Consider the following 133,684-nt stretch of genomic DNA (forward strand, 5'->3'; position numbering starts at 1 on the left):
CTCCAAATGGAGATCAACTGATTCCTAAGGTTAGAACCCCCAAGTAGGCAGCTCTCTTAAAGTCTCACTCGTAGGATCAAGCAATTCGCATCTGTAAGCGTCATTGGATTGAATGGGAATAAAGCCTTGGAAAAGAACTCTATTGTCTGCATGTTGATTCTGGCTACCTGAGGATTTCAGAAGGCAGCAGGGGCGACCCCCTTGACAGCCTGCTCAGTGTCAGCCCTGTGATTGGCAGGCAGCATGAAGCTTCTAGTTTGGCTGGCTGTGGTATAAATACTAGAAGCCTACCCTTCTGCCTTTGCTTTGCTAACAAAGCAGGATCTTCTGTCTGTGAACAAGCCTCTGCCATTTTGTTTCCATGTCTGCCAGGTGTCTTCTTCTTCTTTGCATTACCATTTAGATCACAAGTGCAAAAAGTGTTGCTGCCCCAAGCCTTGTCTGGCAGCCCCCACCCAGACTCCCAGACTCTGTTACCATCCAAAAAAGGGGGGGAGGGGAAAAACCCACACCAGAAACAGGGGCTTTGGTTCCTGCCATAGAAGCCTCACTTCTACAGTGCCCTGCAGCTTCCTGTGAAGCAGCGCTTGAAGGTTCCTGCCAGCTTGCTAGAATACTCTGGAGATAGTCTAGGAATGAGGCTTGTACAGCAGGAACCATAGAGCCTGTTGCTAGAGCATTTTTGTCCTTATTTCTGGCAATAGGGTTGAGGTGGCTGGGCAGGAGAGGGCTTCAACTCCTTGATGCTGTAACATGGAACAGAAGTCTTTATTGTAAGACCAAGATCTGTTTCTGCTGGTGTGTGTGAGAGTGTTGTGTGAGTGTTATGCTCGGTGTGAATAGTCTGAGAATGTGTGAGAGGGGTGTGTGTGTGTGTGGTGTCAATAGTTTGAGAATGTGTGAGTTGCCTGTGTGTGGTGTGTGAATAGCTTGAGAATGTGTGAGTGGTGTGTGAATAGTTTGAGAATGAGTGTGAGTGGTGTGTGTGTGCGTGTACTATGTGGTCCCGGAAACCCTGGCAGATATTTAAAGTGGCCCTTAGGGCCAAAAAGGTTGTGCACCCATGATTTAGATAGTTTTTTCCTTTTCACTTCAATAAATGGCTGATAATGGTGATGTGAATAATAGCAGTGTCCGCAATGGCTGCCGTGTTTCATGCACCAACTAGGAAACTTTGGATCTGCTGGACATTTGGGGAGAGCAGAAAATCCACAATCAGGTCAGCATCAGCAGGTCTGCAGGGAGAGCTGGGCCCTCCATCAGCTTGGGTTGGCTGTAAAAAGCCATTTGAATCCATTTTTCATGACCTGACATTTGATCATCGCTAGCTGGCAGGTTCAAAACTTGTGCGGCGACCAGCAAAAGATGCTGCCAACAGGGTGTCGCTTCATGTTCTGGGCACAATAACAGCCTGAGTTTCTCAGAGTGATTCTGTGAAACATGCACATTAGCTTAACAACAGATCCATAAAGAAGGAAGCAACAATAACAAAAGAGAAACTGAACAAAGACGCCAGAGAATAATCAACAAGAAAGAAATCTTCCAGAGGGGGAGCCTGTGGGAAAGAAAGAAAACTATGGCTGTTGCAACAATAACCAGTTAATGTAACCACTTCTTTTTCCTTTTCTTTTTTTAAAGGAATGCTTCTCTGATGCATAAGTTGAGTAAGCAGTCACATCCTCACTAGAGGGTATTTATTCATGTAGTCCCTTGAAGTGAATAGTGTATCAAATTGGCTTGCTTTCTGGCTCTGTTATGTTTCCTGCTATTGCTTTCAGAACTGTAGTTTTTTTCCCCGAAAATGTCAATAATTTCTGCTTTGGAAGTGACGGTTTTTCTCTGGAGCTATGACTTCTCCTCAGACAAAGGCATTTCAGGTTTTAGTGAGGAAGGATGGGGAAGAAATTTCCCAAGGAACTTCCCAAGAAAGTTTCTTGATGAGGGCAAGATTCTTAACCAGATTTGAAGGCCCGTTTTTGGATATATCCAGGATTAAGACCTGGTTCAGACATTATACATCCAGACTGTTCTTCACTGTTTTGGAGGAGAGGCAGGGCCAGGTCTCAATTTGAAGGGGTATTGGGCAAGTGCCCCCTGGTGGTCCTGATGTTATGTTGATGGGCCCCTCAGACTTACCTGGCAGTAGTACTGCAAAGGTGGCCGGGTGCTTCCGTTTGAATTTCCCATGGTGCCCCAGGGTTCCCTAGGTAGCATCACGCCAAGGCACTGGGGAAATTAGAATGGAGGCTTGTGAATTCCATTGTCCAATGTAGAGGGCCCCTGAGCCCTGGGCAGCTGCCCTAGGATGCCAGGTTCTGACATAGGCCTGAGGAGGGGTTACCACACATCTAAAGCCATGGAGGGTGGTGGCTCTGATGTTAGTGGGGTGGTGAATCTGCTCCAGGTTTCAGTCAGAACCAGTCGTAACTCTAAAGGAGCTACCCAAGCAACATGAGATATGTGGCCACCATACACAAGCCCAGTTCCACCAGCTCTCCTTTTTTCAGAGGAAGAATCACACAAAGTGAGCCCTAATGCATATAGATTTCTTTGTGGAGGTGTGCAACTCATGTTTACAAGGACCGGTTCATACACAGATATCAACTTTAGAGGTTCTCCTCAAGGTGTCCCTGCCATCTGATATGATGTAGGTGGTGACAGGAAGAGAAAGTGCCTTCTCACTGATGGCAGCCTACTTCTGAAATTTTCTTCCCAGGGAAACTCACTTAGCCTGATGCCTTACTTACTTTTTGGCATCAGGTGAAGACTTGTATTCTCCCAGACCTTTTAACTCTCTTGCACTGCTTTAATTGCTGTTTGTTTCCATTTTTATTATATTATTGTTTTGTTACGTATTTTATTCTGTATTTTATTGTTTTATTTGTAAGCCACCTTGATATATTTTGATTGATTGATTGATTGAAGGGTGGCATATAAATTCTTAAACAAATAAAAACAAAATAACTATTCAATACATTTTTGGTGTATGGTGGAAGAGAGAGGCATGCAAAAACAATTTGCCAGCCTCCCAAATTAGCTCTGATATATCTAGTGCATAGACCCATTTCATTGACTATAGCAATAGTCACTCAATTTGTAGAATGGGTTCGTTATCCAGAAATATGTGTGCTCCTGGGGAATAATCACAGTGGTCTGAAATGATGCATGTAGATCAGTCTTCTCCAACCTGGTACTCTCCAGATATTTAGGACTACAACTCCCAGCATTCCTGACCACTGGCCAGGCAAGCTGCGGTTGATGGGCATTGAAGTCCAAAACATCTGGAGGGCACCAGGTTGGGAAAGCTAATGCAGTGTGTGTCATGGCCTCCCTCTGACCTCCAAAATGGTGCCCCTGATCTGACAGAGTTTGTTTGACCTACTTTCTAAATATTTGTTTGTGTTGAAAACAGGCATCCCCATATATAGACAAAGCAGACAATAGAAGTGCATTCACAAACATCCAGAAAGGACCTGGCTGCGCCAGTGAGACAAGGAAATCAGGTTAGTGCCTGAATCAAAAATGCAAAAAAAAAATATTCTTATTAATAGTAGTGGCACTTATTTATTTACATAAAATAGCATCAGTGCATGCCCATTTCTGAACCTGAGCTTCCTTCTCTTGTCCCAGTGGCAGAAGACCCCCATGGAACAAGGGGACAGCTGGCCATTACTCTGCCTGCGTCAGGGTGTGATTAATGCTGTGTGCACTCCACTCTGTCACAGGTTCTGCTATATAGCATTATGATACTGCTGCTGTCCCCATTAGGGTGGCCATGTGTACCACCTTACAGGGGCCAGTCTTGTATCTGAATAGCTGTCAGAGGGCGTTCCCCTTTTTGAAGGGATCCTTTATTTGGAGGGCTTTCCAGTCCAAGTCTGGGCCAAATATAAAGAACTCCAAGAAGAGAGAGCCAGCAGAGGCCTTTGCCCACCTGAGCAGACACACAAGTCCCCTCTTCTCCACTATGGTGAAATGTATTTTATTTCATTTTAAATTCTAGTAATTATTACTATGGCATCTATACATATAAATTAGCATATGCCAATCTCTGTCCAATTTTTTCTTTTTTTGGTGACATGTTTCTTCTTAAGTCCATATGATATTCATATTTCCTCTTCTTTCTTCTCCCTTATCGTCTTCTATGAACCACCTGACCCTTTGTGAGTTTGAAATATGGGCTGTTTTTAATTTAAGCCGAGGTAATATAAAGGCCAAAAGGATGTCACAGTCATTTTGAAACACAAATGAATCAGATTTCGTGTGTTTGTCTTTACAGAAGAAACAAAAAAACAAAACCCACGGCTTAAAAACAAAGTTCTTTGCTTGACTGCGTACGAAATGATCTCCCTCCTACACAATGGCCAGTGCATTCCTGCAAATAGAACAGATCAGATGCATTCTATCGGGCAAAATCATCATAGCTTTATACATAACAAGAAAGCAGGGTGGAGGTGGTGGAAAAAGCTATAGCACTGTTCAAGATTGCCTGTTCCCATATACACCCTTACTTGTTGTGCCTTAAGATCTTCTGACCCAATGTCCTGATCTGAGTGCCTCCTTCCTCTAGAACAGGGGCCCACAGCTCGTGTGCCAGGGGCTACATTCGGCTCCCAAAGGCCTTAACCATGGTCCCCGTATCTCTTGCTGGTGCCACCCCGCGCTCCCTGCCAGCCAGTTTACCACTACAGCTGCCTTCACTCCCACTGCAAACAGACCAGGCATTGTTTCTTTTGCCTTCTGGAAGACCAGAACTGGGCACCACCATTAGAAAAGCAGCTGATGGTAGAGTGGAAATGGTGTTGTGGGGGAAGTGTGGACAGCGGGAAGGGTCCAGCATCCCCTTCCCAACCATCATGTTTCCACTTCAAATCCCACTTACACTCCATACTTATTCGGCATGACCTGTAGACTCCTAGAATCCAACCTTAAACCCATGCTGAAAACAGACCCCGTAAAAGGTGTGTGCACCCATATATTCGCATTCATTCAGATTCTGTTCCTAATTGTATTTTCCCCTGCTTTTGTATCCTCTTCTACAGTTTGCTTGATCCTTGTTTCAAATTACCCATGATACAGGGTACGCCTGCTATGGATTATAAATTGTTTTCAGCAGCTTGCACGCTCTCTGTTGCAATAATCTAATGCCTCAATGTTTTTCATTTTGCAGGGAGAAAAGAACAATTAAGGGAATATTAAAATAATTTAATTTAATTTGACAGTTTCTTCTCTCCCCTCCCCTTTAGTTGCTTTCAGTTGCACAGTGTAATGGGCTTTGTTCTACATTTGCGAAGTGAAAGACTGTTTGCAGGTAAATTCAGTGGGGAAAGAACGAGGACTGGTTTACTGAAGATTATAACAATTCCCTTTCCAGTGCATAACAAAATTGCTCTCCACATTCTTTTAGAGGCCATGTAGAGGAGGCATTCAAGTCTGTTCAAGTTTTTTTTTTTTTAATCTCACCTTTGCAGGAAGCCCAGGAGGGATGGTAAATTAGCACCTCTCCCAGTTTTGGTGGTTGGGCCTGGACTTAAACTAGAACTCTTCTCCCCTATGTGTTTGCTTCTTGCTTACAGAAAATTGATAAAACAAACAACACTGGTCATGGATAGACTGAGCTGATTAATAATTCCTACATCATCATCACCACCGCCGCCATTATTTTTACTACTGCTGCTGCTACTACCAGACTGTACCATCCGTGTGATGGGATTATTTAGTAATGATGCCTCCTGTTGAAAGGCAATTAGCAGAAAAAAAAACCAGAATGAGCATTTACCAGTCCCACGTGCACACAGGCTGTTCTTCGGTGAAAGGAAAGAAAACAGTTTACTCACAGATATTCTTGCATATACAATGCAGGTGCAGTGTAGAGTTTCAAAAGGAGTTTGTTCAGTCCATTTTGTGTTCCATTACACTGGCAGGAGCAAGATCAAACACAAGTGCTCCCAGCAATGGTAGAAGTCAGAGAGAGAGGGCGGGAGGAAAGAGAGGAGCAAAAGGAAGAAATAACAGGAAACCGCACTGTAGGCTATAGAGATCCTAAGGCTAGCTGTGGTCAAAATTCCCATTCATTAACTAACTGCAACACTACCCCCTTCCTGTAACTTGCAGATGAGGTTGCAATATTCCCCACACAATGTGCATGGTGTTTTAGAGTATAAGATCCCTGCCCCAAGGACCATACAATTCTGTCTGTCTGTCTGTCTGTCTGTCTATCTATCTATCTATCTATCTATCTATCTATCTATCTATCTATCTATCATGGGTTAGATCCAAGATCTGCCTTTCATCTATGGAAGAATTCCACTCACAGAAGGTGCCTCTGCCTGATTTTCAGGCATTCCCTCTCCTGTGCTCCCCAGCTCACCTCCTTCAGCAGGGGCCCTGACCTAAGTCTGGAGCCAATCCTATATATTTATTTAAAGCATTTTTATCCCACTCCTTAGCCAAAGAGGCTCCTGGAGTGGCATACATACACTCAATAAAAACAAGACAGCCCCTGCCTGTGGGCTTGCAATCTACAAAGCCAGGGCACAGAAGGAAAAAGGGATGGCGAGGGAAGGGGGGGAGGAAGCGGTCCTTTCAGCAAGCTCTGGTGGAATGGCCCCACTTCCCATCGCATCTCCCTCTGCTGTTGCCTGCTGGAACAGCTGCTCAAAACAATCAAAAATTCAACACAGCATAAACAAAAGAGGAAGGGGAGGGAAGTAGAGGCTGGGATAAATAGGGAAGCAATATGTGCTTGTTTCAGTTACTCGTGGTTAAGCTTAGTTACAGGCTTGATTTGTTTGTGTCTTTAAAACATTAGTATGCCACCCTTCCTCAAATAGATTCCACAGGGGTGAACAGCAACTATATCATTAAAACATTAAAATATACATGGTTAAAATATATATGGTTTAATAACATTAAACCATAGCATTCAGGATAAAATGAGGCAGCAACTTAAAATGTACAGCAGGCTAAGGCAGGGGTGGGCAGAAGGTAGATCTGTATCACCTGGTAGATCTCTTGGTGATTTGCAGTAGATCAGCCAGATTTCTGAGTTGTCTGTGCTGATCTACTGAGCAACAACAAAATTACTCCCCTCCCACTCTAAAGTATACTACCGAAATGAAAAAAGCTTGTGGTAACCAGGGTGGATTTTTGTGTGGAAGGACTGTGAATTTAGTTCAGTTCTGGTGCTCAGAACAAATTTCTGGGGTCAGAATACTTTGCTTCTAGGGCACAATCCTATGGGGATAATCGGCTGCCTCCAAATTCGGAGGCTGATGCCTATCCAGTGCAGGGTAGATAGAGCACGGAGGGGTTCCTCTCCTCCGCGTTCTGGCCGCCTTGTATTTGCTGCTAGACGGCCAATTTCATCTGTCTAGCTGGGGCACGTTGGAGCGGAGGGGGGAGGCCGGATGATGCATAGGAAGCGTAACAGAACTTCTGCAGTCTCCTCCCCGCCCCCAGGGATGCCCCCTTTTCGCCTGCTCCATGCTGCTCTTATGAGCGTGGAGCCGGGGATGAACCACGCTGCTTACGAGGCGGTGGTGGAGGGGGTGGGGAGTCGAGTTTCTGGGAACCAAGCTCGGAGTTCTGGCTCTGAGCTTGGTTCCCAGAAACCAAAAAATCCTATGGCCATCTAGACACTGTCTAGCAGCCATAGGTTTGCACCCTAAATGTCTGCCTTTTGCACCAGGCTCCAGTTGGTGGATCTCGGAGGTCTAGTAAACATCAAAGTAGATCACAAAAGCCTGAAGTCTGTCCACCAGTGGGACAAGGCACATCTCACATTCAAATGCCTGGGAGAATTAAAATGTCTTAACGTGGTGCTGCAAAGAATGTAATGTATATGCCAGGCACAACTCTTTAGGAAAGGCATTCCATAGCCGGGGTGCCACCACCAAAAAAGCCCTCTCCTTTGTTATTGCACTGCCCAATAGCAAACCTTCCTTCTGGTAAGGAAGGCACTTAGATAAGAGTTTCAGCAGAATGTCTCAAACATGGGCAGATTGCTACTGGAAGAGGTGCTCCTCTGGGTATTTGGGTCTAAAGCTGTTTAGGGTTTTGAAGGTAAGTACCAGTACCTTGAATTGGCCCTGGAAGTGAACAGACCATGGGTGGGCAATACATGGTCCATGGGCCACATGCAGCCCCCTGGCCTTAAGTGCCCCCCCGTCCCTGCTGCCTCCAAATTTTCTGCAGTGGGGGCAGAGGCAAAACAATTGGCAGTTTGCTGCCAAATTTTGGAAGCAGATGGTGAGGGTGGCCTAAAAAGTCCGGATTTAGTTTTAAAAGAAGGTGCGTAACTTGTTTAAAAGTTAAACTTGGCCTTTAGACCATCGTGGGTTGCCACTGAAATTCAGTAGCAAAGTGCCAGCTGCTTTGCTGCTGTCACTGCTGAAATTCGGTATCTAATGGTGGTGCCCTGCCAGTCTATTAGCCTCAAAAAGATAAATTTCCCTCACTACAAACCAGAAAGTACAAACATGATTATTTCTCTGCCCTGGCAGGATTTCCAAAACATAGCACATGCTAGCAAAGTTGTGAGAACATCCCTAGAATAATGGGTAGGGAACAAAAAGGGAGAGAAGCACCCCATTAACCTTCTTCCACATTTTGTTCAGTACTAACCATGGCAGGAGAACGCTTAGCAAGTCAGCGGCCTTGGCATGACACAGCAGCGTGGGTGTTCCGATGGTTTTAATACTCTGCTGTGCTTGGTGATAAATGTGGTGCAGGAGCATTAAGGCTGCTTATCTTTTGAGATACAAAAGGATTTCAGAGCATGGAGTGCATCTTCTCATTTATTTTTCTCTTGCTCAAACTTTTATCTTTATTATAATTCTGGCAAGTTCCCACAGGTACTACAACCAGAATTTTGAGATTTTCCCTGGTTTAATCTTGATAAAGCCCTGGGTAGTGTTTTTCTTTTCTTTTGTTCCAAAATAACGTTGGTTAGGGTGTGGCAAAATTTATTCGTGAAGTCTCAGTAAACAATTAAGTGTCTTTTATTAACATGCAGGATTAAGATAACCACACTTTTAACAAGTCCTAACTTTGGATTCTGTCTCACTGAATACAAATAAATGAATAACATGTCCATTCATTTTGGAGCTTGTAATGTATGCGTCAACATGTGTATGTATTATGTGTGTATGCAATATGTATGTATGTATGTATGTGGAAGGTGTATTACCTGGCTTTCAGCACAGAAGATTCCCAAGGTGGGATGCAACAATTAAAATCACAACACAATAAAATCATCGAGAAGCAGAACAACCCAACAGTAGCCAGTTTAAACAAACAAACAAACAAACAACCCTCAATAAAATCAAGAGGTTGGACCTAGATCTAGTGATACAGATCTTATGTTAGTTATGACTAATATGAGTCTCATTGTTTTCAAAGGGTCTAATCCGAAGCAACATGACTGTCTAAAATATAAAAAAGTATTCTTGGATTTGGTACCTTTCAGCTGGAGGCCAGTTCTACAACTTAGGGGCCAAAACAGAGAAGGCTGCACTGTTGTGGTTACCAACCTGATGAATGATGGTACCATCAACTATTCTTTTATTTAGTGCTTGATGGGGAAGGTGCCCCCTTCTTTTCAATCCTGGCACCTTGGGCACAAGCATGTTTAACTCGGAGCCTATTTAAATGTTGCAACCTGAGAAAAAGCACTTTCCTGTTGTGGTGCTCTGTGGGGCAAATAGGGCTTTCACCCGATATCTTAGCCCAAATACATCTAGATCCAGATTTAGTTATGGTTATGGGAAGTGGCGCTGCTGAGCACTTAAAAGGTTTGGGGCACAGGGCCATTAGAATCTGCATAAAATTTACATATGCTAATTTATATCCCTATATGCAATTTAGAAATAATTACTAGGATTTATTTATATGTCACAGAAGACAAAGCCAGCCAATTAATTTCCTATCCAAATCAAACCAAATAAAATTGCTTCTTTAATTAATTTGTGCCCCATCCAAAGATCATCCTAAATCAGTAGTTCCTCTTCAGTTACAGTTCATTTGCAGTGGCTATCAACAAGTGTGAAAAAATGCACAAAAAGGAGTGGCTGGTTAGTTTCCCATGAACCCTTTCACACATACCACATGACATTAAGCTTAGGACAAAATGCTTCTGTTGGCACCAATGGAAGGGTTTACTCTAAGCTTAATTGCCATGTTGTGTGGGGATATTTAGGGGTGTTGCAGCATGTGAGGAGGGTAGAGTAACCCATCTGTAACTCCCCTTGAATATCGCCCCCCTGCATGGCAATTAAGCTGAGGAAAAAACCTTCCCTTAGTGCCAATGTACACTCGGGGCTCTGGGGAAAAGGTCTGGGGCCAAGGGAAATAGACTCAGGGCCAGGCTCCTATGGGCCCACATCTAGCCACGCCCCTGCTAACAGGAGACCCAAGCTGGTGTTTTATATTGTAGTGGCACATATCCTGAGGAACACTGGATGCTGCCTGGCATGAGGTCAAACTATGTGTCCATCTTGTCTGGTACTGTCTGTTGTTGTTCAGTCGTGCCCGACTCTTCGTGACCCCATGGACCATAGCACGCCAGGCCTTCCTGTCCTGCACTCTCTCCCGGAGTGTGCTCAAGTTCATATTCATTGCATTGGTGATGCTATCTAGCCATCTCATCCTCTGTCGTCCCCTTCTCCTTTTGCCTTCAGTCTTTCCCAGCATCAGGGTCTTTTCCAGTGAGTTTTCTCTTCGCATTAGGTGGCCAAAATATTTGAGCTTCAGCTTCAGTCTCTGTCCTTCCAATGAGCACTCAGGGTTGATTTCGTTTAGGATGGACTGATTGGACCTCCTTGGAGTCCAGGGGACTCGTAAGAGTCTTCTCCAGCACCACAGTTCGAAAGCATCAATTCTTCGGTGCTCAGCCTTCCTTATAGTCCAGCTCTCACAGCCATACATTACTACTGGGAAAACCATAGCTTTGATTAAACGGACCTTTGTCGGCAAGGTGATGTCTCTGCTTCTTACTATGCTGTCTAGGTTTGCCATAGCTTTCCTCCCAAGGAGCAAGCGTCTTTTAATTTCATGGCTACAGTCACCATCTGTGGTGATCTTGGAGCCCAAGAAAGTAAAATGTGTCACTGCTTCCATTTCTTCCCCTTCTCTATGCCAGGAAGTGATGGGGCCAGATGCCTTAATCTTAGTTTTTTTAATGTTGAGTTTCAAACCAGCTTTTGCACTCTCCTCTTTCACCCTCAACAAGAGACTCTTTAGATCCTCTTCGCTTTCTGCCATTGGGCTGGTATCGTCTGTGTATCTGAGGTTGTTGATAATTCTCCTGGCAATCTTAATTCCAACCTGTGATTCATCCAACCCGGCGTTTCTCATGATGTACTCTGCATATAAGTTAAATAAGCAGGGTGACAATATGCAGCCTTGTCGTACTCCTTTCCCAATTTTGAACCACTCGGTTGCTCCATGTCTGGTTCTTACTGTTGCTTCTTGACCCTCGTACAGGTTTCTCAGGAGACAGGTAAGGTGGTCTGGTACTCCCATCACTTTAAGAATTTGCCACAGTTTGTTGTGATCCACACAATCAAAGGCTTTAGCGTAGTCAATGAAGCAGAAATAGATGTTTTTCTGGAATTCTTTTGCTTTCTCCATGATCCGGTGAACGTTGGCGATTTGATCTCTAGTTCCTCTGCCTCTTCGAAACCCAGCTTGTACTTCCGGTAGTTCTCGGTTCGCATACTGCTGAAGCCTAGCTTGTAGGATTTTGAGCATCACCTTGCTGGCATGTGAAATGAGCGCAATTGTGCGGTAGTTTGAACACTCTTTGGCATTGCCCTTCTTTGGAATTGGAATGCAAACTGAACTTTTCCAGTCTTGTGGCCACTGTTGAGTGTTCCAGATTTGTTGGCATATTGAATGCAGCACTTTAACAGCATCATCTTTTAGGATTTTAAATAGCTCAGCCGGGATACTGTCATCTCCACTAGCTTTGTTGTTAGTAATGCTTCCTAAGGCTCACTTGACTTCACTCTCGAGGATGTCCGGCTCAAGTTCAGTGACCGCACTATAATGGCTATCAGGGACATTAAGATCTTTCCTGTATAGTTCTTCTGTGTATTCTTGCCACCTCTTCTTAATCTCATCTGCTTCTGTTAGGTCCCTGCCTTCTTTGTCCTTTATCATGTCCATCTTTGCACAAAACGTTCCCTTGAGATCTCCAATTTTCTTGAAGAGATCTCTAGTCTTTCCCATTCTATTGTTTTCCTCGATTTCTTTGCATTGTTCATTTAGGAAGGCCTTCTTGTCTCTCCTTGTTATTCTCTGGAACTCTGCATTCAGTTGGATATATCTTCTCCTTTCTCCTTTGCTTTTCGCTTCCCTTCTTTCCTCAGCTACTTGTAAAGCCTCATCAGACAGCCACTTGGCTTTCTTGCATTTCTTTTTCTTTGGGATGGATTGAGTTGCTGCCTCCTGAACAATGTTACGGACCTCCGTCCATAGTTCCTCAGGCACTCTGTCTATCAGGTCTAATCCCTTAAATCTATTCCTCACCTCCACTGTATATTCATAAGGGATATGATTTGGGTCATACCTGAATGGTTTAGTGGTTTTCCCTATGTTCTTCAATTTCAGCCAACATTTTGCAAGAAGAAGCTCATGATCTGAGCCACAGTCAGCTCCAGGTCTTGTTTTTACTGACTGTATAGAGCTTCTCCATCTTTGGCTGCAAAGGACTTAATCAATCTGATTTCGATATTGACCATCTGGTGATGTCCATGTGTAGAGTCGCCTCTTGTGCTGTTGGAAAAGAGTGTTTGCTATGATCAGCGTGTTCTCTTGGCAAAACTCTATTAGCTTTGGTCCTGCTTCATTTTGTACACCAAGGCCATGCTTGCCTGTTATCCCGGTGATATCTTGACTTCCTACTTTAGCATTCCAATCCCCTATGATGAAGAGGACATCTTTTTTTGGTGTTAGTTCTAGAAGGTGTTGTAGGTCTTCATAGAACCGATCAACCTCAGCTTCTTCGGCATCAGTGGTTGGGGCACAGACCTGAATTACTGTGATGTTGAATGGTTTGCCTTGGATTCGTACTGAGATCATTCTATCGTTTTTAAGATTGTACCCCAGTACTGCTTTTCCCACCCTTTTGTTGACTATGAGTGCTACTCCGTTTCTTCTAAGGGATTCTTGCCCACAGTAGTAGATATGATGGTCACCTGAATTAAATTCGCCCATGCCTGTCCTTTTTAGTTCGCTGATTCCCAAGATGTCGATGTTCAATCTTGTCATCTCATGTTTGACCACCTCCAGCTTACCTTGATTCATTGATCTGACATTCCAGGTTCCTAAACAATATTGTTCTTTACAGCATCGGATTTTCTTTTCACCACCAGACACATCCACAGCTGAGTGTCCTTTTGGCTTTGGCCCAGCCGCTTCACTCTTTCTGGCGCTACTTGGAAATACCCTCTGCTCTTCCCCAGTAGTATATTGGACACCTTCCAACCTGAGGGGCTCATCTTCCAGCGTCATATCCTTTAGCCTTGTGATACGTTCCATGGGGTATTCTTGGCAAGAATACTGGAGTGGGTTGCCATTTCCTTCTCCAGTGGACCACATTTTGTCAGAACTCTCTGCCATGACCTGTCCATCTTGGGTGGCCCTGCACGGCATAGCTTATGGCTTCACTGAGTTACGCAAGCCCCTTCGCCACAACAAGGCAGTGATCCATGAAGGGGATCAGGCATGATACTGGTACTGTCTATCTGAGCCTAATGAGGTGCTCTCTAGATGGAGTGCAACTCCCATAATTCCCAGCGATGGGTGAGACTGATTGGAGTTGCTGGCCAACACATCTGGAGGGCAGGATGGGGAAGACTGTCCTATCCCACCGGGCATGGTGATATCTGGCCCTGGCATGGACCAGCTGCATACATTTGGGCTGACGTATGAAGTAAGCGGCTTTTAAATGCTATGCCTGCTGTACCAAGTACTGCCACACAGGAGTTCATCTTGGTGGTCTCTGTGTAAGGGTTGTAATACCTTAAATTCAGCCCCAGCACAAGCTCCCTCGCCACCTGAGGCAGGAGAGAACGTGCAGGGGCACGGCCGCCCCATCATGCCTGCTCCTCCTGCCATCACATCACACACATCCTTCCCCCCATTGCACACAACCTTCTCCTTGCTGCCGCCATGTCAGCTCTGTGAAGAGCTGTGCAGCTGGAAGAAGTGGCTGTGGGGGTCTTGTGCGACCTGGGTGAGGCGCTTCTTCCAGCCACGTCGCTGTCCATAGAGCTGACACGGCGGCGGCGGCAAAAGAGTGTGTGTGGGGGGGCAGCCACTCTCTTGTGGCAAATGGCACAATGGGAGAGGGGCTGGTGGGGCTCTCCAGAGCAGCCGGTGGAGGCAGCAGGGCAATGGCAGCAGGCCGTCCTGGTGGGGGAGGAGCAGCTCAATTTGCCGTTCATCCCACTTCACCGTCTGATGCAGGCACTTCACGCTGCTTCATAGGAGTGCTGGCCCTACTTTAAATTGTACTTAGCGTACTTCCAGACAAGGCTCTTATAGTGCCATTTGCCTGCCTCATTCACAGAATTTTACAAAGGTGGGGTGTGTGTGTGTTCAGATGTCATAATTTTCCCCTCATAACCCTCCCATGTTTTCCCACCACCTCTTCCATCTTTTTTCTTACTGCGGAAAATCCGTTAGGGGGGAAAATGACAGCATTTCTGCACAATGCCTTCTGATTGGCAGTGCTAGGAGTCCTCCATCTGCAAGCACCCTTAGAACAGGGATGGACATCATATGAAATTCTGGGGGCCACATCAGAAATATTCCACAAGCCACCAGGCCGTTGAGGGCCAACCATCATGGGGCATTGGTGGGGCATGCCACCCGACAATCAAAATAATCAGGCTTCCTTGCCAGCAGAAGCAGATCTTTTAAGAGAGCTAAAGACAAAGCAGTCATTGTCCATGGTGTACACCACCAATGGATAGACTGTGGAGCCCCATAATCTAACCCTGTTCTTGCTAATTCCCCACTGCCAGGACTTTTAGATCTCCCCACCCCACAAAGCACTATTGAACATCTTCCACGTGTAACCCTCCTGTGTTTTTTCACCACATCTTTTTCTTTCTTTTTCTTACAACAGAAAACCCTTTAAGGAGGAAAAGATGGAATAGCTGCACCACAGCTTGAATCTAGATTTAGCCATATTCAGAGCAGACCCATTGAAATCAATGGGACTCAATGATTATGATTGACTTAAGACCCATTCATTTAAATGGGTCTACTCTAAGGGTGGGAAACCACAGGCCCACGGACCAGATGCAGCCTGCCTGGGGTCCCAAGCCGTGCCTCGCTCCTTTCCCCCCAACCGCCAATGGTTTGGTAGTTTCCTGGCGTTTGTGCAGTGTTTTCCACATTCTAAAAGGTTGAAATGCCTCTCCTGAGACTTAGTTATTGGCAGGAAGACCTTTAAGCTACAATAGGCTGGTATTTTTCATCCCGCCCTTTTGCCTTAGGCCTCACCCACCACTAGAATGCGGTCTGCGAGAACTTTTCCAAAATGGAATTCTGCCCTCTGTTTCAAAGACGTTCCCTAGCCCTGGGGCCCATCTACATGAGCCATTTACTCTGGCGCTGCTGCAATGGGAAGACCTTCGGGACATACATTGTTGTTGCCACTTTGCAGCCACACCGTAGTTTTCAAGGAGAAAATCTGGATTTCCGCAGAGGCATTTTGCTGTGATTTTTTCACTTGCTGCAGGTTCACTGTGGTTGCTGAGCTGTCTGTCCCTTCCTCAAACTGACATTTCATTTTGCGGTGGGCGTGGGGCGGGCATTGCTAGTGATCACGTCACTCCTCCCTGTTCCTTTGCAGCTGCGCAGTTACAGAGGCACGAAGAAGCGGGCTCATTTCTTCAACCGCACCTTTGCAGCTTTGTAGGTTCACAATGGCTGCTTTTGAGTCAGTGGCCAAGAGCAGGGGGGTTTCGTGGGAACACGTGGAGATACTAGACCTACTACACATATGGGGGGAACAGAAGGCCCAGGAACAACTTCTGTTGAGCCACAGAAACATCGATTCCTATGAGCTGGTATCTCGGGAAATGAGGAAACGGGGGCACAACCGCAGCACTGTGGAATGTTGGACAAAAGCCAAGGGTCTTCATCTTGAATATCGTCGGGTAGTGAACCACAACTCCCGGTCAGGGAACAATGCAACTACCTGCCCTTATTATAATGAGCTGCATAGAGTCCTGCATGGAGATGCTACAATTAAGCCCGAGCGAATGAGCCGTAGCATCCAAATTCAGCGGGTACCTGTGGCCGCTCCTGAACAGACACGTTGGCCAGGTTCCATATGCAGAGTGCCACCTTTTTCAACACCATAATAGGCTCCTGCATGTAGTGATTTTCCACTCCAGAATTGGCCTCAGATTGTCTGCAATCTGGAATGAAGTTGCCCTGGACATTCAGAAATGGGCGATCCACCGCTCATCATCCCATTCTTTACGCACAAAGTTCTCCCACCAATCATGACTCTTTGGGAAACACCACCGCCGCTGCTTTTTCCGTGGATGCAGTCCTGTGGCTTGAGGTCCATAAAATGATGCTATTTATTTGTACTTCATGGTGGCCAGAAAGGAGGAAGTCTGCTTCTGCCTTTGGCACAGCAATGCTTTTGTCCTCCTCCGCCTAGCATCTCAAGATTCAAGGTCCAGAAATACTTTGGAAAGACTCACTAGGTTCCCAAGGACAGCCAGAATCGCAGAGAGGTACACCCAAAGCTCAGAGGTATCTATTTTGGAATGATGGGTGGGCAAGTACCTCTCATGTGGGCATGCCCCTTCGCATGTACGAACCACCGTGAGAGTGTGGGGCTGGAGGACTGCCGCTGTGGTTGTGTACAATCAGTTGGCATGGTAACGAAGAGCAGACTACCCACATCTTAGCAGAGGAACAGAAGGACACAAAAGAACCCCTGAAATACAAAAACAGCCACTGAAATCTAGAAATGTCACGCGCGCGCGCGCGCGCACACACACACACACACACGATCCTCACGTGGCTACACAGCTGTGCATTTAGATATAAATGGGAAAAAAGAGCAGCATGACTGTCAGAGTTTGTGTCGCATCAGTGGCAATGTACCAGGTCACAGCGGATTTTCCCGCTGGGGAAGTCCACAGTAAATTTCCCATGTACTGCGCTAGAGCGAAGTCGCAGCTGCAATTCTGTGCAGTTAAGATGGAATGAATTTTGAAAGTGGTGCCATATAGACGGCCCCCTGGTCTACTCTATGCAGGGGAGGCTGTTGGCTCCGAGGTCAGTGGGGCAGTGAATCCGCTCCAGGTTTCAGTCAGAACTCTAAAGGAGCTATCCACTGACCCTACATCTGACTAAATCCAACCCAATGGCTTTTGATTTGTAGCGCTAGGATCCATCCATCCACACGCAAGAGACATTTAAGTTCATTTTAAACTTCAGGGTGTGGGGCCATCCTCCAACCCGCAGCCTTGTGAATGGGCACAGCAATCCATTTCTTGGCTCATGACCTGCCCAGTATAGATCAAACTTCGTAAGGCTTTGTAAACACATCACAAACAAGCATCTAGGAGTGTAAGCATATTACTGCTCCTTGACCTTTTCCTTACTGTGTCTTGACATTTTCAGTACAGCACAAAAGGGCTATAAAAAGAAAGGGCTCTCTCCCAGAGTCACCATGTGCTTTTGATTTCAGTCAGCAATGGGTGTAACAGCAGGCTTTGTTAGAAATACACAACTGCCCCCCCCCCGCGCCCCGAGATGGCACTTCTTTATTCTCCTTTCAAACATTGTGATACACAAAACTAAGGTGGGTGGATGAGGAAGCATAGCAGCAAGAAGATGTTTCGTTGGGTGTATTACTTATGCATTACACTAAATTGTTTATTTACTATTATGACTTAAGGAAGTGCAAAATCCCATACAAGTTACAGAACGAGAGATCTGATGATCCATATCATAACATAGAATCATAGAATAGTAGGGTTGGAAGGGGCCTACAAGGCCATTGAGTCCAACCCCCTGCTCAATGCAGGAATCCAAATCAGAGCATCCCTGACAGATGGCTGTCCAGCCTCATCTTGAATGCCTCCAGTGTGGAAGAGCCCACTACCTCCCTAGGGAATTGGTTCCATTGTTGTACTGCTTTTACAGTCAGGAAGTTTTTCCTGATGTTCAGCCGGAATCTGGCTTCCTGTAACTTGAGCCCATTATTCCGTGTCCTGCACTCTGGGATGATGGAGAAGAGATCCTATCCTTCCACTCTGTGACAACCTTTCAAGTACTTGAAGAGCGCTATCCTATCTCCCCTCAGTCATCTCTTCTCAAGGCTAAACATGCCCAGTTCTTTTAGTCTCTCCTCATAGGGCTTTGTTTCCAGTCCCCTGATCATCTTCGTTGCCCTCCTCTGGACCCTCTCCAGTTTGTCTGCATCCTTCTTAAAGTGTGTTGCCCAGAACTGGACACAGTACTCCAGATGAGGCCTAACCAGTGTTGAGTAGAGGGGAACTAGTACTTCCCGGGATTTGGAAGCTATGCTTCTATTAATGCAGCGCAAAATAGTATTTGCCTTTTTTGCATCCACATCACATTGTTGGCTCATATTCAGCTTGTGATCGACAACAATTCCAAGATCCTTCTCGCTTGTGGTGTTGTTGAGCCCCACCTTGTAACTGTGCATTGGTTGCTTTTTCCTAGGTGCAGAACTTGGCATTTCTCCCTATTAGTCATTCTGTTGTTTTCTGCCCAGCGCTCCAGTCTATCCAGATCACTTTGAGTTTTGTTTCTGTCTTCCAAGGTATTAGCTATCCCGCCCAATTTTGTGTCATCTGCAAATTTGATCAGCATTCCCTGCACCTCCTCCTCCAAGTCATTAATAAAAACGTTGAAGAGCACTGGGCCCAGGACTGAGCCCTGCGGTACCCCGCTCGTTCCCTCTCCCCAGTTGGAGAAGGTCCCATTGATAAGCACTCTTTGAGTCTGATTCTGTAGCCAACTGTGGATCCACCGGATCGTTGTTTCATCTAGCCCACTTTGAGCTAGTTTGCTCATCAGGATATCACGGGGCACTTTGTCGAAAGCTTTGCTGAAGTCGAGGTATATGTTGTCTATAGCATTCCCACGGTCCACAAGGGAGGTTACTTGATCAAAAAATGAGATCAGATTTGTCTGGCAGGACTTATTTTTTACAAATCCATGTTGGCTTCAAGTAATCACTGCATTGTTTTCAAGGTGCTTCCAGATGGATTACTTTATCATCTGCTCCAGAATTTTCCCAGGGATTGATGTCAGACTGACTGGTCTGTAGTTCCCAGCTTCCTCCTTTTTACCCCTTTTGAAGATAGGGACAACATTAGCCCTCCTCCAGTCATCTGGCACTTCACCCGTCCTCCATGATTTATCAAAGAGAATAGACAGCAGTTCTGAGAGTTCTTCTGCCAGTTCCTTTATGACTCTAGGATGCAGTTCATCTGGCTCTGGAGATTTGAACTCATTCAAAGTAATTAGGTGTTCCTTGACAATATGCCTATCTATCTCAAGCTGCAGTCCTGCCCCTTCAGCCTGTACTTCGCCTTTGCCAGAGGGGTCATAGACCCTCTTTTGGGAGAAGACTGAGCCAAAGTAGGAATTGCGCACCTCTGCCTTTTCTTTGTCATCTGTTATCGTTTTGCCATCCTTATTTAATAGCTGAACCACCATTTCTTTCCTCTGCCTTTTACTATGCACGTATCTGAAGAAAGCCTTTTTGTTGTTTTTAGCATCCCTCGCTAACCTCAGCTCGTTCTCAGCTTTAGCCTTCCTGACGCCATCCCTGCAATTCTGTGCTACCTGCCTGTACTCTTCCTTTGTTGCTTGGCCTTCTTTCCACTTCCTATATGTGTCCTTTTTTGTTTTCAGGTCATCCCTAAGCTTTTTGTGAAGCCACATTGGCTTCTTCTGTTGTCTTCCACCTTTTCTTCTTATTGGAATTGTTTGTAATTGTGCTTTGAGAATTTCCTTTTTTTAAAAGCTCCCACCCATCTTGGACTCATTTTCTCGTTAGCATTGCTTGCCATGGGGCCTTACTGATAATTGTTCTGAGTTTATTAAAATCAGCTTTCTTAAAATCCACGGTACGCGTTTGTCTACACTCAGCTTTTGCTTCCCTTAGAACCAAGAACTCAAGTACAACATGGTCACTTTCCCCCAGAGTTGCTGTAACTGCTACTTTATCCACTAAGTCATCTCTCTTGGTTAGGATCAAGTCAAGGATAGACGATCCTCTAGTTCCTTTCTCTACTTTCTGTAGGAGGAAGTTATCCACCACACAAGTCAGGAATTTCCTGGAGGGGCCATGTTTTGCAGAATTGGTCTCCCAACCAATATTGGGGAAATTGAAGTCCCCCATGACTACGACATCATGCTTCCTTAAAACACTGGCTATTTGCTTTTCAAAAGTTTCATCCTCGTCTTCTCCTTGGTTGGGTGGCCGGTAGTAGACTCCAACCACCAGGTTCCTTTTATTCTTTGCTCCATTTATTTTGATCCAGATGCTCTCAATGGGGCTACCAAGCTCATCCTCCTGTATTTCTGTGCAGAGATATGTATTTTTCACATACAGTGCAACCCCACCTCCCTTTCTGTTCCTCCTGTTCTTTTTGAAGAAGTTATATCCTTCAATTGTTGTATTCCAGTCATGAGAGTCATCCCACCAAGTCTCAATTATACCTATCAAGTCATAATTTCCCTCCCGTATTAACAGTTCAAGTTCATTCTGTTTGTTTCCCATACTCTGGTCATACATAGACATGCAAACATAGATTTGCAATTCATAAAACGCATATGCAGAATAAATAAATAAATTAGGAAAAAATGCACAATAAATATTTGTGTCTTTCATCTGCATATCCATTTCAGACCCATTGCACAGATACCAAAAAGCCAAATAGGCGAGGAACCAAATAGGCACAGAGCAAAATGTTTTGCATGCAGAAGTTGCCAAGTTTAATCAATAATAATAGACATGAAGGTTCAGAGTCAGGATGCCATTGAGTATCAGCTGCTTCATGTCCTGTTTCTGGGTTTACCAGAGGCATCTGCTCAGCTACTGTGCGGAACAAGACACTGAACCAGAGGGGACGTTGGTCTGATCCAGCCGGGCTGTTCTTATGTCCCGCTGCAATGCACCATGTACATTGATGGTGCTCTATAAAAGATGGATTTGCGAAACCTGTATTAGTCAGTTTAGGGAAGGCTGATGGAGCCATGTGATAGAGCCATGTGAAACGTCTGTGGGAATTCAGGTTGTTTGCCCAGTCTTAACCACATGAAGCTTGGCTTGTCCTATCACAGCATCGGCCCACAGCATCTAGACCCCACATTTCCTATTCCAATGTCTCTGGCGATGGGGCCATTTCCCACTCCCATACTTGCTACTCGAGACCTCTTAACACAGGACTGGGTGTCAGGGTGGAAACTGAGCCAATAGAGCCCCAGAGCAGTTCTGATTCTGAGGAGGAACAGCAATCCATGGGAGAGGAGCTCGCTCATTTCTCACAAGCACAGCAGCTGGCAGAGATTCCTCCTGCCAGCATTCCTGGGATAGATAGTGACCCTGGCAGTGAGGGAGCGCTGGAGGGGGGCTTGCTGGACGCTCGGCGCAGACGCAGGGAGCGATGACAGATGGAGGGCGCGGAAAGGAGGCGTAGCGCTCGTTTGGCGCGCAAACAATGGTCACATCCTGAGGACCCAAGGGAAAGAGGGAGGATCTCTCCATAGCTCATAAGTTCAGGGTCTTCCCGTGATTCTCCTTCAAACGGGGACCAACTGCCTTACCTGGAGCTTAGGCTACTCAGCTATCTTTCCCCAGTGCTGTTCCTTGCTTTGGCACTAGCAACTAGTATTCTGAAAGAGTCATAAAGTAATAAAGGAATAAAGTCTTGGAAAGAATTCCTCGTCGTCTGTGTCCTGAGTTGGCTATTGGTGGGGACTGCAAGAGGCAGCTAGGGCGCTCCTGACACTGGGCAACCTCTGCTCCTCCAGATAATGTTGGACTATGACTCTCATAAGCCCTGAACTGCGTATGTTCTTTCTTGTGCTAGTTTTTATCAGAACGTTGGTTTCACGATAGCAACTCCGTCCTTGCCCTCGGAATGATGGGGCTCATGAGGAATCCAAATAAATAACAGAATAAATTACACCGGATTTGTTAAACCTGATGGAACTGGTGCTAAAGAACAGTTTCTTTCAGAAGTAATTATATTTTCCTTTCAGCATTCTTCCCAAGAGTATGTAACTTGAGCCTGAAGCCATCTCTCTCTTTCTCTCTCCTCTCATTCTCTCTGGGCAAGGCCAGACTAACCACAATCCAAGTTACATGGCATGCCCAGAGATGTCCTTTGTTTTAAGAGCAACCAGACATGTGAGAATTCCTGGGCCTGGCAAAGAGTATTTGACCAGAGAATGTTTCTGAAGCAACCAAAGTTGGGCCTAAAGAAACCTACTGCACATTCTTAGGACTACGGTTGGAACACAAAGACAGAGTGGAGGGGGAGGTAGAACATTTTTCAGCCTAAGGGCTGAATTCAGTTTTGGAGAAGCTTTGGGGGGCTGCATTCTGGTAGTGGGTGGGGCTGAAGGCAAAAGGGGCAGGGGCAAAAAGCCCCCCAAATAAACAGCATATTTGAGCTTAAAGCTCTTCCTGTTAGTAACTAGGCATTTCAATCTTTTAGAATGGGGGCAAAGTGCACAACTGCCGAGAAACTACAACATGATTGGAGGTTGGGTGAAAGGGGGTGGGGCCAGGAAAAGTGGCATGGCCATCTGGGGAGCCCCAGAGAGCCGGAGCAGGACCCCAGGAGAGCTGGGTTTGGCTATTTGGCCTGAGGTTCTGCACCCCTTCTCTATAATAAAGGGGTATAATTCCCCCCCCACACTGATTAAAACCACCTCCTTTCCCAGTTAGGCTCATAATCAAGCTTCGAAAACTAAGCTACCCCCCAATTTAGACCCCATTGTGTTTCCACTGATGTCATTGGGAGCATGATGGGGTCAGATCTCTGCCCCTAACTCCTACATCAGCCTCCAAGCCCTTTGCTCCTCCCTCACCCCCCCCCAGGGCCTCCTTTCCCCTCCCATTCACTCATGAGCCTCCAAATCTTTCTCCCTTCCCTCCCACATGCTTACCTGGCTGCACCCCTAGAATTTGGTGCCCAAGACCTTGTTCACCCCCCTCCCCAATAAATGGCTCTGACTACAGCATGGACAAGAGGAGAAGCTGTAGTAACCTTCCTCACAATACCCCTAAACTAGTTAGTCCCAGAAAAATACCTTGTTGAGGGGCCAGTTGGCATGTTTGCCTTCCTCTCCCATTGCTTGAAATGCCATCACATCCCCGCCCCCACACAATGGAAAATTGCACACCCTCCCAACATTTCACAGATGAATATAGGAGCACTCTTATGTATTGGTGACACCGCTACTGCCATCACCACTACCCTCCTCCTCCTCGCCTTTTCCCCAGCTACTACCTCTGCCCACCTCCCTCCTACCCACCTCCCTCCTAGCTGCCGCCATCACCTCTCCCTCCTCGCCTCTCCCTCTCTTTCCCTTCCCCCCATCTGCTGTGGCCGCCACCATCCCACACTCTTCCTGCTTCCCTGCCCTGGCCACCGCCAACTGAGTGCCTCACTTCCTGCTGTGAAGAGTCCTGCAACAGCAAAGGCAATCTCCAAGAGCACCTCAATGCCTCACTATGAGGAAGGACCCCTCACACTGAGGTATTTGGGCTGCTGCCGCCAGGCAGGCTCTCTGAACAGCCTTCCAGGGTGCTTTTCTGCTACAGAATTTGCTGCAGCAGGGAGGGAAGCAGCTGGCAAGTCTTCCCAGGGGGCCTACCCTGCCCCATGCCTAGCTCTGATGGGGTCTCAGAGTTAGGCATGGAGTGGGTGGCACTCCAGAGAGCTGTGCCAGGCATTGTCCAGCAAGAGAGCACCCAGTGCAGTTCTTCAGGGTGCAGGGCAGGCTGATGCCTCACTTGAAGAACCTCTCAGAGCTGGCCTACCACTCCATGCATGGACCTCCCAGCAGCAGAGGGTTTTGTGGGTGTGGCTTTCAGCACCGGCTAGGAGGACCTGGAGTGCTGCTGCTGCTGCCACCCCAGCTACCACCACCATCTTCAGGGGGTCATTCATCACCACCACCTTCAGGTGTCCTGTTTCAATGCTGGCAAGGGCCTTGGGCAAGGCGCAGATAGTCCCAGGAGCAGCACCAAGACAGCAACCAGTTCAGTCCAGGGTCACACACAGGAATTCCAAGGAGGTTTTGCAGGCGCAGGCAGAGGTGAGGTCAAAGCAGTCCAAAGGCTAGTTCACAAGTGTCAGTTTTATCAAGTGTCAAGGCCGGTCAGGGGATGATAGAATCATAGAATAGTAGGGTTGGAAGGGGCCTACAAGGCCATCGAGTCCAACCCCCTGCTCAGTGCAGGAATCCAAGTCAGAGCATCCCTGACCGATGGCTCTCCAGCTTCATCTTGAATGCCTCCAGTGTGGGAGAGCCCACCACCTCCCTAGGGAATTGGTTCCATTGTCGTATTGCTCTAACAGTCAGGAAGTTTTTCCTGATGTTCAGCTGGAATCTGGCTTCCTGTCACTTGAGCCCAGTATTCCGTGTCCTGCACTCTGGGATGATCAAGAAGAGATCCTGTCCTTCCTCTCTGTGACAACTTTTCAAGTACTTGAAGAGCGCTATCCTATCTCCCCTCAGTCTTCTCTTCTCAAGGCTAAACATGCCCAGTTCTTTCAGTCTCTCTTCATAGGGCTTTGTTTTCAGTCCCCTGATCGTCTTTGTTGCCCTCCTCTGAACCCTCTCCCGTTTGTCTGCATCCTTCTTAAAGTGTGGTGCCCAGAACTGGAGAAAGTACTCCAGATGAGGCCTAACCAGTGCTGAGTAGAGGGGAACTAGTACTTCATGTGATTTGGAAGCTATGCTTCTATTAATGCAGCCCAAAAGAGCATTTGGCTTTTTTGCAGCCACATCACATTGTTGGCTCATATTCAGCTTGTGATCGACAATTCCAAGATCCTCCTCGCTTGTCATATTGTTGAGCCAAGTCTCCCCCATCTTGTAACTGTGCATTGGTTTCTTTTTCCTAGGTGCAGAACTTGGCATTTATCCCTATTAGTCATTCTGTTGTTTTCTGCCCAGCGCTCCAGTCTATCCAGATCACTTTGAGTTTTGTTTCTGTCTTCCAAAGTATTAGCTATCCTGCCCAATTTTGTGTCATCTGCAAATTTGATCAGCATTCCCTGCACCTCCTCCTCCAAGTCATTCATAAAAATGTTGAAGAGCACTGGGCCCAGGACTGAGCCCTGTGGTACCCCACTCATTCCCTCTCCCCAGTTTGAGAAGATCCCATTGATAAGCACTCTTTGAGTCCGATTCTGTAGCGAACTGCGGATCTACTGGATCATTGTTTCATCTAGCCCACTTTGAACTAGTTTGCTCATCAGGATATCATGGGGGGCTTTGTTGAAAGCTTTTCTGAAATCGAGGTATATGATGTCTACAGCATTCCCAAAGTCCACAAGGGAAGTTACTTGATCAAAAAATGAGATCAGATTTGTCTGGCAGGACTTGTTTTTTACAAATCCATGTTGGCTTCAAGTAATCAATGCATTGTTTTCAAGGTGCTTCCAGATGGATTGCTTTATCATCTGCTCCAGAATCTTCCCAGGGATTGATGTCAGACTGACTGGTCTGTAGTTCCCAGCTTCCTCCTTTTTACCCCTTTTGAAGATAGGGACAACATTAGCCCTCCTCCAGTCATCTGGCACTTCCCCCGTCCTCCATGATTTCTCAAAGAGAATAGACAGCAGTTCTGAGAGTTCTTCTGCCAGTTCCTTTATTACTCTAGGATGCAGTTCATCTGGCCCTGGAGATTTGAACTCATTCAAAGTAATTAGGTGTTCCTTGACCATATGCCTATCTATCTCAAGCTGCAGTCCTGCCCCTTCAGCCTGTACTTTGCCTTTGCCAGGGGGGTCATAGACCCTCTTTTGGGAGAAGACTGAACCAAAGTAGGATTTGTGCACCTCTGCCTTTCTTTGTCATCTGTTATCATTTTGCCATCCTTATTTATAGCTGAACCACCATTTCTTTCCTCTGTCTTTTACTATGCACATAGCTGAAGAAAGCCTTTTTGTTGCTTTTGGCATCCCTCGCTAACCTCAGCTCGTTCTCAGCTTTAGCCTTCCTGACACCATCCCTGCAATTCTGTGCTATCTGCCTGTACTCTTTCTTTGTTGCTTGGCCTTCTTTCCACTTCCTATATGTGTCCTTTTTTGTTTTCAGTCATCTCTGAGCTTTTTGTGAAGCCACATTGGCTTCTTCTGTTGTCTTCCACCTTTTCTTCTTGTTGGAATTGTTTGTAATTGTGCCTTGAGATTTTCCTTTTTTAAAAGCTCCCACCCATCTTGATTATTCAGGCAGGCATTTGGGGTTGGTTAGGGTATTTTAAAATAATTTTTAAAGTGTAATTTTACTGTTTTAAACTGTACTGCTGTACATCGCCCAGAGTGGCCAGGTGACCGGCCAGATGGGTGATTAAGAAATTTTATATATATATATATATATATATATATATATATATATATATTTAAATCATTTTGCCATCCTTATTTAATAGCTGAACCACCATTTCTTTCCTCTGTCTTTTACTATGCATGTGGCTGTTCAAAAGTGTGATGCAGGTGGGTAGCTGAGGGTCTAGGAGCCTGTCACTTCTGGTGTCTTGAAATACAATGCCAGGGTTAAGGTACCATTGTTTGCACTACAGAGCTGGTGTCAGCTGGGCTAATTTATAGCTGGTGGTTAATCAGCACAGCTGGCTAATTAGGTCAGCATGTTGCTTTTAAGGGAGGCCCTATGGTGTGATTCCTTTTGTTCTTTTGCTGTTCACGTTTGAGTCTATGTAGTTCAGAGAGATGGATTATCTCAGGCTCTGCTTCCAGCATTTGGGGGAATTCAGGAACTGTTCAAGAGGGGCCAGGTTGCTCCTGTAATGTTTCCAGGGGAGGACTGTCAGCTAAGGCCTCCTGTTCCTTGCTTAGCTCTGGCTGGAGCCCATTGTGCTGGCTCTCCTCCTCTTCTTCCTCAGACGAATCCTCCTCCAGGCAGGGCATGACATCAGGGATCATTTGCCACCACCACCACTGCCATCTTCAGGGGGTCATTTGCTGCCCCTAGAATTTGGTGCCCAAAGCCTTGTTCACCCCTTTCCCCAGTAAATGGCTTTGACTACAGCACACACAAGAAGAGAAGCTATAGTAACCTTCCCAATACCCCAAAACTAGTTAGTCCCAGAAAAATACTTTGTTGCAGGGGCAGTTTGCACACTTGCCTTCCTCTCCCATCCCCTGAAATGCTGTCACATGCCCCCCACCCTTGCAATGGAAAATTGCACACCCTTCCAACGTTTCACAGATAAATATAGGGGCACTCTTATGTGCTTGTAACATACATATGGAAACACTTCCAAAGCTCCTTTGCACCGCTATACATTGCTGGAGACTCTTGTCTGTCTACTGAATGTTAAATTTACACTGCTGTAATCTGTCCTGTACTGATTTAAAAGCCAAGAGCATTTTCTCTCTCTCTTTTGGTTAAAGATACTTTAGAAAAATAACTTCCCTATAACATGCTATCAACAGCTCAAGTTGATCTGGGGGATCATGGTGGAGAATGAAAATGCTGGGCCACCGTGCGGCAGCTGTGTAAAAGGCAAATTCCATGCTAGGGATGATTAGGGAAGGGGCTGAAAATTAAATGGCCAGTATCATAATAACCTTATTTAAATCTATGGTGCAGCCACACGTAAAAATACTGGGTAAAATCCAATATAAGTCCTACTTAGAGTGGGCCCATTGAAATGAATGAGACTTAAGTTAGTCATGACTACCTTAAGTCCTATTTATTTCAGTGGGTCTACTCTAAGTAGGACATATGTTGGATTTTACCCACTGTATCTCAAACACGACATTGTAGAGCTGGAAAAGGTGTAGAAAATAGCAACCAAAATTCTTAAGGGGCCAGAGCAATGTCCTTATAAGGAAAGGTGACAATGGTTGGGGATTTTTAATTTAGAAAAATGGTAAGAAAGGATGAGGGTATGACAGAGGTGTATAAAATTATGCATGATGGGTAAAAATGGATAGAGAGACGTTTTGCTCCCTCTTTCATAATACCAGAACTCAGAGCCATCTAACAAAACTGACTGGCAGGACAGAGAAAAGAAAGTGCGTCTTCACATAATGCGCTATTCATGTATGGAATTCGCCAGCACAAGATGGGGCCATGATGGCTTTAAAAGAGGATTGGACAAAGTTATGGAGGCTGAGGCTGCAATCCTATGAACATTTAGAAAGACAAAAGTCCTACAACTCCCAGCATGGGGCATGCTGGGAGTTGTAGGACTTTTGTCTGTCTAAACATGCATAGGATTTCACCCTAAGGCTATCAATGGCTGCTTGCAGCAGTGCCTCTCTTTATCGAGTTCATTTCTAACCCAATTTTCTTCTAGGGAGCTCAAGGCGGTGTACATGATCTCCCCCATTTTATTCTCACTACAACCCTGTGAGGTGGATTAGGCTGAGAAATGATGACGACCGCTTTCAACTCTATGATCCTTAGGGATGGCAGAGAATTCCGACTGCCAAAGACTCCAATGAGGCTGGATTCTAAAGAATCCAGCCCTCTGGAGTCTGTGGTGGAACAGAACACTTACCTCCGCCTCTCTGCAGAATCCTCTTCGGCCGGATCTTCCAGCTCTGGATTGCCAGCGATGCGGCCGCCATGCTGTATCACTGGCTGAAGGGGACTGACTGTGGATGCAAATGGCATTAAGGATGCCATTTGCGTCTGCAGTCAGTCCCCTTCAGCCAGCGATATGGCATGGCAGTCATATCGCTGGCGCTTTGGAGCTGGCTGGCGGTTCCGCAGAATCTCCATGGAGCTGAGCCAGCCAAAGAGGATTCCGGGGGAAGGAACAGATCGCCTCCCCCCTGCGGCCAGATTCCCCATGGACCAGCAGGTAGGGAGTCCACCCATCCCTAATGATCCTATGGCTGGCCCAGGGTCACCCAGTGAGCCTCATGGCTGAGAGGGAGTTTAAGCCCGGGCCTCCCCAGTCCGAATCTGATGCTCTCATCATTGCACCACACTTTGTTGCTGTGCAATGGGCTACAATGACGAAAGCGAGCGAGAGAGAGAGCACTGTTGCCTTCCTGCCTTGCTTGGGGCCCTGCCAGAGGTATGTGGTTGACCACTGAAGGAAACAGGATGTTGAAGTAGATGGAACTTTCCCTTTCTCTTTCTTTCTTCTTCATTCCTTCCTTATGTCTTTTAAATCTCCCACTCTGATTTAAATTCTAGAGACCTCAGACAGAAACCTGAAGAATGGCAGTAACTACTGGCGTAGTGCAGGGGAAACGTGGGAGAGCGCCGTTCTGGGACTTTCTTCTTCTTCAGAGCAGGAGTGATAATACCATTTGCCAGAGTGCCATGGTAATCAATGGACTTTCCATGTTCTGGCAAGTGAGTGAAGTAATAATGAGGCTTTCAAGTTTTACTACTGCTTGTGGGAGATAGTGCAGATGAAGCCAGAGAGTGAGGAAAATAATCAGGCAGAGGCTGGGTCAGTGGAGGCTGGTGGTGCTTAGCACCTTGGATAGCTCCTTTAGAGTTTTGACTAAACATGAAGTGGCTTCACCATCCCACTGACATCCACTGGGCTGGGTACTTCTTTCTTTTTCTTTGGTGGAAGTACCTTCTTCATACTAGAAGTTTAAATGCTAACACTTCTCTTCAAGATTGTTCATCTTTTTAAATTAAAACCTCAAATGTTGCATTGGAGCTGGTTGAAGATCTTTTAATCAAACTCAATGGGTTGGATTCAGGCTTTGTCGTAGATCTACTGAAATCAGTGGGATTTTTAAATTACTCATGACTACTTCAGTACCAATGATTTCAATGGATCTCCTCTAAGTATGACAAAGCCTGGATCCAGCCCAGTGTGTTGAGCCTATGCAGCCAGAAGTCAGCTCCATTGAACTCTCAGGTAACTATGCACAAGATTGCAATCATGCTGACCCTAATAAGCTGAGTAATATGCAATGCTGCTTTTTGGTGTGTGTGTGTGTGTGTGTGTGTGTGTGTGTGTGTACAGTTGTCAGGTTTCCCTTTGCCCCCACTGATCTTCAAATGCCGAATCAAACTCAGACAAGAGGCTTCAATCCACAACTTTTAATTCCATTACCACAAAGGTTCATACAGATGCAAATTCTCAGTGACTCTCAGTCTGTAAGGAAATGCCTTCAGGGAGTTCAAAAGGTAGCTGCAAAAGTTGCCCACTGTTTGAAAGGAAGGGCTCACTGCCTAACTTAAGGGGTGGGGGGAGGTCTCTCTCTCTCTCATGAGGCTTCTAAGCACTGCTGTTCACGCAGGGCCAATCGGGTAGACCTCCTGCCCTGGCCATCTCCCTCTTGGCTCTGCATCTGCGCCTTGCATCTATTAATTCAGATTCGCCAGACACCGCCTCTTCCTGATCAATATCTCTAACGGGGGGCTGGGGGCATGAAGAGGGACCTTCCTCCAGCTGCACCTTTGAAACCTGAGGAGCCAGCCTCGCCATCTCTGGAATAGCCTGGGAACATTCCTCCCCCATGTCTGGCAGCTCCTCTTCAGACTCTGAACTGCTCTCCCACTCTGCGCTCAGAAGTGCCGCTGACAACAGTCATGACAAGCTGCTGCACTTCAGAATTTACCACTACACCACTGACAATGACATTTTTAAAAAGGCATTTCCAAACTCTTCCCCAGAAGATAAAATAGGGGTAGAGGTTTGCCAAGGACAGGTATCAGAAGAATATGGGGACTGTGCCTGGTATATAGGAACCAGTGTGGGCTCCAGGTTTTTGAGGGCCCTTGGGCAATTGGCCCCCTCCCTCAGTGAGTCCCACAGCTATTGTCACCAGCTTCTATTGCCCCTCATCCTCTTTCTCATCCTTGGTAGTACTTGCTTGCTTGCCAGGCGGAGATCCAGTGAGCAAGTGGGCAGCGGCATCTGTTGCACCTCCTTCTCAGCGCCACCCTTGTCTGAGCCAGGAAGAGAGGCAGGTGAACGCAGGTTCCAATGGTGAAGAGGAGGAGCAATTCCAGGGGACTGTTTTCACTGGGCCCATTCTTGAGCTTGGGCCCTCAGCAGGTGCCCGACCATGCCTACCCAGATAGGAACAGCTCAAGTACAGTCAGGGCCAGAAATATGGGAACAAGGATAACTGTTTTGGCAGTTGGCCTCCGTGCACCACCACATTGAAGTTGAAAGGAAACACACCCAGATGGGAGCAAAGTCAGGACTTGCAGCTGCAATTCAAGGGGTTTGACAAAAGTAGGCACAGCCAGTGGCCTGTTTCCTGGGTACCCCATGACCAATCAAGCAGATAAAAGGCCTGGAGGTGGTTCTGAGTGTTACATTTGCATTTGGAAGCTGTTCACTGGAACTCCCAACATGAGGTCCAAAGAGGTGTCCATGAGAGTAAAGGAGGCCATCATTAGGCTGAGGAAACAAAATCAACCCATCAGAGACATAGCAAAAACAGTGGGAGTGGCCAACACAACAGTTTGGAACATCCTGAAAAAGAAGGAATTAACTGGCAAGCTCAGCAACAGCAAAAGGCCTGGAAGACCACGGAAGACAACTAAAGTGGATGACCGCAGAATTCTGCTCATGGTGAAGAGGAACCCTTTCACAACATCTAGCCAGGTCAAGAACGCTCTTGCGGAGGTAGGCATGTCATTGTCAACATCTACAGTCAAGAGACGGCTTTATGAATGTAAATACAGAGGCTTCACGACAAGGTGCAAACCACTGCTAATGCTCAAGAACCGAAAGGCCAGATTAGCCTTTGCCAGCAAACACTTAAAAAAGCCTGCCCAGTTCTGGAATAAGATTCTTTGGACTGATGAAGCCAAGATTAACTTGTACCAGAATGATGGGAAGAGAAATGTATGGAGAAGGAAAGGAACAGCTCATGATCCAAAGCATACCACATCATCTGTCAAACATGGTGGAGGCAGTGTTATGGCATGGGCATGTATGGCTGCCAACGGAACCGGGTCACTGGTGTTTATTGATGACCTGACTGCTGATCAAAGCAGCAGGATGAATTCTGAAGTGTATAGGGCTATACTTTCTGCTCAGATTCAGCCAAATGCTGCCAAACTGATAGGACGCCACTTCATATTGCAGTTGGATAATGACCCAAAACATACAGCAAAAGCTCCCCAAGAGTTTCTCCAGGCAAAGAAGTGGGATGTTCTTCAATGGCCAAGTCAGTCACCTGATCTCAGCCCAATAGAGCATGCTTTTCACTTCCTGAAGACAAGACTGAAGGCAGAAAGTCCCACAAACAAGCAGCAGCCGAAGGCAGCAGCAGTAAAGGCCTGGCAAAGCATCTCGAGGGAGGACACTCAGCATTTGGTCATGTCCATGGGTTCCGGACTGCAGTCATTGACTGCAAAGATTTTCATCCAGGTATTAAAGGCGACCCTTAAGTTTGAAATGATGTTGGTTTGTTCCATTACTTATGAGCCACCAATGATGGGGGTGTGTGTATGCCACTGGCTGTCCTTCCTGAATGGTTAGTGCCCCACTTTTGTGAAACCCCTTGAATTACAGCTGCAAGTCCTGACTTCACTCCCATCTGGGTGTGTTTCCTTTCAACTTCAATGTGGTGGTGTACAGAGGCCAACTGCCAAAACAGTTATCCTTGTTCCAATATTTCTGGCCCTGACTGTATATGAAATGGCACGAACCACACTGGACTGCAAAGGTCTCGTTGCTTTTGCTCTGAAGTATAATGTGCATCTACAAAGCTTGGAACCCAGCAGTGCCATCAAGGGAGGACTTTGGTCCAGGCCCCAGCTCAGCAGAAGGGGCAGAAAGGCCCCCAATTTACCTAACCGCACCAATGCCTGAACTTATGATACCCATGAACAAAGACAATGGCTGACAGCTCAGCAAAATGAAGGGGGTGGAAAACATTAGGGAACAAAACTATTGAGCTGTAATCCATTTAAACAAGTAAGCAACCTTTTAAAACCAAGGGAAGATTTATTAGAGAGGGTTTTATTTATTTATTTTGCAATAATGGGGCTTTTCAGCTCTACAACAACTTGCGTCTGGGGATCTAATCCTGTTTTTCAAGCACTGATTTGCCTCTTTGCTTAAAGACCCAGAGAACAATTAAGCCCAAAGAGGATGAGAAGTGATTTACAAAGTCTTCCCAGCAAGCAACAGTCTCTGTCTAACCATTTAAGTAGAAGAGGGGAGAATTGCATACCGGGTTAAAACAGGTATGATTGTATTTACATTGTGCCACGTTTACTCAAAGATTGGACCCTTGACCCCAAAGCAATCGCTCTGGGAAGGCTCAAAAGACCATGTAACTGAAACAATATCATTTTGCCACATGTGTGTGCATGTGCGCTCACACACACAACTTAACTTTCACATACATGTTGATGGACTTAAAATTGGCTAGAACTTCCAAGTCTGGCCAGGGGAACACCTTTGAGTCATAATAGCTTATTGGAATTGTCAGCTAAATGTATAGTGTTGTAGTGTGGGGGTGGGGAGTGGGGGGGTGTAGAGAGGGAAAATCATGTTAGGAATTATAAGGAGGACCTGCGACAAAACGTTGCACTGCAGATTGCTCCTGTTCAGGGTGCCAGTCAGCCAGCCAGCCATACCTCTTCCAGAATATTCCCTCCCCTCCCCTCCCCTCCCCTCCCCCCCCCATAGTTTTCAATCTCCCCCTTCAAATATGAGCCAGGATTCTGTGGCCCCAGGGCATGTTCAGTCGTCCTTGGGCTGTTTTGCATCCCTTCCCTTAGTTTTTTTTTCTAAAGGTTTTTTTTGCGTGTGTCTTTTATTCTTCTGCAAAATTTGTGGTTCCCACATTAACGGTGTGGGGAAGGGTGCTGTTTTGGTTACCTAAGGATCCACACTCGGAGAATGAGTTCATTATTGGAATACAGGATTAGGAAAGTTATTGACTATGAAAGAGCACATACTTCTCTCTAATCCCAGCAAAATATGATGGAAGCTTTCAAGGAGTCCTCTGTTTGTCAGGATCATCTACAACAGGAGAGGGCAACCACTTTTGGTTTGGGGGTGGATTATGCCCCTGGACCAAGCTGGGGGGCCAGATGACAGCAAGGTGCAGGGTCCCAGCCCCTCCCAGGACATCATCCACCCTGCCCACTTTTTTTCCCCTCAGAGTTGGTTGGTTGCTCCTTCCCACGTCGCTTACCTCCTGATCGGGAAGCAACTCAGCTGGTGCTTGCAAAAGCCAGCTCCTGCAAGCCCCAGCTGAGTGGGACGGGGGAATCCCCAGTGTATCTCTGATCTGACCCTCTTTGTGGGAGATAACAGGCATCTACTGCAGGAGAGGCTGGTGGCTCCAATTTCAGTGGGGCAGAGATTCCATTCTGGGTTTTAATTACAACCAGCCAGAAGTATAAAGGAGCTATCCAAGATGCAGAACCCTATCCCCCAAATGGGTCCAGCACCTTGGATAGCTCCTCTAGACTTCTGACTGGTTGTAACTAAAATGTGGAATGGAATTCCCCCCCCCAGAATTTGAGCCACCAGCCTCCCCTGATCTACTGCATAAGGATTTACTAACATTCTTCTGGACTGCAGCAAGAATGGAAATTGGGCTAGTCTGGAAATCTACAAGTGGACCAACAACTGAAAGCTGGGAAAGGAGACTTTGGGATATTGCCTTACTAGAAAAATTAACCAAAGAACTGAGCACCATGCATAATAATGCAGTTGACAATTAGTTTTACACATGCTGGCAACTCTGGATTTCTTTAGCCACCCAGAACGATTGGGGGTTGACACCTCCACAGTCACATCTGTAGAGATCTGGAAAGACCAAATTAATGCTCCCTAACTAAATCTAGATTGGTAGACCTTCAAGAGGAGGTGTAGCCCTACTATTTTATACAGTCAGGGCCAGAAATATTGGAACAAGGATAACTGTTTTGGCAGTTGGCCTCTGTACACAACCACATTGAAGTTGAAAGGAAACACACCCAGATGGGAGCGAAGTCAGGACTTGCAGCTGTAATTCAAGGGGTTTCACAAAAGTGGGGCACTAACCATTCAGGAAGGACAGCCAGTGGCATACACCCCCCCATCCTTGGTGGCTCATAAGTAATGGAACAAATGGCTGACAAGCAGCTGCATGGCCAGGTGTGGCCTGTTTCCTGGGTACCCCATGACCAATCAAGCAGATAAAAGGCCTGGAGGTGGTTCTGAGTGTTACATTTGCATTTGGTAGCTGTTCACTGGAACTCCCAACATGAGGTCCAAAGAGGTATCCATGAGAGTAAAGGAGGCCATCATTAGGCTGAGGAAACAAAATCAACCCATCAGAGACATAGCAAAAACAGTGGGAGTGGCCAACACAACAGTTTGGAACATCCTGAAAAAGAAGGAATTAACTGGCAAGCTCAGCAACAGCAAAAGGCCTGGAAGACCACGGAAGACAACTAAAGTGGATGACCGCAGAATTCTGCTCATGGTGAAGAGGAACCCTTTCACAACATCTAGCCAGGTCAAGAACGCTCTTGCGGAGGTAGGCATGTCATTGTCAACATCTACAGTCAAGAGACGGCTTTATGAATGTAAATACAGAGGCTTCACGACAAGGTGCAAACCACTGCTAATGCTCAAGAACCGAAAGGCCAGATTAGCCTTTGCCAGCAAACACTTAAAAAAGCCTGCCCAGTTCTGGAATAAGATTCTTTGGACTGATGAAGCCAAGATTAACTTGTACCAGAATGATGGGAAGAGAAATGTATGGAGAAGGAAAGGAACAGCTCATGATCCAAAGCATACCACATCATCTGTCAAACATGGTGGAGGCAGTGTTATGGCATGGGCATGTATGGCTGCCAACGGAACCGGGTCACTGGTGTTTATTGATGACCTGACTGCTGATCAAAGCAGCAGGATGAATTCTGAAGTGTATAGGGCTATACTTTCTGCTCAGATTCAGCCGAATGTTGCCAAACTGATAGGACGCCACTTCATATTGCAGTTGGATAATGACCCAAAACATACAGCAAAAGCTCCCCAAGAGTTTCTCCAGGCAAAGAAGTGGGATGTTCTTCAATGGCCAAGTCAGTCACCTGATCTCAGCCCAATAGAGCATGCTTTTCACTTCCTGAAGACAAGACTGAAGGCAGAAAGTCCCACAAACAAGCAGCAGCCGAAGGCAGCAGCAGTAAAGGCCTGGCAAAGCATCTCGAGGGAGGACACTCAGCATTTGGTCATGTCCATGGGTTCCAGACAGCAGTCATTGACTGCAAAGATTTTCATCCAGGTATTAAAGGCGACCCTTAAGTTTGAAATGATGTTGGTTTGTTCCATTACGTATGAGCCACCAACGACGGGTGTGTGTGTATGCCACTGGCTGTCCTTCCTGAATGGTTAGTGCCCCACTTTTGTGAAACCCCTTGAATTACAGCTGCAAGTCCTGACTTCGCTCCCATCTGGGTGTGTTTCCTCTCAACTTCAATGTGGTGGTGTACAGAGGCCAACTGCCAAAACAGTTATCCTTGTTCCAATATTTCTGGCCCTGACTGTATATCTGTATCACTATATGCAGGTCATTGTCAGTATGTTATTTCATGCTTGGTGTCAGCTGTGTTTTCAGGTTTATTTGGTTATTTATTTATTTCATTTCTGTATCACCCAATAGCCAAAGCTTTGGGATATTGCCTTACTAGAAAAGGTTGTATTGTTCATTGATGAAATAATTCCAAAAAGAAAAAAAAGAAAGGGATTTACCTTTGTGCTGCTCAGCCTCTGAGGGGCATTCCTCTCCTCCCAAGGTGTGGGGCTTAGGAAGGGGTGGGGCTCGGGAAAGGCAAGGAGCGGGCCCGGTGAGGGCAGACAACCCTCTGCAGGCCAGATTGGGTGCCAACATGGGCCAGAGATTGCCCTCTACTGATCTACAAGCTAATTTTGTGGTACAAGGCTAGAAAAATCAGATAGGATATTCTGCCGTTAATCTCATATGTTGTGAGAAACTGCTGCACATCAGGACCTTGTGATCAGAGTTATATGGTTCTATCGAGACTTAGTCATATTTAGAGGAGAGCCATTGAGATCAATGGAAATTAAGTTTGTCATGACTAAATACAGACCCATTGATTTTAATGGGCCTACTCTAAGTATATAACGTCTCGATCCAACCCGTAGGGTCTGCTCCTCCAGGATAGGTGGAGCAAAGCAAGCCCAGTACTTATACACAGTCTCATTCTCCAATTCAGGGGTGGCCAAATGACCGTGCTACTCTCATGTTCAGCCAGAAATTACTACATGTCACAACCTCATATCTGGAACACTTTCTCTACCTCTGTGACTTCTTAGATGTAGCCAAGTAGGATTGCTGCTTTTCAAAAAGCACGAATCAGGATCTCCTGCATATATGCCAGCTTGTTCTGCACTTCAGGGTTTTATCCATGTAGAGAAAGTTCTTACATCTCATTGCTTTCGGTGCATACAATATTTTCTCCTTCTGTTATCCAGTGAAAATTCAGACTCTGACTGGTTTGGGCTAATTTTCTCTATTACGGTGTGTGCCCAGAAACAGCCATTTCCATTGTCTGTGAAACCCGAAGCCCTCAGTCAGCTAGATGTTTGCCATATATAGTCAAGGAAGTGGGTCTCCTGGAGGTCATATTCAAAATGACAGTGGAAAAATGCAGTTGGGGCAGAAAAACAAACAAATCACGGCCTATCGCCAGTAGCTGTTTGCATGTCCTCTTTGTTCTTGTTTGATGAGAACCATGCTGTCTTGTGGGAGGAGATAGGCTTGTGCACCCAAGGCTCTAATTTCTGCATAGGTACAGGGACTTGTGCAAAGAGAACCTCCTAGCAGATTTTGTCTTTGGGGTCAGTCTCCCACTTTGCAACCTGCAATGTTCTTCAGGGACCTGAGAAAATGGAAACATTTTCAGGGCAACGTATCATTTTCTTAAAACAATTTTTGTAGCAACAAGTATTGAGCAGCCACCCTGAACCAGGCACTATCCAGATGTGTTGGGTGGCAACTCCCATCATCCCCAGCCATGCTGGCAGGGAATTATGGGACTTGCAGTCCAACACATCTGGAGATCGCCAGGTTGGAGGAGATTGATTTAGAATGAAGCTTGTCAGTATTTCTCAGTGTTGCTTGAGTAGGTTTAGCTTGTGGAGAGAGAGGGGAAAGAGAGGCTGCATTCAGATGTCACAATAAACCATGGTTTACCATGAAGGCAGTGAGTCTAGCCTCCCCCCCCCCCACTGCCTTGAATGCTTTTCCCCTCCTCTCCTCTCCACTCTGGCACAGCTGCAAGAAGACTGGAAACTTCCCTTTCCATTTCAGATCATCTGCTTACGCATCGCCAAAAGAGAGGAAATGTATCAGCTAAAAAAACATATAGATGTAAAGTTAGAAATAATAATTGCTATATAATTTCAATAGAAATGCAATGGATCTCATTTGCCTATGCCAGCAAATCTAGAAATAATGACATTTTTTCTCCATGTTGGCAAGTCTGGAAATCATTTAAATGGAAATCCGCAATGGAATAAAATGAGTTCAGTTTTTTATGAATCTGACCTGCAGATTTTGCAGTGGACTGGTTTTCCCCAGTCAGATGGATTCTGCAGAGTTATAGGCTGTTTTTCTAACTTTCCCGAATTTTGCACAAACTTAGTAATAGAAAAATATGCAAAATTTTAAAAAACAACCAAAATGTGAATTTCCTCCATAGGCTGAAGAATTAAACTATAAACTTTGGGGAGATTTGCCCATGGGGGAAGGGGGGAATTTGCACATTTTCGGAAGCGCAAATTTGCACAAGTGAAAATTTGTCCGAATTCAGAAACTAACAAAAATCCGATTCTGTCGATGAGCAGATGACGGAATGAAAGGCACCTGGAAAAATGCAGATGGAGTAGATTTTACACAATCTGTACATCCCTACCTGTGTGTTTGTCTTGCTCAGTCTGCTGTCCAGATGCTGTTGATGGGCCACTTCAAGGCCCTGCTGTTCGCCCTTCTTAGGGTTCTTTAGCTTTAGACAGGACTTGGCCCAGCCAGCTCTTCGAACAGAGGATGCCTCGAAATAGAGGACTGTCCTCTGTAAAGAAGGCCCCATGGCCACCCTAATCGTAGTTCAGCATGTCAGCCCAAACTTAAACTGTGGTTCATCTTAAACTATGGTTTGTTGAAACAAGCCAGCTTCATGGACCACTGTTTGAAGTTGTAATGTTTCAAACAAACTGTAGTTAAGATTAACCACAGTTTGTCCGGCTCAGGTGACATGACAAGCCGCTGTTAATCAAAAACAGAAGAAAACTTTTCCAGACTCCATGAGGCGGTGGAGGAGAGGGAGAGCGTGCAACCCCAGGGAGGGGACTTGTTCCCACTACAATAAAACATGGTTAATCATGACATCTAAATGCAGGGAACAGAGAGAAAGAGATTCCTAAAAAAAACCCCTAGGCTGGAATTGCTCCATATTATGATATGTTAGAACTACTAGAAAATATGGAATGGATGTCTGAACGTTACACCAGCTGTAGTGGCACCCAAAATCTTCCATGAGCAGCCGCTTCACCTTGCTTTATAGTAGGGCTGCCCGGGGTGGGGGTGGGGGTGGGGGGTCAACAACATAAGAGTGTGCCCATCGGAAGTCACTTTACACAGCCTCCCCAAACCTACAAGTGTCACTGGTCTCTAAGAACTTAAGGGCTAAGGCATTCGTGGCTGAGGCATCTGTGGCTAAGGCTTTCCCTATGCCCATAACGCTTCTCCATTTCTGTTGTTGAAGGCCAACAGAATTTGAACTGGTTCTAATATAATGTTCTCAGGCAGGGGTGGGCAAACTGATGCCATCCAGATGCTTTGGACCACAACCCACATCAACCCCAGCCAGCATGGCCAATCACAAGGGATTATGGGAATTGTAGTCCCAAAAACAACTGGAGGACAAAACAATTGTTTGGGGAAGGGTGTACTAGGATATTTTTGTGAACCACCCAGGCAGCTTTGGCTATTGGGTGGTACAATCAATCAATCAATCAATCAATCTGTCTAAATATATACTAGGGCCAATGTTGAGATCATATCTCACCTGTGCTTAAAGAGCTACAGTGCTTCCGCTCCATTTCCAAACACAATCGTCAGCGCTTACCTTTAAAGCTTACATGACTTGGTGCCTGAGTTCCTCCTCCTGCATTACCCTGCCTACTCACTTTGCTGGGAAGCTTGGGGCTAAGCACCCTTTAGGGAAGGGACCATAGCTCAGTAGTAGAGCACATACTTGGTACCAGGGGTAGGTAACGTGGTGCCTACAGGCACCAATGCGCCCCCAGACACCTCTCTGGGGTGTCCTATCCAAGGTGTCCCATCCCTTGCACTTAAAATTAACATATTGTCTTACCAGCAAATGGGATTGCTGCAAAACAGATTTCTGTTAATGCTGAAAACTGGATACAAAGGAGTTGTTTAGTGGGTTGGGGCTCAGACTCCACCTCTGTACTCAGTCATTTGGGCAGGTTGTTTGACCTTTGCTACACCTCCCACGGCAACCATTTTGTGGCTGTGCCCAGGAAGTTTTTCAAATGGTACACAAAAGTTCAGTCCCTGACACCTCCAGATTTATTTTTAAGGATCGGGTAGTGGGGATATGAAAGAGCGAGTGATGAGAATGAGAAACTGGTCAAAAATGAGAAAGTGTTCAAAAATCAGGTTTTGACCAGTTTCTCAACCATACGTTTGTTTTGGTCCATTTCTGCATGAGTTTACAAATTTGGCCCAAAAAAGTCTGCACATTTATGCATTTTCATGCACATTTCTTTCAATACACACATTTTGGTAGACATTTTCCCCAGCATGTGAACTTTTTGCAAGTGATTCCACTGCCCCCCCATGCAGTTTTGTGTGCACTTTGCCTTAAGATATGCATCTTTGTGTGCATTATTTGAGTTAGGAATTGTATTGCGAAATTCTGAAATGGGCTTACATTGGCGTACATGTATGTTTCACATATTGGTTTGGGAACTGTGAATTGAGTACGTTAGTATGACTGTTCAGAGCAAACAAATGTCACCATCCATCCTTAGAAAGAGCTTCTGCTGGAGAACCTGGGGAGCCACTGTCAGAGTAGTCAGAGGCCATGCTGGCTAGGGATGGTGGGAGTTGTAGTCCAACAGATTTGGAGGGCACCAGGTTGGGGAAGGGTGGATTGGACAAATGTTGTGCTAGATGGGAGAGTAGCTCGAGGGCAGAGTACTTGCTTTGCATGCAGAAGGCCCCAGAGTCAATCCTTGGCATCTCCAGGTAGAGCTGGCAAAGGATCCTGTGTGAAACTGTGGAGAGCCGTGCTATCAGTCAGTATAAACCAGGGGTAGGGAATCCAGAGCCCTCTAGAGGTTTTGGACCATAACTCCCATAATCCCCGATCATTGGGGTAGGGAATTCCCAGGGGTAGGGAATCTGGATTCCCAGGGGTATCCAGGGGATTCCCAGGGGTAAGGAATCCAGAGCCCTCCAGAGGTTTTGGTCCATAACTCCCATAATCCCCAATCATTGGTCTTGCTGGCTGGGGCTGATGGGAACTGTAGTCCAAAACATCCAGAGGGCAGCAGGTTGCCTACTCCTGGCATAAGACATACTGAGCTGGATGGACCAGTAGTCTGATTTGATATTAGGCAGCTTCTTATGGGCAATTATTCTCAGCTGGCCTAAGGCAGAGATGGACACAAGGTAGAGCGCCAGATGTTTTGGACTTCAACTCCCAGAAGCCAATGGTTAGGTCCAAAACATCTGGAGTGCTACTTCCCCTGTCCTAAAAGCACCTTCTTCCATTCACCACTGCCCTCCCTCCAGATCACAACTTCCCACAACTATTGCACATTACAAAGAAGCATGTTAACATGCATCCGTGCACACTATGTGGTTTGCCCCTTGAATAAAACCTGTGTGTGGCAGGGGGAAGTGTATTTGTGGCTCAACCCAAAAGGAATCCCACTCTGCAATTTTGAGTACTTGGACCAGCCCAGGCTGTTTATGGACAAGGGAAGATTCAGGACTGGAGGTCAGGGAGAAGTCAGACGCCTTCATAAATGCATACAATTTTTTTTAAAATGGAAGGGGCCTTTCATGTGGCAGGTTGTCAGTTGAGGTGTTTGTCAGCCTTCTAAGCCCTAGGGCTTACTATTCTTTTTTTTTTTTTTTTTAAGGAAAGGAATACAGGTAAAACTTGATCCTTGAAGTTTCAACTGCCTTGCCTTTTCCAGGTCACTTCTTTGCGACACATCACACCTGTTGCTTAGACTTGTAGGGTACTTAACAGGTTAAAAATGATAATGATGACCATGTGGTGTAGCGGATAAACCTGAATCTAGGATGGCCGTGTTTCCTACTTTAGAGTCCTGTGTTTCTGGGGCCTTTGACTTGGTGTCCATGGATACCTTCTCTTGGTAACCACCAAGCTCCCTGCCCCTCCTGATTTTTATTTCTTAAGCTGTTTAAAAATTAAAACCATTTTTTTAAAACTGGGTGGCTGGCACACTACAAAGTGGTGCAGTCTTCCAGCGCCATCTTTATTTAGGCTCTTAAAAGTGTTTTGGAGCCATATCCCACCTCTGCCTTGTACTTACATTCTTGGACAAGTTACTTTTCTTTAAATCTCATCAATTTGCTTTCTGGGAAATGAGTGTTTTGTGACCAGCCATGCCCACCATAACAGTCATTTTATGAATGGGCTGCCCCCCCTACCATGGCAGCCATTCCATGAGAGTGCCCACAACACTCTTTCAAATTTCCAAATATGTTCACTGAGCCAAAAAGGTTGGAGACCCCTGCTCTGCAAGGATAGTCTTCTATCTGAAGGTGCCTTCTATTAGAAGGAGTGTCCAGTTAGTTTTTTAGTTTAAAACTAAAAAAACACCCCATAAGGGAAAGTAGCAGGATCCCTGGAGTTGTCCCTCAAGGGTTAGCACCTGGACAGCAGACTGAATAGGTGCACAGGTCACCTGGTCACAATTTACCCCACAATGGTGAGATGTATTGTATTGCTATTTAAATTATAGTAATTATTTCTAAATTTGCCAGCATAGGCAAATTTTATAGTCATTATTTCAAATTTTGCTACAATAGGTAATGCAAATAAATCTTAAGCAACTTTATGCAAATGTGTGTCATCTCTTGTCCTTTTTGGGGGGTAATGCATTGCCTATCTTTTTGGTGATGTAAAAGTGGCCACCCTACTTGGATCAGAACTCCTGTGTTCAAATCGCAGCTCAGCCATGAATCTCAGCCCATTATGTTGGGCCAATTGCTCTTTCTTACCTTAAACTCGCAGGATTGTTGTGAAGATAAACAGGGACTCCTTGGATGCAGGATAGGAAACTCCCGCCTCTGTAGTAATTTACCCACTGGGGATACTAGCTCCTTTATTTAAAACAAGGCATGTCCATCAATCCAAGAAAACACTGGGAACTGATTTGCTGAGAAGGTCCAAATTGGTCAGGAGTTGCAACTGGATGGAAACTTTTAAAAACGATGAGTAAGGTATCCTCTGGTGCAGCTGGATGCTTTTTAGAGTAGGATGTAAATGTCTGCAGTGAGCTGGATTAAAGAAACTGGGAAACCTAAGAGCATAAGAAGAGCCATGCTGGATCAGACCAAGGGCCCATCTAGTCCAGCATTCTGTTCACCCAGCTGTCCACCAGGAACCCACAAGTAGTACACAAGTGCAAGAAAACCCTCCTGCCCATGTTCTCCAGCAACTGATATACATAGGCATACTGCCTCTGATACTGGAGGTAGGCTATAGCCATCAGGACTAGTAGCCACTGATAGCCTTTACCTCCAGGAATCTGTCTGACCCCCTTTTAAAACCAACCAAACTAGTGGCCAGCCCTGCCTATAGACAAACCCTGGATCTGGTTCTGCCCTCAACATCTGTCATTCCTCAGCAGCTCTCAATGTCATTTTATTTCTTTGGAGATTATGCACACCCCTCTTCTGCTCTGGAGTGCACATCTAGCCAGATTTTAAAAAGAAAATTAAAGGGACAAACAGCAGCAGTGCCATATTTCTTGTGTCTCTCCCACCCCCAAATATATTATGTATTCAGGCGCAATGGCACGATTGTCAGAGCCATATGGAAGTATCTCACTACAGCAATAAAAACGTGATTGGGCATGCTTTGACTGACTGGGCAAAAGACCCATTTGGATGCAATCCTAAGCATATGTTTTCTTGGACGCAAGTCCCATTGAAATCAGTGGGGCTTACTTCTGAATAAACATGGGGGAAGATCTGGCTTAGCCCTTCTACCCTCTGCTATTTTGCTTGGTTCCCAGGCCTGCAATGCATTCCAGGCTTGGAAGGAGAAGCTTAGCAAAGGGTTTTTGTTTTTTCAGTTCACGGTTGTTCCAGGCTGTGTTCAAGTTCCCTAATCCTATTTAATTGCGGCAAAAGCTTTAAGCCTTCATCTCTCCTGAATTGTATGCTCACAACTCAGGCCTTGCCTCTGCAAGAGTTTAGGCATCACAGTCTGCAGTATGAGATTTCATTTGTAGTAGGTGTTGGTTTCTTTTAGACTCTACATTAGGATGGACAGAGGGCTGTGTTCCCTTGCAGGTCATCTGTCGGGGGGCTGCATGTTGGTGGTGAGCACAGCTGAGGCCAGCTGTGGGCAGGCCCAGGTCCCAAAGTGGGTGGGTCACCCCTTTTCTTTCTGCCACCTCGTTCTCTTTCCATCTCTCTTTCTGCCACCCCGTTTCGTCTCTCTCCCTCTTCCTTTCCGCCCAGTGGCAGTGATGTAATGAGCCAGGGCTCGCAAGGATGCCGCACTGGCACTTTTTTATTAGCGGGGACGCTGATGTCATCTCCCCTCCCCGCAAGAATTCCCTGTTCCCTCTGAGCTTAGCTGTAAACCTCACAGTAGTGGGGGGGAATGAATTTTCCCAGCTACAATATATTGTTCTCTGTTGTTATGCGAAGTATTTTGGGGTGACTTGGTCTGGAATGGGCAATTAAGACCCATTAGCATTACAAAAGGCCTGCTCTGGTGGAGATAAAACTGCTAGAACTGGTTTGTTGATAGCAGTCAACACCACTGCCTGCATTTTTGGACTGTCCTCAGAGGCATGGCTATGCGGACTATCATGATGAGTGCCTGCACTTCAAAAGTTACCGCTACACCAGTGCCCAGCAGGCTGCCAGGGAAGGGAGAGATCTCCCTTGCCAGAGGTCCGAACTGATCAAACGCAGTGGGCTTTTGAAATCAGGCCAAGGGCCACTTCCCTGCTTTATATATCAGTTGGGTAAGAACACAAGAAGAGCCCTGCTGGATCAGACCAAGGGTCCATCTAGTCCAGCATTCTGTTCACACAGTGGCCAACCAGCTGTCGACAAGGAACCCACAAGCAGGGCATGAGCGCAACAGCACCCTCCAGCCCATGTCCCCAGCTACTGGTGTACATAGGCCCACTGCCTCTGGTGCTGGAGGTAGCACATAGCCATCAAGACTAGTAGCCATTGATGGCCTTTTCCTCCAGGAATTTGTCTAACCCCCTTTTAAAGCCATCCAAATTGGTGGCCATCACTATGTCCTGTGGTAGCGAGACTTATCTATTAATGGGTATCTATTAATCTATACTAGGGGTGCACAACTTTGTCGGCCCAGAGGGCCACATCAGGGGTCTGCTGGGGTACGTGTGTGCACCCATATCCACATATAACTCACCCACACTGTGCTTGTCTTGTATACATTTTAATATTGAAAATCCTTCAGTTTAATGCAGGAGTCAGCAACTGGTGCAGTATCCACTCAGTTCTCCCCTCGCTCACTCACTCACTCGCTCACTCACTCCCCACCACTTACTCACACATGCCCACACCAGCTCACTCCAAGCTTTAACCCAAGCCTTCCTGCTGCAGCTGTTATGCAAAAAAAGAAAAAAAAAGAAAAACTGCTGTAAAAACAGACAATATGATTCCTGCCATAGAAGCCTCATCCCTAGAGTGCCCCCAGTGTCCTAAGAAGCAGGCCGGATCCTTTGAGCACTGCTTCCTAGGCCACTCTAGGAATTAGGCTTTGGGCTCTGTAATGTCAGGGTCTTCATCTTCATTTTGATTTTTATTGGGTTGCTTACAAAAGATTAAAACCTTAAAATACAATATAAATCATAATAAAAACCATTTACAAAATCAATTTGAAACACTCAAGAATAAAAATCTCACGGCCAGTTAAAACCTTATCATATGCTGCCAAATGTCTCAGAGTAGAGGAAAGTCTTAACCTGGCGCTGAAAGGATGACAATGTTGGCACCAGTTTGACCTCGGTGGCAGTGGGAGCTGGTGGCTCCCATGTCAGTGGGACTGTAAATCCACTCTGGGTTTCAGTCAGAACTCTAAAGAAGCTATCCAAGCTGCTTGAACCCAGTGTCAAACCTTACCCCCAAATAGGTCTACCACCTTGGATAGCTCCTTTAGAGTTCTGACTGGTTCTGACTGAAACCCAGAGGGGATTCACAGCCTCACTAACATTGGAGCCACCAGCCTCCACTGCTCAGTGGGGAGAGCATTCCACAATTGGGATGGGGGCTACCACCAAGAAGGCCCTCTCCCTTATGGCCACTCTTTGAACCTCTCTCGGAAGAGGCTCCTGGAGGACAGCCTTGGATGATGATCGTAGCGTATGGGTAGGTTCATACTGGTATTTCAGCCCTGAGCCATGTAGGGTATTATAGGTCAAAGCTAGCACCTTGAATTGGGCTCGGAAACATACAGGCAGCCATTGCAAGCAGGCCAGAATTGGTGTTATATATTCAGACTTTCTGGTCCCCATAATTAATCTGGCTGCAGTAGTTTGCCACAGGGCTGAGCCCCAAGCTAGCCGTAGCAGGACAGGCTGGGTAGCAGGACAGACTGGACTTTTAAAATTTCCCCTCCCATTGCTTCTAACGAGAGGGGAAATAACCACACCAGCTCCAAGGCTGGCATAGTTTGCCCCCTTTGTCAGGGGACAAGAAAGTTTGGGATCTACTGGATCCAAGAGTCCCCCAATCCACCACACACACACACACACTGACATGTCCCTACCACCATCTGAGCTGTGATGGTGGCGGGTAATAGTGGGGGAGCTTTCCACTGGTCAAATAAGGAGGCATCAAACATTAGACCTCCTTCTCCGCCTGCAGAAAGGGAGGCACACAATTATTTATGACCCCTTGGATGCTCTCCTCAGGACGCTAGGGTTTGCGTCCTTACAGCACAATCCTATGCATGTTTACTGAGAAGTAAATTTTGTTGAGCTGGGGCATGCTGGGGGGCATAGGCCTCTTCTTCTGTCTAACCATGCATAGGATTGTGCCCTTAACAATCCTAAGGGTTTCATCACACGGAGCTTTTATCCTGTGATTGAGATTACTCCTTCATGGAAGTTTGTGGGCTCTTTACATGATGCCGTGACCCTCCTGCACTAAATGCCCTTTGTTCTGTTTTTAAATAGATTGCAGATAATGAGCTATCAAATTACTCTATTGTGTTCTGCTTCAGTTTCCTCTGTGAAAAGAGTAGAAGAGGCAAGAAGAAGAGCAAGATCAGTGAAAGATAATGGAAGACTCAGATATGGGGTCATATGAGGGGGAAAGGAAGCATGTGAAAAAGGGAGTCATCGTGATCCTGCATTTAAAATGAAAGCAGAAAGCCCCCTTTTAAATGCAGGATTTTAGGCTGGTGTAGAAGTGCCCTAAGTCTGTTCTCATCACCTGAGCTGGAGGACTGGCCTGCAATTGCAACTGCTCATCCAAGAATTATCTCCCTTGCTATCGGCACGCAGCTCTAACTTTGCTGTTTACATTTTTCTTCTCTTCCTTTTATTAAAATTCATCTCAGTAATTTTCAGGCCTTGACAGCAAAAAAGCAAAGCAAAAAGCAAAGCAAAACTGCAGTTTGAAAGATGGGTTTAAATAAGAGGCTGGTTCAGTGACTAACCATTGTTGAGCTGTAAACATTTAGCCCACTCAAGATGTTCCCAAAAAGACTTGCTCAGCATGATAACACGGGGCTCCAAGCCAAGGATGAGGTAATGTAATAATTACTTTAGCAACACGCTGGCTGAGCCAAGAGCAAAGCAAAATCCAAAGCTATCTGCATAAGAAGCTCTTGCTGAAGTTTGTATGGCGGTGGTTTGTTCCATTTTTCTTCTCTGTATTGTGTGAAATATGCTACACGCAGTATCCACACATCTTGGGGTCAAACTAGACGTGACATTTGTCATGCAGTTTGCTGTTACATGCCTGGTCTTTCTTTAACAAATTGTGGGTGTTTGGGGGTGGGGGAGTTGGGTCAAAACCATGGCATGGGGGAAGAGGGGCTTTAACCTTTTGCTCCTACGATGGTCCTGATGAGAATTGCACTCCCCTCTTCTGTGCTTGCTATTTGCAATGGGTGCTTTCCTGCCATTGCTAATCCCAGGCTTTATGGGGTATGATTCTCATTGGAATCATGGTGCATGCAAAGGGTTGTAGCCCTCTCTGCCCCAAGCCAGCTGAAAGATCAATTACACAACAGCAATTGTGCGATAAATGGGATCATGTCTAGTTTGGCCCAAAATGAGTAAAGAAGCTGTTAGGTCAGTCTTCCCCACTGTGGTGCCCTCCAGAAGTTTTGTGCCGCACGTCCCATCCATCATCCCTGGCCATTGTCCATACTGGCTGGGGCTGTTGTGGTCCAACACATCTGGAGGGTACCACATTGGGAAAGGGATTAGGAACACAGGAAGCTGCCTTATATTGAGTTGAACCATTGGTCTGTCTAGCCCAGTGTTGTTGACATGGACATGGAGCCTGGAGTGGCTCTCCAGGGATTCAGGCAGGATTCTTTCCTAACCCCACCTAGAGATGCTGGGGATTGAAGTGGGGACCTTCTGCATGTAAAGTATCTGCTCTGCCAATGAGCTACAGCCCCACTCATCAAGGTGGTAGCACTGTGAGATCTGCCCTCAAGCATCCCCCATTGTGACATATTTAAGTTGCTTAAGCTGTCCCTCTTATGGGACATCCATGTCCTTTCTGGTTCATTAGCAATCCTGCCTAATCACACAGTCTTGCAGTGATGACTTCTGCTTCAAATTATCTACTAGTGGTGACACTTAGCTCGCTTCTGATGTGTTTGATCACCTCAATTAGTTAGGGCAGGGGTGGGCCTAGTGCCCTCCAGATGTTCTGGACCACTACTCTCATGATTCCTGACTGTGGCATTCCTGCCTATTTACCAGTGTGAATATCTTTTCTATAAGGCATTTCCCACAGAGGGCAAAACCTCCCACTACGCACACTGTAATGCTGCCACCAGGACTTTTGCCTCAGGTCCCAGACCTTTACTCTCCAGATGTTGAGGAGACACTGGCTTTTTATCCTGAAGTATATTACTCTCTTATCACTTTTGCCCTTTGAAAGCTATGAACTGTAGGCGTGGGGTTTTGAAAAGCAGAGAAATATGTATTATTTACAGACTTAAGGTGTTAAACAGTAAATAACCACTTTATTCTCCTCCTGCACACAAGTAATCGAGTTCCACTAATAAATCACTTTAAAAGCTTCTATAGATCCTCTCTCTCTTTTTCTTGCATGCGCGCGCACACACACACACACACACAATCACCACTCTGATCCTATAAACACAGATCCTAGGCACTATCTATCTCTTCACAAGCCCTAACTCTTCCCTATCTAAACTCCACAGGCACTGCTCCCTGTTCATATATCACACACCATTCCCCCCACCATTCACTCAGCCAATCATTTCACATATGCAAATACAACATAGTTCCTGTTGCTCATGCCACTCATCTCCAGATCTACTTACCAGAAAATACAGAGTCATAATGTTAATGCATACATAACAGATTCATAACATATATACATGCAGCATCACACTGACCATTAGCCGTTCTGGCTGGGGCTGATGGGAGTTGTAGTCTAAAACATCTGGAGGGCACTCGGTTGCCCACCCCTGAGATAGGGCGCTCCTTCGGCTACAACCTCTCTGAGAAATTGAAAGAGCCAGCTGCAACTTTAGGGATGTACGAAAGTCCCTTACCTGATCCAGAAGCTTGATTCGCGGTGGGGGGGGCGCTCCGTCCCTCCCCCCGAAATTCTGGCCGGGGGGGAGGCGCCCCGTCCCTCCCTGCCGAAATTCTGGCCGGGGGGGAGGCGCCCCGTCCCTCCGGCCGCGAATCCTTCTGACCTGCCGGGATGCAAATGGCGGCAGCCGTAGCCGCCGCCGTTTGCGTCCCTGCAGTCAGCCGTGATAGGCTACGTAAATGTTTACGTAGCCTATCACGGCTGAGTGGAAAAAAACAAAAAACAAACCGTGTGTACGCAAATGGTGGCGCCCATGGGCGCTGCCATTTGTGTTCCTTATTTTGGCAAGTGTAGTCTACGTAAACATTTACGTAGACTACGGCGAAAATAAGGGGAACGCTATTTGCGTTCCCCTTATTTTCGCTGTAGTCTACGTAAATGTTTACGCAGACTACACGTGCCAAAATAAGGAACGCAAATGGCGGCGCCCATTGGCGCCATTTGCGTACGCGCGGTTTTTTGTTTTTTTTCTTTCACTCAGCCATGATAGGCTACGTAAACATTTACGTAGCCTATCACGGTGTTTTTTAAAAGCTAGCCGTGATAGGCTACGTAAATCTTTACATAGCCTATCACGTTTGTTGTTGTTGTTTTTTAACTTGGAAATGGCGGCGGCGGCAGCCGGTCAGAAGACCGGCTGCCACAGCCGCCACCACCGCGCCGCTGCCAGAGCCGCCGCCAGGGACATTTGCACGAGGTAAGTCCTGTCCTGGGGGGGGGGCAGACCATTTCTCCACCAATTTCGGGGGGCCGAATGCGCTGGCATTCGGCCTCCCCGAGATTCGTGGAGAAATTCTCTGACATCCCTACTGACACTACAACTAGAATCATAGACTCATAGAATAGTAGGGTTGGAAGGGGTCTACAAGACCGTCGGGTCCAACTCCCTGCTCAATGCAGGAATCCAAGTCACGGCATCCCTGACAAATGGCTGTCCAGCCTCGTCTTGAATGCCTCCAGTGTGGGAGAGCCCACCACCTCCCTAGGTCATTGGTTCCATTGTCGTATTGCTCTAACAGTCAGGAAGTTTTTCCTGATGATCAGCTGGAATCTGGCTTCCTGTCACTTGAACCCATTATTCCGTGTCCTGCACTCTGGGATGATCAAGAAGAGATCCTGGCCTTCTTCTCTGCGACAACCTTTCAAGTACTTGAAGAGCGCTATCCTATCTCCCCTTAGTCTTCTCTTCTCAAGGCTAAACATGCCCAGTTCTTTTAGTCTCTCCTCATAGGGCTTTGTTTCCCGTCCCCAGAATATCTTTGTTGCCATCCTCTGAACCCTCTCCAGTTTGTCTGCATCCTTCTTAAAATGCGGTGCCCAGAACTGGACACAATACTCCAAATGAGGCCTAACCAGTGCTGCGTAGAGGGGAACTAGTACTTCCCAGGATTTGGAAGCTATGCTTCTATTAATGCAGCCCAAAAAAGCATTTGCCATTTTCGCAGTCACATCACATTGTGGGCTCATATTCATAGAATCTTAGAATCATAGAACAGTACGGTTGGAAGGGGTCTAAAAGACCGTCGGGTCCAACCCCCTGCTCAATGCAGAAATCCAAGTCAGAGCATCCCTGACAGATGGCTGCCCAGCCTCTTGAATGCCTCCAGTGTGGGAGAGCCTACCACCTCCCTAGGGAATTGGTTCCATGGTCGTATTGCTCTTACAGTCAGGAAGTTTTTCCTAATGTTCAGCTAGAATCTGGCTTCCTGTAACTTGAGCCCATAATTCCATGTCCTGCATTCTGGGATGATCGAGGAGAGATCCCAAGGTTGCACAGAATCTTCAGAATGTTAAAAAGGAGACATGATACCGAATCTTAATATTGCAGTTCTTCCAGTTCCTAATATTTTAAGAAACAACTGGTGCTGGGTTGTTGTTTTTTAAAGTTAATAATCAAATCCAAGTCAATTTATTGTTTATAAAACTGTAGGTTGCCACAAGCCAAATAGTCCTGTGTACAGTTTGCAAAAACATGAAGCATGGCACTTGTGTCATTTCCTGTTTGTTCGTGACATTAATATAGCACCTCTGCTGTGCCCCACCCACGCCCCCGAGCAAAAACAGCTTCAGCCTTTGCCATGGAAGGATCCACTTCTCATGCAACTGTTTATTCTAACATGATGGTGGGTGTGTGGGTGGCTATTGTACATGTTGCGATGGATGCCAAAACTTGGCTGGCCCGGTGCCTGAGATATTAAGCAGAGGTAACCACGAAAGATGTTTCCTCCCAGTCCTCAGGACTGGGTATATTTTGAGCTTCACAAACTAACATCAACATGTGCAGTGCACCAAGGGAACTCAAAGTTTGCATCCCCCCCCTCAATGCATGGGCTTTTTTTTGGGGGGGGGCGAGTTGGATAAATAATGCAAAATTAAATAAATGCACATATATGCACTTGTGTGGCATAAGAATAGGGTTGTGTGAAGTAGAGAAATCCCAGTCCTACTTTTCTAATATTTCACCAGGCATTGCCCACACACTCTATACCTTTGTAAGTCTTAAGAGCTAGAAACCTGCTTTTCTAAAAAAAAAGAGGAAAGCTGAGATTCTCAGGATGCTGATTTGTTGGTTTGAAATATTTATATCCCACCTTTCTCCCTGAAACAGGCATCCAAGGTAGCTGACAATAAGTCAAAATTCATCACATCGGGGAGCATGGTTGTGCTGGAAAAGGGAAGGGTCAGGCAAAGAGTCTGACCCACTTCCCATCCCAAAGCAAGGAAGCTGGAGGTGAGAAAGTAGCCACATTTGGACAGCACGCTAAAGACGCAAACCTATGCACACTGAGACAGAGAAAAGTCCTCCAGCCTAGCTTGCTGGGAGCTGTAGGACTTCTTTCTGTTATATGTGCACAGGATTGTGCCTTAAAAGAGCCTTCTCCGACCTGGTGCCCTCCAGAGGTATTGGACTACAACTCCCAGAATCCCCGAGCCAGCTATGGAGCTCAAGGAAACAGAGACAGGGCAGAATCTTCTTAAGGGCAATAGTTAGAGCAACTCTAAAATTAGTTAGAGCAAGGCCCAAACATCTCCTCTCCTCCTGTGGGAACCCAGCAACTTATAGTGGGAGGAGGTGAGCACAGCAGATGCACAGATCAGATGCAGAGCAGAGAGGGCAATGCAAATGAAGGCATTAAGGTGGTCTGCCAGGATGGCCTATCACTGGAGGTCTTTAGGGGAAAATCCTTCCTGAGGGCAGGACTGAGAAAGTCTTTCAGGTTTGGTGCTGTAGATTAACATTAGAACTGCAACAACTTTCTATCCTACTGTAGTGCATCTCTCAAAGATATTTTAAGGAAGCTAGTTAGGGTTGTGTCAGCTTAGCCAGGGATTTTAGATTTAGATGGTAAGAAGCTGGTCAAGACTGTAATCTGAATTGCTGATAGACTGACTGTTTTGCATAATAAAGCCTATTTACTTGGAGATTGAGTTCTATGTTTGACAACCTACACGCTGCGAGGGCTCGCGACTTGACAAACATTAACTTTGATTCCTTTCAAACCAATCAACTTCAAACCATGGTTTCTGAAGCTAGCTTTTTAAAACTAACCATAGTTAATGTTAACCACAGTTCTTGGTTTGGGGGACATGAGAAGCTGTAGTTAACTAAAAGCGGAAGCAGACGTTTCCAACACCTCTTGGCCATGCAGGAGGAGGAGAAGGAGAGAGGAGGAGGAAGCCCAGGACTCAGGAGGAGACTAAGCCCATTCACAGCACGCTAAACCATTATTTAGTATGACATCCAAATACGGCCACTGGGAATTGGTCGGGGATGGCCACTCTTTATGACTTGCAAAACCCTGGTGTCTTGCAGATGGTTACGACGAATGAGTTATGGCCTGCATTTGCAGCTCAAGCTACATGCGCGATCAGCTCACTTCTGGAAAGGTGCGTCATCACATAATTGAAGAACAGCCACTTTCCAGGGGTTGGAGTCCATTTAATAGCAGCAGTTATGTGTGTTTGTTGGTGTGTTTCCCCTGAAGGGCTTTGTGCACTCACATGAAGGTGCCTCAGCAGGTTAGGACACTACCCCTTTTCAGCTCATGACTCAACACATTATCCAAGAAGCAGCCACACAGACATACCACCTGAGGTCATTTACACCCTGCTGGAAACACTCTTTTTCATTGTTACTCAAAGGTAAGAGTTTTCAGCAAAGCCAAAGAGGAGGTGAGGAAGCCCAGGGAAGAAAGCTTGTGCCATCAGCTCCTGAAGAGTCCATCAATTGCCACACTCTGCCTAATGGTAGGACTGGACCTGATCAGTGGACAGAGGGAACTGTTCAGATAGCCCCGTCTTCACATTCCCTGAGGCTACTTAAGTACTGTGTGCTATGAGTGAGAGTAGAAGAGGAGAAGCTCAGAATGGGGAGCTCGTACTATTAGCTCCTGAAGGGACCTTAGATCAGCCTGAGAGAACTATATTCTGGTTCTTGTTTGGGTTTTTTTGGGGGTAACATTTGTTTGTTTTAGGATTTAAAAACTGTAAACCATCTTGGGTGCTGTGGCAGAAAAGTGGGATGGAATGTATTAAATTAATTAATTAAATAAATATCCTTAAGTTAACTTCATCACAGCAAAGCTAAATGGTTCTAATTGACAGATTGAGAGGAAGAAAATTGTCATCTTGCCAGAGGAACGTGACCTGAGAAACATGAGCACTTCTTAATTACAGGACTATTCCATCTATCTGAAATAGGCAATTTCCCAGTAGTCTTAACACTTGGCCATACTCTAGATGCCAGACTCTAGCACAGCCTTTCCCCACCTTACAACTACAACTCCCATCATCCCTGACCATGGGCATGAGACTGGCTGCACAAGCTAGCCTGGACTCCTGCAAACAGCACCCTGGCAGCCACTCCCCTGCAATCCGTGGGTTGGATCCAGAATCTTCCTTTGGGGGAGGTACCTTCTGTGAAAGGAAGGGCTCTACTTGCGCAAGGTCCCTCTGCTCAATTCCCCCCCCCCACAGCACAGCTCACCCCATTCAGCAGGGTCTCCTGAGTCTCTGTGTAACATTTCCAGGGAGCTGGAGGGGCTCCGACGGGAAGGAGTGCGTGGGGAAGTTCACACAGTTGATCCAGCGTAAATCTGGATCCAACCCAATATCTTTGGCTGCTATGTGAACAGGCTCTATGAGTGCAGAGCCGAATGTGTGTGTGTGTGGTGGGGGGGATGGCCATCAGGCGCACTGTCTGTGGGGTCATGCCATGTGGCCCCACGACTTCCATCACACATTCTTTCAATGTTGGTATGTGGGTCACCTGATCTGGCTTAGAATGAGGTGACAACGAACAGGTAGAATCCTGAGGTAGTAGAACAGACTGTACCTCTTCAATTGACAGGTGGGGGAATCCGACTGTTGAATGCTCGCTCAGATCAGATTACAAAAACGAAAAGCCAACTCCCTGCAAACGGAAAATTAAGACAGCAAAGATAAAAGTACCACAGCTCAGCACACACAAATACAGTTAATATAATAATAAGATATCATTAAAATCTACTTAGGCTACTGTTCCTAGCCAGGGTTATACCTTTTCCAGTTTCTGCCTGATGAAACTGAGAAGAAAACCCCCTCAGGACATCTGCTTCCATTTTGGTCACTTGTCCTCACTGACACACAGAGCTTCAGCTCTTTTACTCTCTGGGTTAAAGGAGACACCCCAAATTCCTAATTAGTTCCCTCTACCCAATACAGGAGAAGTAACAAGGAAATAGATTTCCTACTGGCAGTACAATAAGCCGAACACATGGGATTTTGTATTAAAAACAAACCAGTGAAATGTATTAAACACAAAAAGAGTTATATATACTATTATTAATAATTCTATACTTGGTCCTAATGGACCTACCCTACCTCTTCTAAATCCTGGTCCCAAATGCCCACTAACTAGATGTAGCTTCCTCAATCCCTAAAGGTGCAATCCTACGGCCGCTAGTCAGCAGCTAGATGGCCATAGGATAAGTTCCCTGAGAACCGACCTCCATCCCCTCCTGCGCTCCCTTGTAGGCAGTGTGGATCGGCCCCGCACTTGTAAGAGCAGCGTGGAGCAGTGAAAATGGAGCATTCCTGGGGGCGGGCCGGAGTGGGGAGGGCAGGAATGCCTTTCTGACGCTTCCGATGTGTTGTCTAGCCTCTGCTCCCCCTTCTCCGACTTCCTGCATCTAGACAGCCAAAATTGGCTCTCTAGCCGTGAATGCAGGGTGGCTGAAGCACAGAGGAGAAGATCCCCTCCGCACTGCTCCTGCCCTGCATTAGACAGGCGGTCACCTCCAGGTTTGGAGGTGGCTGCCTATCGTGACAGGATTGCACCCTAAGGCCCTATTTGAATCCTCTCACACACACCTGCCCCTCCCACCTTTCACTCACTCTCAAACGTTCTTTTAATCCTAACTTACCCAGGTTACACTTCACAATGCAAGCACATACATTAATATAACAAGCATATGTTACGGCTACAATCCTAAACACACTTACCTAGGAGTAAACCCAACTGAACTCAGTGGGATGTACTCCTGAGTAGACATGGCTTGGGGTGAGTGGTGAATAGGTGATCTAAGGCTTCCTTGGAGCCATGTTGGCAGGGCCAGCTCTGTCCTGAGGAAGAGTGAGGCAGTCACCTCAGGAAGCAGATTTTGGTGTCATAAGAGGCAGCAAATGGTTAGTTATTTAGTTTGTTATTATTATATTTCTACTGCCAGAGATGGAGAGAGATGCTTATGGGATTTTCTGCCAAAATAATTTGGCTGGCTTTCGATATTTGGGTGGCTTTGAGGAAGCATTTGCTGCTCTGCCTCAGGCAGTAAGGTATCTTGAGCCGGGCCAGCATGTTGGTGGGATAAAAAATGAATGTATTAAAATAAGGCACACTTCCTTTTTTAAAGGTGACATTGTTTCACTCATTTTGCTTTTCCTATCAAAGAGCAATTTATTTCAGGGATGAGTGTTTACACAAGGCATAGCTTATCTCTTTAAGGAATAAACTATGAACTCCTTTGGACAAAAAACCAAACTCTGTTTCCTTTCATTGCCAAATTCACACACAGAGTGGACTTTGGAAAAGGTCTCCAGTGAGATTATTTGTCTTTGCTGTCTTTCTCTAGCATGGCACTGCAGTGGATGGTGGTGCTTCCGGGTACTGATGGAGCAGCTGTCAGAAGAGACCAAAAGGGGAAGCTGGACTTCCTATTTAAAAAAAAAAAATGGATCCAACCAGTCAGAACTACCTTCGGTTAGAGATACTTCCGAAATTCCCTAGGTGCAGGCTCCAAAATAAGCATTGGTGGCTCAGAAATGTTTGTCTCATGGGGGGAGGCAATCAATAGAATCCCCTAAATGTCCTCTGGCCCAGGTTAAAATCCAAGCCAGAGGAGATGTCTGAGGTTTTCCCTTGCACCCAGGAAAACTGTGCTGGAGGGTGAACACCTCCTCACACAAGGGACCATCAGTTTGCAGATGGACTTCTTTCCGAGGATCCACTGAGAAAAACTGCTACTGAGAGATGGAGGTCATTTTCCAAGATTTGGCTTGGCCTGGGAAAAGGCTTGAGTCCTTTCCAATTTTGGAGGGAAAGAACTCAGGTCATTTCTGAATTAACGTGAGGCGAACAGGGGTTGTTGTTGTTGTTGTTGTTCAGTCGTTCGGTTGTGTCCGACTCTTCGTGACCCCATGGACCATAGCACGCCAGGCCTTCCTGTCCTGCGCTCTCTCCCGGAGTGTGTTCAAGTTCATATTCATTGCATCGGTGATGCTATCTAGCCATCTCATCCTCTGCCGTCCCCTTCTCCTTTTGCCTTCAGTCTTTCCCAGCATCAGGGTCTTTTCCAGAGAGTTTTCTCTTCGCATTAGGTGGCCAAAATATTGGAGCTTCAGCTTCAGTCTCTGTCCTTCCAATGAGCACTCAGGGTTGATTTCCTTTAGGATGGACTGATTGGACCTCCTTGCAGTCCAGGGGACTCGTAAGAGTCTTCTCCAGCACCACAGTTCAAAAGCATCAATTCTTCGGTGCTCAGCCTTCCTTATAGTCCAGCTCTCACAGCCATACATTACTACTGGGAAAACCATAGCTTTGATTAGACGGACCTTTGTCGGCAAGGTGATGTCTCTGCTTCTTACTATGCTGTCTAGGTTTGCCATAGCTTTCCTCCCAAGGAGCAAGCATCTTTTAATTTCATGGCTACAGTCACCGTCTGCGGTGATCTTGGAGCCCAAGAAAGTAAAATCTGTCACTGCTTCCATTTCTTCCCCTTCTCTATGCCAGGAAGTGATGGGGCCAGATGCCATGATCTTCGTTTTTTTAATGTTGAGTTTCAAACCAGCTTTTGCACTCTCCACTTTCACCCTCAACAAGAGGCTCTTTAGATCCTCTTCGCTTTCTGCCATTAGGGTGGTATCGTTTGCATATCGGAGGTTGTTGATAATTCTCCCAGCAATCTTAATTCCGACCTGTGATTAATCCAACCTGGCATTTCTCATGATGTACTCTGCATATAAGTTAAATAAGCAGGGCGACAATATGCAGTCTTGTCGTACTCCTTTCCCAATTTTGAACCAATCGGTTGTTCCATGTCTGGTTCTTACTGTTGCTTCCTGACCCTCGTACAGGTTTCTCAGGAGACAGGTAAGGTGGTCTGGTACTCCCATCACTTTAAGAATTTGCCACAGTTTGTTGTGATCCACACAATCAAAGGCTTTAGCGTAGTCAATGAAGCAAAAATAGACGTTCTTCTGGAATTCTCTTGCTTTCTCCATGATGCAGCGAATGTTGGCGATTTGATCTCTAGTTCCTCTGCCTCTTCGAAACCCAGCTTGTACTTCCGGTAGTTCTCGGTTTGCATACTGCTGAAGCCTAGCTTGTAGGATTTTGAGCATCACCTTGCTGGCATGTGAAATGAGCGCAATTGTGCGGTAGTTTGAACACTCTTTGGCGTTGCCCTTCTTTGGAATTGGAATGTAAACTGACCTTTTCCAGTCTTGTGGCCACTGTTGAGTGTTCCAAATTTGTTGGCATATTGAGTGCAGCACTTTAACAGCATCATCTTTTAGGATTTTAAATAGCTCAGCTGGAATACTGTCATCTCCGCTAGCTTTGTGGTTAATAATGCTTCCTAAGGCCCGCTTGACTTCACTCTCGAGGATGTCCGGCTCAAGTTCAGTGACCGCACTATCATGGCTATCAGGGACATTCAGATCTTTCCTATATAGTTTTTCTGTGCATTCTTGCCACCTCTTCTTAATCTCATCTGCTTCTGTTAGGTCCCTGCCTTCTTTGTCCTTTATCATGCCCGTCTTTGCACAAAACGTTCCCTTGAGATCTCTGATTTTCTTGAAGAGATCGCATGTCTTTCCCATTCTGTTGTTTTCCTTGATTTCTTTGCATTGTTCATTTAAGAAGGCCTTCTTGTCTCTCCTTGCTATTCTCTGGAACTCTGCATTCAGTTGGATATATCTTCCCCTTTCTCCCTTGCTTTTCGCTTCCCTTCTTTCCTCAGCTACTTGGAAAGCCACATCAGACAGCCACCTGGCTTTCTTGCATTTCTTTTTCTTTGGGATGGATTGAGTTGCTGCCTCCTGAACAATGTTACGGACCTCCGTCCAGAGTTCCTCAGGCACTCTGTCTATCAGGTCTAATCCCTTAAATCTATTCCTCACCTCCACTGTATATTCATAAGGGATATGATTGAGGTCATACCTGAATGGTTTAGTGGTTTTCCCTACTTTCTTTAATTTAAGCTGAAATGTTGCAAGAAGCAGCTCATGATCTGAGCCACAGTCAGCTCCAGGTCTTGTTTTTACTGACTGTATAGAGCTTCCCCATCTTTGGCTGCAAAGGACATAATCAATCTGATTTCGATATTGACCATCTGGTGATGTCCATGTGTAGAGTCGTCTCTTGTGCTGTTGGAAAAGAGTGTTTGCTATGATCAGCGTGTTCTCTTGGCAGAACTCTATTAGCTTTTGTCCTGCTTCATTTTGTACACCAAGGCCATGCCTGCCTGTTATCCCGGTGATTTCTTGACTTCCTGCTTTAGCATTCCAATCCCCTATGATGAAAAGGACATCTTTTTTTGGTGTTAGTTCTAGAAGGTGTTGTAGGTCTTCATAGAACCGATCAACCTCAGCTTCTTTGGCATCAGTGGTTGGGGCACAGACTTGAATTACTGTGATGTTGAATGGTTTGTGCCAATTTCTACATTCGATATAGGTCAGTAGGGTATTCCTTCTTTGGAGCACCCCTCATGAAAAATACCAAATGCAGAGATGGGCAAATTCTCCCCTGCTTGCCTCAGAGTTTGAGAGTAACCCTTTCTTCACTCTTTGTTTTAAATCTGTAGCATCCTGAGAAAGGCTTTAACCACTGTGCAATTTCAAGTCATGCCCTGCACACACAGAGAGCCAGGCTCTGCAATAAAACTTCATATGGAACATGAATCTGTGTGTGTGTAGGGCCAGCATCAAGGGTAGGCATGGTTGGGCATCTGCCCACACCGCAGTAGCAAGAGCCCCCTGGAGTTGTTCCTACAGTTCATCATTGCAACCTGTTTGTTCACCTCCTCTCACCAGCCCAGACAACAGTGGTGGTGAGAAACAGGAGCCGTAGGTGCCCCTGCCTGCTTGCTCACTGGCTGTGTGCCTGTCAAGCATGCAAGTGGTAGCGGTGATGAGGAAGAGGAGGAGGAGCACTAGAGGCTGGTGGCAATGGTGGTGAGATGGTAGACTCGTTGTGGAGGGGTGTCTTGCTCTAGGGCCTCAAAAACGAGGCACCGTGTGTGCAGTTCAAGGGCAGTGCAAAACCTTTCCCATTATTTGCTCAACGGTGGCCTCTGTGGACCGATTCAAAAAGAGATGATTGATCCATTATTGACTAAACTAGGCTTTTGATCGACAGCACAGAGAATTTGGCTTTTGTTGGGTGGCAATGACAGACTATTTGTCATTCAGAAAGTAGCTGTGTTCACAGCTGCAGCTAAGATTCAGAATGATGTTCTGAGGGCAAATGCTAGGAGCTGAATTCATGGTGAAATATGAAGAACGTTTTCCTTGTTAAGTTTTCAGAACTGCTGTCTTCTTTCAAATAGGCAGTAATGTAACTGTGATAACTGCTGGATGAATCAATAATGTTTTTTCATTTACTTACTTTTTCACCTGATATGGGAGATCTTTTCACCCGATATGGGAGGTGGCCCTAAAAATGATAAATGTCACTTGTATTTATTTATATCCTTAATATTTGCATCTAAAAGACAAACCCTAAAGCCAAAAATTAAATCAAATCAAAAAAGAAAAAATTGGCCAGTACATGTTCCTACATTCATCATAGCAATTACACAACTGATTTAATCAGGAGACACTTATCATCAGAAACAAGAACTCTAACAATATTCATGAATATTCACTGTTCATAAGGACTCATTTATCCAATAATTCATTACGTCCTATCTAAATGAACAGGCAAAGTAAAAAAAACAAAAAACACACCAGGCGAAGCACCATCTATCTTGATTCCAGCTTCTTTCAACTGACCCATAAACAACACTTCCGTCTTCCCAATTACGTGTGTAAATGGAAATACTAAAAGAAAACACACAAACCAATAACCACCAATATAAATGGGAATCCCCAACTATAATTAATAAGGGCACAATCCTATGCATGTTTAGACGGAAAACAGTCCTACAACTCCCAGCATTCCCCAGCTAGTATGGTTAGCTGGGGAATGCTGGGAGTTGTAGAACTTTCTTCTGTCTAAACATGCAAAGTATTGCTCTCTAAATGTTGCAGGTGCAGGAAGTGTCAAAATCCTACACTTCCTAAGTATCTCTGAAGATACATCAGATAAAGTCTGCATCAGACAATTATTAATGACTAATACAGGAGATACACACACTGATCTTGGGATTAGTCCTATTAAGTAGGGTTGCCGCTTATGCAGAATAACAACTTCTGTTAAATCAAACAATTGTAAAAGAAGAAAATTTGGTATGGGGGCAGCTCATGGCAAGATGCCCCTCTGGAAAGCCCCAGCCCACCTGGTGCCCCTGTGGCAGCGATGTCTCCATCCTCCTGCCTGCCTTATACAGAAAGAAGGCTGATGAGCGAGTGGCACAGCAGCGGCTGCTCCTAGCCACTCACCAATTTAGGCGGGCAGGCAGGCAATCAGTGGAGGCAAGACCCAGCTGCAGCCACCTCCTCTCTTTGGTGGAAAAGGAAGAAAGGGGATAAGCTGGTACCACAGTGGGCTTCCAATGCCCCCCCCCCCTCCTGGGATGAGCAGGACCAGGGCCAGCCCAATATGTTATTCTGCCTGATGTAGAGCAGCAAATGGTGCCCCCACAATCAAGGTTTTTCTACACGAGGCATTTATCATGTGCTCATCATTCCCTACTCATGGTTGTTCGCGTGTTCTTTAGACGATGTCGTGACTCTCCAGTTTTGCTTCCATGTCTAAAGAGCACTTTCAGCGAGTTTTTTTAGAGCACGGAAAATGTGGCATTTAATTGTGAAAGTGAAAGAAAGTGCGATTTCGTCTTGTGGATTTGTGCAGTTCTGCTATACCATAGTGCCATCTAGAGGTTATGTAGAGGAAAAGTTGGCGTATTTGCAACCGTTATTTGGTTATTGGTTGTAAGTGTAACAAATTCCTTTCAGCTGCCAATAGTAAAACTATTGGATTCATAGGTAATTTATATCCAGTTATATCTTCTATCATACGAATCACAGTAGCCTAAAAATGTTTTGCATCTTTACAATACTTCAATGTTGTTTTTAGTTATATGTTGTTTGTATATATTGTCTGTGTGCTTTTATGTACTTTTTTGTAAATGGTTTTCAAACTTTTTATATTGTATTTCATGTTTTAACTTCTGTAAACCGCCCAGAGAGCTTCGGCTATGGGGTGGTATAGAAATGCAATAACTAAAAATAAATAAAATAAAAAGCAGGAAAGGAACGATCCTCGTGTAGTGCTCAGATCTGAATTCTTTGACGAAACTGAAAGTAGATACCGTGGATTAGCAGCCAATTAATAACCTCATGTAGAAAAGCTCTCAGGGTGCCAGCCGAGTAATTTTGACACCTGAGGCTGAAAATCCCACAACCACCTCTACCCATCTCTGGCAGTAAAAATTACAACAACAACACATTAAATAACTAACAATTTGCTGACACCCAAATCTGCTGCCTGAGATGGCTGCATCACTCTGCCTTATGGTAGAGCTGGCCCCCTGAGAAGGGAAATCCTTGCTGCAGCCCAAAGAGAGGAGGAGCCAGGGAGTGGCAGCAACAGCTGCTATGACTGCTGCTCAACAGTGGCAGGTCAGGGGTTGGCAGCGGGACTTGGACTCTTGCCCTGTCCCAGGATGTCAGCCTGCTGTGGCAGCCCTGTGCTCCTGTGGGATCATCACAGCTCTGAAACATGGGGTGGGATGCGCGCCCACCCAAAATAGCTCCTCTGTGGGCCAAGTAGGCCTGACGGAGGCAGCCACATTTGTCTGTTCACACGCCTGCTCCGTTCACAGATAAAGCTCAGTGGGGTAGATGGTGGCTGTCTCATTATAACATGATAAAGGGCACATGGGTGAGGGGAGTTAAACCCTTGCCTTACCTACCCACAGTCTGACAGTCAGGGTCAGCTCCAGGTTTATGAAGACCCTTGGGGAAGCCACCCTCAATAGGTCCCCTCCCACAGTGAGCCTACCTTTTCCCCACCATTGTCACCAGCTGCTATCGCTCCTCCTCCTCTTTCTCAGCATTGCTACCACTTGCATGCTTGACAGGCAGGGAGCCGGTGAGCATGTGGGCCATGGCATCTCCTCCTCCTCCTCCTCACCACCACCGTTGTCTGGGTAGGAGCAAGAAGCAGGCGAACAAGCAGGTTGCAAGGGTGAGAAGTCCAGGGGGCTGCTGTCAGTTGGTCCACTCCCTGGCACTGGCCCTGCTGTGACCCAAATCCTCACCCCCACTCCCAGCCTAGCTCTGATACCAGAACAGAGCTGTCGGCTAACCCTGCCCTGTATTCATATTAAAATAAAGACTCCCTCACCCTGGTGTTATATGCCAACAGGAGAGACATGTGAACAAATATGGCTGACCCTGGGAAGTTGGTCCTAATGCTACCTGAATTAACAACAACAACAAAAGGACAGTGTCACTGAAAAGATCAACATTTAAGTAGCATGTCAAACTTATATTTGTGTCCAAAGGTACTTGCATACAGGATGGAGAAGTCCAAGAATCAAAACAGATTCAAATTCAGTTTGTGTGTGGGGTGGGGTGGGCGCTCTAATGGGATATTCGCAAATAAATAATTCAGCCTAACCGCTTTAGCCGTCTCCTTCGGACTGCCGTTGGCAGTAAATCCAGATTAGCGGGTGTCTAGCAAGATGCTGTGAAGACCCATTTGCTGCTGCAGAGTTAATGAGCTTTATGAGAAGAGGACCCCCTTCTCAAGTTCGGCAGAAGGTGTATGTTTGTGTGCTCTGATTAAGCGTGTGCATGTGGGAGGCAATGCAGATGGCTGAGAATATGCTACTGGTGAAACACAGATGATGCTTTCACCAGAACAGAAATGATCTAATATTCAAGCATCGTAACGGCTAGGCACCGCTGACTGCCACATGTGTGGGCCAGAACGAAGTTGTTTTCAATCAGGCCCTGCATCAGTGCATAGCTCCACTGGGTAGCTGGTAGGGCTCACCACTTCACGGCTGTCTGCCCTGTTCCCCCATGCCACGTGGCTTGGAACCACCATTTTAAATGCCTTGGAGCGAAGCGATATTGGGGGTGTTGTGGGAAATTTAAAATGGCAGCTGGCACCGACTGCAGCACTGTTGCTGGCTGCCACTGCCAAGTAAGCTCATTGGGGCCCAGCCACGGTGTAGTGGTAAATTTTGAGGTGCAGGTGCTCAGTTCCCATAGCCACACCCCCACGGGAGTCCAAAGCTGCAGGCGGCTGTGTTGATGCATCTCAACAAACCAGTTTTCATCTCCACCAGGAACAGGTCTTTTGTAAAGCTAATGGGTATTAATTGCCCATTCAAGTCCAAGCCACTCAAAAAGACTTTGCATTACAAGGGACAATAAGTTGCTGTGAAAATTCATTTCCCCTGCCTACTGTGAGGATTGCAGCTAAGCTCAGACAGAACAGAAAATTCTGAGCGAGGTGGCAGATGATATCAGCATCCTAGCGAATTAAAAAGTGCTGAGGCTGCGTCCCTGCCAAACCCTGGCTCCACTACACCACTGGGGCTCAGCCACATGGGGTGGGGGCATCAAGGATCCTTTGCCAAGGGCTGTTTTCAACCTGGATTTGGCCCTGTTCTCAACCCTGCATTTGTAGCTGACGTGCAAAGCAGTGCTGGTAGAGGTGAGGAGCATTTGTAAGTGGGGAAACAGCGTGTGGAAGGCGGAGTGCTTAATCCTTCCTGTGCCTACCAATTCTCCGTTGCTACCCTTCTCCTCCCAGCTCCTATTCCCCAATTGACTGAGAAAGGTGGTTTTGGAAGCAGAGGGAAAAGCAGCCAGGAGGAGGAAACATAGGAAGCTGCCTTAAAGCAAGTCAGACTATTGGTCCATCTAGCCCAGTATTATTGACACTGATTGCCAGCGGCAATCCGGGTTATCAGGCAGGGGTCTTTCCCAGCTCTAACTGGAGATGGAACCTGGGATTTTCTACCACTGCACCACAGCCCTCCCTTAAAAAAGTAAGGGAATGAGTTCTTCCATTTCAGGAAGAGCCTTTGATCTGGCAGCATTCCAGTAATGGTAGAGGTGATGGTCACCAATGCCCCCTTCTCTCTGCAGCCTCCTGCTCTACCTTCCATGCTGTTCTGTAGAGTTCCCCAGTCCTTGGGAGCAATTGTGGGGGAAAGAGGCACAGAGGGCTGCAGGGGCAAGGGGGATTCAGTGAAAATGCCCCCCTTCTCTTCCGTTAGCAGAGCCTTCCACAACTGGATTCAGCCTGATCCTATTAGAATTACTTAACGCAGACGTTTGCTGCTTATGGTCTGCAAATTAGCTTTTAAACCTTGGGGTTTTTGTTTTCATTCAAATGGACTGAGTTAATTTTCCCACAATCTAAGGCTTGACTGGCATCATTGTTAAGCTTGTTGCTAAGTGATCAGTGGGCAAGCAGACTAGTCTTTAGTCATCTACTTACAAAGTAGTAGTTCTTGTCCTTGGGTCTTACTTTAGACTGATAGATAATTCAAGTATTTATTTTACAGGCTAGATTCTACATATAATTCCACACATGCCGCCCTCCCATTTTCCACAGTTCATTCAGGTGCTGGGTTTTTTTTGTAGTTTTCCAGGCATAATACAAGGTAGTGTGTAGAGATACAGTGTAAAATTAGCTGTGGCCCTGTGCATCTTGGGAACTGTCTACATCCTTTACTCTGAGTCTTGCCATGATTTGTACAAGGCAGGCAAAAGTTGACTTTTATTGGTGACCACTCTATGACAAATTTGAACAGAAATGGCTATTAGGGCCAATCCTCAATTGCACAACTACTTTCTCTTCCGAAATCCACCAAAGCTCAACCCCAACAGCAAACTCATTCTTTTAAAACTCAGGAACAAGGAGTTTAAAGAGCAAAACTCCTAAACTAGTTTAAACTAGTCCTACACTAGTTTAAACTAAACTAGTCCTAAACTAGTTTAAACCTAGTTTAAACTAGGTTTAAAGAGCAAAATACACATGTGATGCCACGAATTATAGGTGGTGCGTATGTGTTTAAATTATATTTCCCTGAAATACAGAAGCAATGACTAGGAAATTACCTTTATCGTTCCATGTTTATTCCAAAAACCAAAACCTGGGCATTAAAACACACAGACCATTCACAAGCATCAGTGTAGATTGTCATTTAAATACTCTTCTATGAGCAGGAACTCACTTACCAGAGGCAGCTGTCAGGTAAGCGGAGAGAACGTCCATAGTTCTAAAGCACTACAGGTTTCCCTTCGAGAGCCAGGCCATCTGGCCGGCCATCCATCCATTTGTGGCTCTGTGATACTACCTGAAAACTAAAATGATTCAAACCAGTCAGGATCAGCTAATGCTATTGAAACATACTTTTTGGTCAGAAGAAACTTGATATATAGATGTCCAATGCCTGCAACATTTTACATGGGGCTTGAGCAGCATCTGGTGGCCAAATGGGTAAAAGCGGTTATTCATAAAGAAGTATTTGGAGGTGACCGTAGTACGTAGGCCATGAAAACATCTAAGACGTTACGACAAGCTACAGTGCTTTCAGTGAGCATGTGTAAATTCAGTTGAACGTAACCTTGGCCTGCACACATATTTGATGTTTCGCTAATTAAGTTTCAACATGAAGTAGTGAAAGTCGTATTTCAATGAGGGCAACATTCAGTCACTAAGGGCGCAACCCTATGCATGTTTAGACAGAGGAAGGGCCTACAACTCCCAGCATGCTGGGAGTTGTTCTCTGTCTAAACATGCATAGGATTGCGCCCTAAGTCAAGGTTGTTGCTTCTTTAAGTTTGGTCCTTACTGTTATTCATCACTTGGGGGAATGTTTGTCCTGGGACCTTGATTCAAAAGTAGCAGCTTCACCTGGGTACCAACTTGAGTCAGTGCTTTTCCCACCCTCTACAAAAGTGGTGGCTTGTGGAATCTACTTGGTTTTTTGTTAGAACCCCAAGGTCTAGCAAGCAAGCAAAGTAGTAGTGGCGTGGAAAGCGGAAATACACACAATAGAATACCTTTGAGCACATGTTCGGCCAAGGAATTTGTTTTACCAGAAATGGGTTTACAGTCCTTTTTGCACAAAAAATCACAACTGGTTCTTGCCACCACCACCTTTTTTTGTTTCAACAGCCTAATTTAAGGTGTATGTGGAGGGCATCTTTTTATCATTTCTGCGGTTAAATGACTGCATCAGAAACCATTGATGATTTACTGCAAATCACCCTAGGACCTCCCAGTGGATCCTGATCTACTTTCTACCTGCCTCTGCTCTACAGATAAAACAAAGCCTCCAGTGCAAGCCCAAGGGCTCTTGCTCTGTGGGTCTTAACCTGTGGCATTCTACGCACAACATACTCTACTGCAGTCTCCCCCAAACTGGTGCTCTTCAGGTATTTTGGACTAAATCTCCCATCATATCCAACCATTGGCCATGCTAGCTGGGGCTAATGGGAATTGCACTCCAAAACATCTGGAGGGCACCAAGCTGGAGAAGCCTGCTCTGTTGGTTTACAGAGGAAACAATGACACTGACAGCAAAGTGAATTGTGGTCCTGTGAAAACAGGACTCATTGGTTAAAAGCTTTGAGTGTTGCTACAGACTTCGCACTGGGCTGCTGCTTTGGAACATTAAAGGAAACTTTTGCAAAGGAAACAAATCAGAGTCCACCTCTACTGGGAATAAGAACTTTTCCACTACTTGGATACTTATAGGGATATGTATGTTTAGCGCTTTATTGCTGAGATTTTGTTATTCTGATGGGAAGAAGAAAGAGGTAGAAGTGGAACTGCCTGCTTGGTATTGCCTTTTGGAAGCATTTTTAACTGAACTATTTAGATTAAGGCTAGAGTAACATTTATGTTCTGATTTCACGAAGTTAGGTTTTAATCAAATTGATTATTGCATTTGTATGTTTTATAGTTCAGCTGTTTTTAATTTTAGTATATAACTGGATTTTTATTTTAATGTTCATGAGTTTTCCCTTTTTGAGGAAGTGAATGTTAGTAGTTTGGGGGGGCAAGGGTAAACTCTTCCCTCCCCAGCTGTGTCTACCCTGAAACACCCCCTCCTTGTCCCAGTAATTAAACATTCTTTCAAGTTAGCGATTCTTGCCAACTTATGAGAATTTAGAGTATAACCTTGTGCCCATAGAACTTGGGAAGCTAAGTTCTGCTCCTTAATCCTTACTTCAATGGGACACCCTAAAAGCTTGCTGTGGGAAGATTCGGATTAAAGACATGCCCCACACAAATCCTTTAAAAATTGATAATATACTGCATTTAAGCTCTTTGAAACACATCATTAAGCCTTTAAATATTGTGTTCTAGCATATATATTATGCTCTTACATAGTGTAACAATTCTTTGATTTTATGAAAATAAAGTAGGTTTTTTAAAGTATCTTTTATTTGAGCTATTTTATTTTAAAATGTACTTAGTGCAACCCTGTCAGACCTCCCTCTCCTCGAAAGATGTACTCTTCATGGGAGATTTTACATTGCTCAGTTACCACAGCAACTTAAAGTGTTGATCTAAGTATCAAGTATGAGTGGATGAAAACATCCATAAGAGGTGATCCATAACTAACACATTCACAGTTTGTATTAGAAAAGCAATATAAAGTGCTACTGCTTTATTTGAAATGGAAAGGAGAATGCATTAAGGAATTATAGAAGAGAAAACCTTCATCACAAAACATGGTTTCAGAATGGAGAAAGATGCAGTGAATGTCTGATTATTTTGATTTTCCACTGTGTTTTCTTCAGCAGTGTCTTTATTCTCCAGCATTGCCTAACAGAAGTAAAAAAATGCCTGGGATACAAATGATTGAGCAACCAGTTTCAGATACTCAAGGAAGGGGGGGGGGTGCACTTTGGGAATATGTTGTTTGAACAGCAGCCTCTCATACCTCAAAGAACATTTCAAAAGCAGGCCAAAACATCTGCAGGACCACAAATTGCTCATACCTGAGCGGGGTGATAAAACCATACCAAAGTTACAATGCAAGACAACATTAACCGTGACCCCTTTTCTCCATCTTAGAAGTATGGAACACACCTTTAAGGTCAGAGACTTTCTGAATAATGGTAAGAGGGGCATACTGATGTTTTAACAAGCTTTTATTGTGAAATATTGGATTTAGAAAAAAAATACAAAAATGTCAGCTAACAAATGTGTTCCAGTACAGAATTTCAATTGTGTGTCTGAGTGTGTGTGCATGTGTGTGTGTGTACACACACACACACACACACACACAGCGCAAGCTGAACAGCTTCACCTCATGATGGACACAGACATTCTAACTAAAAGAAAGGAACTGCAGTATTCACAGGCTTAAAGTACATAAATAACTCAAGCTGAAGTGAAATTTTTATTGTTCAATGTTAAAACTGAACTTAAATCCACATTATAGTACAATGTATCACCTTAAAAGTCCACATTAAAAAAAAAACAAGTTCATTGTGAAAACAACCTACAACTCCAGGATTCCACTTGCTAGTTTCTAGCCTTTAAAAACACCAAGTTAAAGAAAGGACATGTGATTAAAAACCCCAAAATAATTTCTAAACACTGTGAAGTCTGTAAATGGTTTCATAATGGGTTTTGTACATCTCCAGTACTTCAAAAAACCAAAATGTTGGGTCTTTTCCGTTAGAATGTTCCTATTGCAGCATAAGCAGGTTTAAATGAAAATGATCAGAAAGTGGATCAGTTTCCTGTGAAGAGTTTTGACCAGCTTTTATTAAAAACAACAACACAAATCCACCAGTGACAGGTAAACCATTCAACTGGAAAAAGTATCAAAATACTCTGAAATGGAAGTCAGTAATTTAAAAAAAAACAAACTTCTCAATGACTAAACAGTCCAACAGGATAGCAGCAGTATATATTCTACCCTAGCTGTGTTATCATGTAAGATCAGCAAAAAGTATTTATAAATGTACAAAGTTCATCATAGTGTACAAAAAATAAAAAAAATATCAATATTGTAGAAAGCAGCTTTTTTCCCTTTTCAAATTACAATTATTCAGTAGTCTCTTAGGAACAAATCCTCCCAATCTTTAGGTAGCTGGAGGTCCAAAACCATGTAAATGCTAGCCAAAGTAGAATTCCTATGATAGTAACTTGAGCACCCTTGAATCAACAGGATTTCCATTTTATGGAAAACCAGCTTCTTTATTTTTAAGCTGATGAAACCTTGCGTTCTAGAACGGGCCTTGACTGGTCTAATCATATCATCACCCCAAAGGGAATATTTAAAAACATTTAAAAACAAACAGACACACAGCACATATACTTTCCTTTAGGACACTGCCTCTCAAAACTTTCTACCTTCAGGGAATACGTTCCACATTGATGCCTGTCTGCTGAGGAAACCTCTCGCCCATCTGTTGCAGAACTCCTGTGTGTTACACAAGGTTCTGGGACCCATTCCAGGGTGCACAGCCGGTTTGTGCAATGTTGGCCAGACATTATGGGCCTCACCACTGTCCTGAATGAATTGAGCACACTCAGAACATACTTAAGACATACCTGTACATTGCACTTGAAAATCAGTAGCGGTGGGGCAAACTGTCTGTCTTTCAGGCAACCTTATATGCTACTGATGTTTCCATGAAACCCCAGGCGTTCCCCAGCAGTTTGAAAGCAACTGATGCAGGGCATCTCTGCATGGCTTTTTATTAGGGAACAGGATGTTCTGCTGAGGCTCATCCAATCCCTATATTGCATGAGGTGCTTCAGCTGTCACAGATACCACCACACTACATGGCTGACTCCCCAGCAGAGGGTTAAGCAGCCCATGCAGCTGGTGACTTTGTTCTCAGTGCAAGGTGTTCAGGGGCATTTCCAGCATTTCTTTTGGCTCCTAGGTCATTTGTCAACAGAACAGAACTACCGCGTGACTGTGCCCTTAGCAATGTAAAGCTTTCAGTGCGGGACTGCTTTTTTCTCATTGTACAGAAATAAAAAGGCATGTTAACATAGCAATTTAGAAAGGCATTAAGTTACAATGCAGTGTTATTAAAAATATATATATGTAGAGTTACATTAGCTCAAATACTGTTCCCGTATCATTCAATTTAGAATACACCACTGAGAATACAATGCAAGTTAGCATTGAGATAAAAGGAGAAATATATTTTAAAACCCCTATGGTTTAATGTGGCGAAAACCCCCCATAAAAACATTTAAATTAGGCACAACAAGAGTTAAGACAAATACTCTCTACACAGACACATCTGTTACGGTTATCTACAGCCAAAATTCATTGTCTGCCAGTTCTTAGCACCTTATCTAGCATCCTAACAACTTTGATCTTAGCACTGGATTCTTCTGTACATACATTTATATATCTATATACAAATACAAACACATGGGAACATTTAAACATGATTTTTTTTTAAAAAAGGAAAACCTTATATACAAAATACCAACATTCCTATAAATAAACAGTTGGATGAAAAGGCACTTGCAAGAGAAAAGTCTACAGTATATTTTCAAAAACCACATTTTGTTCTGTTACTTACAATAGAGAATCTCTTTAAATTTCTATGACAAGAAATGCAAAACACCAGTTATCACTAAGAATAAAACTGTTAAAATTCTTTTACATATATTTATAAGTTTAAGCTTCTCACAATAAAAGCACCATGATTTTAGTCTTCAATGTACTCTTATTTTGACCAAAAGATAAAGCACAATTGCCAGGCATCCAAGTGCTCCTGCTTCTGAACTAGTTGCCGCTGAAAGTTATTGATATGGTTGAGTTTTTTCTTGATGCAAGTCTGCCCAGCTCCCAGGCAAGTTCTGTTCTTGCCCAGGTGCCCTGTATAAATCCAATTTAAAGTGATGAGTCTTCACAACAGCAGTGTCTGGTGGATTGCTTCCTCAAGTTGCTGCCATTCATGTATTTGTTATTGCATGATGTAGTTAAAAATAAGAGCACTCTTACTGAGCATAAGTAACTGGCAAAAAGTCACCTCCTGTATAAATTTGTTTTAAAAGCTTTCTTCAAGCCGGCTGAAGTATTTTAGTCCAAATGGTTTAAACTTAAAAAAGCTCCACTGCATTATCAGTTACAAAAAGGTGTAGGAAACATGCCAACTACTCTGCAAAAATATTGTTTTCCCTACCACACACGTTTCTAAGGAGTTTCCAGAGTCATTTACCTTTTGAATATTAACACCCATGCAAATAGCCAGCTCTTCATGGAGATGTCAGCATACTCCCACTCTTATCAAATTTCTTGCCCTTCGATAATGCTGCAACCTGTTTGAGTAGCTCTCTGTTTTTTGCCTGCAAAACAACAAACACCCACTTTCTCTTATTATTGTATATTGCCACTATTGCCATTATTGTACATTGATTAAAAATTAGTTTCAATGGTCTCAGTGTTGAGAGTAACACTTCCATCCTTGCACCACTGCCACTGAAGTTGTGGAAACGTTGTTATAAACTCAATTTATATTCCTGCAATTATGACTACTTTAACAGCCATCAGTGCACTACAGGGAACCTATGCAGGTGAATGTCTATGTTGCTAAAAAAAACCTTCCAAGGTACTTTGGGTTTGATCCAAGAGTTTTCATGTGCCAGTGGGATCTTTTTATTTTTCTTTAAATAACATGCTCTCATAACATCTTAGAAATTGTTTCAAGAATGGTTTGGCATGATGAGCTCATGTGTGACAAACAGATGTCCCAAACCCTTTTGAATAAATAGAACTTGCCAGATGGTTCTTCAGATCTTGAATAAGAAGACTGTATCAACATTACACCATCTGTGTTACAGAGTAGCTCAGCCTCACTTTTAAGTATGCCCGTAGCACTTTGACTCCAGAAATCTCCATTTTGCCTAGGAAGGTAGGGCAAAGTGGGTTGCAGCCTACGCTGGCTATCTTCCTTTAGCTTATACACTGGGAATTATTTTTGCTCATTATGAAAAGGGGTCTTAGGCAGATGCCTTACTCTCTGCCAGTCCCTTTAATCCACCACCCTAGAGCCTTGACAAAAGAGCTCCATGTCTAAGGTACTGCCACCACTGGTAAACACATTAGCAACCACCAGTTCAGAAACCTACACCCAGAGCCCATTTTGCATTCTGCACAAAACACCAATGGTGGGAAAACCAAAACCTACCTACATTCACTCTCCTCTTTGATCCAAAGGAAAAAACCCCTCCCCCAAACCAAGATTTTAAAACTCTTGGCAGAAGGTCTGCCAGGAGTGCACATGTCCCCCTCGTGTTTGTGACACAGCCTGCTCCTGAGCATGCTTTATGCACCCTCCTACTCTTCTTCCCCATTTGTGCACCCCCCATCTTTTGTTTTTACACTCAGTTAGGGCTCAAGAAGAATATAAGGCTTTGCCTACTCCCATTCTATCACAGCCAGTTTTGAGCAGAAGAGATACCTTTGCTTTGCAGTCTGTATCAGTTTCCACCTCAAACTAATTTGGAGTGAGAAATTGGAAGGCTCCAGGCATATTCAAGCTGCTCGGTTCTCAAGAATATCATGAAGAAACCTAGCTATCCCCCTTATCTTGGAACAGAAGTATAACCCTACCCACAGCGAAACTCTAAGAAAGGTAATCCTCCCTCTCCACGGAATAGGTAGTATCTGCGCCTTGGTTTTCTTTTCCTTCTCTAAACCCATTTTCTCTCTTCTCTTTCTAGTTATTAATTCAGCAAGTTACCCATATTGCTTCAGGTAATGTGTTATTTACGTATGAACTCTTCCTCTAACCCAAATTTGGTCCTGTGTGTATGTCTACCGCTTAGTGCCTTCATTGTCTCCATATCACAAGTATGTTGCTCTTCCTTCTTGATCTTGCTGTCTCCCACCTCCTTTCTAGAGAATTAGTTGCTGGTACAATCTGAATGCTGAAGTCTCAAGTAATGATGGATTTAATCCATATTTTGCCCATGTAACTAAATGGCAGCCAACATACATGGCAGAAAAAAAAAGTGCTGTGCTTGGGGATGCCACTAGGATGAAGCCTTCAATGCCTGGGAAAGGTCCACCGCACTCCAAACTATTTCCAAAATTATAACTTGTTTAAATTTGCGCCCCACAACTGAACAGAAACCACTGAGAACTGACCCAGCTTGGGCCTATGACGTCCCACATCTGCATAGCCCTGCTTTAGGTTTTATTTCTTAGTGTGATGCTAGAATGCAATGCAGTCTTAGGGTACGTTGACAGCACAAGGCAGCTGAACTGTACTGGACTCAAAGTGTTGACCTTTTCACAACTGACCATTCATTCTCATATATGCAAGTCCTTAGCCCAAATTATTGTCTGTGAACTAATGTTGTTTACCTGTAGCTGTTCTACAGTTTCCTTGTGAGCTCTCTCCATACTGTTCATCTTTGTTCTCAGGTTTGACTCCTGATACTGAAAGTCTGCCTTTAGCTCTGTCAACTAAGAAAAAGAATTGAGATGTTTAAAAATACTGTTCCATGCCTGCGTTAAAGCTGTAATTCACACGTGTCAATAAGACAGGTTTTTGGTGTCTGCTGGATTGAAAATTCTAAAGAAAGCAATATACAGTTTCTTCTACTGGTTTGAAGACGAGTAAAGAAAATATCATACAGCATTGTTGTACTTGCACAAGCAAAACAGGTAGAATATATCTGTAAAACATGATACACTGCCTTATAAGTTTGTCTAAACGGTGTTACCTATTCCAACAGATAGGCCTTACAAATATATTTGGTCTGTGGCTAAGGTCTTAACCACATAACTGTTAATAACGTGCAGGTAAAGAGCTAAGAGCTTGTTGAGGAAAGAGACTAGCTAAGTCTTTATTCCTAACACTGACATTGGGAAATTAGAAAAGCAGTTTGTTGTGTACTAAGCACAAAGCTCATAGCTTCAGAAATAGATGCCTATGCATAAATTTATAAGCCAAGAATTTGTAGCAAATCTGTAACTTGCTGTGGTTTAGAGTTGAAGAGATTTTTATTCTCCACAACTGTCAAAACAATGCCATACAATTCCCCAATTTAATACTGGGCAGCCTTGTTTACAGATGGACACACCGAAAAACTGCTCAACCAGCCCCTAACCTGAGCAGTACTGTGTGTGGAGTATTTTTAAAACACCTCTGTATCAGAGTTCAGGACTGGATGTGCAAGGTGCTCAGTCATCCCTGAACCCTAAAATATCAGTGGTGGGAGGTTTTGACCAACGTGAGTAGTACAGCAGGGAGGAGGGGTTAATCCTCCCCCTCCTCACACTGCCTGGGAGAGTTCCTGTCTTTCTTTGTTGAAGTTGGGTTGCTTGGGGGGAGGAGAGACAATACTGGCCCCTCTAGGAGAAACAAGAGCATTTAAATCGAATTCATTTGAATGATATATGAACAAAATTCATGTCTAATGAATTATAGGTTTTGTGTTGCTGTTTTAAAGTGTAATCCAATCAAAGTTTACAGGCACGTGAATTTTATGTGCAAATGGAACATTTACAAAGTAGCTAACTAGTCCATTGAGGTTTTCACCTTTTTATCTTTTTCCAGAATCGTTTGATCTCTTTGCTGCAAGAGACGTTTCAGTGACATCACTTCTTCTTTCAACTGACTTATGAGGACGAAATTGTCAGTACCTCCGCTGTCTGCTGACTGATTTATAGAACTACTGTAAAAAAATAGCAGCAGTAGTGACAAGACGATGAAATAATCTGTATGTATTTTAAGCTAACAGTTTCACAAACATCCTTAATGGGATATATATATCTGACAGAAATGGATGAAACTGGCAAATTACTGAAGGCACACGTTATATATACCTGCAGAAATATAATTAAGCATTAGCTTTCAAATGATCAAACACTTGCTAAACGACGCAGACATATTATATATCAATTCCAATGGTTTATAAGATACTTCAGTGTTCAGTCTCCCTCGTTTAACAAGATGTATTTAGAACTAGGTTTGTTCATAATAACCACGTCAAAGCAGTTTCATACCTACATACAATTGAACTGCTGTTGCTAGAGGTATTGGACTGCCTGTCATTTGTTTTTATTTTAGTTCATTACCCCCAGAACATCAAGAAGCAAAGGTTTTCAATAAAAATTACACTATGGTCCAAGAGATAAAGAATTGAGTAAGTCATATTGACATCTTTAGAGGAAAATGGAAGAAAAGAAAAAAGAAACAAAAGCAAGCACAAATTGCATCTGTCAGACCACTGTTCTATTCAACAGAATGGGAAAATGTGTATTTTTACCTATCTCCATTAGATGGCTTGGATTCCATTTTGGGCTTTTTCTTTGGAGTTTCATTCTGAATAGCTGCAGAGGATTTATGGCTGAAAAGACAACAGACAATCTCAGACTCTCGATCTCATACACAAAATAGGATTTACATAGACTTCTGAATAATATGACAAAGATGTAAAGCAGGACAACTTCCTCCATCTTGCCCACGGCCTCTCCTCTCACACAGCAATTTGGCTATTAAAAACCATTCACTCGTGTCAATGGCAGCATTTTTTGTGGTGGGGGGTTGCTGCTGGCAATGAAATGATTAATCCTACCCTTACTTTGAGAATCCTCCAAAATTGCCCCTCTACACAACAATTAGGCTTTTAGAAAAGCTTCCACTGGAGCCAATGGAAGGGGTTTTTTTACAACTAAGTGCCACATGCGTGCGTACGTGCGCGCGCGTGTGCGGGGGGGGGAGCGAGGTGTGCGGGGGGGGAGCGAGGTGTGCGCGTGTGTGCGGGGGGGGAGCGAGGTGTGCGGGGGGGGAGCGAGGTGTGCGGGGGGGGGAGCGAGGTGTGCGGGGGGGGGAGCGAGGTGTGCGGGGGGGGGAGCGAGGTGTGCGGGGGGGGGAGCGAGGTGTGCGGGGGGGGGAGCGAGGTGTGCGGGGGGGAGCGAGGTGTGCGGGGGGGAGCGAGGTGTGCGGGGGGGGAGCGAGGTGTGCGGGAGGGGAGCGAGGTGTGCGGGGGGGGAGCGAGGTGTGCGGGGGGGGAGCGAGGTGTGCGGGGGGGAGCGAGGTGTGTGTGGGGGGGAGAGAGGTGTGTGTGGGGGGGAGAGAGGTGTGTGTGGGGGGGAGAGGTGGGGGGGTTATCCCTCCCCATGTACTGCAACATCAGTGCCCTAGGCAGCATTTGGTCTTAAAACGTTTTCCAGTGGGGTGTGGGGGGAGGGTGGGGGGAGGGTGGGGGGAGGCTTTGGCTCTTCCCACATTTGGTATTGCATCTCCCACCCCTGGCATCGGGTCCTTGAATGGCTTCCCATTCAAAAAAGATGAAATAAAATAATCAACATTTACCTCTGCTTCCACAATCCCTGATCTTGCTCTGGGCTCAGACTGCTGATTCTGAAAGGCAGAATGTACCACAGGCTTAACAACAGCACCCCAATCGCGGCTTGGAAATTATTTCTTTACTGCTCTCAAAGTGCAATACAGCCCATAAAAATAAAATAAATCCAACTAATGAATGTTTGCAAAGAAAATCCTAAGTCAGCAACCTCTTAAATCATTCCACACAACCAACACTGGGAACCATTAAACATCACATACTTGCTTAAAGAGCTGTCTCTTTGAAAAGTTGAGGGTGAGGGAGGCAAATTGGCTTCTTGGGGGAGATACTTTCAGATCCTAGGTGCTACAACAGAAAAGGCCTGTTCTGTTCTACCCACCAATGTAGCCACTGATAGAGGAGAGACATGAAGCAGAGTCTTGGCCAAAGATCTCATCAGGCAGGCAAGATCATGTAGGAGTAAGTGGTCCTTCAAATACCCTGGGTCCTCAGTGGTTTAGGGTCAACACTTTCAGATTTGGGCTTGGAGACAAATCAGGAGCAATGAAAACTGATCATCGTCAGGATAACATTCTGCCAGGTCCAGAAGTACACCCAAACTATGACTCTGTTAGTTTAGCACTTTTGCATCAGCTGGATTAAGTCTTAGTACGTTAGCCCACATTCAGCCTATCACAGGCTCCATTCAGCACCTTCACCGCTTCCTTGGAACCCAATGGAAAGATGGCTGTTAACCCACATACTAATGGCACCACACTCAAAGCCTCTAGACCATCATTCCCAGCAGTTTCATTAATAGTACACTGAACTGGGACTCCATAGGCCTAAAGGCAGAGGAACAAAACAGTCTCCTAGCACCACCTTCTAAAATCCATCCTCCACATAGGACCAGAACCAGCACAAAACTGTGCATCCCCAGCTCCAACCTGGCCAAGAAGCACAGAAACATGTCCCACATAAAATACTGATGGTATTCGAAGCTGCTGACAGGTCCAGCAGAACCTACAGGGAAGTTGTTGGTTAACATCTATTAATATAATTAACTAACTTCTACATTTCTAATGGCAAGCAATCTCTGCCACTACAATGCAATTTGCACTACGTCCAACACATTTATGCAACTTTTTATCCAGAAAGGGACCATGCTTATATGCACTAACAGTAGCATTAAACTTGAGACCTCAGCTTACAGGTCAACATTTCTTAACTGTAAATAATTTATATATTTGTGTGTTCCACAGAAACAAAACAGATGCCTGTTTATACATATAGGATCTCTAGCAGTCATGGCAGGACCTTGAATGGTTCCAAGAGCTTGGGCATATCCTGTGAAATTGTGGCTTTCTTTGAAGAGCAGGCCCCATTTGCCATATCACAATGTGATTTTGGAAGCTCTCTGTTTGAGTAACAATTTACCATATAGCATGGGGAGGTTCTTTATGAGAAACACAACTCCACCCCCGCCCCCTAGATAAGTGGAACTAACTGGATAAGACTTTGGATCCTAGCCTATATTTTTAATGTGAAAAAGTATTTTTTGTAGACACAGGTCCCCAGCCGCCATATCATACTTCCAAACCAGAGAACCTGCAAGTAGTAACAGAAGTATGTTTTATGTGCAATAGAATAAACCTACCACTTATCAACGACATTCTTACTGTATCTTGATTTAATCTGTAGTGAAAAAGGGCAACAGGTCAGCTCTATTCCATGAAGTTGCACAGCACTTACTTGTGATGGCCACTGCTGTGACGGTGGTGGTGGTGATGACGGTGGTGGTGGTGGTGTTTCAAATGATGCTGGTCTTTTTCAGTAAGAGATGTGGAGGAGGAATTAGAATGTGAAGACCCTAAGCTCTTCCTCTGTTCCTTTGTCTTCTGCAATACTCTCTTGTAGGACAGAGTGCAGAGCCAACACAACAGCTTCCCATCAACCTTTTGGGAAATCATTCGCAGCAAGTTATGTTACACGTACTGAGTGCTAAAAAGACACACAACAGCCAAAATAAAATTATCAAATACTACTGCTGTTATTCTTGCACACAGATCTTAATATAAACAAAATATAGTAAACATCAGTAGCACATAAAATGAAACATCTCAGACAATCTGCTGAAAACTGGATGAGAATACCATAACTTACTTTTTTTTAGGTAGGCTCACCATGTTGGATCCCCTGGACAGCTGTCCTTCTGTGGACAGAAGGGCCTTTGATCCAGAAGAGGCTCACACTAATGAAAATTTGGGGTGGGGGAGGTGATTTTTGCCAATTCTCCATCCCCTTTTAGTTCCAGCACAACCTTTCAACACTGTTTTAGATGTCTCCCAACCCTCTGGAGCAGATTTTCAGGGGTAAAAGAGGGCTGCAGGGGGAATGGAGAAATCAGCTAAAGTTACCTTCCCCTTTCCATTAACAAGAGCACCCTTTCCATGAATGGAACTCCTCTCACTGGATCTTTGGATCCAACCTGTTGGCCTTTCAACTGATTTTTCCCACAGCTCTTCTTAGGCTTGGCCAATGATATATTTAGGATCAATCCAACTAGTTGCTAACCAAGCCTTTTATCATACTTCACAACATCCTAGAGCACCACAAACATTCTCAGCTGGTATTAAGTACAGGCCTTCTCCATCCTCCAGGACCCTAATACTCGTCATAATATAATAAAAGAATGCATTCTAGGGGACTACCAACAACCATGGTGAAGCTATGCAGATCTGGGTCTGGTAAGTGGCTGGATGAGAGATCACTTGAGAATTCTATGTACACACTGCTTTGAGTTTCATGGAAGAAAGGTGGGGTAAAAATATATGTTATTTTCCCTTGGGGTGACTGTGCAGACTACAAAATAAAGACAAGATGCTTTGGCATTTCTATAGCCTCTGAAGTAGTACTATTATCACTTATGTTGTTCACGGTTTTGTGAGGTCAAATTCATTCACTGATCACCAGTCAAATGCTGTATAAACTGACATTGCACTGGAGAGCAGTAAGAAAATAGAAATTCATTATGAATGCTATTTCTCCAAGACTATTTGGTCACATTAAGACTGTATAAAAGGCAATTTTCTTTCAGAATACTTCAGACCAGTGGTGCTGCTAGTATCCGGTCACACTAAGACATAAGGAAGAGGTCTCATCATTCATGTCTTTAGCAATTCTTCTTCTTAAGGTGCCATTCTCCTATTGGAGGTTAGCTATCATTACAGCTATTTGTTTTTTATGCCGCTACTTTGAATAGTTGTATAGAAGTACAGCTGAACCATTCCCTCACATTCTTTAACCATGATGTTTGTCTTCTTCTTATTGATCTTTTTCCATTTTCTCTTATATAATAAGTTGGAGTACAGCATATTTTTCACCTTGGATAATATGACCAAGGTACTCTAACTTTCTTCTCTTGATGGTCTTTACCAATTCTGTTTGTTTGGTAACTTACTCTGCATAGCACATTCTCATGTGTTACTTGATCAGTCCACAGTATTTTCAGCATGTGTCGTTATATCCACATTTCAAAGCATTTGTTTTTCCTCAGATAGTTCTTTTTAAGTGTCCAAACCTCCACTCCATAAAGTAATATTGAGAACACATAGCATCTTACCATCAGAATCCTTACTGCAAGATTAAGGTCCTGATTACATAATAATTATTTCATTTTAACAAACGCTGTTCTTGCCATCTCCACTCTTGCATTTCTCTCTTGTTTGTTCATTTCTTGCATTGAGCCAAGTTCCTAGGTATTTGTATTTTGTGACTCACTCAATTGGCATATCATTTATCGTAATACTAAATGCAATAAAAGGCCTTTTGCTTATCACCAAATAGTCAGGGCCAGAAATATTGGAACAAGGATAACTGTTTTGGCAGTTGGCCTCTGTACACCACCACATTGTAGTTGAGAGGAAACACACCCAGATGGGAGCGAAGTCAGGACTTGCAGCTGTAATTCAAGGGGTTTGACAAAAGTGGGGCACTAAACATTCACAAAGTACAGCCAGTGGCATACCCCCCCCCCCATCATTGGTGGCTCATACGTAATGGAACAAACCAACATAATTTCAAACTTAAGGGTCGCCTTTAATACCTGGATGAAAATCCGTTGCAGTCAATGACTGCCTGAAGTCTGGAACCCACGGACATGACCAAATGCTGAGTGTCCTCCCTCGAGATACGTTGCCAGGCCTTTACTGCAGCTGCCTTCAGCTGCTGCTTGTTTGTGGGTCTTTCTGCCTTCAGTCTTGCTTTTCACTTACTGAAGACATGCTCGATTGGGTTGAGATCAGGTGACTGACTTGGCCATTGAAGAACATCCCACTTCTTTGCCTGGAGAAACTCTTGAGTAGCTTTTGCTGTGTGTTTTGGGTCATTATCCATCTGCAATATGAAGCAGCATCCTATCAGTTTGGCAGCATTCAGCTGAATCTGAGCAGAAAGTACAGCCCTATACACTTCAGAATTCATCCTGCTGCTTTGATCAGCAGTCAGGTCATCAATAAACACCAGTGAACCTGTTCCATTGGCAGCCATAGATGCCCATGCCATAACACTGCCTCCACCATGTTTGACAGATGTGGTATGCTTTGGATCATGAGCTGTTCCTTTCCTTCCCCATATTTTTCTCTTCCCATCATTCTGGTACAAGTTAATCTTAGTTTCATCAGTCCAAAGAATCTTATTCCAGAACTGGGCAGTCTCTTGACTCTACAGTCAAGAGTTGGCTTTATGAATGTAAATACAGAGACTTCACAACAAGGTGCAAACCACTGGTAACGCTCAAGAACAGAAAGGTCAGATTAGCCTTTGCCAGCAAACACCTAAAAAAGCCCGCGCAGTTCTGGAATAAGATTCTTTGGACTGATGAAACCAAGATTAACTTGTACCAGAATGATGGGAAGAAAAAAGTACGGAGAAGGAAAGAAACACCTCATGATCCAAAGCATACCACATCATCTGTCAAACATGGTGGAAGCAGTGTTATGGCATGGGCATGTTGACAGTGACATGCATACCTCCGCAAGAGCGTTCTTGACCTGGCTAGATGTTATGAAAGGGTTCCTCTTCACTATGAGCAGAATTCTGAGGTCATCCACTGTAGTTGTCTTCCGTGGTCTTCCAGGCCTTTTGCTGTTGCTGAGCTTGCCATTTAATTCCTTTTTCAGGATGTTCCAAACTGTTATTGGCCACTCTCACTGTTTTGCTATCTGTCTGATGTGTTTGTTTCCTCAGCCTAATGATGGCCTCCTTCACTCGCATGGACACCTCTTTGGACCTCATGTTGGGGGTTCCAGTGAACAGCTTCCAAATGCACATGTAACACTCAGAACCTCCTCCAGGCCTTTTATCTGCTTGATTGGTCATGGGGTACCCAGGAAACAGGCCACACCTAGCGATGCAGCTGCTTGTCAGCCATTCGTTCCATTACTTATGAGCCACCAATGATGGGGGTGTGTTTATGCCACTGGCTGTCCTTCCTGAATGGTTAGTGTCCCACTTTTGTCAAACCCCTTGAATTACAGCTGAAAGTCCTGACTTCGCTCCCATCTGGGTGTGTTTCCTTTCAACTTCAATGTGGTGGTGTACAGAGGCCAACTGCCAAAACAGTTATCCTTGTTCCAGTATTTCTGGCCCTGACTGTATTTTGCTTTCTTGATATTTATTTTAAGGCCATACTCATTACTTACTTTATTAATCTGATCTAGTAATTTTTCCAAGTTGGATATATTACCTGTCATTACTATGGTGTCATCAGCGTATCGAACTTTGTTAATTATTTTTCTGTTGATGTTTATGCCAGCCATTTGTTCGGCAAGTGCTTCATTAAATATAGCTTCCGAATATAAATTGAACAGCATAGGTGATAGAACACAGCCTTGTCTTACTCCTCTTTGGATTTGAATTTCTTCAGATAACTCTTCATCTATATGAACTGAGGCTGTTTGATTCCAATACAAATTTTCTATAATCCAAAACTCCTGACTATAGATTTTTCTCAGTATGGCAATCAATCGGTTGTGATGAAGGTTATCAAATGCCTTCTCATAATCAGTAACTCCCAAGTATATGTCTTTATTTATACTAAGACATCTTTGAATTAAGATGTTAACTCCAAATAATGCTTCTCTTCTCTTGTTCCCATCCCGCTTCTAGATCCAAACTGCATTTCACTTATATACAGTTCTAATTTCTTATACATTCGATTGTAAATAATTTTGAGAAATATTTTTATCGTATGGCACATGTTGATTGTTCTGTATTCGGAGCATTCTTCAGCGTTGTCTGTTTTGGGCAATACTATGGTAGTTGATTTAAGCCATTCTCTTGGTATGATACCAGTTTTATAGATAGTATTATATAAATGTACCAAGAGTTGTATTTCATCCCCTTCAATTAACTTGAGTAATTCAATTGGTATCCCATCAGGGCCAACAGCCTTTTTTCCCTTTACATTCCTTACAGCATATTTTATCTCCTCACACATTATAATAGGTCCATCTCTAACTCCATCCTCTTTACTCAACTCCGGTCTTCTTATATCAAATAATTCCTTAATGTATTCTTCCCATCTCTTAAGTTTTTGTGATAATTCTACTATAATTGTTCCGTTTATCTTTTAGTAAACCCAACTGTTCCTTTTTCCCATTCAGCTGTCACTTTCTTTACTTTTTTATGTAAAGAATGTGTCATGCTTGCTTTCTACTTCTTCAATTTCTTTACATCTACCATAAATTTCTCTTTTGCTTCTATGATCTTATACTTTATTTTATGTATATCATTATATTTTATTGTGTCACATCCCTTATATTTTCTTCTTTCTTCAGGATCTCAGAGGTCATCCGTTTTTGCTTTCTTTTAAATCTTTTCTTTTTTAAATTGGTCTTACTTGCTTTCGATATAGCTTCTTTTATTTCATTCCACCTTTAGTTGACATTTAAGTGGGTTTCATTGTTGCTCTTAATATTTTGTTGATTCTCCTTTATTTTTCTCTTCACTTCTTTTATTTCAGTATTTCTAAGCATATCGATATTTAAGCTTTGTGTTATTTTCTTTCTTAATTTCATATTAAAAACTGCAGCAAATGGGTTGTGATCTGATTTTACATCAGTGCCTGGCTATGTTTATCAGTGCCCGGATATGTTATATTTAGCAATTCTGGTCAAAATTTGATCCCCATCAGCATCACCATGTATTATATGGTAGCACCGCAAGGATTCTCTTCTGCCTGGGGTGGTGAATCACTAGTTTGATTAATTTCCAGCAAGTACTGATGGCATTGGACTAGGCCCTATTCACAAAGCACAAAGTGCATAGAGTATACATATGGTGGAGAAGTGGGATGAGGACCCAGCTCTCTTCCTGGGCATGCCTGCCCCACTCTCAGATTCACCTTATATCCATACACTGAATGTAATGTTAGCATGGGGTCCAATACTTACTATCCACACAGGGCGCATAGCAATGTTCTATCAGTGTGCACATAGCTCAGGGTTGTATAATCTCATTCCCACATGTACAGTCTACACTGTTTCATTACTCTGATTCAAAACATGGCAAGACCTTAATAACAGCTTTATTATCAGTTCATCTGCCATTTCTAAATAAAGTTTTAATAGCAGCAAGACAAAAGTATACCTTTCTTCTTCCCTCCTCTTTGCGATCGAAAGCACATTGCTGCTTACATTGTTCACATGTCTGAGGTGGTCCATATTTCTTTTCAGAGTTTGTGCAGCGCTGACATTTTGTGCCAATAAAAGCTGCAATTATGTTGCAGTACTGACAAGGTTTCGGCTGGTGAAAAAGAAGAACAAATGAGAAACGCTATTCCTTGTTTTAAGTTTTGTTGGCTTTTGATGACAACGTAGAGCCAGGGGAGGGGGAAAAAAAGTAAAACTACTCCTTCTACACAAGCCCATTTAAAACAGATTTCACTAAGATATAGCATTTGCGTGCTGGGACTGTATGCTTTATAACTAGAACAAGAAATTAAATGGCTCAGAATTTCTTTAGAGCCCTATTCAGACATTAAACTTCATGTGATCCCAATCGCATGAGGGGGGAGAACAGGATTGTGCTCACTGGCCCTGCCCTCCTTCCCACATGACTAGAACTGCTGAATAGGGCATAAGTTGCCCTGTTAGAAAGGGCAATTGCAATGAAAACAGTGTTTTGCTCACTAAAATGTTTTCAATATACATGATAGCTGTTTCAAACTTTACCACATATTGCCAAAGGAAATCACAATCAGTACGAAAGGGAATTGCTTTACAAAAAAAATCTCAAAGTATAAATGATATTAGCCTGTGTAGGCCTCCTTATGGTTAACTAACAATTTAGCAGCCCCGTCACAAAGAGAAATATAGATGTTAGCTCACCGTTCCAAATTGCTTCACGTTTTGGGCACACTTCTTGCATATTGTGTTTGTTTTGCTAAAAAAAAAATAAGGTTGATTGAAAAAAAATCCATTTTTCAACTACTTTGTTATAAGCAGTTTACAATGCTTACTGTCCAAAATGAAGCAAGTAAGCCAATTTGTGAATTAAAAATGTATTCCTGGAAGCGTTCGAAGGGCGGGGGGAGGGTTACTACATAGAAAACTGGAACAAAGAACTAATTTCTAGCTTAGAAAAAAGGAACTGGCTTAGTTTGTGTGATTATGGCACAGCACATGACACAGTCCTACAGAAATTCATGTCTAAAATGAAGATAGGCGAAAATAGTTAAAATGGGGAATTGTAACATGTCCTGAAACGTAAAGCAAACTTTCATGTCAGAAATTTCTCAAGGACCGGGCTAGGAATTCATTTTAGTCAGTACATCACTTAGTGACCTACAAAATTAAAGTAGAAGTGTGTTGATGAAATCTGCAGACTACACTAATTTAAGAAGCATCCTTGATAAAAACAGACAAATTTTGCAGGATCACCTGATCAGCCAATGCACTGGACAAAAGGAAGAGGATGAACTGCAATAATTCAAACAGCAGGTACAGATGCATGCTTAACTGTGGTTAAGAGTGAGCAGCCCACATGATCGTTGTGGTTTTTTGCCCCTCAAGCCCTCCTCACACATATGAATCACTCCTCCAATTTTTAACCCAAGTTAAACGTTATGTCAGTGCTGATGTCAGCTATGGTTTAAGCCTAACAAGTTGTATTTCAAATCAACTTTAATCCCCAATTTTAAATTCTGGTCAAACAGAAACCCAGGTTAGTCTTAACTGCAGTGAAACCGCAGTTAAGGTGTGAAGGGAAGGAGCACACGATTGTACAGCCCATTCACAATTTCTAACTGAGGTTAAAAGGACATTTGCGCTGGCCTAGAGCATAAGGGCTATATCTAGGAAACTAAAACATATTTAGATATATCTTGCTAGGGACGCAAGTATAAAAACACAGAAGGAAAGATGACATTCTGACCAAGTATAAGATGACCATCACCAATGGAAGGCCACAAAAAAAATCAGTCCTAGGTGTGTGCTACAAAGTAAAACAACAACAAATATGAGAAGGCACCACTAACAGAGAAAAAAGGAGGAAGAACACCAGATGCCAAAAGAAAATTAATTCTAAGCCCAACGCATTTCAGAATTCCTTCCTCAGGGGCATATTGTCAACAATGATCCACCAATGAAAGTTCCCCTGAAGAAGGAATTCTGAAATGCTTGGCACTATAAATTAGGGTACTACTAAAGGAAATGCCAAAAATGTGCATGTATGAAGTGGCCTTGAGGGAACTCATGCATGGATGTTGGGGGACAGGGTGCAGAAGGCTAGATGACTGAAGCAGGGGGTGGGCAACCTTTTTATTCATTCCTTACTTGTATGATTAGGTCTGAATTTGGTTGATAGAAGCTTGACATTTCTGGGGCCTACAATAGTTGCTTTATCAAAAGCTGTTTATTCCTAAGTGTGAACCATGGAAAAACTTACCTCTCTTGCTGAAACTCTGATCGGCAATAAGTACATTTTACAATTGGATGTGCAATGCGACATTCCTAGAGAGGAAAGAGGTATCAACATAGTTTTACTACAGTGGAACAACTAGCATTCGAAATTGTCTTGGAATTATTAAGAGCTGCTTCCAGCATTTGTCAAATAGCGTGACACATTCTGGAAGTCAGAGTGAATAGTTCAGCAAATCTAACAAGTCAAACAAAGTGAAAAGAAATGCACCTCTCTCACAAGAAACTACCTCATGGACTATAAAACAGCTTGAAAATATGCTGTGTGATATTTGCAGTTCTCCCCATCTCCAAAACTAAATTTCAGCTCGTTTGAGTCACTCTGGCTTTCTGTGTGTGGCTGGAATTTTAATTTTGCTTCTCATAATTCACAGGGCAAGAGAATTTCTGATCTTGGGTTACTATCCAGCCTATGCCACTTCATCAGAAGACTGTAGATAGATACCAATATGAGCTACTTCAGACTAGAGGTTAAACCAAATGTAAGAGGTAAAACAAAGATAATGAATGTAAAGCATATCCCAACTGCTGGTGCTGTAAACCCATCCTGAAAGCAGTATATAACTAATGAGCCAGGTCACACAACAAGGTATTAAGAGTATACACCGTGTTACGAAATACACTTGTGCTCATGTACAAACAACCTTGAGTGCCACAAGCCGCCTTGAGTGCCATGTTTTGGTAGAAAGGTGGGGGAGAAATCAAATAACCAGAAAAGCTTTGGTCAAATGGTTTGTCCCCAGGATCAATGTCAGCAAGGGATTCTATGATGCCCCAGAGATCCCTTCTTGGGAAAGCTAGGAGGAAGCACACTTGCATGATCTCACCACCATCAACTAATATTTAGGGGAAGGAGGCAGTCTTAGAAAATGTTGTGGCATCAATGTTTTGAAGCTATCTGTCCTGTTTGGTGAGTCACCTGCATACAAATACAACTCTGTTAACTGACTGCTGGAACTACCCACTGTGAGGAAATTATTTCAAAGTACTGTATGCTTTACATTTGGATGACAACCTCTGGCATTCTAAAACATGAATATCAGACAGGAAAGTTTACCCACACAATCAGCATGTCATTCACAACAGATTTAGAGTGCAATCCTATGGCTGTTTTGAAAGAAAAAAGTCCCACAACTCTCAGCATGCTCCAGTCCTAAATGGCTGGCTGGGGGTATGTCAGGAGTTGTAGAACTTTTTCTGTCTACACCTGCATAGGATTGCACCCTTAATTTGTGATTTAGATCACAGCAGGAAATAATTCTTATTCCAGTGACACTTGCTCTAAAACCAATTCCAGGCTTCCTAAGCAATTCCCCTTCCACAACATCTAACTTATAGAAAGTCTCAAAGCCTATGCGTATTTGATGAAGTGGGCCTATGAAAGCTCGAATCACAATAGACCACAGCACTTCAGTCTTTTTGATACTTTGGGATTCCTGAAACTAATTGCGCTGGAATCTGTCATGCTGCTAGACTATAAGAGACAATGGTTTATGATGGTTTTCTAATTGCCGATGAAAGCTTATGCCATAACAGACTAGGTAGCCCCTCGGGTGCTATAGCGTTTCTTTTTTGAAGAGAAAACATGTCTCCTCATTATTACAAACTAGAGACCAATTAATACATTTTGGTTTGTTACATACACACCTACAATTCTAAAAAAACAATTCAAAACAAAAATGTTAACAACACGTATTATACAATAAAATCAGAACTAGAAATTACACATGAGAAAGGGACGGCAGTAAAAACAGTATTCCCTACAACTGCCAATCAACCTGGTAACGTGTGATTGTGGTGAGTAAGTGCCCAATTATTCAGAAGGGGGTTAGGAAAAATACATAATATTATGACAACATGACACAGGTGTCAAGGACCAGCTAGCATTGGTGGGGCAAGGTGAAAGTGAGTTGAACTTGACACAGGGGTACCACTTTGGGTGGCAGCCTCCTCTCAGAATAACAAGCCCTTCAACCTTCATTAGAAATCAGCTGCAACTTCCCTGTCAGACCACACTTGTAGTATCAGACCTATTGCGAAGTCCACGAGAAGGCCCTAACCACCCTTCTTTGTCTTTCAATTGTTCTTGCGCTTTCTTTTTACATAAACTTCCCTGGGAATTTGTTTAAGTTAAAAGGCAGCATAAAAATACTCAATAACGGAAACTCCTGCCTGAATTCCAGCTCTACTGGAATTAGTCTCTTAAACCTCCAACTGGAGAGTAACCCAACGGGTCTTACTTTAGCGCAGCCACACCCAAACAGGACTGGGCTGCCAGGCACCCAAAGGGGCCCCGCGAATACCTGGCAGTTAAATCTCTCCCTCCCTTCCATTTGGGACCCAACTTTCGCCTCCCCGGCAGCCGCCTCTTCAAAAACTTCAGCCGGGTCAGGTCCCTCCTTCCGCGCGCTCATCTCGAAAGCCGCCTCCTCCCGTTGAATAGCCGGATATCCTCCGTGCCCGCCTGCCCGCCGCGCCCACACAAGCGTCCCTCCCCTTCCCGGGACGGCCACCTCCCTTCGGCTCAGCCCCAACTCGCTCGCCCTCCGTGCAGGCCTCGGCCTCATTCTCCGCCCCTGATTCCCCTCAGGAGTGGCAGCCTTCGCCGGGCCCTGGGGAAGCAGCACCTTGCAGAGCTGCTGTCCTTGAGAGAGCTCCTCGAAAGGGTAGCGCTGGTTGCACTTGGTGCAGGCGTAGAGCGCCGGGGCCGCGCCGGACACAGCTCCCGCGACCGCCGCCGCCGCGACCGCCGCCCCGGAGGCCCCGGATGTTGCCGCCATCCGCCTTCCTCTCAGCCCAGAAGGAGCCGCGGCCGACCGGACGGGAAAGAAGCCACCTCAGCCCCACGGACAGCCAGGCTCGCTGAGGCGCGGCAGGGCAGCCGGGCGGCCTCTCCCCTCGGCCACTCGGCGGTGGTGGGGATGCCGCCGCTCCGCCTCGCTTCTCCTCAGCCTAGTAGGCCCCGCTTCCCTCTGGCGTCGGCATCCGCATCACGGCCCTTTCCCCCCCACCCGCCTTCTCCTCACACAAACGGAGCGCGAGCCCCACCGTCCCCCTCGCCCAATCAGGGCCGCGCGGCAAGGCTTCCTTCAAACCTCGCCGCCCAATGGCGGGGCAGGCCGCGCGCCTCCGCCGCTCGCGTCACGTCCAGCCAGGCCAACCAGAAAGCCGAGCCTGCTCTCCGCGCCCCCTCATTGGCTCGGCGTCGCACCCTTTTATGGGCCTGAGCGACTCCGCGGCGTGGAGTGACGCAACATGCTTTTACCTTCCGCCGGCCGCCGCCGGCGATGTCGCGCCTGCGCAGAAGGGAGGCGAACTCGATTCCGTCCTCCCGCCTCTCAAAGAAACAAAAAAACACCCACGACAAATCCAACCGTGGTTGGATTTGAATTCGCGGGCTGTAAAGATCCGAGGGGGCTCTGGGACAGAAGAGTCCAATCTTAGCCGCCGCCTCCTCTCAGCGCGGCCCTCTCATTGGCTGCTCGTCGTGTCAATCACCGCCGTGGCTCTGTGACGCAGGCGCGCCGTGAAGAGCAACGGGTGTGGCCGTCGCTGTGGGAGGGATGCGGCGTGGTTGGTCAGTTGCTATGCCACTCAACAGAGCGGCCTTGTTGGCGCAGCGGCGGTGTTTCTGGGACAGCTGGAGGAGGAGGGAGGCGGCGGCGGCAGGAGCGGCCGCTCGCTGGGCGCCGCTGGCCTTAAAGGGACATGCACCCGTTGCGGCCGCCTCTGTACGACATGGCGGTGGCGGGGGACCCGGAGCACACGGTGAGCGGGAGGGAGGGAAGGACGCGCGGTGCAGCGGGAGAGACCCCGAGGCCGTGGCTGGGCTCCTTCGAAGTCTCTGTCCCGGGGGCGTGTGGGTTCGCCTGTGGCGGGCTGGATGTGGTGAGGAAGAAACGCGCTCTTCACGTGCTCAGAGGCGCGCTTCCCATTAGGATTTGCTCCGCATCCTTCGTGGCGCCGGCAGAGCTCAAGAGCGCCGAAAGCAGCTGCCTCGGGGTAAGCCGGCCTTTCCCAACCTGGCGCCCGCCAGATGTGTTGGGCGGGCCACAACTCCCATCGGCCCCAGCCAGGTGAAGATGGGATTGTAGACCAACACATCTGGGAGGGTGCCAGATTGGGAAACTTTTGAGTGCGCCTTGCCAGGCGGCTGTGGACTCTGCGAAGCGAGGGAGGCTAAAGGGCCGAAACAGACCTTGCTTCCCCCCCTCAGTTTTACTCTAGAGTAGGTGCAGGAGCCCCCCCCCCATGAAGGGGGCTCCAGCGTGTGGGATGGGGGTATTTTTAAGATGTGAATCAGCTGCTCTGCACATGCTGTAGTGTAAAAATGAAAAGACGACATAGCTGCGAGACACACATTGAAAGTAATGTCCATATTTTGACCCTGGATCCCTCAGAATGTGAACGTGCCTTATTCTGCGTCAGACCATCTACTCTGGTGGTCTGCCAGTATTGCCTGGCAGTGGCTCTTTGGGGTCTCGGGGAGAGGGTTTTTCCCTTCCTACCCTGTTGCCTAGGATCCTTTAAAAAAATAAAATAACGGGAGATGACAGGGATTGAACTGGAACCTCCTGCACAAAAAGCTGCTGCTCTGCCACTACACTGCAACCCCTCCAGTTAATATCCTCCACCCCACCCCACCCCACCCCACCCCACCCCCTTGAGATTAAAATGGGGGATAATTGGGCACCAACTGTCAGAGAGCCGATGTGATGTACAAGTTGGAGTGATTTTTAATCAGAGGGCCTTTTGTATTTTGGTTGTGTTTTTTTTAACGCACTCCTAGAATTTTTATTGAAGAGTGGCATTAAAAATACCATAAATACATGCTCAGCTGTGAAGATTGGTGGTTATTTTGGACTAGCTGCTGTTTCTCAGTCTAATCTGCCTCACTGGGCTGTTGTGCGGATAAATGGGGGAAAGGGAGGAACCCATCTAGGCCATCATGAGCTTCTTGAAGGGAGACTGGGATACGAAGTATGGCAAACTGACCTTGAAACAATGGGGGGCACTTAAAGATCTGAAATGTTTGTTTTGTTGCATTTGTATCCCATCCTTCTTTCAAGGAATTTAGGGCAGTGCCTGTGGGCTTAACCCATCTTATTCTTGCGGCAATCCTGTGAGATAGGTTAGGCTGGCTTATGGTGCTTCCAGACGGAGGGGCTAACAATCAGAAGGCATTGTGCAGCTATTCCAACTTTTCTTCCGTAGTGGATTTTCTGCATAAGAAAAAGAAGCAGCAGTGGGAAAGCAGTGGAGGGTTATGAGCAGGAGGCGTCATTGTCTGGACACCCAGACAACATGATTCCGTGAATGAGGCAGAGCGATAGCACAATAAAAACATTGTTTGGAAACACCCTGACTAGCTCAAAGCCATCCAGTGAGTTTCATAGGTCAGCCAGGACACACCTGGTTTTACAGTGAACATGCTGTCCACTACACACCACTCTAATTCTCTTTGTGGAGAGTTGTGAGCCACTATGTGAGGAAAATATTGGCTTACCAACCCATATGTCTGCATCAAAATAAGCACATTTTCACAGTTTCCCCCTGATAATCAGAGTTATCTCTCTACATGATTAAAAAAAACAAAGCTCTAGAGTCTTTGGGAGATCTAGGCATTTCAGTTTCTGCTCCACAAGAGTTTGAAAGAGCTTAGGATGCTTCCTGTATGGAACAGGAATGTTCTGAAATAAGATGCCGCATTGTTTGACAAATCAGGGTGTTTTTGAGTGCAAAACCTCTAAGTAAGGCTACTGTGCATACTCACATGGGTGTAAACCCCATTACTTCCCATCTAATAATGCATAGGGTTGCATTGCACGGCAATAGGTGATAGTAAGTCCCATTGAACTTAATGGGTGTTTCTTCTGAGTAAATATGCCTAGGATTGTGCTGAAAAGATTCTGCTTTGTGCCCCATGAAGTAGCACCCAGATCTCTGCACAGCATTAAATATGATTTCAGGGAAAGCTGTTTTCAAGGCTGGGGGAGGAGAACCAAATTTACAGAACTCACTTCTAAACAAGAAATTCTAAGTTCTCAAGTACAGAACGTACCCCTAATTTGGGGGAGGGAGAGAAACTCTGCAGTTGCTACTGTTGTCATCTTGGCCCAAGGCTATCATCTTATAGGCTTACTTGGAAATAAGTGGGTGTAGGGTTGGGTCCTTAGACCCATGCTGTACATACATTGGTTTGGAATTGGTTTCCCATTGACTTATCTCTGGAATTTGTCAGATCTCAGTCACAGACTGAAAATTCTCCATGGCCCCCCATCCAGTTGTTTCCTTTTCATTGCCTCCATGCTTTCGAGTGCTCGCTCGAGTGGTTCTGTAGAATAAATAATTCTTGGTAGTTTTTCTAGTCTACTTCCTATTTTGTACTTCTCCAGTTTAGAACAACTCTAGGTATTCCAAGAGAGTAATTTAATCATAATGTTGCATAGAAACAGCTGATAGGTGCACTTAAACTAAGCATTTATCACTTACATTAGGCTCAAGTTGATGTTTATGTGTGCAACAGGCAACAAAAGATGTATGTGATACACACCATGCCACGTGGTCTAAGCCATTCATTGAGGGTGAATCATAGAATAGTAGGGTTGGAAGGGGCCTACAAGGCCATCGAGTCCAACCCCCTGCTCAGTGCAGGAATCCATGTCAGAGCATCCCTGACAGATGGCTGTCCAGCCTTGTCTTGAACGCCTCCAGTATGGGAGAGCCCACCACCTCCCTAGATCATTGGTTCCATTTTCATATTGCTCTAACAGTCAGGAGGTTTTTCCTGATGTTCAGCTGGAATCTGGCTTCCTGTAACTTGAGCCCATTATTCTGTGTCCTGCACTCTGGGATGATCAAGAAGAGATCCTGGCCTTCCTCTCTGTGACAACCTTTCAAGTACTTGAAGAGTGCTATCCTATCTCCCCTCAGTCTTCTCTTCTCAAGGCTAAACATGCCCAGTTCTTTCAGTCTCTCCTCATAGGGCTTTGTTTCCAGTTCCCTGATCATCTTCGTTGCCCTCCTCTGAACCCTCTTCTGTTTGTCTGCATCCTTCTTAAAGTGTGTTGCCCAGAACTGGACACAGTACTCCAGATGAGGCCTAACCAGTGCTGAGTAGAGGGAAACTAGTACTTCCTGGGATTTGGAAGCTATGCTTCTATTAATGCAGCCCAAAATAGCATTTGCCTTTTTTGCGGCCACATCACATTGTTGGCTCATATTCAGCTTGTGATCGACAACAATTCCAAGATCCTTCTCGCTTGTGGTGTTGTTGAGCCCCACCTTGTAACTGTGCATTTGGTTTCTTTTTCCTAGGTGCAGAACTTGGCATTTATCCCTATTAAATGTCATTCTGTTGTTTTCTGCCCAGCGCTCCAGTCTATCCAGATCACTTTGAATTTTGTTTGTGTCTTCCAAAGTATTAGCTATCCCGCCCAATTTTGTGTCATCTGCAAATTTGATCAGAATTCCCTGCACCTCCTCCTACAAGTCATAAATAAAAACGTTGAAGACCACTGGGCACAGGACTGAGCCGTGCGGTACCCCGCTTGTCACCTCTCCCCAGTTTGAGAAGGTCCCACTGATAAGCAGTCTTTCAGTCCAATTCTGTAGGCAACTGTGGATCCACCGGATCGTTGTTTCATCTAGCCCACTTTGAGCTAGTTTGCTCATCAGGATATCATGGGGCACTTTGTTGAAAGCTTTGCTGAAGTCGAGGTATATGATGTCTACAGCATTCCCATGGTCCACAAGGGAGTTTACTTGATCCAAAAGTGAGATCAGATTCGTCTGGCAGGATTTGTTCTTGACAAATCCGTGTTGGCTTCGAGTAATCAGTGCATTGTTTTCAAGGTGCTTCCAGATGGATTGCTTTATCAACTGCTCCAGAATTTTCCCAGGGATTGATGTCAGACTGACTGCTCTGTAGTTCCCAGCTTCCTCTTTTTTACCCTTTTGAAGATAGGGACAACATTAGCCCTCCTCCAGTCATCTGGCACTTCCCCCGTTCTCCATGATTTCTCAAAGAGAATAGACAGCGGTTCTGAGAGTTCTTCTGCCAGTTCCTTTATGACTCTAGGATGCAGTTCATCTGGCCCTGGAGATTTGAACTCATTCAAAGTAATTAGGTGTTCCTTGACCATATGCCTATCAATCTCAAGCTGCAATCCTGCCCCTTCAGCCTGTACTTCGCCTTTGCCAGGGGGGTCATAGACCCTATATTGGGAGAAGACTGAGCCAAAGTAGGAATTGAGCACCTCTGCCTTTTCTTTGTCATCTGTTATCATTTTGCCATCCTTATTTAATAGCTGAACAACCATTTCTTTCATCTGCTTTTTACTGTGCACGTAGCTGAAGAAAGCCTTTTTGTTTTTAGCATCCCTCGCTAACCTCAGCTCGTTCTTAGCTTTAGCCTTCCTGACGCCATCTCTGCAATTCTGTGCTACCTGCCTGTACTCTTCCTTTGTTACTTGGCGTTCTTTCCACTTCCTATATGTGTCCTCTTTTGTTTTCAGGTCATCTCTAAGCTTTTTGTGAAGCCACATTGGCTTCTTCTGTTGTCTTCCACCTTTTCTTCTTGTTGGAATTGTTTGTAATTGTGCCTTGAGAATTTCCTTTTTTAAAAGCTCCCACCCATCTTGGACTCCTTTTCTTGTTAGAGTCACTTGCCGTGGGACCTTACTGATCATTGTTCTGAGTTTATTAAAATCAGCTTTCCTAAAATCCAGGGTATGCGTTTGACTACACTTGGCTTTTGCTTCCCTTAGAACCAAGAACTCAAGTACAACATGGTCGCTTTCCCCCAGAGTTGCTGTAACTGCTACTTTATCCACTAAGTCATCTCTGTTGGTTAGGATCAAGTCAAGGATAGCCAATCCTCTAGTTCCTTTCTCTACTTTCTGTAGGAGGAAGTTATCTGCCACACAAGTCAGGAATTTCCTGGAGGGGCCATGTTTTGCAGAATTTGTCTCCCAACAAATATTGGGGAAATTGAAGTCCCCCATTACTACTACATCATGCTTCCTTAAAACACTGGCTATTTGCTTTTCAAAAGTTTCATCCTCGTCTTCTCCTTGATTGGGTGGCCAGTAGTAGACTCTGACCACCAGGTTCCTTTTATTCTTTGCTCTATTTATTTTGATGCAGATGCTCTCGATGGGGCTACCAGGCTCATCCTCCTGTATTTCTGTGCAGAGACATGTATTTTTCACATACTGTGCAACCCCACCTCCCTTTCTGTTCCTCCTGTTCTTTATATCCTTCAATTGCTGTATTCCAGTCATGAGAGTCATCCCACGAAATCTGTTATACCTACCAAGTCATAATTTCCCTCCTGTATTAACAGTTCAAGTTCGTTCTGTTTGTTTCCCATACTCTGGGCATTAGTATATACACATCGAAGACCATGTGCTTCATAGTCTGGCTTTCTTCCTACATGTGTCTGAAGACTATTATTGGGCGCTATTAGAACTGTTCTCTCCGTTGCAGTGCATGAGCCTACGTCCATTGTTACCCCAACTTTACATCTCCCTTCAGTTTAAAGCCCTCTTGATGAAGTTCTTCATGCTGTGGCCAAACACATTCTTCCCATCCTTTGTGAGGTGCAACCCATCCCTTGCCAACAGCCCATCTTCCAGGAAGTATAGCCCGTGGTCCCAGAATCCAAATCTCTCTCGTCGGCACCACCTTCGTAGCCTGCCATTCACCTGGAGTATTTTTCATTCCCTTTCTATCCCTCTTCTAACTACTGGAAGGATGGATGAGAAAACTATCTGGGCCCCAAAGTTCTTGAGTTTCCTTCCCAAAGCTTCAAAGTCTGACGTGATCTCTTTGTAGCTCCGCTTGGAGGTATCATTTGCTCCCACATGGATGAGAAGAAAGGGATACCTGTCAGAGTGCAGGCAACCTTTCAGTCACGTCTCTAATCTGTCCTCCCGGGAGACAACATACCTGGCGAGTCCACGGGTCTTCGTGACATACTTGGGTCTTGATCCCACGCAGCAAGGAGTCTCCCATTACTACCACTCTTCTCTTCTTCTTGTAGGCCTGGGTTTCATTGCCTCTGTTTGACTGACCTTCAGCCTCTTGCTCACTCTCATGCAGGTTCCCCTGTGATTCTTCCTCTGCAGGCTGTCCTCCAGTCTCATCCTCAAGTACCTGGAATCGGTTCCACAGCTCCACTGCTTCCACTGGTGCAGAGTGGCATCTAGTTCTTCTTCTCCTAACTGTCACCCTTTTCCAAGGAGTATCGTCTGCTCAATTTTTCTTCTCAGCATTTCCCACTTTTGCCTCTGCTTGCTGCTGCTCTTCAAGCTTCTGGTCTGCCCTTTGCTGCTGTAGTTCCCGCATTCTGTCCAAGAACTCTTCGTGTTCTCTTATTCCCTGGATGGTCGACAATCGCCGCTCCAGTCCACTTACTTTTTCTTCCAGCAGTATGATCAACCTGCACTTGTTGCAGGTGTAGGCCATGTTGTTCTCAGGCAAGAAAACAAACATGGCACACACCTTGCAGGTCACCACCACTGGAGAGTCTTGTCCTTCCATAGCCTCTTTTCCCTTTTTGTGTCTCGCTTTGTGATTGTTCTAGACTAGCCTGTGCCTGCTCCTCTACTCAGTAGAGGTTAAAAGCAGAGTCCCACTGGTGTGGAAGTGTGTGTTACAAGACAAATAAATGGGGAAAAAAAGTTTGTTAAAAAAGAAAAAAAAATGTTAGGGGCCTCCCCCTTGACCTTCCCTGCCGAACTCCCCCGGCCAACTCCTGTTTGCTCCCCCTGTTCGCTCGCTCTCTGGGAGCTTGCTTGCTTCTGTAGTCCCTGGACCAGCTGGAGCAGCTTGCTCTGCTCTGCTTTGCTCTGCTCTGCTCAGCTGGGAGGCACGAAACAGACTGAAGCTTCCTGCCCACTCAGCTGCTGGGAGTACTCAGGCCACACACCCCCAATTTAGTTGAAGCTCTCAGAAGCACCTGGTGAGCTCACAGCCTCTCAGAAGGATAAAGGGCAGCCCCCTGGGCTTCCTTTAGCCCGCTTACCTCTTAGCCTCTGTTTCCTTTGTCTCCTTTACGTGTGTGGTAGGCAGGCAAAGGCAGGAGCTGGAAAATAGCTATAGCGAAGGCTGCATCCCAGTCCTATCCATGTTTCCTTGGAAGCGTGCTTGCAAATAAGATAAACTCACAATGATATTAGTAGCCTGTTCATCCACAGGTAACTCCTTTATGGTGTGAAAGAAAAAACACACCAACCATTTCTAACAGTTCCCTGCCTGATCGCCTAGACTAGATCCTTACTTATCACAGGGAACCAGACTAGTGGCTTGGAAGTAAAACTGGAGTTCTTCTGACCCTTCCAAGCAGGCATGTACACTTTACATTGCCACCTGAGGGACACAGTGGTGTCACGCTGCAGTATGTGGGCAGATTTTGCTTGTTTATGCTGTAAACAATTGGGAAGGGGTACAGCGCATAGGGGAATCCCCGCTGTTCTCTCCAATTAGAAGGAACAGCTGGGATTCCTCCAGGTGGGATTCTTCCAAGGGGCAGAGTTTGGTGCCCAAGCCCCAACCCCTAGAGGAACCCTAGGAGGCTCTGCGGGCCAAATTATACTCATGGGCCAGAGGTTTTGCACGCCTGATTTATGGCATTTTTATCTCACTGAGGGACTCGGTGGTATATCAGATTTATATTATGCCTTTCCTCCATGTAGCTCAAAGCACCATATGTGGTTCCCTCCCCCACCTCCATTCATCTTCAAAAAAGACTCTGAGGTGTTACGTTAGGCTAAGAGATAGTGGCTGGTCCAAGGTTACCCAGTAAGCATCATGGCTGAGCAGAGATTTAACCTCAGGTCTCTGCAGCCCTAGTCTGACACTCTAGCACAGTCTTCCTCAATCTGGCACCCACCAGATGGGTTGGACTACAACTCCCAGCATGCCCCAGCCAGCAAGAGTGGCTGGGGCATGCTGGGAGTTGTAATCCAGTACATCTGAAGGGCAACTGGGTGGGGAAGGCTGCCCTAGCTCCTATACCACATACATATTTCCAAGTAGGGATGTCCATCGATGGGAAATCTGGTTCTTTTTTTGCTCAGTGGAGTTCCGTGGCATGAATGACTCACTTTGCATCTGTGAGCCAAGCTGCGGGCTATTTCACACACCCCAGGAACTATTCTGATGTTTTAAGGTTCTGCAATTTGTGCAAATTTCTGAACAATTTATGCAAATCATGGGTGAATTTTTGCAAATTACATATATTCAGTAGTAATTTGCACAAATTAGGCAGTAATTTGCTCAAATTGCTCATGTATGTAAATTGCAAAACCTCCCCCCTCCCCATGTGCAAAATTCCTGGAAAATCCGCAAACAGGCCCTACTTGCTGCAAATTGACTTGGATGCCACAGCAGGAACTGAAACAAAGTCTGGGGGGCCGAGCCTAGGAAAACTTGTTGAATTCCACCTCCTCCCCCCAGATGGATTTCTCTGACATCCTTACTTCCAAGGGCATTCAACAGCATCACCCAGATGTAACCCAGTTTGATTTGCGTGAGTCACCTGGATGAGGCTTGTATGGCTGCTTGAACCAGAGCTTTCTTTCCTCGCCAGCCAGTCTGCAAGGCCTTTAGCTACGGAAGGCTTTCTTTCTAATGAGAGCTAGCATATTTATTTATTACATTTGTAGCCCCATTTTTCCACCAAGTGTACTTATTAGTACTAGTAAACCGTACTTCGGATTAGCCACAGTTGGCTGTTTGGTCAGCTTGTTCCCTTTTTAAGCCAGGGGTGGGGAACCTGTAGATTATGTTGGATTACAGCTCCCATTAGCCACAGCCATAATGGCTAGTGGTCAGGGGTGATTTATGTATTCAAAGTATTTTATCCTGCTGCTCAGACAAAAAGTGGCTTATAATCAAACAGTAATCAAGACAGTCCCTGTCTGCAGGCTTTAAATCTAAAACAGACATGACACAGAAGGAAAAAGGAATGGGGAGGGAAGAGGAAATGATGGGAGTTTGGAGTCAACATCTGGAGGGCCACAGTTTGCCTGTACCTGTCTTAAGTCTTCCTACAGTCTAGTTTCTTCAGCAGTGGCTTCCCTGATCCCACCCATCATGGCCCTCTGAAGACTCAAATTGTTCTTCCTGTGCAAGAGGGGGGCAGGGGAGGTGCCCTCTGTGCATCTTAGGAAGCTCAAATAACAATTTCTCTCCCCTTTCAGGGTATTCTTCGTGCAAGTCACAGATCTGCATCATTCACAGATGGGCTTTCGGCAGCTTCGTTTGCAGAGTACCCTAGGCACAAGCCTTTCATTAATGCTGATTTGCGACGGTCCCCTGCCAAACCAGTAATTGCTTATCCAGAGAGTAACAGCAAAGGTAATGTTTCAACCCAGAGGAAATGGTGTTGCTTTGAGAATAGGTTCTAGTTTGTAAATCAGCCTGGACATTTCGTAGCTTTAAATCAGTGTGAAAATGCTGTCATTGTTTTGGGCACTGGGGTGGATTTTCTTTTAATTGCTTTATAAAATCTGTCAGCTGATCTGAAGAAAGCTAAAATCGTGATTTTTTTAAAAATGTAGTAGTGTTATAAAAATAGCGGCTTGCTTGGATTTCAAAGGAACAATTGACATGGATTATTCCAGACTTTGGATGCTTCCAGACAAGGCCTTTATTGCGCAATGGCCCTGCCCGAAGTATGGAATTTTAGGAGGGGTCCAGATGATGCTGTCTTCCATTTGTAATCTTTCTGTGTTCTGCCGTGGCTTCATCTATCATTTTATCATACCACAAAAATCCATTAAGGAGGAAAGTTGGAATAGCTGCAAGATGCCTATTGATTGGTAAGCGCTAGGAGTCCTCTGTCTGGGAGCATCCTTACTCTTTACCCTTGTATTCCTTCCATCTCTCCTTCCCAAATCCCCAAGACCAAGAAAGGTGACTGCAGGTTGCTGATTTAGCATATGTCTGTTATTGTAATGTATGTGCTTATATTGTTTTATGTAACCCAGGTAAGCGAGAGTTAACTCTTTGGTAGTGAGTGAGTGAAAGGTGGGAGGGGCTTATCTATGTGTGAGGATTCTGAGGTTATAAAAGGGATGAATGGACAGTTAGAAGTCAGACAGGGCCTTAGGGATCATGGAAACAACATCTAGTTAGTGGGGTTTGTGTATAGGATTTTAGAAGGGGTAGAGTAGATAGGGATGTTAGGACCAAGCATTAATGAATAATAACAACATATAACTCTTTGTGTTACAAATAAATATTTTATTTGTTTCTTAAAATACAGACTCCCAGGTGTTGATTGAGTTGTTACGCTACCATCATTGCATCTCTTTCCTTGTTACTTCTCGTGTAGTGGGTTGAAGGAACCACATGAGCATATTGTGTTTCTCTGGAACCCAGAGAGAGTAAAAGGGTTGAAGCTTGGGTGTCAGTGAGAACAACTGATCTAGGTGAAAGCAGGCATTTCCTGACGGATTTGTTTCTCAGTTTCAGAGGTGGAGGCTGGGGAAAAGGTGGAACCCAGGCAGGAATGTCACATTGATCACTTAAAAAAGTTACCTATGTTCTTTAAGATCATCTCAGGAGGTTGCTCTCCAAGCTCAGTTTAACAGGAGGAGCAGGGTCTTCTCTGGAGTAACGCCCTCTCTAGAATTCTTTGCTGAAAGAGGTTTTCCCTGCTAGCTCGCCTGTGATTTTTTGTAGGCGTAACAGGGAACTGGTTTTTCCTGATAGATTCTCATTAAATCTCTATTGCAACCCTCTTCCCCAATGGGGTGCCCTCCAGATGTTTTGGGCTACAACTCTCATAATCCACAACCATTGGCCAAACTGACTGGGACTCATGGGAGTTGCTGTCCAAAACGTATGGAGGGCACCAGGCCAGGGAAGGCCGCTCTAATGAATTGCCTCTTGTCAGAATTGCCGAGGTGGTGGTATAAAGTTGCTGCTTCCCCTTTGCCCCAACAGTTGTGTTCACAATATGATGTGGGTGCCATTGTGCCATTAACTCCCTAATTTACCTATTCATTCGCCTGCTTTGACTGGATTACAACGAGGCAGAATATAGATCTATTTCCTCCCTCGTGTTTCCTAGTCCCCAGCTGACGTAATGCAGGCCCTTGACCAGTGTTGATTGACAGTGCTGGAAACCAGTGGGACGATTCCCTTTCCCTCCCTCCCTCCCTTGTCATATGTCCCTTAAGTGCCCTAAAGGCCATTTTGGACTTGTGTGGATCCTCTTCCTCCTTGGTCTGACTTGACCTATTCATGGGTGAAAGCAAATTCTGCCCACTAATTCCTTATGGGTTTTTTTTCTTATTTATAGTTGGAAATATTCCCATCAGAAGTTCCTTGGCTGGAACCCCTGAGCTCTGAGCTCACCCCCAGATCTTAATGGCATTCCCTCTTGGATAACCTAATTAAAAGAGGATTATTCTAGCTCTGTTGGCTATTACAGAGAAGAAGCGGTCCTGCTAATTATTGATGAGGGAGACTTGCAGCTATGCCAGATGTCGGAGCGTGAGGAACTTGAAACTACTGCCTTCTGTTTTCCTCCTTGACAGCAGAAGCTCTGTTTGCTCAAGTCTTTTATTTGGAAATCTTTTTACGGTGTTGATGCTTGATGGATGTCTATATATGCTGCCTCTAGGGCTGAATCTACATATAGCAGTTATACTGTTATCATGCTGTTATCATAACTATTGGTGCCCACTGGTGTCATGTGTACCAATAGTTGTGATAATGGTATGATAACTGCTATGTGTAGATTCAGCCTAAGACCAGAAGCAACATGTCTCTGTATACTGATCACTGTGGAACAACCGTGGGAGAAGAGCTCTGCCCTTATGTCTTGCTTTTGGCCTTACCATATGGCATGTTGTTGGCTGCTGCGGCTAGGTAGACTTTTGGTCTGATCCAGCAGGTCTCTTACATTAAACTATATTGTCTTTGTGGAGTGGGAAAAGGCCTGGAGGTTATTTCTGAAATATGGGTGGAAGGAGTTTGTATAAATGGGATGGGCGTCCAGGAACAAATGCTTGCAACTCCTGCTAATGTAATAAATATATATATATATATTGTTGTTGTTCAGTCGTTCAGTCGTGTCCGACTCTTCGTGACCCCATGGACCATAGCACGCCAGGCCTTCCTGTCCTGCGCTCTCTCCCGGAGCGTGCTCAAGTTCATATTCATTGCATCCGTGATGCTATCTAGCCATCTCATCCTCTGCCGTCCCCTTCTCCTTTTGCCTTCAGTCTTTCCCAGCATCAGGGTCTTTTCCACGGAGTTTTCTCTTCGCAATATATATATATATATATATATATGGGGGGGTGAACAACCACAAAGAGGTAACAATAAACAATAGTCATTAAAATCTTCGTTTTAAAACAAAACAAGTCAAGTGGCAAGTCTGTATAGGTTGATGGGAGCCCAGAATCCAGGGTAGCACTGAAATCAGCACCACTGTTAGTCCCAACATGATCTAAAGCTCTTCTTGTTTTCACCAGCCATGTAATCAACCCCAAGGAATTGGCTAAGGGAGCAGTCCTATGCATGTTTAAGACAGGAAAAAAAGTCCTTCAACTTGCATGCCTCAGCCAGCCATGCTGGCTGGGGTATGCTGGAGTTAGAGGACTTTGTCTGTCTAAACATGGATAATATTGCACTCTAAGTGAGCCTCCGTAGGCAGGGTGTCACACAGGGCAGATGTCACAGTTGAAAAGGCCATACTTGTTTGTTTCTCATAAGGTGAAGGAACCTAAAGCAGGGTTTCATCTAATGAGCTTAATGTCTGGGAAGAAAAATATAGGAAAAGGCATTCCTTCAGGAAACCCATGTCCAGAGTATGTAGGGCAGCCTTCCCCACCTGGGGCCCTCCAGAGGTTTTGGTGTACAACTCCCATCATCCCCAGCCAGCATGATAGCTGGGGATGGTGGGAGTTGTACCCTAACACGTCTGGAGGATGTGACGTTCTAGAAGACAGCTGTAGGGCTTTACAAGTTAAAAGGAGTATCTTGAACAGAGTCTTGAAATGCACTTGGCGCTAGTGCAACTTCTGAGTACAGGTGTAGTATGTTCGCAACCAAGACGTTTAGTTCAGGCCTGTAGACCCTAGAAATATTACCAACAGCCATAGACCATCTATTTTATGCTCACATTAGGAAGTTTTGGACCATTTCCTGTTAAAATTGCCTGAAACATGGGTGAGTTGGTGTTGGCAATCTGGAGATTTAAGGATGGTTTCAGATCTTTTACTGAGATGGTGTGGTATCTATCAGTAGGCCTCAACAGTAGCCCATCAAAAATTTCAGGGGAGGAAGATGAGTGAGACAATACCAGGAAGGTCTGACTGAGCAGGGGTGGCCCTCTCATGAGGCAAGGTGAAGCATGTGATTCAGGCGGTGGATTGGGGTGAGCGTGTCCCCCGCATCCCTCGCCCCTTCTGTTGGTGACATCTCTCCCTGCACCCATGGCCCAATGTGAAGAAAGTCAGCATGGCTGACGTTTCCGTCTGAGGAGGAGGCAGAGCATGTGGCAACGTGTTGTGTCTTTCTCACCACCCCAAGGAGAGAGCTGCCGCTGTTATAGCAACTGCACAGTGAAGAGGAAGAAAGTGGGTGTTGTAAAGTTGCATGCCGGGTAGGGAGGTTGGAGAAATCTGTTTGGGGGGTGGAGTTCGATAGGTTTTCCTTGGCCCGGCCACCTGGACATTCAGTTTGGTTCCCACTATGGTGCCCAACTTGATCTGCAGCAAGCTGGGCCAGTTTGTGGATTTTCTGGAAATTTTGCGCATTTTTGGAAGGTTCTCCAATTTGTGCAAATTTCAGAGCAATTTCTGCAAATTGCAGCCACAAGTTGCACAAATTATGCAAATTACTGTCAAATTTGTGCAAATTGCTCAAAAAAGTTCCCGAAGTTCGGGGGATAGCCCCCAGCTTGGCTCGCAGACACAAAGTGAGTTGTACATGCTGCAGAACTCAAGTCGAGCCAAAAAAGGACCAGTTTTCCCATCGACGGACATTCCTGACGCCAGGCTGGTGATGCTGCTGCTGCTCCCCTGCTGTGGTGTAACTTCAAGCGGTGCTGCCTGAGCCGAGCCTCAGCCTCCACCCAGGATTCTCTGAAAGACAAAGCAGCAGGGCAGTGTTGCCCTGGCTTGGTCAGTAGCGGCAGCAGCACCTGCCTTGTGGTCCTTGGAGGGACCTCACCGGCCGGCCTGCTAGCCTGGTGTGTAGTTTTTGATCCCTGCTGTTTTGGTCCCCAACGACAAAGTGTCATGCGGAGACTAAGACGCGAACTGTGAGGAGTAGCCAGGAGTGGGGGTAGTTTGTGATGAGTTGCTGGGGGGGGGGGGGCAGGGCTAGAAGGATTTTTTTTTAACGAAATCCACAAGCCCCTATGCCCAGATTCCTCCCCCCATCCCTTTTAGCTAAATCTGAACATGTTTAGCAGTCAGCAGGAGCCGCTTCCCAGGCAGAGAGCCAGATGACTCTCAGGATTGGGGTGGGAAGGGCAAAGCAAGAGGCTGTACAAACACATGCTCCTTTTTTCTGGACCATGCAGGGCAAGCGCAAGGCACAGAGAGGCTTGGGAGCAAACAATCCCCCGATGGATGCTGTCTTTTGTTTTGTATTTTGGAGAGAGTAGCATGCGGGAATCCTGCGAGCCTGTGGCAGTTGCAGAGGAGGAGACCAGAGGCGTGTGTTGATGATGGAAGAATGGGGTGTGTGTTGGATGGATAGATGTGTCTAAGGAGGGGGTGTGTGTGTGTGTGTGTGTGTGTGAAAAAGAGTGAATGGGGAGGGTAGTGATGGGTTGTGAGAGAGAAATTTCCACCATTTCCTAATTTGCCTTGTGTAGCAAAATGTCTTGGGCCAGCCCTGTTACTGAGTGGGAGCCAGAGTGCAGAGATCTTTCAGATGTTGTCAAACTGAAGTCTAAGACTACTTTCAGTAGTAACTATGTTAAAATATGCAGGATCCACAGAAAACCAGTGGCTCATCTTCTTGATCAGCTGTGTATCCTGCCCTTCCTCAATGGAGCTCAAGCCGCATATGTGGGCTTATCCTATTTTGTCTTCAGAACTGCCCCAGTAAAGTTGGTTAGGCAGAGAGAGAGAGAGTTGTGACTTGTCCAAGACCATCTAGTAAGCTTCAGTGCTGAGCAAGTTTTGAACTCGGGTCCCCAATCTCAGTCTTTCACTGTCTCAACTGCATCGCACCAGCTCACTAATGAACAGGTCTAATTGTATTTGGCTCATTTTCTTGTTAGCAATCTTCTCAGCTTTGAAGAACCTGCAGGAGAAAATACGACGGTTGGAGCTGGAAAGGATTCAAGCAGAGGAGAGCGTGAAAAGCCTGACCAGGGAAACCTCAGACTATAAGAAGGTGCTGAGTGAGCAGCTGCTGGAAAGAGAGCATTCGAAGTGGGAGGTGTCCAGGAAAAATGACGGTATGCTGCTCATCCACAAAACGGCAACTATATGGGTGTTTGTATGTACACCCAGGGATGGGGGAGAAATTTGTTTGGTTTGCCTTTGAAGTGAACTTGGCTAATTTGCTCTTCCTAAACCAATACACAAACCAGAATGCAGTTAGATTTCTAGGTTTGCACTCTTCTGAATTTTGGAGTGCAGTTCTCCAGTCAAAATATACATCTAAACATGCATACAGTAGGGGAAAGGGTACACAAAAATGTGTATATTTGGGGAAATAATACACAAAAATGCATTACGTGAAATTGCTTGCAAACAATGTGTATATCGGGGAAAGTGCCTACAAAAATGTGTATCAGGCAAAATTTTGTGCAAAAATGCATACAGTTTTTCATGCAAACTTTTAAAAGAAAAATGTGCAGCTACAGAAATGGGGAAAAACGAATGTCAGGTTGGAAAAAATGAGAAACTGAGCAAAACTGAAATGGACAGATTCATCCATCTTTAGGAACACCCCTCATGGAATTAGAATACGTAGGGATAGCTTCACGAAATTAGAATACGTAGTCCGGGTCTAGAAGCAGCCCAGTCACCACGATATCCAGTTGTTCTTATTTGCTGTGGAACTGACAGACAGGTCTCCATAGGGATTCCTTTGCAAAGGTAAGGCTGGTGCATGGCTGGGCACAGCTGCTGCTCTTTCTAGGCCAGCCTGTTCCTGGTTGAGATGCATCTGCACTTGGTTCAAATATCGCAACTGGACATTATGTAGCATGTATCTATCTTCCTAGCTGTGGGATCCCTTCTGGTTCTTGATGTCTCCTTTGGCACTCAGTCGGGTATCCCTTGGAGCTTCTCCTCTGCCTGTTAGGATGCTGGAGAGCTTATCCTGTCTTGGTAACTGCTTAGCGTGTGCTCTTGATAGTCCTCATGGGACTCGCTCTACATTGCATCCGCAGCACTCACCTTCACCTTCCTAGGCCTGGAATAAATTTTCTGTTTAGAGAGGAGGGAGATTTGCATTGGCGCAATTAGAAATTCTCCAGGCCACCTGCTAACCTCTTCTTTCTGTGTGTTTCCTTCAGAGTTGGCAGCTCAGCTGGCGGGTGCCGAGACGCGGTGTGGCCTCCTGGAAAAGCAGCTTGAGTACATGAAGCAGATGATAGCACAGGCAGAACTCGAAAAGACAACCGTCCTAGAGAAACAGGTACGCTAGCTTTGGTGTCATTTGCCTTGTTCGTGCTGGCAGGCTAGGAGGATTCTTGTGGCTGAATGGTTTAGTTCAGACCTGGAGATCGTAGAAACATTGCCAACAGCAATAACGTATCTTTATGTCAGTTGACTTATGGCCAAGGTGCAGAACCTCTTTCAGCCCGAGGGCTGAATTCCATTTTGGAGAAGCTCTCGGGGGCTGCATTCTAGTGATGGGCGGGGCCAAAGACAAAAGGGGTGGTGCCAAAGGCAAAGGAAGCAGAACCAACATTCAGCAAGTAAAGCTCTTGCCATCATCACTTTTTCCCGCCCCCCATGCAAGAAGAGTTTTGCTTTTCTCCCTTCTGATTCCAGGCCACATTAGAAAAAGAGAGGATCCTCGACCAGTCCCACGTGAAATCTAAACTGGAAAGGCTGGATCTGCTGGAGAAAGAATATGCCAGGCTTAATGCAATGCAATCCCTTGCAGAGGTAAGTCCCTGTTCCTGCAGCATCCAAGGTCAGGTTTGGATTCATCGTGGATGCCGAGAGTTCTTCTAATCATTTAGCCCCCAACCTGTTACGACTGGGGTGGGCAACTTGTGGCACTCTCGATATTTTGGCCTACAACTCCCATCAGCCCTAGCCAGCATAGCCAATGGTGATGGATTATGAAAGTGGTCAACCCAAGCATCTGGAGGGCCACAGTGTTACAGAGTGCATGACTTTTAACAGGGGAATCCTGTACATGTCGACTCATGTTTCAGTGAGTCCAGTAGTGCTCATTCCCAGAAAAGTGGCCATGGGATGCAGCCAAGTTGACTTGTGATGGCAAGAGAGCTAAACTCGGGTGGGGAGGGGGCTGTTGCCCTATTTATGGGCTTCCCAGAGTAATCTGGCTGGCCCACTGTTGGAAAGAAGTTGCTGAACTAGATCCGAGGTGGCCAGACTTCAGGCTTGTGGGATCTTCTTTTTTCTAGAACCCTGAGGTTCACCAGCCAGAGCAAGCTACAAGGTACTGGCTCAGGGGGATGGACACTGAATTAAGGAATGGGGTGCCTCTGATCACATGCTCAGTCCAGTCATTTATGATCAGTGTCAGGACCAAGCTCCTAAGTCTTTTCACTCACATATCCATTAATTCATTAATGGATTGATTGAAAACCCCGTCTAATGAAAAGTGCAGGGCAGGAAGATGGGGAGGTGAAGATCACCTCTGCCTCTCCTCCCACTTTGCATTGGATGATTGGACGCCTCTGCGCTCCAGGCTTTTGATCATCAAGGATGCAATAGGATACATAGGTCTGTGCCCTTAGACACCTTTATGCAACTTGATAGGGTGTGCGACATTTATTCATGTTTATATATTTTCTCCCACTGTGTGCCACTTTGTGTAGTCTTTTCCATTTCATTTTTGTGGATTTCATTCTCTTCTGGTTCCTCCAGCAACTGAATACGTCTGCGTAGGTAGCGCTGCCTCCTGGGTTTGAGCACTCAGAGACTTGTACTTGGCCCCTGTTCTTATGGATTTGTTACTTTTGTACCCTGCTGTTTCTCCAGGGAGGTCAGAGCGGATTTTACACCACAAGAACCCTATGAAGTAGGCTGGATTATTTATTTTCTTTTTTTTTAAAGTAAATTAATGTAACATTTGATACCTTAGTGCCTCAATCCAGAAGAGCATACACAGATCTCTTAAAAAAACGAAGGAGCTGAAATCATGTCGAGTTTGGAAGAATGTGGGTTAGGGTGTTTAAATTTAGTCCTCTGCTTCCACGTGTGAATAGCCAGGTGCTGGGATTTCTAACTTTTATGCCACCTTTTGGCCCTATCAAGGGCCTCTAAAGAGGTTTCCATAACAAAAGAAAAGCAGCAAAACCACTGTCAGTTTAACAATAACAAAATTAAAACTGGAGCCTTAAAGTCCAATGGGTAGAGTTAAAACCACTAAAAGCCAACTGGAATAAAAATGTTTTCAGTGCCCATCAGGGATGGGGCTAGTCTCATCTCCTTTGGGAAGGAATTCTGTAAGCAAGGTGCTGCCGCAGAAAAGACCCATCTCACGTTCCCATCAATGGAGCTTCTGTTGGTGGTGGGACATACAGCAGGGCCTCTGAAGGTGATCTTTACCTGTGGGTTGGTTCATATGGAAAGGGGCGGTCTTTCAGATAGGCTTGCCATAAGCTGTTCAGGGCCATTGAATTGGGCCTGGAAACAGATCGGAAGCCAGCAGTTGATGCAAGACTCTGGTGTACTGAGATCTGAAAAGTGTACGCTGGAGAACAATCTGGCTGCCACATTTTGCGCCAGCTGCAGTTTCCGAACACTGTTCAAAGGCAGCCCCATGTAGAGCGCAGTGCAGTAATCTAATTTGGAGGTGACCAAGGTATCACTGGGTGGAATTGATGTTTGTGACAGTTATTTGCTAAAACGTAAAGAGTTAATTAAAGAATAAGGAGTAAACTAAACTAAGAGAGAAGCACTTGCTCAGAGCCCCACAGAGAACTTCGTATTCTGAGTTTGGATTCAAACCTGGATTCGAACTTGGATCTCCCACATCTGAACAGAACATTCTATCCACTGCCCCATACAGCAGCCTTCCCCAAGTGTTGGACTACAACTCCCAGAACCCCCCCCAGCAGAGCTGTAGTCCAACACATCTGGAGGCTCTCAAGTTAGCATTATTTTGCCAATGGTGGCTTTTGCTTTTCGTTTTTGTTTAAATTAGAAAAAAATGAAAGAGCTGGAAGAAAAGCTCCAAGAGGAAGAATACGCGCGGAAATTGGTGCAGGAAAAAGCTGTAGAGGTAAGCCCGGCTGACGCAATCGGCATTATTCTGCAGAGGGCATGGCTCCTGCCCTTTCTGAGGAGTGAGGATTAATGAGGACAAGCAGCATAGTGTGGCTTGTTGTGAGGTCTTGGCATCCTTGCAGAAATGTGGAAGAAGGGGCCATGCGTGGAGCGATCAGAAAGCTTGCTGTGCACGCGGAAGGCAAGTGGATGAGTCATGGTGAAGAATCCTTCAGAAGACTTAAGAGTCTGTTCCAGCCTCCCCCAGCCCACCATCCTCTAGATGTTGGACTACAAGTCCCATCGTCCCCATCCAGAAGAATGCCCCTCCTCCCACGTTTTCATGCTGATGAACCCAGAGACACGGAATGCCTATATTTTCTATGATTTAATCGTGCCTTGTAGGCCCCTTCCAAACCTACTATTCTATGATTCTATGATTCATTCCTCCCTCTGAAATAATGGCAAGGTATTTCGGCTAACAGCCTGCCCCAACCTGGTGTGTTGGACTACAAATCCCACCATTTCCAGCTAGCATGGCTGTGGAGGTTGGGAATGATGGGAGCTGTTGTCTAACACACCTGGGTGGTGCCAGGTTGGGAAAGGCTGATCTAAAGTACTTCCCAAATGAGACTCTGGTACCATTCATGGTTCAACAAGACATTTGATTGGGGATGGGAGGAAACAGATCTGAGAACCCAGAAGCAAGGGGAAGGTATGAATTGGAGGGGAGAGGAGGGGAAGGATTCCTTTAAGCCTCCTCTTGCTTGCAGCTTCTCTCCTGTGTTTCTCCCCCCCCCCATTTTTCCCCAGCTGGGGTCCCAGATGCATGTTTGGGAGATGAAATGGCTGAGGAGTTCACACCTCTGTGGCATCCCGCTTGCTTACCTTCTCCAGATGCAGCTGGGGTTGAATTCATGATTGTGAAGTTGACAAGCTGAGGGCTACCTCGTAGTTGACACATCCCCAGCTGACACCTATCATTTTGAATTAAAGAAGAAAACATAGTAATTCCCAGGCTTATCTTGGCAGCTTCAGACAGGGTTGGAGAAAAACAGAAAGTTGCTGCAGGCACAAACGCAGCAAGCACCCGCGTCAGTGCCTTCGAAACCGAAGAAGAAGAAGAAAGCAAAGCATCTGGAAAAGGTAAACTGCCAATGTTGAAAAGAGCTGGGCTACAATTTTACAAACACTTTTCTGGGAATAAGTCCCATTGAATGCAATGGGATTTACTTCTGAGTAGATCTGCATAGGAGATAGTAGATCTGCAAACTGTAGACAGGTTCATGTCTGATTGCGTTTTGTTGTTAATAGTATCCACTTCTCCATATCCGAAGACAAATCCAAAGCAGCTCACAAGTTACAATCCATAAGTAACACATCATGCAAGTAACACAGATTTACAGAATGTAAAAACAACAACAACCCCTGTGCACACACACAATTGTCATAGAACACACCGTTCTGTAGCAGCCACTAGCACCTCACATGACCATAAACTAGCCTTCGTCAACCTGGTGCATTCCAGATGTGTCAGACTACAATTCCCATTAGCCATAGCCAGCATGGCCTGTGGTCAGGGATGGTGGGGGTTGTAATCCAGAACACCTGAAGGGTCCCAGGTGGAGGAAGGCTGCTGTAAACATATCAGCTTTAAAAAATCTAAAAGCAGAATCAAATTGGCCAAAGGCTTTCTGAAAGAGCCACGTTTGGACTTAATGCGTAAGAGAATAGCGTGCTGGGGCCTGATGAACCTCTTGAGAGAAGAGGGCATTCCCCAAAGTTGACACCACCCCTGACAAGGCCCTCCTCCTAGTGAATGCCTGTCGAGCTTGATTTGACAAAGGTGCCTGGAGCAAGACTTCAGCTGCTGAACGGAGTGTCTGCATGGGCCCATACAGAATAAGGCACTCCTTGCGGTATATCGGTCATAAAGCAGGCGTGGACAACTCATGGCCTTCCAGATGTTTCGTTCTACAACTCCCATCTGCCCTAACCACCATTAGGATCATGGGTGTTGAAGGTCAAAACCTCTGGAGGGCCACAAGTTGTCCAACTTGTCTTAAAGCATTTAGGTCAGGAGTGGGCAACATGTGGCCTGGGACCACATGCGCCTTCAGTGTGGCCCCCACCACCCCTGCTGCCTTCCCACACTGCTGAAATTCAGCGCAGCAGCAAAAGAATGGTGGTTTGCCGCTGAAATCTGGCCCTTTTAAGTTTCCATAGAAGTTTGTCTCTGAATTTCAGCAGCAAACCACTTTTTTTTTTTTTTTTTTTGCTGTTGTGGGTGGTGTGGCAGCAGGAGTCTGGCCCCTGGCCCGCCAAAAGTTGCCCACTCCTACTTTAGGTCTTTAAAGGTCAAAGCCAATACATTCAACTGAGCCTGGACAGAAAGGCAGCCAGTGCAGATCCGAGTAATGTGCTCTGGCCACTTTATAGCCCTATTAGTCACAGTAGCCAGAGGGAGTTTCAGGGGCACCTCTCAGGACTAGATTGCGGGGGAACAAATAATAAGTTGACATGGCTGTCATGCCTGGCTTTGAGCACCTGGACATATGTGTCTGGTTGCTGCCGGAAACCGAATGCCGGACTTGATGGGTGTTTCATCCCATTTAGCAAGGTTGGTTTTATGTTCTGAAGAAGGTCCCAGAAGGATGTTCTGCGCGCGTATGTGTGTGAGAGTGACTGACTGACTGACTGAGCCCACTGAATTGCCAGCTTTGTCTTTCAAGTCTGTAAGTGGAGCGGAGCTTGGTTTGATTTCTTCTGAGTGAACGGGTTTCTTTTTCTCATCTTTAGAACGACTCTGGAATGACCCACTTCCACCCACAGCCCCACTACAGGTTGCGACTGGGTGATGTGCCGTTTGTAGCTGGAAAGGTAAGCCCCTGAGAGCTCAATGGAAACTCCGTGTTCAGAGGCAGTACACCAGGCCTGTCCCAGCCTCGGGGCACTAGATGTTGGGGCTGGGAAACCAGGACTTCTGAGAGATGCTGCCAATCCCAGTAGACAATACTGGGCCTAGGTCAGGAGCAGGCAGCCTTTCTGGGCCCACGGGCACATTTGGCTATTTAAGAACCTGTTGTGGGAGGGATGGCTTACCAGAGAGAAGCAACAGGTTTTTTATTATTTTTCAGTGCCTCAAAACGCACAACTGGGATTGTAATTTTTTACATTATTATTATTATTTTTCTTGGTCTTTCGCAGGTGTGCACTTAGGGCAGTTGGAAACACCCTACAGGCCATGGGTTCCCTGTTCGCGGAAAACAAGCCACCCCACAGAAAACTCGCCAGGTTCAGACGAAAAGACACCCAACCGTGGCTGGCTGCCCATGGTGGGTTGTCGTGTCATGTGAACCCAGTCACTGAGTCAGACCCTTAGCCCACGTAGCCCTTTTTCTTTTTCCCCATCTTTTTCTCGGTGGCTGGATGCACTGCAGAGGGAGGGGCCATAGCTCAGTAGGAGGGCACCTGCTTTGCATGCAGGTGGTCCCCCAAGCTCAATCCTGGGCTTTTGCAGGTAGGGCTAGGAAAGAACCTTGCCTGAAACCCTGAACTGTCAGTGTCGACAGTACTGGGCTACATGGACCAAGGGTTTGACTCAGCGACTGGGTTCGCACAACACGGCAACCTACCGTGGGCAACCAGCCATGGATGGTTGTCGTGTCATCTGCACCTGGTGAGTGTTCTGTGGGATGGCTTTGTTCGCGAACAGAGAACCCACAGCTTGTACGGGTTTTCCAACTGCCCTAAGTGCACATTTGCGAAAGACTAACAAAAATAATAATTAAAAGAAATTACAACCCCAGTTGTGCATCTTGAGGCACTGAAAAATAAAAAACTGGGGAACGAAAGGGGGTAGTGATTGGAGCGGGGAGGGGGAGACGAGATGGATTTTGCCACAAAGTCCCCTGGGATACGTGCCAGAGCCAGCTGGAGGACTGAGGGGGAAGGAGGGGGAGAACAAGCCACAGCAACCCCAATTGTCGGGGGTTCCGTGGGTTGTTCCACAAACAACCCACCCACTGTGGCTTATTCCACAAACAACCCACCCACTGTGGCTTATTCCACAAACAACCCACCCACTGTGGCTTATTCCACAAACAACCCACCCACTGTGGCTTATTCCACAAACAACCCACCCACTGTGGCTTATTCCCAGGGTGGCATATTCCCAGGGTGGCATAGCATGGCAAGCGATCCCGCCCAATATAAACTAGCTTCCTAGATTCCTACACCATTGTCCTGTACCTGCCCGTCGTCTTCATTTCCTAAGAATGTCTCTGAGCCCCACTTGAGGCTCAGAGTCATTCAAAGCAGTGGGTGGCCTTAGTTTGCTTTCAGGTGATCCCAGTTGCTGGTAAGGAGATTTGTTAATTCTTTCGGGGGGGGGGGCACCATTGGTGGGCACCTTTCCAAGGCCACACTGGCGCCTAACCCTGGCTTAGGTGAACCAGTGTTCTGAGTCGGTATAAGGCTGATTTGTAGGGACTGATCACATTGGTTAAAAAAAAAAAGCACACCTGTGGTACCCTGTAGTCAGTGTTAAATTTCCCAGGTTGCCTTCGTGCTCTTCACCACTTCTCTGCTGTTGCCTTCAGTCCACGAGCCCCAGCCACTCCGTGGGAGCCAACGTGCAACATGTGCTGCACCTCATGAAGCATCACTCGAAAGCCCTTTGCAACGACCGCGTGGTCAGCGAAGTGCCGATGACTCAGCCGACGGGCAGAGGCCGGAGGTCGTCCGTGTCATCTGTGTCTACCGTTGCCTCCCAGGGAGACCTCTCCGAGGTGCTGGCGACGCTACAGGATGAGCTGGGGCAGATGAGTTTGTGAGTCAGAGCTCCCGTCCAGATGGGCACCCCGTGACCCTTGCGAGTGCTCCGTTGCGTTTATCTGATTTTGATGGATCCGATGTGTAAAGCACCCAAGAGCTCTGAGCGCAAGGGCGGGCAGTGCTTTGCAGAACTATTCATGTTTAGTTGGAGTAAGTCCCATTGCGTTCAACCAGGCTGTCTCCCAGGAAAATAGGCACAGGATTGCACCCTTAGCGTTGGAAACAGAGAAGTGCCAGGAAAACATGCTTTTTGACTCTGGATCACAAATGTGGGAGGTTTGGATAAGGTTAGATGTCAGGGGTACTGAACGTCTTTCAGCCCGAGGGCTGAATGCCACTTCAGAGAAGCTCTTGGGGGCTGTAGTCCAGTGGTGGGCAAGGCCAAAGGCAAAAGGGGTGGGGCCAAAACACCAGCATATTTTAGATTACAGCTCTTCCTGCCAGTACCGAAGCCTGAGGAGAGGAATTTCAACTTTTTAGAATGGGAAAATTGCACAAAAGCCAGGGCACCACCAAAGCATTAGGGGAAAGGGGGTGGTGCCATCTAGGGAGCCCAGGCAAGCCAGAGGTGGCCCCCCCCAGGCGGGCCAGAGGTGGCCCCCCCCAGGCGGGCCAGAGGTGGGCGGGCGGCCCCCCCCAGGCGGGCCAGAGGTGGGTGGGCGGCCCCCCCCCCAGGCGGGCCAGAGGTGGGCGGGCGGCCCCCCCCCCAGGCGGGCCAGAGGTGGGCGGGCGGCCCCCCCCCCAGGCGGGCCAGAGGTGGGCGGGCGGCCCCCCCCCAGGCGGGCCAGAGGTGGGCGGGCGGCCCCCCCCCCAGGCGGGCCAGAGGTGGGCGGGCGGCCCCCCCCCCAGGCGGGCCAGAGGTGGGCGGGCGGCCCCCCCCCCAGGCGGGCCAGAGGTGGGCGGGCGGCCCCCCCCCCAGGCGGGCCAGAGGTGGGCGGGCGGCCCCCCCCCCAGGCGGGCCAGAGGTGGGCGGGCGGCCCCCCCCCCAGGCGGGCCAGAGGTGGGCGGGCGGCCCCCCCCCAGGCGGGCCAGAGGTGGGCGGGCGGCCCCCCCCCAGGCGGGCCAGAGGTGGGCGGGCGGCCCCCCCCCAGGCGGGCCAGAGGTGGGCGCCCGCCCCCACCCCCAGGCGGGCCAGAGGTGGGCGCCCGCCCCCACCCCCAGGCGGGCCAGAGGTGGGCGCCCGCCCCCACCCCCAGGCGGGCCAGAGGTGGGCGCCCGCCCCCACCCCCAGGCGGGCCAGAGGTGGGCGCCCGCCCCCACCCCCAGGCGGGCCAGAGGTGGGCGCCCGCCCCCACCCCCACCCCCAGGCGGGCCAGAGGTGGGCGCCCGCCCCCACCCCCAGGCGGGCCAGAGGTGGGCGCCCGCCCCCACCCCCAGGCGGGCCAGAGTCTCATTGAATTTAGACTCATTGAATTCAGTGGGGACTTAAGTTAGTAAAAACTACATTCCCATTGATTTCAATGGGTTTGCCCCAAGTATGACTAAGTCTGGATCCAACCGTGTGTTTATAATACTGTTGAATCTAAAAAATGCTTTTTTAAAAAAAGAAAGAAATGAGGCAATACGTCAAAACGTACAATAATGTTTTCTGTTCCTGAGCATCAACTGGAGAGTTTGCCACCTCTTTTGTTGTCCCGGATGGTGCTTCCTCCCTTTTTTTTTTTTGCTTCTGGGAACTGAAAAATGTTGGCAGAGCAGCGATGGAGAATGTCATTCTGACGTTTCCAGTGCAATCCTATGCATGTTTACTCAGAAATAAGTGCCCCTGGGTTTTAATGGGACTTACTCCCAGGTAAGGTGCTTAGGAGTACAGCCTTACAATAGTAGCACAACGTTTAACTTGCATAAGTTAAGACCCTGATTTTTAATAAAGCTGCAAGCTTTAAGACCCCAAAGATTTAGACCCCTTGCTTGATAACACAGGTATTTTCCCTCCAGGAGAGAAACTGGGGTGAGGGGAGCCTCACTGGCAACAGTGAAAATGTAAGCCTTCCCTGCCTGGTTAAGCCAGTGGGGCTTTGGAAGCGGTGAATGCTCTCTTCCTTCACTTCCTACCCCGCCTCCCGCAAAGCCACTTAAGATCATTCTGCCTCACGTTAAAGATGGCATTACCTACAATTTAATAAACAAAGCAATTTTACCCTTCCTTCAGTCTCTCAAAAAGCCATGATTATTCTGATCTTTGGTAACATGCAATTGTATTTATTTTATTTAGTTAAAAGGCAGTTGATAGATAGATTCATTCATTCATTCATACATACATACAACCCTCGATTCTTAATTTAGAAATTTCCCACTAGCAAAGTGTCTCTGCCCCTTGCTTCTTAATTTAGATAGTTTCCTACTAGCAAAGTATCTCTGCACAAACGTATGTTAAAGGAATTCTTAACAAGATAAGCATTTTTCAATTGTGTGTAAGCGATCACCAGCATCTGGCCAAACTCACCCATGATGCTCCGACGATTGCCTTGAGGGAGGACCTGGAAAGGGAGTTGGAAGTGCTGGTGAAAAAGATGGAGGCCAAGGCTGAACAAATCACTAAAATCCAGAGACATCAGGCTCGGGTGAGTTACCTTGCTGGCTGCATTCAGGCATCTGAATAATGAATTGGGTCATTTTCCCTCAAGATATTCACTGAGATGAGATGGAAATACAGGTGTCCTTACTTAGAGGATAGGCAGAAGTGGAGAGTTCCATAAGAGTTAAGTGGCTTGGAGCCTTTAATGATAGGTAGTGCCAAACAATTCTGAAATGCAATTCTGAAATGCCAGTTCCAGGTTTTGGAGGGCCCATGGGCAAGATACCTCACTGAGGGGAGATACGATAGCACTCTTCAAGGACTTGAAAGGTTGTCACAGAGAGGAAGGCCAGGATCTCTCCTCGATCATGCCAGAGTGCAGGACACGGAATAATGGGCTCAAGTTCCAGGAAGCCAGATTCTGGCTGAACATCAGGAAAAACTTCCTGACTGTTAGAGCAATACGACAACGGAACCAATTCCCTAAGGAGGTGGGGGGCTCTCCCACACTGGAAGCATTCAAGACGAGGCTGGACAGCCACCTGTCAGGGATGCTGTGTCTTAGATTCCTGCACTGAGCAGGGGGTTGGACTCAATGGCCTTGTAGGCCCCTTCCAACCCTGCTATTCTATGATTCTAAGAGGGAAGAATGTTTTCTGAACAGACCATTCTTCAAATGCCTGATTGTTCTCCCACCCCACCACCCTCTTTTCTGTTTCCATTCTAGCTGGAGAAACACAAGAGGGAAGAGAAGGCCAGGCAGTATTGCAGTCACGAGTTGGGCAAAGGTGGTGAAGGAAAAATGGCGCCCCCGGCTATAAAGGCAAAAGACCCCAGCCCCAAAGGGAAACCTGGTGAGCGGGGCAAGAAGAGCCTGCAGTTGCTGAGGGACATGCAAAGCATACAGACCTCCCTTCAGAAAGATGACGTTAATTGGGACTACTGAGGCGTCTCGCTGTGTGATTTTTGCTTGCACCGTTTTTTCTTGCTCTGGCTCTATCCTGGCTGGTTTCCCTGCTGGGTGAAAGACTATGTCATAGCTGCACTTTCTGAACAAACTTCTTCTAAACTACCTGTAGGCCCGTTCACATTATGGCCCTAATTCTGATGGAGGGGAGGGGGGAAATAAGAGAACTCTGTTATGATTTGACTACATTGTCAATCCCTTTAGGTTGCTATCAACAACTGTTTTGCTCTGAAAGTACTCCTTATTCTGCAACTCTGCCTCAGACAATGAATTGAATTGCTCACCTGGGCTGGCTTTCTATTCTAAAGCTGGAGACAAGCAGTAGGGTTTTGTGTTTTTTTTTGCAGAGAGTGGAAGGCGGTACACGTTGGAGGCATCTTTGTCTCTGGTGCAGTTTTTGCAGGATTTTGCCCTGCTTCACAGACCTGCACGGTCTTTGGCCAAAGACAACAATGGCATAAAAGACATGCCATAAAGCAATGGTGGTTTTCATTGTACCTCCTTTCACCTCTTATAAAATGCATTGTCCATCTTGAACAGCTTTTTGCATGAAAAAGAAGCCTACTTTTTGTATGGGGAGCACTGCGTATTCCAACTTCAGCTGCTCTTGGAAAGATGCTTCCATTTTGAAATGCGGAAGTTTTGTAAAGTGGCAAGCAAATTAGCAATCTCTTTGACATTCAATCAAATAATGTGACCTTTTTTTAAAAAAAAAAAACCCTCTGCTTACCATTAAGGATGCTTTCTCCTAATTTTTTCCTGTGGAATCTTAATAATGTGGTTTTAGAATGGAACTGAGTAGCCATTTGGACTGAATAGCCATCTCTTTGCGTATTCTCTTTGCAGAAGAGTGAGGTGCATGTTTTTTTTTTTTTAAATAACACCTCGGATCATGCTGGTCTTATACTGGCAGCTTGTTTTTAACTTGAAACTATTATTCACTGGACAAGGTCTGGTGGCTGTCGTGGTACTCAACATTTTTACATGCAAACCCCTTCCCCACCAATACGCACACCATTATTATTTATTACATTAATAATATAAAGGCTTTCCAATGATTGGAATGTACCGATGCGACTCAGAATTGCCCGTGCTTTTTGAGGTTTGATTGGAATCCAATAAAGGCAACTTGCTAATAGAACATATTAGGTGGGAACGTCTGATATAATACTGCTCTTGAGTGTCCGCTTTCCAAGTTTTACTGTAACATCTGTTTTAACACATGTGGAAAGGCAGGTTGCATCTAGGACTGACATTTTTACTTTGGTTAGCGTGCTACCTGGAGTGGCAGCTATCACCTTGCAAGGGAAAAGTGGGCAGAGCCCCTTAGCGTGGGCACAGCCCCTTGGCATGGCCTGCTGAAGCAGAAAATAGGGCCGCCAGGGCTACTGTGGCCCATTAGCTGTGCAGTTCAGGTTCTGCTGGGGGCAGGTCTCCAGGTAGGCTACAGGTGGCCAGGGGACAGGACTTTAGAGAGAATGGGGAGGAGCGGCAGCTGCCTTGTTCTGCTTTCTTTGCTTTACATCAGGTGTCCAGGTCACAAGATGGTAACCTTGAGTATAGCCACTCTTGAGTTGATACTCAGGGTTGCAATGGAAGGGGCAGTTTATGAATAATCTAAATCAATCAGTGCCTACTTTGTACAAAGAAATCAGACCCTAATGAGGGTGCTCAGATCTACCAGCCTGAAAAGCTGTAATTTGGCAGCTGTAGCTTTTCCTGGTGTGGAGCTCAAGTGTGTGCGGAGGGGGGAGCACACACATTAAAGGCATGTGCCAAAATGCCTGGAGATTACAGCTGTTAAGGGGCACACCCTTAAGAGATAGGTCGTTTAGGCAATATGCATACAGTATGGTGCCCTATGCTGCGGTTAGTTCTAGCTTCACCACTACCTTAGTGCTGGATGGCTGTCAGTGGCAGAGTAGTGGACCGAAGTCTCGGATGCATGGAGGCTATACAGCTGAAGCAATCATGAATCTGAAACTGCCATTCCACATTAGAGGTACCCAACTGGCAACCAACGCCCTCCACAGATGATACCTCCTTGAAGCCACACAGTCTGCACTAGGGATGTATGAATCCCCCCCCCCCCCCGGTCTGGTGGTGGGGAGATCTGTGGAGGGGCAATTTGGCCTGCTCAGGGCCCCGCAGAATCCTCTGGAACCCGGCTGTGTCTGCTGGAGTGGCTCTCCAGCTCTGTATAAGGTGCAACGTGCGAATGGCAGCTGCTGTTAGCCTATTGTGGGAAAAATACTGCCATAAATGGAATATTGTATGCCATTTGCAGCCATAAAGCACTGACTTTGACCTACATTGCAGCTGTTTATGGCTGTATTTAGGTCAAAGTAAGTGCTTTACTTACTTTGACCTGGGCCGCGGTGGCTTAGTGGTTAAGATGCTGAACTGCAGACCGGAAGGTCAGCAGGACAGCAGTTTGAGACCCGAGTGCTGCGTGACGGAGTGAGCTCCTGTCTTCAGTCCCAGCTCCTGCCAACCTAGCAGTTCGAAAGCAAGAAATTGCAAGTAAATAAATAGGTACCGCTTTGGCGGGAAAGGTAACAGTGTTCCATCAGTGTTCCAGTGAACCTCGGTGTTCAGTCATGCCGACCACATGACCACGGAAGCATCTTCAGACAGCGCTGGCTCTTCGGCTTAGAAACGGGGATGAGCACCACACCCTAGAGTCGGACACGACTGGTTGGGGACACCTTTACCTTTTAAGTGCTTTACAGCCACAAATGGTGCACCAGACGCCATGTACCGCTGTAACTTTCCTGCGATAAGCTAATGGCGTCCGCGATTAGCATATTGTGTCTTATAGGGAGCTGGAGCGCCACCCCGTGGGAAGTGCAGCTGCTCCACTACAGGCTCCAGAGGTCGGATTCTTTGGAATCCAGCCTCATCTGAGTAGGGATGGCGGAGAATTCCGCCACGGATTTCAGTGAGGCCGAATGCACTGGCATTCGGCCCCCCGAAATCCGTGGCGGAACGGCCTCCCACCCCCCCCGCAGATCCCCCCTGGGACGAGACCTGGGGCGGATGTTCCGGGCGGCAGCGGCTCTGGTGGCGGTGACTGGTCTTCTGACCGGCTGCTGCAGCCGCCATTTGCAGTCTGGTTGTTTTTTTTTTTTACCCAGACGTGATAGGCTACGTAAAGACTTACATAGCCTATCATGTCTGGGTAAACAAAAAACAAAAAAAAGGTGTACGCAAATGGCGGCGGCTACGGCGGCCGTCATTTGCGTTCCTTATTTTTTGCCGTTTTAGTCTATGTAAATATTTACATAGGCTAAAACGGCGAATAAAAAAGGAATGCAAATAGCGCCCACTGCACTATTTGCGTTCCCCTTTTTTTTCGCCATAATAGTCTACGTAAGTATTTGCGTAGACTAAAACGGCGAAAAATAAGGAACACAAATGGCGGCTGCTGTAGCCGCCGCCATTTGCGTATGCTCATTTTTAAATTTTTTTTTTACCCAGCACCAGCCAGTCCACGGCCGAAAATCCGGCTGTGGATGGCCCTGGCCTGGCCGGCTGCTCCGCGGAGGTGCCGAGAAGCAGAGCTGGCCGTTGAGGATTCCGGGGGGGGAGGACCGGATCGCTTCGCCCCCCCCCCCCGTCGAGGATTCCGGGGAGAGAGACGGAGCGCCTCCCCCCCTCCAGCAGATGCCGCCACTGGAACAAGGTAAGGGATTCGTACATCCCTACATTTGAGTCTGTGGCGGAATTCTCCAGCATCCCTAGTCTGCACCATGATCCTTCCTCCCTTGTTTGTTGATGCCGATAACTTGTTTTATGCTAAATAGGGCATAAACTGTTTGACAATTGCCCTCTGTTGGCCTTTTAAATATTTGTAAAGTATCAGTCTTTTCCCCCCACCCTGCCTTGCAAATCTTATGTTAGCAGAGATGGAGAGCATTCTGAATTCATAATAACCAAAATTCTTCTTTGTGGTCTTTGCGCATCACACATATGGGATCTGTGCCTGCACTGAGCCTCGTTGAGGAAACTTCTAAAGCTGAGGAACGTTTTGGCGGGAACCTCAGCCCTATGGGCTAAATTTGGCCCACCTATGGTTTCAATTTGGCCTGGCAGGGTTCCTCAGATGGCCACTTCTGCTTGCCTATTGCCTTTTTCCCCAACTGCCTATCATTTCATGGTTTATTTTATTGCATTTATAGCCCGCCTTTTTTCCTTCAAAGAGCCCAAGGTGGTGTACATAATCCTCTCCATTTTATCCTCACAACAATAACCCTGTGAGGTAGGTTGGGCTGAGACTCTGTGACTGGCCCAAAGTCATCCAGTGAGCTTCCATGGCTGAGTGGGGACTGGAACCCAGATCTCCCGGCTCCCAGTCCAACACTTTCGCCACTATACCACACTGGCTCTCCTGGCTTTTGCATGGGTTTCCCCCCCCTCCATTTGAAAAGGTTGACATGCCTCTCATAGGGCATAATTATCGACAGTAAGAGCTTTAACCTAATATATGTTGGTGTTTTTGGCCCCACCCACCACTGGAATGTGGCCCTGCCCACCTGCTCTGAAATTGAATTCAGTCCTTGGGCTGAGAGAGGTCCAGCACTCTTGGTGTGAACCATCACTGATGATTAAGGATTAAACTCATTAAATGTGCCAAGTTCAAGAGATAATATGCTAGAACTAGGTCCCACTTCTACTATGGGCTGACTCATGTGCCTTGTGTAAGTCACTGCCCTCTTAACCTTAAGTTTCCCCACCAGTTGAGCTAGGATTGTGGAAAGTTCCCACCTTGGCCAACATCTGTGTGTCAAAAACAAGAGATCACTTTACTACACAGTCATAACATGGTAGCATCGTATTAGTATCTACGTGAAACGGTTGGGTTGTCTTGGGGATGCCCAGTGACTTGGTGTGGACCTGAACACTTTCTTGACTGGGAAAGCACTGGAATCCCCATGTAAGTTTGGGACATGACTGTAATAAACATTGTAAAACTAAAAAAGGTTGACTGAATCTACCTGTCCTACAGATGACAGATGCTTACATACACAGTTGCGGGTTATTGTCTTTGGAGAACTGGCCCAAGTAAACACATTCTTCTGTGTTCAAAATTATATTTCTATGTTCAAAAGACATTTTTCTCCTTCTCACAATACTAGAACCTGGGCTCATCCCATGAAACTGGTGGGAGATTCAGGACAGATAAAAGGAAGTACTTCTTCACACAGCATGTAATTAAACTATGGAATTCACTACCACAGGATGTAGTGACGGCCACCAATTTGGATGGCTTTAAAAGGGGGTTAGACAAATTCCTGGAGGAAAAGGCTATCAATGGCTACTAGTCCCGATGGCTATGTGCTACCTCCAGTACCAGAGGCAGTGAGCCTATGTACACCAGTTGCTGGGGAACATGGGCAGGAGGTGCTGTTGCACTCACGTTCTGCTTGTGGTTCCCTAGTCGATGGCTGGTTGGCCACTGTGTGAACAGAGTGCTAAACTAGATGGACCCTTGGTCTGATCCAGCAGGGCTCTTCTTACGTTCTTACCTTGTGCCCCATAAACTCGCAAAACACCATCAAAGCACGAGAGTGGCAGAGAACATTTGGGTATTCAGTTTATAATATCTCTTTCCTTGAGACAATACACGATCAATAATCATGTTAAAAAAACAACAAGATGCAGAAAAGCTGTCATCTATGGCAGCCTTCCCCAACCTAGGACCCTGTAGATGTGTTGGAGTATAGCTCCCATCATCCCCGGTCAGCATGGAGCTGATGGGAGCTGTAATCCAACATATCTGAAGGGCACCAGGTTGGGGCAGGCTGGTCTACAGTAAGTTCATACAGTCAAGTGGACTGCTGAGCAGGTTTTGCTTTACACGAAGCGGAGTGGTAGAATTGACTGTACAACTTCAGACTGCAGTGGGGGAAATCACATTTTACCCCCCCCATATGAAACACAACCCTACAGCTAGAAAATTAGCACACCAGGGTTGGGCTTTTTCTTCCTGGGAGGGTAGATGTTTTGTTGTCTTTACTTGCAGGGAGCTTTTTATATGGGGAAGAATCCACCCCCCCCACACACACATACCCCTGCAGTCAGAAGTGGAACAGTTCCCTCTTACCATCTCATTCTGCTGCACATATAGACCAGGCCTAGGTCGATACAACCCCGCCCCGAACAGTCACATCTCTACATCACCATCATCACAACTTCACAAAGAAATAATTGTGTGCTATGCTTCTGAGTAATACAAATGGCTGCTGTGGCTAACAAAAAAAGGAACATAATACCATTACACTTTATAAATTCAGAGTGGTCCCATACTTGTCTACTGGGATCTCTGCCTCAAATGAGATGCTGAGACATTTGGAGTGATTGGCATCCAGTTCTCCATGCAGAAGGATGTGGATGTGGATGAACACACAAGAAAGTGGAGAATACTGATGGTTAAGGGCTCTGGAAGGGACTTCTCCAACCTGGGTCCCTCTAGATCAGCCGTCCCCCAACCAGGAGCCCTCCAGTTGTGCTGAGCTACTGCGACAAATCTGTCCTACAACTCCCAGCATCCCAGGATGCTGGGAGTTATAGTCCAACACATCTAGTAGGCACTATGTTGGGAAGGTTGCTCTAGATAGTTTGGACCGCACTCCCATCACAACCCTTACCACTGGCCATGCTAATTGGGCTGATGGGAGTTGTAGTCCAAAACAAATGGGCAGACCCAAGTTGGGGAAGACGGCTCTAGAAAAAGCCTGCTTTTAGCCTAGAGTCGGGCTGTGCAGAGCTCCATGGCTCAGGGATTGCTTCAGTTTGGTCCTCCTTGTGTCCATCTCCTCCTAGAAATGAAACGGAACAAGCAGTGCCAAATTCCTCCATAGCTGATGGTGAGGAAAGATACCAGACATCCCCGACGTGGTGCCCACTAGAAGTTTTGGACTACAACTCCCACTATCCCTAACCGTTGGCTGTGCTGGCTGGGGGTGATGGGAGTTGTCCAAAACATCTGGAAAGCGCCACATTGGGCAGGCCGGCTGTGTCCCCTGCATATGTTCTGCAATCTCCTTTGTCCTGGGAAAGGAAGAACACACTGGCTTGGAACATGAAATCTTACCCACCTAAGAAACTGTGCTTGGAAGTGAGGCCAGGGCAGTAGCTGTGAACCCTTCTCTCTGTGATCTATCTGCCCAAGACTAGCCTACCATAGGAATGTTGGAAGATGCCTTGTACCAGGACAGACTCTTTGTTCATCTAGCCAGATATTGTTAACTGACTGGCAGGAGCTCCCTGAGATCTCAAGCAGAGGACTTTCTCATCTCCTGCCACCTTATTCTTTCACCTGGAGATGCCAGGCATTGAATCTGGGACCTTTTGCATGCTAAGCATGTGCTCAACCCATGGAGTTATGCTTTCTCCAGTGGAGGCTGGTGGCTCCTGTGAAATTAGGCCTGACTAGGCCTTGTAAGTAGTTTGGTTCAGGCGAGGTGCCTGATGGAATTGAGTGTGTGTGTGTGTGTGTGTGTGTGTGTGTGTGTCTGACCATGAGAAAGTAATTGTAACTTGCTCATAAGCAAGGAATTCCTATCCACCAAAGTAACTCATCCCTAAAGATATGAAGGCCGCTGTGCTGATAAGACTGTTGCTGAGTACTAATTGGTTTCTGAGCATTCTTAGTGTATTTTCTTTGTTCTCCGACTTCCGAATAAATGTATCCTGATTCTTTTATTTGGGAGAGACACCGTTTTGTCCGTCTCTCCCACAGCCGTGATGTGCTTTAATAAATTTCTGACTGTTCAGTCTAACCTGCCTTGGATATTTCCTTAACACTCCCATTTCAGTGGGGTGGTGAATCCGCTCTGGGTTTCAGTCAGAACTCTAAAGGAGCTATCCAAGGGGCTGAAACCATTTTGGGGATAGGGTTCAGCACTTTGGATAGCTCCTTTAGAGCTCTGACTGAAACCCAGAGTGGATTCACTACCCCACTGACATTAGAGGCACCAGCCCCCACTGTGTTTCTCCCACACCATTTGCTAAGCAATGGCATGGGCGGATGGGGGTAAAGGAAGCAAAGGAACTATTTAGACTGCTAAAACATTTAAAAGGATGAAGAGAAGTAATTATTTGTGTTTCCTGAGCAGAAACAGTGGATCTGAAACAGGGACCTGGGAAATGCAGGTTTCCAGCCCCCCACCCCCAGCCCCACCTATGGCTCAACAAGCTGCATCTGCTGAAATGGACTCAACGACGCAAGCTAGCAAAAGCCCTGCTTGAATGTTACAGATGTTGATTTAAGGCCAGGGCTGGACTTTCCACTTCTTCGGGTGGAAGCAAGACAAAACATGAACTGCCTTGGCTGAGGTCACCCATTTCAGACTTTAGTCAGAGGAGGAAAGCAAGGAACCAGGGCATGCTCAAGGATGCTGGCGGCGTGTGTGTGTGTGTCTGTGTGCAGGCAAAAACCAGCCATTCTGACTGAGACCCAGAGAGGATTCACCACCCCACTGACATCGGAGCTATCTGCCGCCACTGCTTGGGTTCCTTCTGGGGGTGGGAAGGGTTTTGCTCTTTCCTAGGTCTCAAAAACCTTCAGTTTATCTTAGCTGCATGCTCAACTAAAGGCACACCTTACCACAGGAGCGGTGAACCTGTAGCCCTCCAGACACTGTTGGGACTTCAGATGTTGCTGGAGAGTTAAAATGGGGAGGATGGGGGGAGGGTGTCCCTTATATGTAAATATTGCAGCTGGCAATGTGCCCCAGCGGAAGGACTTTTGTTCTAAAACACATCGGGCCAGGAATAAATTTCTGTTCTAGCACCTGGACATTCTTTGCCTGCCAGTGTTGCTATCCCAAGTTTTGTATTTGTTTTGGACTTGGACCCCTATCACCCACAGTCAGCATGGCCAATGGTCAAGGATGGAGGGAGTGTTAGTCCAATAACATTTGGTGGACCACAGGTTGCCCGCCTTCACCTTACCATATCGGACCAACACATCTGTTCAATACTGGTAAGCAAAGCCGCTCAGCAAGCAGAGATGTTGGCATGATGCTCCTTCCTTCTCTTGCACACCCACAGAAACAATGCTGGCAATTTGAGGCAACTTTTGGTACAGAAGGTGGGCCTTTATGGTGTATAGATCTGGCATCGCAAAACACCATGAGCACATACCCACATCACTGAATACTGGGGATCTAGGATCTTTCCTCAACCTGGAGCCCTTCAGTTGTTTAGGGACTGCAACTCCCATTTCCCAATGGCCATGCTGGCTGGGAATGATGGGAACTGCAGTTCCTAAACATCTGGAGGGCACCAGGTTGGGGAAGGCTGGCCTAGAGGACTGCAACAGGGATGCGCCTGCCCACAACACAGACACCACATTCTCTTTTCAAGTTGCTACAACAATGCTACAGATCAGCCTTCCCCAAGCTGCTACCCTCCAGATGTGTTGGGCTGCGACTCCTATCGTGCTCAGCCAGTATGGCCGTTGGTGGCTGGGGATGAAGGCAGTTTCCATCCAATACATTTGGGGGCACCAGGTTGAGCATGGCTGCTGGAGATTCAAACAACAGATACCCAGTTGTCAGAAAACGGAGTTACACCACTCACTGGCTCTCACTTCACAATGGAACTTTTATAATCATCCCACCAGCCCAATGCAGAAAGACTAATGTATTGGATGCCATTATTAGCATGGTGAGGGAGGAAAAAGTGCAGCCTTTCCCCCCAAATTTTCCCTATTTCAAGGGCACGAAGGATAGGATTTGCCCTCCCTGCAAGCTTCATAGTTGTTGTTCTTTGCCAAAAACAACAGAGAGCAAAGGAAAATTGAAAGTCTCCTTTGGGGGGAAGGAAGACTCCCATTGCTGGTCCCTCTTAGTGACCTGGTTCACACGTAATGGCAACTCAAGAGTATGGGCTGTCGTTGAATCGTGGGTTGTTTTTGAAATGTGGGTTGTCGTTACGTGCGAACCCTGCACTATGGCTTAAGTATGGGATGTTATCTACAAACACCCCAGAGTTCGTAACCCAATAACAAACCATGGGTCCTCTTCTTGGGCTGTTCGTGGTTAACAACCCATAATTAAACCATAGTGCAGGGTTTGCAAGTAAAGACAACCCACAGTTCAGCGACAACCGGTATTCAACCCATAGTCTGGGTTGTCGTTACATGCCACCTTGTCCTAACATTAGTGTCATAGTGACAGATGCTTGCTGCTACTGATTTGGACTACAATACCCGTCAGCCCCACCAGTGGTCATGGATGATGGGAGGTGTAGTCCAAAACATCCGGAGGGCACCACTTTGGAGAAACCTGGGCTGGAAAATGTCTCATCTAAAAAGAAAGGGAGAAGTGGATGTCACCTGGAAACCCTGTTTCCGTTCAGTTTCAGTTAATAAGACATTTCTGCTTCTATTAAATAAAACATTGCTTTAGCACTTGAAGAAGGTTAACTATATTTCATAGCAAATTACTTGCAAATAGTACCTGGACCTTGATAAATATGAAGCTCCAAAACTTTGCAACAACTCTCCCTTTTTTTAAAATCCCCCAAACCAGGAATTCAACTTTTCTACTGAGCCATTGTCTGTTGTCCCGAGTCTAGAAAGAATTTAATTTTCAACAGGGAACCCCCCACCTCCTACCACTGATGAATGTTGGTAGCTGTTGACGTCACCTCTCCAATCAGGGGTGGGCAGGATGCTGATGCCCCCCCCCGTGAACCATGGCTGCTGCTTCCTGTGCTGGTTCCTCACAGCTGGAAAAATCCCTCAACAAATATGGCGGCAATGCACACGCAGCATCAGAGGACCTCCTATTAGCACCCATAGTGTATCTGCTTCATCCCTATACTAAGATGGCAAACTTACGACATACAGATTGCTGCCATCTTTGCTGGGGGAACCAACAGGCACATAAATGGCCCATAGGTCACTCAAGCCTGCCCCAACCTGCATTAAGCACTTGACATGACAAAATTGGGCTCTTTGATTTCCCGTCTTGCGAAGGTGTTTCCCTGCCACTCTGGGGACCAAAAAAAGTGCCCTTTGTTGACAGCAGTTAGAACCGCACAAGTTCTTAGACGTGTGCAGGCACACTGGAGTTTCTTTCTCTCTTTCCCCCCCTAGGATGGAGCTCTCGGTGTCGCGTTGCAGTCCGCTTCTGAATTCCTCTCAGGTTTTGGGAGCAGCGTGTTGTGCGGCGAAGGTGGGATGGGGAGTTCGGCAAGCCCCAACGTGCGCATCAGGAGTCCCTGTCCCGGCTGACGGGGCCCTTTGCGTTCAGGCCACTTGGTCTGGCGTTTGCATGCTGCCGGTGAGTCTGCACACTCTCCGGGTCAAAGCAAAACGGACTGCTTAATGCAGCCTTCCTCTACCTTGTGCCTTCCAGATGTGTTGGACCGCAACGCCCACAATTCCCAGCCAGCATGACCTCCAGATGGCTTGCAGTTGTGGTCCAACACATCTGGAGGACACCAGGTTGGGGAAGGCTGGTGTAACACCTTGAGCTCAATGAACAAGTGTCCTAGTTTTGACTTAGGAGGCCGATGCCAAAGGAGGCTGGTGGCTCCAATGTCAGTGAGGCAGTGAATCTTCTCCGAGTTTCAGCCAGAAACAGAACTCTAAAGGAGCTATCCAAGGTGCAAAGCGTAGAGTTCTGACTGGTTGTGACTGAAACCTAGAGCGGATTCACCGCCCCACCGACATTGCAGCCACCAGCCTCTACTGGCCAACGCAGCTAGTTTCCTTCTAATTAGCCATCAAGAAGATTAATAACATATAAGAGGCTTTTTAAAAAAGCTTTCACTTCCGGTAGTGTTACAGCCCTAATAAAATACTCCTGGAGGGACATAGCATAATAAATAGAGCGTCTAGACTCCAAGATACCTGCTGTCTAAAGTTCAGAGATCTCTCTTCCAAGCCTCCTTTTCTAGAAAGGCAGCCTCGCGACAGGGTTCTGGAGGGATTATAATCAGTGTGTCTGCGCCGTGCTATACAACAGTCTGGACCGGGGTAACGCACTGGGCGGGAGAGCTGGCCCTCTCGGAGGACGGCGTGGAGCGGTTGGTGATTTCTCGCTGAAGCTCGTCCACTTTCTTCTGAAGCTCCGCCCGTTTTGCCAGGAGTTCCTTGTAGCGGTTGTGCACCGGCTCCTAACGGCGAGACAAGAAGCACCCCGCTCAGTTCTCAGGAGAGAAAACCACAGGATAACCACAACCCATTTTCAATGCCAAAACTAAGTGCTGCAACATGGAGAAGTAATAAGGAGAGCGTACCGAATACACCAAGGGCCAACCCGAGACAGTTTGCCGCCTGACAGCAGAGCAGCAAACAGTGTCCTCCTTGCCCCCCACAGGTACTATATGCTGGACTGGAAGCCAGCACAGCTGACGTATCGGCCAACGGAGTATTGTGAGCAGGCAAACTGGTATTCTGAGGGTCAAATTACACGTTACATTAATTGTGTAGCATGTAGCTGAGCCTATATTTTATATTCCAGAGTAAGTGCGCATGGCCCCAATTTGGATCGGAACCAGCACACACTCGGAGGGGAGGATTAAACCTCCCCCCAACATCCATTTGCTTCCTAAAATTCTGCCCCCTCCCAGGTGGGGATAAAAAAAAAAGAGTGAGATTTTTTCTTTTTTTAATCCCTGCACGGGATGGCGGGGAGCAGAATTTCAGGAAGCAATCTCAGAGGGAGGGCAGGTTTAATCCTCTCCTTCCAGCACACAGTGGTCCTGATCAGGCCTAGTGCACTTTCTCTCATGTAAAAAAACAGGAATCAGTTCAGCTATGTAGTACACAATTCACATAGCATGTAATTTGACCATGAACCAGACAATTAAGAGATTTGCTAGCAACTCTTACTCAGTACAGTTCTGAAAACAAAAGTCACCATTATGTACCAAAGAATCAGGGGCGGGGATTTTACAACCTCCTCAAGACTCTGACTGGTTTCTGATCCTTGAAACAGAAAAGACACCATCCTGTAATAAGTACACAAAACCATGCACCAAAGAACATCTAACACAGCAGTTGCAACGGAACAGAAATCCTGCGTATTGGAAATGCAATGGCCAGGAATATATAAAATGGAGAAGAAAGTCTGATGCTCCGGATTTTGAGCCAAATCCGCCCAATAAACCAGCTCACCTGTGGTTTCATCCGTGGATTCCACCGGATGTAGTACCCGACCCAAAGCTCTAGATGGCGCATGCTAGCCACGGGATACAAAATGTGGTTGGTATAGCTGGCGTACAGAGGGTTGGTGAAGTCTTCAAGCTGGCTGTTGATATAGGACCACAGAGACACGGTCTTTTTTGGAAGGCCCTGAAAACCAAAGCAGGGAGAAAATTCCTTATTTGTGGCATATCAGGGCAACGTTAATGGCTGTGGCACAGTTCAGCGGAACTCAGAGCTGCAGCAGTTCTCCGGAGGAAAATCCAGAGAGCAGTTATGGGAAAGGACGACTCCCGCCTTGTGAGGGCAATGCATCCTCCAAGCGTGCCATTTGCTTTCTCCGGTATGAATGAATGGCTGCGTCCATTCCTCTAGGGCAGGGCTGGAGCGACCCGTGGCCCTCCAGATGTTTTGGCCCAGAACTCCCATGATCCCTTACTCCTGGCACTAGGGCTGATGGGCACTGTAGGCAACATCAGGAGGCTCATAATTTGCCCACCCCTTCTATAGGGAAAAGTGCTGCACTTGGGGGAACACAGT

At 46.0% G+C, this 133,684-nt stretch overlaps 3 protein-coding genes across 8 annotated transcripts in view; 1 reads left to right on the forward strand and 2 right to left on the reverse strand.

Annotated features, from left to right (window-relative positions):
- Window positions 1–3,963: 3,963 nt before the first annotated feature.
- On the reverse strand, window positions 3,964–91,319 carry FAM76B (family with sequence similarity 76 member B). Of its 6 annotated transcripts, none has more exons than XR_014788961.1 (14): window positions 90,881–91,315; window positions 88,222–88,286; window positions 86,664–86,718; window positions 85,924–86,079; window positions 80,026–80,228; window positions 78,303–78,350; window positions 77,254–77,334; window positions 76,524–76,659; window positions 75,344–75,445; window positions 73,194–73,320; window positions 67,212–67,337; window positions 61,450–61,497; window positions 55,642–55,719; window positions 3,964–4,375 (listed from the first exon to the last, which is right to left on the reverse strand). XR_014788961.1 is itself a non-coding variant. In XM_084842640.1 (10 exons), the coding sequence occupies exons 1-10, from the start codon at window positions 91,031–91,033 to the stop codon at window positions 73,231–73,233; spliced, it is 1,089 nt and encodes a 362-aa protein (XP_084698766.1). In that variant the 5' UTR covers window positions 91,034–91,319; the 3' UTR covers window positions 70,126–73,230. The 6 variants fall into 6 exon arrangements, 4 of the variants coding, with proteins under 4 accessions (XP_084698766.1, XP_084698768.1, XP_084698765.1 ...); XR_014788960.1 differs by lacking the exons at window positions 3,964–4,375; window positions 90,881–91,315 and adding exons at window positions 37,583–38,085; window positions 90,557–90,871; XM_084842640.1 differs by lacking the exons at window positions 3,964–4,375; window positions 55,642–55,719; window positions 61,450–61,497; window positions 67,212–67,337 and having other exon boundaries at window positions 70,126–73,320; window positions 90,881–91,319.
- Window positions 91,320–91,845: 526 nt separating this feature from the next.
- On the forward strand, window positions 91,846–121,120 carry CEP57 (centrosomal protein 57). The gene is made up of 11 exons (XM_084842637.1): window positions 91,846–92,021; window positions 101,462–101,618; window positions 107,515–107,694; window positions 108,763–108,884; window positions 109,244–109,360; window positions 111,597–111,674; window positions 112,691–112,804; window positions 114,458–114,538; window positions 116,260–116,489; window positions 118,914–119,058; window positions 119,740–121,120. Exons 1-11 carry the CDS (start codon window positions 91,962–91,964, stop codon window positions 119,956–119,958), a joined length of 1,503 nt encoding a protein of 500 aa, XP_084698763.1. The 5' UTR covers window positions 91,846–91,961; the 3' UTR covers window positions 119,959–121,120.
- A 9,275-nt stretch (window positions 121,121–130,395) lies between these two features.
- The window catches only part of MTMR2 (myotubularin related protein 2), a 40,255-nt gene continuing 36,966 nt past the window's right edge, over window positions 130,396–133,684 (reverse strand). The window contains exons 14-15 of the mRNA XM_084842643.1: window positions 133,118–133,294; window positions 130,396–132,114 (exon numbers count right to left, since the gene is read on the reverse strand). Of these exons, the coding sequence (XP_084698769.1) occupies window positions 131,953–132,114; window positions 133,118–133,294 (339 nt within the window). The 3' untranslated portion in view covers window positions 130,396–131,952. The remainder of the gene's footprint in view (window positions 132,115–133,117; window positions 133,295–133,684) is intronic.

The sequence above is a fragment of the Heloderma suspectum genome, chromosome 3 (genome assembly GCF_057233095.1).
Source record: "Heloderma suspectum isolate Gila_16-S chromosome 3, 16-S_ref, whole genome shotgun sequence".
Classification (NCBI taxonomy): Eukaryota; Metazoa; Chordata; class Lepidosauria; order Squamata; family Helodermatidae; genus Heloderma; species Heloderma suspectum.

Excerpts from the sequence above, each read along its gene's own strand:
- CEP57 (XM_084842637.1), top strand. The coding sequence starts at position 91,962 with ATGCACCCGTTGCGGCCGCCTCTGTACGACATGGCGGTGGCGGGGGAC. Across the intron at positions 101,619-107,514 it reads TCCAGAGAGTAACAGCAAAG|CAATCTTCTCAGCTTTGAAG; the intron begins GTAATGTTTCAA and ends TTTTCTTGTTAG. Across the intron at positions 112,805-114,457 it reads AAGCAAAGCATCTGGAAAAG|AACGACTCTGGAATGACCCA; the intron begins GTAAACTGCCAA and ends TCTCATCTTTAG.
- FAM76B (XM_084842638.1), bottom strand. The coding sequence starts at position 90,820 with ATGAGGCCGAGGCCTGCACGGAGGGCGAGCGAGTTGGGGCTGAGCCGA. Across the intron at positions 86,080-86,663 it reads ACGTGAAGCAATTTGGAACG|CCGAAACCTTGTCAGTACTG; the intron begins GTGAGCTAACAT and ends CTTTTTCACCAG. Across the intron at positions 80,229-85,923 it reads AAGAGGAGGGAAGAAGAAAG|GTTGATGGGAAGCTGTTGTG; the intron begins GTATACTTTTGT and ends ATTTCCCAAAAG.